Raw genomic sequence first — 144,179 nt, forward strand, 5'->3', positions numbered from 1 at the left:
AATGGTACATTGCTGTCATATTGTCCGTGCAGACTAAGAAAGCTTTGCCTACTATGTGTTTCTGAAATGATTTTAGTGCTAGGAAAATTGCTAGCAACTAAGTGGTTGATGTGGAGCAGCTTTTGCTGAGGTGTCCATGTGCCCTTTATGGTGTGATGAAGTAGACGATCTCCCCAGCCGGTGAGTGATGTGTCTGCTGTCAGACCAATCTGTGGAACTGGCTCTATGAACGGTCACCCTTTGGAAAGGTTTTGGGTGTTCCACCACTGCAGAGAGCGATGTGTGCGGCCGTCCACCAACACCAGATCGGTCAGCTGACCTTGAGCTTGTTCCACTGACGTGCTAAGCATTCTTGTAAAGGGCGCATCTGGAGTCTTGCATGAGGTACTATGAATATGCAAGAGGCCATCATCCCTATTAGCTGCATGAACACTCGAGCTGGAAGTGAGTGTTGCGGTTGGAATCTTGCTATAAGAGCTTGCATGCTTGCTATCCTGGCTGGAGTGGGATATGCAAGGCTTTTTGAGGTGTCTATTGTGGCACCCAGATATTGTTGGGTGTGGGATGGTTGGAGGTGAGACTTTGCGAGGTTGATGGTAAACCCCAAGTCGTGAAGTAGTTGTACTGTGGCGTGTGTGTGATTTACACACTGGATATGTGACTTGGCTTTTGATCCAGTCGTCCAAATATGGGAAGACGTGAATATGTTGTCATTTTAAGTGGGCTGCCACCACTGCCAGACATTTTGTGACGACCCTGGGTGCTGTGGTGACTCCGAACGAGACGACCTTGAACTGGCAATAGTGGCCGTCTACCACAAACCAAAGGTATTTCCTGTGAGCAGGGTGAATGGGAATGTGGAAGTAGGCGTCCTTGAGATCTAATGTGGCAAGGAATTCGCCCTGTTTGAGTAGTGGGAGGACCTGCTGAAGAGTGACCATATGGAAATGGTCTGATTGTATGTAGAGGTTTAATGGTCTGAGGTCCAAGATGGGTCTCAGGGTTCCTTCCTTCTTTGGAGTGAGGAAATACAGGGAGTAAACCCCTGTGTTTTGGTGATAAAGGGGAACTGGTTCTATGGCATGTTTTTGTAGGAGGGAAAGTACCTCCTATTTTAGAAGCTAGGCAATAACCGGATTGGATGATTTGTCTCGCCCACATGTCTGTGGTAGGGAAATGCTACTTACCAGTATGCATCTGTTCTTGGCATGTAGAGCTGCAGATCTACACACTATGCATAGATCGCCATCTGGTGTTGGGCCCGGATGTTTGCACTCGTTTTTGTCCTGGAAAGTCTTTGGAAGTCACGAGATAGGTGACTCCTCCTTAGGATCATAGTGCGCATGGGCATTGGCTCCATCCTCAGATTGTTTTTCACCAGCAGGGAAATGATGGAGCTTTCTAAGAAACAGAAAGATGCCCATGTATGCTGTATCTAAATAAGATAATACTGGAACAGATAAAGGAAGCCGGGGAGGCGGGTGTAGATCTGCAGCTCTACATGCCAAGAACAGATGCATACTGGTAAGTAGCATTTGCCGTTCGAGGCATATGAGCTGCAGATTACACACTATGCATAGATTGTATAGCAGTCCCCCTCCTTAGCGGCAGCCACCAGTATCTGTTGCAGTAGTCTGAAATAGTGTTTTGAGTACAGCTTGGCCCACACTAGCTTGTTGTTTTGATTGCACATCTACACAATAGTGTTTTGTGAACGTGTGCGGTGTAGACCATGTAGCTGCTCTGCAATTTTCATCTAAGGGAATGTTCCCTAAAAATGCCATAGAAGCCCCTATTTTTCTTGTAGAGTGGGCTCTAGGAGGAACAGTTAAAGAACGTTTTGCTTTGTGGTAGCAAATTTGTATGCATTTAACAGTCCATCTGGCTATCCCAGACTTTGATATGGGATTGCCTTTGTGTGGTGGTGAGAAAGAAACAAAAAGTTGTTTAGTCTTTCGAAAAGGTTGTGTTCTCTCAATGTAATAAAGCAATGCTCTTTTAACATCTAAAGTATGTAGAACTCTTTCTGCGACTGTGTGTGGTTGCGAGAAGAATACGGCCAACTCCACAGATTGATTGAGGTGGAAGGGAGAAATGACTTTAGGGAGGAATTTAGGATTAGTTCGGAGAACAACCTTATTGTGATGGATTTGTAAGAAGGGTTCCTGAATAGTTAGTGCCTGTAGCTCACTAACTCTTCTTAGCGAAGCAATGGCCACTAGGAAAGCAACCTTCCATGTTAAGAATTATAGCTCACATTTATGTAGAGGTTCAAAGGGAGGCCCCATTAGTCTTGAGAGAATGATGTTTAAGTTCCACACAGGTGAGGGTGGAACTCTGGGAGGAATTATCCTTTTGAGTCCTTCCATAAAGGCTATGATGGCAGATACCCTGAATAGTGATAAATGTTGTCTATTTTGTATATATGCTGCTATGGCAGCAAGGTGTAGCCTAATAGACGTATAGGCTAAGTTGCACCTTTGTAGGTGTAGTAGGTAGCCTATGATGTGTTGGATAAACACATCTAGGGGATTGATGTTATTGTTATGACAATATATCACAAATCGTTTCTACTTGGCTGCGTAGCAGGCTCTAGTGGTAGGGCGTCTAGCTTCCTTAATGACGTTTATACATTCAGGAGGAAGGTTAAGGTAACCGAATTCTAAGATTTCAGGAGCCAGATCGCAAGGTTGAGCTGAGCTGGGTCCGGGTGTCTGATCTCTCCACGGTTCTGGATTAAGAGGCGTGATGAGAGGCGTAATCTTTGGTGCAGAACTACGGACAGTTCCAGTAATGTGGTGTACCACGGTTGTCTGAACCAAGTTGGATCAACTAGAATGAGTCAGTGAGTGTTGCCGTAGTTTGCGCACCACCAGTGGTATGAGTGGGAGAGGCGGAAAGGCGTACGCAAATCTGCCTGACCAGTTCATCCATATTGCATTGCCTTTGGCCAATGGGTGTGGGTATCTGGTGGCGAAGCTCGGGCATTTGGCGTTTTCGTGGGTGGCAAAGAGGTCTATGTGGGGTTGCCCCCACATTTGAAAGAATCGTTGAAGAACTTGTGGATGAAGTTCCCACTTGTGGATCTGTATTGTTTGACGACTTCTGAGATCGGCTAATGTTGTTTTGGACCCCTGGGACTTGTTGGGCTAGGAGAAAAATATTCTGATGCATAGCCCATCTCCATATGTTCTGTGCTAGCTGAGACAGCTGCAGAGAGTGTGTCCCGCCTTGTTTCTGTATGTAGTACATGGCTGTCATGTCGTCCTTGCGGACTAGGACAGTCTTGCCTGATATTCGTTTTTGGAATGCTTTTAAGGCTAGGAATATGGCCAGTAATTCCAGGTGATTGACGTGGAATAACTTTTGTTGAGGTGTCCACCTGCCCTGCATGGTGTGATGTAATAGGTGAGCTCCCCAGCCGGAGAGCGATGCGTCCGCTGTCATGACAATTTGAGGAACTGGCTCTAGGAACGGTCGCCCTTTGGAAAGGTTTTTGGCATTTCACCACTGCAGAGAGCGATGAGTGCGACCGTCTACCAACACCAGATCTGTTAGCTGTCCTTGAGCCTGGTTCCATTGGCGTGCTAAGCACTCTTGTATGGGACGCATCTGGAGTCTTGCGTGAGTCACTATGAATATGCAAAAGGCCATCATCCCTATGAGCTGCATGAACACTCGAGCTGGAAGAGAGTGATGCGGCTGAAATTTGGTGAGGTGAGCGAGAACGCTTGCTATCCTGACTGGAGTGGGATAGGCTAGCGCTTTTGAGGCGTTAATTGTGGTGCCGAAGTACTGTTGCGTGTGAGAGGGTTGCAGATGAGACTTGGTGTGGTTTATTGTGAACCCCATGTCGTGGAGTAATTTGATAGTCGCGTGAGTGTGATGAACACACTGGTTGTACGAGCTGGCTTTTATGAGCCAGTCGTCGAGGTATGGGAAGACGTGAATGTGTGGTCTTAGATGAGCTGCTACTACCGCTAGGCACTTTGTGAATACCTGTGGTGCGGTTGTGACTCCGAAAGGGAGTACTTTGAATTGATAGTGCTGCCCGTCCACTACAAACCTGAGATATTTTCTGTGAGCTGCGTGAATGGGAATATGGAAATAGGCGTCCTTGAGATCTAAGGTAGCCAGGAAGTCGCCCTGTGAAAGCAGAGGGAGGATTTGCTGGAGTGTGATTATGTGAAAATGATCTGATTGTATGTATAGGTTTAGTGGCCTGAGGTCTAGAATAGGTCTCAGAGAGCCGTCTTTCTTTGGTATGAGCAAATACAGGGAGTAAACTCCTGTGTTTTGCTGATGCAGGGGAACCAGTTCTATTGCACTTTTTTGTAGTAAGGAAATTACCTCTTGTTTCAGGAGTGTCAAATGTTCGGTTGACAATTGACGCTGTTTGGGTGGAATGTTGGGGGGTAGAGGTAAGTTCGAGACAGTAACCTGATTGCACTATTTGTCTCACCCACCTGTCTGTGGTGATGTTGGTCCAGACAGGAAGGAACTGTTGTAGTCTTCCCCCGACCAGAGTGGAATAGTCCAGGGGAAGCAGAGGGAAGTCATTGGGCAGGGGTGGAGGCAGAGCGGGTGTTGTTAGTCTTGCCTCTGCCCTTGTTATTGTTGCCTCTGTATCCTCCTCTCGGATAACCTCTGGTGAAGGTGGATTGGGTGGGAGCCGTGTAAGAGGTGGATTGGTTATCAGACGAGTAGCCCCTGGAGTTGCCCTTGTAGGATGAGCAACGAAAAGAACGTCTGGGAGCTTGCAATTGCAAGGCTCCCATTGATTTGGCTGTGTTTGTGTCCTTTTTCATCTTTTCAAGAGATGTGTCAACATTAGGGCCAAAAAGGTGTTGTTGGTCGAATGGTTGGTTGAGGATAGAGCTTTGCACCTCAGATTTAAAACCGGAAATGCGTAGTCACGCGTGCCTGCGGAGAAGGACACTTGTGTTTACTGCTCTGGATGCTGTATCTGCCACATCGAGAGCGCACCGGATGGAGGTGCTGGTGATAATTTTACCCTCCTGTATGAGGTCGTTGGCCTTATTTTTGTATTTGTCCGGGAGGTGTTGTAGTAGGGACTCCAACTCATCATAGTGAGCCCTATTGTATCTGGTTAACAGGGCCTTAGTTTTGCGATGCGCCAAATGTTAGCTGCCTGTGATGCTGTTCTTTTGCCAGAGGTGTCCAGGAGTTCAGACTCCTTGTTAGGCGGATCTGCATCACCTGATGTTTGCGAGTTAGCCATCTTTCTAGCATTTGAGACCACCATGGAGTCTAATGGAACAGGGCCCTTAATGTAAGCTGGGTCTGTAGGGGCAGCTTTGTATTTTTTCTCAATTCTAGGATTGATGACTCTAGCCCTAACAGGGTCCTTAAATACCTCTGTAGTGTGTTGAATAACCCCTATGAGCATGGGTAAAACTGATGTGGACCTTTGGGTGGTGTCAAAAGTGTCCATTAAAATATCCTCTTCAACCGGTTCTGTATGTAGGTCGACCCCGTGGTACTGGGCAGCTCGGTGTACCAGCTGATTAAAACCAAAGGTGTTTTCTGGTGGGGAAGGCCTAGAGGGGTAGATACCATCTTGCGGGACATTAGGGACATCAGGCGTATTATAGTCAACCCAGGGGTCAGGGGAAGTTGGTGGACTGGGGTCCCCTAGTGGCAGGTCGTCCGCACCTTCCCCTGTGTCATCATATGTGTCGTCATCATCTACTGGTGTAGGGGATGGCGTAGGAGAACAAGGTGGTGGGGGAGATGGAGGAGGAGGTGGAGAAGGGACTCCAAGAGGTGATGTGGCTATGTCCCTCTTTTTAGGTAGTGGAGCTGGTGCAGCCATGTCCAGTGGTCTTTTCCTGGAACTCAGAGTCAATTGACCAGTTTTAGGGTCTTTAGTTAGAGTTTTTTTGTTGAGGGTCTGATCGAAAAAGCTCTTCTGAAGAAGGTTGGGTGTTCGGTGTCAACTGTGTCGATATCGAGAGCTTTTTCGGCGCCGGCTCCGGAGTGGCTTTGGGCTTGGAGCCGTGTGGTTTACCAGTCTCTGTGTGCTTCTTCGGTGACACTGGTTTTTTCAGCTCCGAAGAGTGTGAGTCCGAACTTTTGGGGAGTGGCTTCTTTGTCGGCTCCAAGTGTTTTTTCGGTGCCGGGGAGTCACTGCTTGGTGTCTTCGGTGCCGAGGGCTTCAGGGTGGAAGTAGCGGTCAGCCCAGAGGATGGGTGCAGCTTCTTTTTCAGTGCAGATGATTGGGCTTCGGCACCGGTGGCAGGCAGACTCGAGCCCGAGTCGCCGGAAGGCTTGGTAGGCTTCTTTGACGGGTCCGAGGGCGGGACTTGGGAAGCAGTGTGTCGGTGTGCACCTGAGCCTGAAGGTGAAGGTGTGACCGAAGCCTTTTTTGCTGTAGGGAGTGGGTCGGGGTCGACGTCTCTACTTACGACCCGTTGAGCCGGAGTCACTTCTTCGACGTCATCAGCGTCGGAGGCGCTGATGAGGCCTTCTTTGACCCGCTCCTCTGGCACAGCGACGCCCTCTTGGAAGATGTCGTCGAGCGAGCCATGGTCCTTCGAGCTCATCGATACCGGATGGTCTTCTTTGAGCGGAAAGAGGCACAAGCTGGACAGTCTCTGGCCTCGTGCTCCGGAGAGAGGCAGAGGTTACTCACCTCATGCAGATCGGTGTGGGGAAACTTCGACCCACATCGAGGTCACTTTTTGAAAGGCGTTTTTTCCATGAGCCAGATGCCAAGGCTCAGGTCGGCCCGAAGGCCTTCTTCGACGACCGGAATTGAAGACTTGGCGAGATGCGCGCCGATTAGGGATCGCGATCAAGACAATACCGTCGAAAGGGTGAAGGATTGCGTGTCGAAACAGGAATCGGTAATGGTTCCAAACTGGAGCGCGAGAAACACATCCGAGCCCGATAGCGGAAAAAAACAATCTGAGGATGGAGCCGATGCCCATGCGCACTATGATCCGAAGGAGGAGTCACCTATCTCATGACTTCCAAAGACTTTCCAGGACAAAAACAAGTGCAAACATCTGGGCCCAACACCAGATGGCGATCTATGCATAGTGTGTAATCTGCAGCTCATATGCCTCGAACATGTTGTTCCAGACAGGTAGGAACTGTAGCAATCTTCCCCCGACCGGAGTAGAGTGGTCCGGGGGGAGAGGAGGGAAGTCATTGTGTAGGGGTGGAGGCAGTACGAGTGGTGGTCGTTTTGCCTCTACCGTGATTGTTATTGCCCCTGTAGCCTCCTCTGTAATAGCCTCTGTTAGACGAGGTCTGTGTTGGACTCTAGTACGAAGTGGAGGGGTTTTCGGTGGAAAAATCTCTAGAGGCGCCTCTGCAAGAGGAGCGACTAAATTAACTTCTGGGAGCTTGCGACTGAAAGGCTCCCATTGATTTGGCAGTGTCGGTGTCCTTTTTCATCTTTTCTAAAGATGAATCGACATTGGGTCCAAACAGGTGTTCTTGATCAAATGGTTGGTTTAATATAGTGGTTTGGACCTCCGGCTTGAAGCCAGAAATGCGTAGCCATGCATGTCTGCGTAAAAGGACGCTGGTGTTAATAGCCCGGAATGCTGTGTCTGCATCATCCAGAGCACAATGAATGGAGGTATTTGTTATGATCTTGCCTTCCTGTATGAGAACTTTAGCTCGTGTCTTGTATTGATCTGGAGGGTGTTGTAATAGGGTCTCTAGCTCGTCGTAGTGTGCCCTATCATATCTTGCAAGCAAAACCTGTGTATTGGCAATTCTCCACATGTTAGCTGCTTGGGACGCCGTTCTCTTACCAGACGCGTCCAGCAGTTTTGATTCTTTATCAGGAGGTGGGGCATCTCCTGTGGTTTGCGAGTTGGCCCTTTTCCTGGCGGAGACCACTAAGGAATCTAAGGGTATTTGCCCTTCAATATAAACAGGGTCAGCTGAGGCGGCTTTTTACTTTTTTTCAACCCTGGGGTTAAGGACTCTGGCCCTTGCAGGATCCTTATATACTTCAGGAGCGTGTTTGATTACCCCTTTTAACATGGGGAGAATAGCGCTGGACCTTTGGGATGGTTCGAAAGTGTCCATGAGGAAATCTTCCTCTATAGGGTCTGTATGTAGGTTTACCCGGTGTTATTCTGTTGCCCTGTGTATAAGCTGAGTGAACCCTATAGTGTCCTCAGGAGGGGATGGCCTAGATGGGTAGATGTCATCCCGAGGTGTGTCTGGGATATCTGGTGTCTCATAATCCTCCCATGGATCTTTTGGGGCACCAGGAGGACTGGGTTCCCCTAAACGGTGATCATCCCCTAAGTCGTCAGAAGTGTCATCATCATCTGGAGGTGTAGGATACGGTGAGGGAGGTGAGTATGGGATAGGGGAGTGGTGTGGAGGGGGAGGGGGAGAAGGGATTCTTAAAGGAGAAGTTGCAATGTCTCTTTTTTAAGGGAAGTGGAGCTGGTACAGGTTTGTCCATTTTCCGTTTCTTTGAAGGGCTGAGTAGGAGTTGACCGGTTTTAGGATCTCTTTGAAGTGTTTTTTGGGTCGGATCCGGTCAAAAAAGCTCCTCCTCTGACGTGTGTTCCTTCGGTGCTGATTTTTTCGGGTCCGTTTGTTTGCGTGTCAGGGTTTTTGGTGCAATTTTGTGCTCTTTGGCCTGGAATCTGGAAGGTTCTTCGATTCCGGTAGTGTTTTCGGTACAGATTGTTTTTTCAGTTCCGGTGGTTTGGTCATTTCCGAGGATTTTCTGGGCTCCGAAGGCTGAGCGCCCGAGGTTTTTGGAGCCGTGTGTTTGCTCGGTTCCGATGATTTTTTTGGAGCAGGGCCGTTGGTACCAGTGGATTTTGGCACCGATGAAGAGGTTGGTGCGGAGGAAGGCTTTGGTTTCTTTTTCGGTGCCGGGGATGGAGTTTCGGCACCGACGGCAGGCTGACTCGATCCAGAGTGGCCTGAAGGCTTTTGTATCAACTTCTTTGCCGTACCCGAAGGCGGGGCATGAGAAGTTTTGTCCCGGTGTACACCAAGGCCCGAAGGTGGTGTGACCAAAGCCTTTTTGGGAAGGGGGTGGGGAGGGGTCGACGTCAGTGCTTATGACCCGCTGCCCCGGAGTGATGTCTTTGACATCAGAGTTGTCGGCTTCGGAGCTGACAGTGCTGTGTTGGATCTGCTCCTGCTCCGTTACATTGATGCCTTCCTGGAAGATGTCGTCGGGAATGGATGTCGATGATCGAGCCATTGTTTTTCGAGCGCGCCGGTCCCGGATCGTCTTCTTGGAGCGGAAAGAGGCACAAGCTGGACAGTCTTTGGCCTCGTGCTCGGGTGAAAGGCATAGGTTACACACCTCATGAAGATCGGCGTGTGGAAACCTGGATCCACATTTAGGACACTTTTTAAAAGGAGTTATTTCCATGAGCCGAAGGCCTAATGGCGCAGGTAGGCCCGAAGGCTTTCGTCGACGACCGGAATCGAAGATTTGGAGAGATGCGTGTCGAATGGGAACGCGATCAAAACAATACCGAAGTATGGGTGAAGGATGTTGTGTCGAAAAGATGATCGGTAACGACACCGAACTGGAGCGCAATTAACACATCCGAGCCCGATGGCGGAAAAAACGATCTAACGATGGAGTCGATGCCCATGCGCACTATTGTCCAAAGGAGGAGCCACCTATCTTGTGACTTCCAAAGACTTTCCAGGACAAAAACAAAGTGCAAACATCTGGGCCCAACACCAGATGGTGATCTATGCAGTGTGTGATCTACTGCTCATATGCCTCGAAAGGAATATGCTACTTACCAGTATGCATCTGTTCTTGGCATGTAGAGCTGCAGATCTACACACTTTTGCATAGATCGCCATCTGGTGTTGGGCCCGGATGTTTGCAGTTTATTTTTCCTCTTGGAAAGTCTTTGGAAGTCACGAGGTCGGTGACTCCTCCCTTGGTTCGTATTGCGCATGGGCTTCGGCTCCATCTTCAAATTGTTTTTCGCCAACAGGGAAAGATGGAGCATAGTGATAACAGTGAAGAAACCCATGTGTGTTGTATCTAAATAAGATAGACTGGAACAAATACAGGTAGGCGGGTGGGCGTGTGTAGATCTGCAGCTCTACATGCCAAGAACAGATGCATACTGGTAAGTAGCATATTCCATTCGAGGCATATGAGCTGCAGATACACACTTTTGCATAGACTATATAACAGTTCCCAACCTTAGCGGCGACCACCGGTATCTGTTGCAGTGGTTTGAAATAGTGTTTTTAGTACAGCCTGGCCCACACTAGCTTGTTGCTTGGTTTGCACATCTACACAGTAATGTTTAGTGAAAGTGTGCGGTGTTGACCATGTAGCTGCCTTGCAGATATCATCTAATGGGATGTTCCCTAGAAAAGCCATAGAAGCCCCTATCTTTCTTGTAGAGTAGGCTTTAGGGGGAACAGATAGCGTGCGTTTTGCTTTGTGGTAGCAAATCTGTATGCATTTTACAATCCACCTAGCTATCCCTGATTTAGAGATGGGGTTGCCTTTATGAGGTGGAGAGAAAGAGACAAACAGTTGCTTTGTCTTTCTGAAAAGTTGTGTTCTCTGGATATAGTAAAGCAAGGCCCTTTTAACATCCAGTTTGTGTAGAGCCCTTTCTGCAACAGTTTGAGGTTGCGAGAAGAAAACCGGTAATTCTACCGATTGGTTTAGATGAAAGGGTGAGATAACTTTGGGTAGGAATTTTGGGTTGGTATGGAGGACAACCTTGTTCGGGTGCATTTGGAGAAAAGGTTCTTGTATAGTAAGTGCTTGTATCTCACTGACCCTTCTAAGGGAGGTGATGGCTACAAGGAAAGCGGTTTTCCATGTGAGGAATTGCAGTTCGCATTTATGCAAAGGTTCGAAAGGCGGTCCCATTAGCCTTGTGAGAACTATATTTAAGTTCCACACAGGTGAGGGTGGCACTCTGGGGGGAATTATTCGTTTTAGGCCTTCCATGAAGGCTTTAATGGCAGGCACTCTGAAAAGTGATAGGTGCTGTCCGTTTTGTAGGTAAGCGGCAATTGCTGCGAGGTGTAGCCGAATGGATGTATATGCTAGGTTACATCTTTGTAGATGGAGTAAGTAGCATATGATGTGCTGTATGGATGCGTCTAGAGGGTTGATTGTGTTGTTATGGCAAACCTTTTCCACTTGGCAGCGTAGCAGGCTCTAGTGGTAGGGCGTCTAGCTTCTCTGATAACGTTCATACAGTCGGGGGGAAGGTTAAGGTATCCGAATTCTAGGATCTCAGGAGCCAGATCGCAAGGTTGAGCTGAGCTGGGTCCGGGTGTCTGATCTCTCCATGGTTCTGGGTTAGGAGGCATGGTGAGAGGTGCTACTTTTGGTGTGGCACTTCCGAAAGTTCCAGCAGCGTGGTGTACCACGGTTGTCTGGCCCATGTTGGAGCTACTAGAATCAGTGTGAGGGAGTGCTGTTGTAGCTTTCGCACCACTAATGTGATTAGTGAGAGAGGTGGAAAGGTGTACGCAAATTTGCCTGACCAGTTCATCCATATCGCATTGCCTTTGGACAATGGGTGTGGGTATCTGGCGGCGAAGCTTGGGCATTTTTTGTTTTCGTGGGTGGCGAATAGGTCTATCTGTGGATGCCCCCACATCTGAAAGAACGGGTGAAGAACCTGCGGGTGAAGTTCCCACTCGTGGATCTGCTGCGTCTGTCTGCTGAGCAGATCTGCCATGGTGTTTTGGACTCCTGGGACATGCTGGAATAGGAGAAAGATTTTGAGTGGAATTGCCCATCTCGATATGCTCTGTGCTAGTTGAGAGAGCTGTGGAGAGTATGTGCCGCCTTGTTTTTGAATGTAGTACATGGCGGTCATGTTGTCTGTGCGAATAAGGACTGCCTTGCCTAAAATGTGTGTGTGAAAGGATTTTAGGGCTAGAAAGATTGCCAGTAACTCCAGATGATTGATGTGGAGTAACTTTTGTTGCGGCGTCCATGTGCCCTGCACTGTGAGGTGTAGTAGATGAGCTCCCCAGCCGGAGAGCGATGCGTCTGTTGTCAGGATTATTTGTGGAACCGGGTCCAGGAACGGTCGACCTCTTGAAAGATTTGTGGTGTTCCACCACTGCAGAGAGCGATGGGTGCGACCGTCTACCAACACCAGATCTGTCAGTTGCCCCTGGTTCCATTGGCGCGCTAAGCACTCTTGGAGTGGACGCATCTGGAGTCTTGCATGGGGCACTATGAAAATGCAAGAGGTCATCATCCCTATCAGTTGCATAAACACTCTTGCTGGGAGGGAGTGTTGAAGTATGAATTTTTGACGCAAAGCCTGAATGCTTGCAATCCTGGCCGGATTGAGGTAGGCTATGGCTTTTGAGGTGTCTATGGTGGCACCGAGGTATTGCTTTATGTGAGATGGTGTTAGCTGGGACTTTTGGTGGTTCACCGTGAAGCCTAGTTTGTGAAGTAGTTGGATTGTAGTGGCGGTGTGGTGTACACATTGGTTGTAGGACGCGGCTTTTATCATCCAGTCGTCCAAATATGGGAAGAAGTGAATGTGCTGTCTTCTGAGATGTGCCGCCACTACCGCTAGGCACTTGGTGAATACCCTTGGTGCTGTTGTGACCCCGAATGGGAGCACCTTGAACTGGTAGTGTTGCCCGTCCACTACATATCTGAGGTACTTTCTGTGGGCATGGTGTACCGGAATGTGAAAGTATGCGTCTTTTAAGTCCAGTGTGGTGAGAAAGTCGTTCTGGGAGAGGAGCGGAAGTACCTGCTGAAATGTTACCATGTGAAAATGGTCCGAATGTATGTATGTGCTTAGAGCCCGGAGATCTAAGATAGGTCGTAGAGTCTCGTCTCTTTTTGGTATCAGAAAATATAGGGAGTAGACCCCTACATTTTGCTGATCGGCGGGAACCTGTTCTATTGCCTCTTTTTGTAGGAGGGAGATTACCTCCTGTTTTAGTAACGTGGAATGTTCTTGTGACATTGGGCGTTGCCTGGGTGGAATGTTGGGGGGGGGGTAGATGTGAGTTCTAGGCAGTACCCTGAACGAATAATTTGGGTCACCCAATGGTCTGATGTGATGGACTCCCAGACGTGAAGGAAATTTTGTAGTCTGCCCCGACCGGAGTGGGATGGTCTGGAGGGAGCAGGGGAAAGTAATTGGGTAGGCGGTGTGGCAGAGCGGGCGGTATTTGTTTTGACTCTGCCTTTATTGTTATTGCCTCTATAGCCGCCTCTTTGATAACCCCTTGTGAAGGTGGATTGAGCAGGGGATTTGTAGGACGTGGACGCGCTATCTGAGGAGTAGCCTCTGCCCGTGCCCCGAAAGGAAGAGCGGCGAAAGGAGCACCTAGGAGGGTGTGACTGTAGGGCTCCCATAGATTTCGCCGTATCTGTGTCTTTCTTCATCTTCTCGAGGGCCTCATCTACCTTTGGACCGAATAAATGTTCTTGATCAAATGGATGGTGTAGGAAGGTGGATATCTGACTATGGTTACCCCCAACTTTTTGCCTAGTGTCTAGCTGGTTTTTCGACTTAGTTGGCCTGAGATCCTGCCATTCAGTGTCTCAGGCTGTCTGCTCTCTCTTTAAAATGGACTCCATGTACCCTAGGTACATACCCAATTGGTAAGGGTCACCTTATTGGACCCTGTACAGTGTACCCTAGGTACCCAGGGCATAGGTGTACCCTAAGCCTCCCAGGGGCTGCAGCATGTATTATGCCACCCCTGACCTGGCCTTCCAATCAGACACAACTGGCTGATCACTCAGCTGGGGCAAGGTCGTGTAATCACCCCTTGCTTAGATATAGTATACCTATATCGACCCTCATAAAGAGTGCGGAGGGTTTGACTAGAATAAATACATTCTATTTTTATATATATCTGTTGTGGTGTCCTTTCATTTGGTATTCAAGGGATTACATATGGTATAACAGCTGGCTTCACATGCCATACAGAGTTTAGCCTAAGACTGCTCTTGTCCATGCTACCACTAGGATAGCTGGTCTATAAGGTTGACTTTACAACCAATCGCCATAAGGGTTGTTTGGACTGATACAAGGTGTACACTAGAACTAGTGACATCATATATCAGGCCAACTTCTCACAGATGGTTTAATATGGAGGCTTTTACCTCAGGTTTAAAGCCTGAAACTCTCAGCCAAGCGTGGCGACGGAGGAGGACACTAGTGTTAATGGCCCTGGAGGCTGTGTCTGCTGCGTCTAAGGCACAGCGTATAGAGGTGTTAGTTATGGTCTTACCCTCTTGAATTAATTCATTGGCCCTATTTTTGTATTTTTCTGGGAGATGGTGCATGATGGTTTCTAGTTCATCATAATGCGCTCTATCGTATCTGGCCAATAGCGCTTGAGTGTTGGCGATACGCCATATATTGGCTGCCTGTGACGCAGTGCGTTTTCCTGACGCGTCCAGGAGCTTTGACTCTTTGTCAGGCGGTGGTGCTTCGCCTGACGCCTGGGAATTTGATCTCTTCCTTGCAGTGGATACCACTAGGGAATCCAGTGGCGCTGGCCCCTTGATGTAGGCAGGATCTGTGGGGGCAGCTTTATACTTCTTCTCTATGCGTGGGTTGAGGACCCTAGCCCTGACTGGGTCTTTAAAAACCTCTGGCGCATGTTTTATTACCCCTTTGAGCATAGATAGTATAGCAGTAGACCTATGTGCAGTATCAAAGGTGTCTAGGAGGAAATCTTCCTCTACTGGGTCAGTGTGTAGCTCTACCCTGTGATAATGTGCCGCCCTCTGAAGTAGGTGATGAAAACCTAATGAGTCTTCTGGTGGAGATGGCCTGGATGGATAAAGGTCATCTTGTGGGACATCTGGAATGTCTGGATTATTATAATCATCCCATGGGTCTGGGGATCCTGTAGGGGTAGGGTCTTGCGGCACATCTGCTGGGTCGTAGTATGGGTCCCCCTGATCATCATGGTCTGGAGACGGGGTCGGAGAGCGATGAGGCAGGGGTGGAGAAGGCGGAGGGGGCGGAGGAGGTGGGGAAGGCACTCTGAAAGGGGAGGTAGCACAGTCCTTCCTCTTTGGAGGTGGAGCGGATTTGTCCAAATGTCTCTTTTTAGAAGACAGTGCCAAATGTCCAGTTTTTGGATCCTTGGTAAGTGTCTTTTGCAAAGGATCCGGTGTAAATATTTCTTGCGACACTGGTTGTTCGGTCGGCGCCAAAGTTTTCGGGGCCGATGGCTTTTTAGGCTTGTCTGTGCCGTGCTTTTTTGGAACCTCCGATTTTTTGGTCGGTGCAGAGACAGGCTTCGGCGCGTGAGTGTCGGTGCCGAGGGCCTTATGATGTTTGGTCGACACCGAGGGCTTTGGTGCGGAGCTCGGTGTCGGGGTAGAGGCCGATCTCTTCTTTGGTGCCGAAGGGTGTTTATCGGCACCGCTGGCAGGCTGGCTTGAGCCCGAGCCGCCGGAAGGCTTATTTGGCTTCTTCACCGGGCCCTAAGGTGGGGTGTTTGAAGCAGTGTCTTTGGTCTTGCCTAGGCCCGGAGGCGAAGACGTGACCGAAGCCTTTTTGGGTGTCGGCGCGGGTGTGGGTATTTTACTCACGACCCTCTGCGCCGGGGTGATGTCCTCCACATCCGAGTCGTCGGCTTCGGAAGCACTGACTAGGTCCTCTTCGGTGTGCTGCTGTCCCGGAGCTTCGTCATCGTCCCCGAAGATGTGGACTGGAACGGAAGTCGAGGAGTGCGCCATTTTTCGTCAGGCCCTTCGATCTTGAATAGTCTTTTTGGATCTAAAAGACTTGCAGGCGGGACAGTCTCGAGCCTCGTGTTCAGGGAAGAGGCAGAGGTTGCACACCTCATGAAGATCGGTGTGGGGGAATTTGGACCCACATCGAGGGCACTTCTTGAATGGAGTTCTTTCCATCAGCCGGGACCGGAGCCTGGATAGGCCCGAAGGCGGCAGTCGATGACTGGAATCGAAGGTGTGTCGAAGACGAAGGTGATTGAGGAGATTAGGATCTGAACAATACCGCGGAGAGCGAGGATTCCGCTTCGATCGTCGAACTGGAATGTTCGGAACCGGAGCGCGAAGTATTACATCCGAGCCCGATGGCGGGAAAAAACAATCTGAGGATGGAGCCGAAGCCCATGCGCAATACGAACCAAGGGAGGAGTCACCGACCTCGTGACTTCCAAAGATTTTCAAGAGGAAAAACAAACTGCAAACATCCGGTCCCAACACCAGATGGCGATTTATGCAAAAGTGTGTAATCTGCAGCTCATATGCCTCGAACATATATTTCCAACAACAACGCTCTAATAGGAACATTCAGGAGCACACAGCAGATTCCACAGCCCTTTTATTGCGCCAAGCAGACGCGTTTCGGCAAGAATTAGCCTTTCTAAATGCTTGTCTCCACCGGGGGTCTGATGTTATCAGTTCTTTCCTTTATTTAACAAAACACACTCCCATTGGTTGCCAGATCTTTTAATCCTTCCAATTACAGTGCCTGTGGATTAAAAAAAAAATCACCTTCAGTAGATAATGTCTCTCACAATGATGGCAAGGTCCACAATGCATCTAAAGTTCTTACTATTATTTCATGAGCGGTTTTGCTTACATTAATATGATACTCTCTGACCCCCACAGTATGTATAAAAAGGAGCCCCTCTGACCACAAGCCTGCTGGCACGCATCATCCGTAGCTCTGCCAATTCTAATGTGGTTAGGCCTGAGTGCCCGTTTTTCCAGTCTTTGTATGGAAAATGCTACTTACCAGTGTGCATCTGTTCTTGGCATGTAGAGCTGCAGATCTACACACTGGGCATAGATCGCCTTCTGGTTTTGGGCCCGGATGTTTGGTCTTGGAAAGTCTTTGGAAGTCACGAGGTATGTGACTTCTCCTTTGGATCATAGTGCGCATGGGCATCGGCTCCATCCTCAGATTGTTTTTCGCCAGCAGGGAAATGATGGAGCTTAGTAAGAAACAGGAAAGATGCCCATGTATGCTGTTTTCAAGTAAGATAATACTGGAACAGATAAAGGTAGCCAGGGAGGCTAGTGGGCGTGTGTAGATCTGCAGCTCTACATGCCAAGAACAGACGCACAATGGTAAGTAGCATATTCCGTTCGAGGCATATGAGCTGCAGATTACACACTGTGCATAGATTCTATAGCAGTATCCCCTCGTAGCGGCGACCACCATTATCTGTTGCAGTAGTTTGAAATAGTGTTTTGAGTACAGCTTGGCCCACACTAGCTTGTTGTTTAGTTTGCACAGACACAATAGTGTTTTGTGAATGTGTGCGGTGTAGACCATGTAGCTGCTCTGCAGATATCATCTAAGGCACGGTTACACATAGTACGGCCCGCGGGCCGCCAGCGGCCTGGCAAGCCTTCCTTGGCGGCCCGCGGACCTTGCAGACATCCTACCTGTGTTTTTTTTTTTAAATTAAATAGTGTGAGCAAACACTGCCGGGTGCAGCAGCCCGGACTCTGAGACTCTGCTCTGTGGGGGCCGGGGGATTCCAGTGATTGTCAAAGTGGAGATGCAGGGGCCTAAGAGGTGAAATACAACAAAGCTTCATTAACATGTAAATGGTCTTTTAAAGACCTGTGAAGTACTCGGGTGCGGCTGCGTGTGCGCGCTGGGAAGCTGTCTCAGTGCGGCTGTGTGTGCACGCTGGGAAGCTGTCTCAGCCCGGGCTGAGGGCTGACACACACACGGGGTGAGATGACAGAGGGTGACGGAGGGAGGGAGACAGAGGGAGGGAGACAGAGGGAGGGAGACAGAGGGAGGGCGACAGAGGGAGGGCGACAGAGGGAGGGCGACAGAGGGAGGGGGAGAAAGAGAGGGAGGGGGAGAAAGAGAGGGAGGGGGAGAAAGAGAGGGAGGGGGTGAAAGAGAGGGAGGGGGTGAAAGAGAGGGAGGGGGTGAAAGAGAGGGAGGGGGTGAAAGAGAGGGAGGGGGTGAAAGAGAGGGAGGGGGTGAAAGAGAGGGAGGGGGTGAAAGAGAGGGAGGGGGAGAAAGAGAGGGAGGGGGAGAAAGAGAGGGAGGGGGTGAAAGAGAGGGAGGGGGTGAAAGAGAGGGAGGGAGAGGGGGGTAGGGAGGGTGAGAGAGGGAGGGGGAGGGAGAGGGGAAGGGAGAGATGTGTGTATGCCAGGTCTGGTAGCTCAGTGGACGAAGGAGTCTGCTGCAGGGACCTGTGTTCAACCTCATGGTCACAATTTTGTTTTTGCTTTAGCCCCCAAGGCTCCCATAGATTTGGCGGTGCCTGTATCCTTTTTAGGTCTCACTGAGTCAACGTGCATGCGCTGCTCGAGACTTTAGTAGGCGAGTTTTCAAAATACTATCCACATGGCTTTGCTGGCTACAAGCTTGAGTGCACGATGGCGTGCACGTGCACAGCTGCTCCCCTCATTCCCCCCACCCTTCTCGCCCAGCCCTTTGATGCTTTGCTCGCTTTTCGTCACTTTTATTCTGGTTCCTTTTCGTCAGTTTCATTCTGGCTCCTCGCATTCCCCCCCTCCCTTCTCTGCCAGCCCTTTGATGCTTATAACATTGTGTTTCATTTAGGGCATTAAACATAAAGGAGCACTGGAAACGCTGATAAAATGGATTTTATTTTGAGTAGTGACTAAAACTTTAAACCACACACACACAACCATACACATCTCCACAACCACACACACCACACACAAACACAACCACACAATAACACACACACAACCCACAAACGCAACCACTCAGAACCACACACACAAGCACAACCACACGCAACCACAACCACACACACACACACACCACAAACAAACCACACATAAACAACCACACACACAACTACAATCACACACAACCACGATAACACACAACCACACAAACACAACAGTTGCATAACTAAATACTTATACGGTCCCAAAAGAGAGACCTATTGGCTATGCCAATGCTTGTTCATTTTTTCAAGGGATACGTCTACATTGAGGCCAAATAGGTGTTGCTCATCAAAAGGCTGATTGAGTATAGAACTATGGACTTCGGGTATAAAACCTGATATGCGTAACCAGGCATGCCTGCGCAAAAGGACACTGGTGTTGATTGCCCTTGAGGCAGTATCTGCTGCATCTAGAGCACACCTGATGGAGGTATTAGTGATTTTTTTCCCCTCCTGAATGAGTTCACTGGCCCTGTTTTTATAGTGATCCGGGAGGTGCTGCATTATGGACTCAAGCTCATCATAATGTGCCCTGTCATACCTGGCTAGCAGCGCTTGTGTATTAGCAACGCGCCAAATGTTTGCTGCCTGTGACGCTGTGTGTTTTCCAGATGCGTCTAGGAGTTTTGATTCCTTATCTGGTGGTGGTGCGTCCCCTGATGTTTGGGAATTTGCCCTTTTCCTTGCATTAGATACTACTAAGGAGTCTAGTGGTGCGGGGCCTTTTATGTATACTGGGTCAGTAGGAGCAGCTTTATATTTCTTTTCTATTCTCGGGTTAATGACTCGAGCTCTAACTGGGTCTTTAAAGATCTCTGGTGCGTGCTTAATGACCCCTTTAAGCATGGGCAGAGTTTAGGTGGACCTTTGTGTGGTATCGAAGGTGTGTCCATAAGAAAATCCTTCTCTACTGGGTCTGTATGCATGGTAACCCCGTGGTATTGGGCAGCTCTGTGAAGGAGCTGGTTGAATCCGATATTGTCCTCTGGAGGGTAAGGCCTCAAGGGATAAATATCATCCTGTGGGGTGTAAGGGACTCTGGGACACTGTAATCATCCCATGGGTCAAGGGAGCCAGCAGGTGTAGGGTCCCCAAGGGGTTTATTGTCAGCACCTCCCCCCTGCATCATCTGAGGTGTTATCATCATCTATTGGGGTAGGCGATGGTGTGGGAGAGTGCTGTGATGGGGGGGGAGGAGGAAGAGAAGGGACCCTTAATGGAGAGGTAGCAAAGTCTCTTTGGTGGCGGTGCGGGCGCAGGCTTTTCCAGGGGTCTTTTCTTGATGCTAAGCATTAAATGACCAGTTTTAGGATCCTTCATTAGAGTCTTTTAGGTAGGATCTGGACGAAACAGTTAATCTGTGGGAGACAGATCCTTCGGAGCCGAGGGTTTTGGTGCCATAACTTTTTTCGGCGTCGACTCAGTAGCGGTTCTACGCTTGGAACCGTGTAGTTTTGAAGTGTCTTTATCAGTTGGAACCGGTTGCTGTTTTTTCGGTTCCGAGGTCTTTGGCTTGGAAGAATCGGGGCCTTTTGGTGGGCGTTGTTTAGTCGGCTCCAAGGGTGTTGTTGGTGCCGAGGAACTCTTGCTAGCCTTCGACGCCAAGTGCTTTGACGTTGAAGTAGCGGTCGGCGTGGAGGAGGACGAGGACGCCTTTTTTTTCGGTGCCGAAGTTTGCTTGTCGGTACTGAGGGTAGGAAGACTCGAGCCCGAGTCGCCTAAAGGCTTAATCAGCTTCTTTACCGCGCCCGAAGGCGGGGCATGGGAAGCAGTGTCTCGGTGTGCACCTGGGCCCGAAAGTGGAGGGGGAGGTGGTACCGAAGCCTTTTTCGACAGTGTCGAGGGGGGGTGTGGATCGGGGTCGACGTCTGTACTCACGGCCCTTTGAGCTGGAGTGATGTCTTCGATGTCGGAATCATCTGCTTCGGAGGCACTGATGATGGTTTCTTCGACTCGACCCTGCTCCGGAACGTCGATGCCCTCTTGAAAGATGTCGTCGGGGATCGAAGATGACGAGCGTGCTGTGGTTCTTCGAGCTTGTCGGTCCCGGATCGTTTTCTAGGAGCGGAAGGAGGCGCAAGCTAGACAGTCTCCGGCCTCGTGCTCCGGTGAGAGGCAAAGGTTGCACACCTCATACAGGTTGGTGTAGGGAAACTTCGACCCACATCGAGGACACTTTTTAAATGGCGTCCTTTCCATGAGCTGGAGATGAGGCCCAGGTAGGCCCGAAGGCCTTCGTCGACGACCGGAATCGAACACTTCGAAGCTGAAGGGTCGCGTGATTGGAAACGCGATCGAAACAATACCGTAGAGAAGGGAAGGATTGCGCGTCGAAAGAGAAAACCGTTAACGGTTCGGAACTGGAACGCGAGAACACATCTGAGCCCGATGGCGCAAAAAAACAATCTGAGGATGGAGCCGATGCCCATGCGCACTATGATCCAAAGGAGGAGTCACATACCTCGTGACTTCCAAAGACTTTCCAAGACAAAAACAAGTGCAAACATCCGGGCCCAACACCAGATGGCAATCTATGCACAGTGTGTAATCTGCAGCTCATATGCCTCGAACAATGACTTTTCCCTTTGAATTCTATGGAATTGCAACAATGCTAACTGTTGCTGATTTTATGCATTTTGCAGCTGGCATACAACTCAATACGTGTCCATTTAACCGCGATAGCAGCCTATCTCCAAAACAGGCAGCACCTCTCTTTATTCAGGGTGCCTGCCATCAAAGCCTTCTTGGAGGGACTCAAACGAGTAATTCCCCCAAGACACCCACCGGCACCGGTGTGGAACCTCAATCTGGTCCTCACCAGATTAATGGGACCACCCTTTGAACCTCTCCATTCATGTGAGATTCAATTCCTCACCTGGAAAGTATCTTTCTTAGTGGCAATCACTTCCTTAAGAAGAGTTAGTGAACTCCAGGCACTAACCATTCAAGAGCCATTCATACAGATTCACGCAAACAGGGTGGTACTACGTACCAACCCCAAATTCATGCCCAAAGTCATATCGCAGTTCCACATGAATCAAACTATTGAACTGCCTGTTTTCTTTCAAAATCCACAAAATGAAATGAAAAAATGAAAATACATTTGTACAGCGCGATTGCTGCCCTGTTTTGGAGATAGGCTGCTATCGCGGTTAAATGGACACGTATTGAGTTGTATGCCAGATTGCATCGGTATAGGTGTAGGAGGTAACAGACGATGTTCTGAATGGATGCGTCCAGCGGGTCAATGTCATTGTTGTTGCAGTAAATGACAAACCTTTTCTATTTAGCCGCATAGCAAGCTCTGGTAGTGGGTCTCCTGGCCTCCCTGATGATATCCATACAGTCAGGTGGCAGGTTTAGATAGCCAAACTCTAAGACCTCAGGAGCCAGATTGCCAGGTTCAGCTGTTGCGGATCTGGGTGCTGAATCTCGCCATGGTTCTGCGTTAAGAGTGCGGGTTTGATCCGCAGCCGTTGATGCGGCACCACGGAAAGTTCTAGAAAGGTGGTGTACCATGGTTGGCGCGCCCATGTGGGAGCAACTAGGATGAGTGTCAGTGAGTGTTGTCGCAGTTTGCGTGCCACTAGAGGTATTAGTGACGCTGGGGGAAAAGCGTACGCAAATCTGCCGGACCAGTTCATCCATATCGCATTGCCCTGTGACTGTGGATGTGGGAACCTGGCGGCAAAGCTTTGGCATTTTGCGTTTTCGTTTGTGGCGAATAGGTCTATCTCTGGATGACCCCACTTTTGGAAGTACGGTTGGAGAACTGACGGATGTAGCTCCCACTTGTGCATCTGGTGGCTGTGTCTGCTGAGCAGATCCGCCATCTGGTTGTCCTTGCCGGGGAGGTGTTCCGCCATGAGGAAGATGTTCCTCCGAATGGCCCACTTCCACATGCTCTGAGCCAGATGAGACAACTGTGGAGAGTGTGTTCCTCCCTACTTTTGTATGTAGTACATGGCAGTCATGTTGTCCGTCCGGATCAACACGACTTTGTTGCACAAGTGTACTTTGAATGCCTTCATGGCTAGGAAGATTGCCATCAGTTCCAGAACGTTGATGTGCATCTTCTTTTGTTGTGTTGTCCATAGTCCCTGCACTGTGTAAGTGAGTACATGAGCTCCCCAACCCTGGAGAGAGGCGTCCGCTGTCAGTATTATTTGTGGAACAGGCTCTTGGAACGGTCGGCCCTTGCAAAGGTTTTGTGGATTCCACCAATGCAGAGTTGTATGCCCGACCGCTCACCAACACTAGGTCTTTTAATTGGCCGTGAGCCTGATTCCATTGACGTGCCAAGCACTCCTGAAGTGGGCGCATATGTAGTCTCGCGTGCGGGACTATGAAAATGCAGGAGGCCATCATGCCTATCAACTGCATGAACACTCGCGCAGGAAGGGAGTGTTGAGGTTTGAACTTCGAGATCAGCAGTTGTATGCTGTTGATCCTCACCAAATTTGGCTGAGCTGTGGCTGCCAGAGTGTCTATGGTCACGCCCAGGTACTGTCGTACGTGTGCGGGTTGGAGAAGTGACTTTGGGTAATTTAGTGAGAATCCCAGACTGTGAAGGAGGTGAATGGTGAGGGACATGTGGCTGGCACATTGCTGGGCTGACTTTGCCTGAACAAGCCAGTCGTCCAGGTAAGGGTAGACGTGAATGTGTTGTCTCCGTAGATGTGCAGCCACTGTAGCTAGGCACTTGGTGAAAACCCTGGATGCTGTTGTCACTCCGAAGGGGAGAACTTTGAATTGATAGTGATGTTCCTGAATAGTGAACCTGAGATATTTCCTGTGTGATGGGTGTATGGGTATGTGGAAATACGCATCTTTGAGGTCTAGTGTGGCTAGGAAGTCTCCCTGGCTGAGCAGTGGGAGAACCTGCTGTAGGGTGAGCATATGGAAATGCTCTGAGAGAATGTAGTGAGGGGTCTCAGGTCTAGTATAGGTCTGAGTGACCCGTCCTTTTTTGGGATTTAGAAGTACAGAGAGTACACCCCTGTCCCCTGCTGGTTGACAGGCACAACCTCTATTGCACCTTTTTGCAGCATACTTAGCACTTCCTGCTGCAATAATGCTAAGTGCTCTACGGACATAGGACGGTGCCTTGGCGGTATGTTGGGTGGAGTGGAGGTTAATTCGAGACAGTAACCGTGCTGGATAATGTCCCTGACCCACCTGTCTGTGGTGATGGTTTTCCACGTGGACAGGAACCGCTGGAGTCTCCCCCCGACAGGTGTTATGTGGTCGGGGGGAAGGGAGAGGGCGTCACTGTTTGTTTTTGGGGGAGGATCTGGTGTTGCCGTAACCACGTCCCCTGCCCTTGGTGCTGGGGCCACGATATCCACCTCTGTTGGTTATCGTAGGTACTCTGTGTGCCCCCTTTAGTGTATTGCTGCTGTGACCCCTAGCCTCTAGCTGCTCCTCTATTCCCGGGGCGACGAAAGGAGCCACTACGAAATTGCTGCGTCTGCAGAGCCCCCATTGATTTCGCAGTGTCAGTGTCTTTTTTAATTTTTTCTAGGGTAGTGTCAACTTCTGGGCCGAATAAGTAGTCGGGATTGACTGGCTGATTTAGGATGTTGTTTTGAATCTCTGGCTTGAATCCTGAGATTCTCAACCATGCGTGTCGTCTTAACATGACACTGGTGTTGATTGCCCTTGCCGCTGTGTCGGCAGCATCCAGGGCGCACTTGATGGATGCATTGGTAAGGAGTTGTCCCTCTCTGATGAGGAGCTCCGCTGCTTCTTTGTATTCATCAGGCAAATGCTGGAGTAGTGATTCTAGCGTGTCGTAATGTGAACGATCATTACGGGCCAGGAGTGCCTTTGTGTTGGCAATGCGCCAGATATTTGCTGCTTGCGCTGCAATTCTTTTGCCCGATGTCTCCAGCACTTTGGACTCCTTGTCTGGGGGAGGAGCATCACCTGTGGTCTGTGAATGGGCTCGTTTGCGATCGTTAGCAACCACCATGGAGTCCAGAGGTAACTGACCTCTAATGTACATAGGGTCTCCGGGCGCAGGCTTGTATTTTTTTTTCAATCCTGGGGTTTAGCACCCGTGCCTTGGTTGTTTCTTTGAAAATGTCCTTTGCAGGTTTGAGAACTCCTTTTAACATGGGCAGAGTTTTGACAGTTCTTTCGGAGGAGGCGAAAGTGTCCACTAAGAAGTCTTCTTCAACAGTGTCTGAATGGAGTTCTACTCCATGATTGGCAGCAGCACGTTCTATGAGGGCATTGAAGGCAGCAGTGTCCTCTGTGGGAGATGTCTTGGCACTGTAAAGCTGCGTGTCCTGGGTATCTGGCACGGCACCTGGTCTGTAGGGCCATCCCATGCCTGATCTGGGTCCTGTAGATGCTCATCAGGATCGACATCCCCAGGGTAGGTGGTATCATCTCCCATGTAGTCCTCTACTGCGTCCGTCTCTGAAGGCGTAGGAGAAAAGGACTGGGGATCCTGATAGGAGGTCTGTAATCGTTCATACAGAACTGGTTCCGACCCTGCTGGTAATTTGTGTTTGAGAGGTATTCTGTAGGAGTCTAATCCCCTCTCTGGTGTGATTTTCCGCTTGCGGAGCATCAGTTTACCAGTGTCGGCGTCGATGAATTGTGGCTGTGAAGGCTCAGAATCCGTGTGTCCAGTAGACGGGGACTGTGTCTGGCGGACACGTGTTCGGATCTCGAACATCTTCGGCGCCGTGGACGGCGGCAAGCCAAAAGTGATGTGGGTTGGCGCGGAGGGTGCTTTCAGAGCCCTGTGCGTGTCAGGGCCCGACGTGGATCGGAGGGCCGCCCGTTCCCTGATGCGTTGCAACGACGCAGCGACTTGTTGCACTGAAAACGCAGAAGGCTCTTTGGAGCCGGTCGGCACCGTGGAGGTAGGCGTCGACTGCTTTGGAGCCATGGGGTCATCGATCCGAGGACAGGTATCGACGGTCGTTGGAGTCGACGACTTGGCGTGTGTCGCTGTCTTCGACGTGGACGCAGATGGAGCGGCCATTTTGACTTTGGTGGTCGGGGCCGATGGCTTTGGTGCCAGAGGCCGAGGTGCTTTGGGGTGACCGATGGCCTTTTGCTTCGGGTCGGTACCGATATCGGCTGCAGTGAGTTCGGCGCCGAAATCCCTTTTACTGCGTTCGGGGCCAACGACCTTTGCTGGCGTCGAAGGAGTGGAGGGCTTCGAGCCGATTATAGCCAGTTTCACTTTTGGTTTCGGTGGAACTGGTGCGACGATTGGTTTCGGTTTCGTGGAAGGGAATCCAGTCATCTTCGTTAATAATGGCTCGTGCGGTATGTTCGAGGCCGGGCCCGAAGGCGGGGCCGAAGAACTTTGAGATTGATCTCGGGTAAGGCCCGGAGGCGATCCCTCGACCTGAGCCTTAGAATGACGCACTTTGACGGCCTCCATATCGACGGGCAGGCCTGTCTCCTCGCTAGAGCTATCTTCTTCGGCCCCAAAGGCCTCATCGTAGTCTCCTACCTCGTCGATGACTTCTTGCCTTTGAAAAAGCACTTTGTCGTCGTCTTCCGATCGGGAATCGTGTTTGGAAGCGGGGCTGGAGATTACTTCTTCCACGCTCTCAGCGTCCTCGGTGCTGAAGATGTTGGCTGGGGCAGGCGCCGATTGCTACGCTTCTAATTTCGCCGCCCGTCGATTCTGGAGTCTTATTTGATCGGAATCGGACACAGGCCATACATTTCGACTCATCGTGATCCGGTGAGACATTTGTTGCATACCGGGTGGACGTTGATGTGTGGGTATTTGGCGTGGCATAGAGTACACCGTTTGAATGGAGTCTTCGATTCTATCTTCGATGTAAGTTCGATGTTCGGCCCAAACAGATCCGAAAGGCTGGAAGAAGGGTCTAAATTAGTAAAGAAAGTAGTCGATACCGAGCGGGAACAGTACCGACGAAAACTAAAGGCCTTTTGGCCTTAAACTGAATTTTCCTAACTTGAGCTAAGATAAGCACATCCGAACCCAATGGCGGAAAAAAACAATCTAAGGATGGAGAGGATGCCCATGCGCACTGTGGTCCAGGGGAGGAGTCACCTATCTCGTGATACTTCGAAGACTCTTCCAGGACAACAACGTGCAAACATCCGGACCCAACACTAGGCGGCGATCTATGCACAGATATGAATTCAGCAGCCCACATGCCTCGAACACTAAGGCCGTTTCCTGCGCATAGTTCTGTGTATGTGCAGAATCCCTGCAACAAAACATGCAAGGGGGCATCATATACATGCCAGGGTAATCACAGCCTGGAGTGGAGTCTAGAAGCACTAACTGGCAGCACTGGAGAGCTGTTGCTTGCAGAGAAAGTATTTCAGATCCACTTGGCACAGACGGATATTCACAAGGTGAGGCATCTGCAGAAAGATGTATCCGTTATAAAAACCCATGTCCCTTTCTGCTTAAGGTGCACAAGTTCCTGTAGTGTTCTATGTAGGAATACGAGTTTCCTGTGTGCATATAGTGCACCCATCAGTTGACTTCTAGGATGGTCTTTGTCTTGTGGCATACATAAGTCGCCTGATCATTCATGCATGAACTATGATAAAGAAAAATATACTGGTTTGTTAGTGCTTGCTTCCTCACCTTAAATGTTGCAGGTCATTTATCAGGATGCAGACGTTCACCACCATACCAAAAAAACACAAGCAAATGCTTAAATTGCTTTCAATTTTTAATTTGATTTTCACAAGCATGTTTTTAACAGTAAGTGACCTGTAAGGTTGTGGTGAAAACAGGTGCCTGCTCACTTAACTCTCCTAACCCTGAATAGGTGTGGCTTTGTTTTCAACCCTACATCATTACAACCAAAAGCCTGCTAGCAGATAGTTATTGGGCAGACACCACACCGTCTCCACAACTACAAATAAGTGCCCATTGCCTACAGTTCGCTTTACTGATCTACCCTATCCCGTCCTCCCTACACCCAAATGTCCATTTACAACTCCTTATTGAGCAGTAATGGAAGACTGATAAACTCCCCAAACACCATACTTATTGATGGGATGCTACAAGATTTTCAGAAAACATCAAGGAACGGATTAAAGTGACCACAGGAAACAAGTCATACATAAAAATGGAGAAATATTCTCAGGCTAGAACATGCAACTGAATTGTGAAATAAGCTTGGTGAAAGCCCAATATGTAACTGACTGATCTAATCCTTTGAAGGATTAAATACAGTATTGCAAGCACTCCTAAACTCTTCAAGTCTACTTAGAACAAAGTAATGCTTATAACTAATTACATGTTTTTTACTCGTACAACCCATTATCAAACAGTAAGCAACATTTAAGAGACTGCCCCGTCTTGTGAGACCCTCAACACATAAAATGCAGTCGTAGCTCTAGCTCCTAAGTTTGATCAATTACCTTTCAAATTGCACCACAATATAAGATGCACCATGGCAACCCCAGCCAATGTAAAACACTTGCCAAGTAAGGTGTTTATCAGACTAGGAAAGGTCACTGACCATACTCAAGAGCAGATAACTGAAGGTACATTTTATAAACTGTGATTTTAAGGATTGTATTATGGTTTCTAAGGTGCACTGTTGACAGGCTCTCAGAAAAGGCTATGCGCAGTAGAAGCAGAACAGGGAAAGGGCACTGCTGCAATGCTTTTCTGTGACTTAATTTGCATCACAACAGATCAAGCTGGCTCTAGTCAGATCAAACAGCCATTTTGCTGCACATATAGTTGGCACCCAGATTAAACCTGAGCAGACAAAAGGTGCTTGACGAGCCATGACTTTGAAGTCAAGTACTTTTGACAATGCTCACAACTGAGGTTTAAACAGAAAAACATTCTCACCGTGTAAAAGAAACAAAATCACTGTCAAGACTAAAAAAAGACTTCTGGTCTGTCGCCCACCCTACTGAGAGTCCACAGCAGCACTGTCATAGCCCATAGGCCTCAGAGAGAAACCTGTCTCCGTGATGCAAAAGACAAAAAATGCCTTTTAGACCTGCATGTGAGTAGCCCTATCTGATAACTGTAGATGCCTATGGTCACAAAGTTCTTTCCAGGTGTTGAAAAACAAGCACAAATGGTACCCTCTGCACATACGAATGACTTGCCATAATCTGTTTGCTTTAGAAAGAATATGCAGAGCTGATACATTATTTTAACACATTTACTTGACAAATAGGATGCTGTCCAGAGACCAAAACGAAATTTCATAAGGAGTTCTTCCCAAGGCCCTCAGCAGTGTAGTATTCAAGCTTCGCGGGACCTCACAGGTATCCTGTCACACAAACCTTCTACCACGAGTTACAAGGCAGCACTGAATACAGGAGGTTTCAGCTGGTATCAGACCACAGACTGACAAACTGGCAGAAGGTTGATGGCAGGTGGATGTGATTGGTAAAGACATCAACAGGATGAATCAGTTATGGAAAGGCCCCATCTTCAGGTAAGGTGCAAGAAAAGAATCACAACGCAAGCTATCTGTGAGCCCAGGGAGGATGGTAGAGGATTTGGCTAGTAGGTTGTTAGTCAACCTCTTCAATGGTGGGTCCAGAGGAACCACCACCTGTGCCTGCGCCAGCTCCTGGGAAACCACCAGGCATCCCTCCTGGCATCCCTCCGGGCATCCCACCAGCACCCTGGTATAACTTGGTGACAATAGGATTACAGACGTTTTGCAGCTCTTTTTGCTGGTGTTCGTACTCCTCCTTCTCAGCCATCTGGGGAAAAGAGAAGACATTATTAGGAACAGATTTGAAGCCTGCAAGTTTCTCTGTTTCAGGTTCTCTAATTCTAGCCATCTCTATTTAATCCACACGCACAGAATATGCGTACAATGATACAGCAACTCAGAGGAATTAAACTCCTTTCAAATGCATCCCTAACTAGTGTGGGGGAAAAGGATAATGTTACTTACCCAGTAAGCATCTGTTCTCGGCATGTAGTGCTGTAGATTCAGCTGCTTTGCAGGTTGTTTTCCTTCGAAAAAGTCTTTCCTAGTTATGAGGTAACTCCTCCTTTTGGTCCAGTGCGCCTACTCATTGACTCCATTGTTAGATTGCTTTCCCACAAGAGGGTGAGAATGGAGCAAGTAAGAGTAGTAGAGAGGCCCATGCGTATAAATGTATAATGAAGAACTGCAACAACTACAGGTAACCGGGAAGTCGGGTGGGCGCATGTGAATCTACAGCTCTACATGCAAAGAACAGATGATTACTGGGCAAGTAAGATTATCAGTTTGTGGCATGTGAGCTGTGGATACACATGCTTACTCTTCAAGAAATAAAGGGGGGAGTAAAGAGGGATAATGGTAGAATCGTCCTCCTCTAGATACTATTTCTCAACAAAGAGATTCTACCGTTATATTGCATTATGCCCTTCAAACCTTGACACACATGCTTTGCATAGACTACAAAGCAGTTAACTCCCAAAGCGGTGGCCAACCTGTAGATGTTGCAGTTGTCTGAAATAGTGTTTAAAGTACTGCTTGGCCTGAATTAAATTGTTGTCGTGCTAACGTATGAGTTACTTACCTTCGGTAACGATGTATCTGGTAGAGACATTGTCTAGCCGCAGATTCCTTAACTTCGAATATCCCCAGGCGCCAGACTGCATCCGGAAATTTTTTTGCAGCAGCACCTCTGCGCGCAGGGGGACGGCGCCACACGACCCCGCCCTGATGTCGTCCACGTACGTGACGTCAGCAAGGTCATATAAGACCCTCCCGGCGCACCGACATCAGTTTTTTTCGGAGAAACTATTCCACAATACAACGCCGAGCCACTAACAACAAATTGTGAAAGTATGGGAACAGTGTGCGAGGGATGAAAAATCCATGACTAAAGGAGGATGGTGCAAGACACCATCGTAAAAGACAGAATGAATTAGCCACTGCCTACATAGAAGTGAAAAAGCTGTGAGAAAGCACCCCGTAAGCTAAGCGAAGACCCTTCCCAAGTGCAACAAGGGAAGAATATCTCAACAGACTGAAATAGACTGCCATTACAATGTAGAACAGACAGAAATAGACTGTCATTACCATGTAGAACTGTGTCGCCTAGCAAGAACGTAGCACAGAGAGAACAGTCAACCGCAGGAAGGTATGAAAAGACTGGCACTGCCCCTATAGTAATGGAGGTCTGAAACAGAGGTCAACAGATCCCCAAAGAAGACGACTGTAGAGGCGACTAGAACCCTGAGCCAATAGAGAAGGCGGGAAGGAGGGAAGGCAGCAGGAGAAGAGAAGAAAATAAAGATGAATCTCCTGGTGAAGGTTAAACCAAAGGCATCATTTTAGAGGTAAGAAACACCTGAGAGGGAGTCAGCTGTATTATGGTAACATAAAACCCCTGAGAGGGAGTCATCTGTATTATGGCAATTCTTAAAGGGACGCAACAATGTGAGCATCCGTGAGAGAAAAACTAATGGCAACTGAAAGAGGCCAGCGGAGAACCCCACTTGGCAAGGTCCTCGCAGAACGAGGAGGCTGGGTAGGCGTTAAGGAATCTGCGGCTAGACAACGTCTCTACCAGAGACATCGTTACCGAAGGTAAGTAACTCGTACATCTGATAAGAGACATCTAGCCGCAGATTCCTTAACTTAGAATAGATACCACAGCCATACCCCAAAGTGGCCGACTGCACTAGGAGCACCCCCTACACCCACCGACCACGCACGCAACCTAGGGGTCATACTCGACTCTACCCTTTCCATGACGAAGCAGGTCAACGCCATCTCATCCTCCTGCTTTAACACCCTCCGCATGCTTTGCAGGATCTTCAAGTGGATCCCCACCGAAACGAGAAGGACTGTCACCCAGGCCCTCGTCAGCAGTAGACTGGACTACGGAAACACACTCTACGCAGGAGCCCCGGCCAAACTCCTGAAACGGCTCCAACGCATCCAGAACGCCTTCGCACGCCTGATCCTCGACATCCCTCGCCGCAGCCACATCACATCCCACCCGAGAGACCTGCACTGGCACCCTGTCAACAAGAGGATAACCTTCAAAATCCTCACCCACGCACACAAGGCACTCCACAACACCGGACCAGCGTACCTTAACAGCCGACTCAGCCTCTACACCCCCACCCGCAAGCTCCGCAGACCGCGCCCTCGCCACCATCCCCCGCATCCGAAGGGAGACCACCGGCGGCAGATCATTCTCCCACCTCGCCGCCAAGACATGGAACACCCTCTCCATCCGCCTGCGGCACTCCGAAGACCTTCTAACCTTCAGGAGACTTCTCAAGACCCGGCTCTTCTAACAGTAGCAGTGCACCCCCCCCCACTCCCTCACGGGTGTGTAGTGAGCTTTACAAATGTTATGATTGATTGATTGAAAGGGGAGGTGGGTCTGCGACAGAACAACCGAAAGCGCCAAGCATCCGATCCGGCAACAGAGTGACGGATAAAGGGGGGAGGCTGTGGCGGAACAGCCAAACAGCAACTGATATCCTAAAAATCCTAGAATGGCGCTACACCATACCGGTATTAAAAAATGACAGGTAGAACGGCATACGCCCCATACCAGAGCAAAGAGAGAGAGGAAGCAGGACCACTTTCCACGTAATGGCGCACGATGAGGACACCGACCCAAGCTCTAAAAGAACCTGAAGAGATGCAACCAGAGCCTAACAGACTAGCCTATAAAAGGAAGGCTGAAGGAGGTAGAAACACGCAGCAGGCAAAACTGCCACAGAGACCTTAACGTGGCCTAGAGAAGAAGCATAAAAGTGCCTGACCGGGCAGTATGAAGCCAAGGTGAGAAACAACCCACAATATGGACTTGCAGGCAGTAGCATATCCGAAGGATGTGGGCAATAACACCAAGGTAACTAATCGTGGAAAGAGCCTCAGAATCCGCGACCAAAAACTCCAGAAAAGACACGTACAGTGTTGAACACCAAAAAGGGAGCATTTGTCAAACTGGGAAATCACCCCAGGAAGCGGAAGCAAGGAAGAACCTATGGGCAGCTTGCAACAACTCCGAAAAGCTCCCTCACACATGGAAATATTGGTGGCGACGCAGGAAAGGGAATACCAAGGCAACCGGCACGCATACATAAGGAATATGCTACTTACCAGTATGCATCTGTTCTTGGCATGTAGAGCTGCAGAGTTGTACACTTAGCATAGGTCGCCATCTGGTGTTGGGCCCGGATGTTTGCAGTTTGTTTTTCTTCTTGGACCGTCTTTGGAAGTCACGAGTTTGGTGACTCCTCCTTCGGTCCGTACTGCGCATGGGCTTCGGCTCCATCCTCAGATTGTTTTTCGCCAACAGGGAAATGATGGAGCGTAGTAATAACAGTGAGAAACCCATGTGTGTTGTATCTAAATAAGATGGACTGGAACGGATACAGGTAGCCGGGGAGGCGGGTGGGCGTGTACAACTCTGCAGCTCTACATGCCAAGAACAGATGCATACTGGTAAGTAGCATATTCCGTTCGAGGCATATGAGCTGCAGATTGTACACTTAGCATAGATTATATAGCAGTACCCAACCTTAGCGGCGACCACCGGTATCCGTTGCAGCTGTTTGAAAGAGTGTTTTTAGTACAGCCTGGCCCACCCTAGCTTGCTGCTGGGAGTGCACATCTACACAGTAGTGTTTTGTGAATGTGTGCGGTGTAGACCATGTGGCTGCCTTGCATATGTCATCTAAGGGTATATTCCCTAGAAAAGCCATAGAAGCCCCTAACTTTCTTGTAGAGTGGGCTCTAGGGGGAACAGATAATGTTCTCTTTGCCTTCTGATAGCAAATTTGTATGCATTTTACAATCCACCTAGCTATCCCTGATTTTGAGATGGGGTTGCCTTTATGTGGTGGAGAAAAGGAAACGAACAACTGTTTGGTCTTCCTGAAGGGTTGCGTTCTTTGTATGTAATATAGCAACGCTCTTTTCACATCTAGTGTGTGTAAGGCCCTTTCCGCAACAGATTGGGGTTGCGAAAAGAAGACAGGTAATTCCACTGATTGATTGAGGTGGAAGGGGGTAATGACTTTGGGCAGGAACTTCGGATTAGTTCGAAGTATGACCTTGCTGTGATGCATTTGTATGTAAGGTTCCTGTATGGTGAACGCTTGTATTTCACCAACCCTTGTAAGGGAAGTGATAGCTACAAGGAAAGCTGTTTTCCAGGTGAGAAATTGTAGCTCACATTTGTGCATTGGTTCGAAGGGCGGACCCATTAGTCGTGTAAGGACCAAATTTAGATTCCATACAGGGGAGGGTGGTGCCCTGGGAGGAATTACTCGTTTAAGGCCTTCCATGAAGGCTTTAATAGCGGGCACTCTGAAGAGTGACAAATGCTGTCTGTTTTGTAGATAGGCAGCGATCGCTGCTAGGTGTAGGCGTATGGATGAATACGCCAGGTTACACCTGTGAAGATGGAGCAGATAGCATATGATGTGTTGTATGGATGCATCTAGAGGGTTGATTGTATTGTTACGGCAGTACATTACAAATCTTTTCCACTTTGCGGCATAGCATGCTCTAGTGGTAGGACGTCTGGCTTCCATGATGATGTTCATGCAATCAGGGGGAAGGTTAAGGTACCCGAATTCTAAGATTTCAGGAGCCAGATCGCCAGGTTGAGCTGAGCTGGGTCCGGGTGCCTGATTTCTCCATGGTTCTGGGTTAGGAGGCATGGGGAAAGGTGCAGTTTTTGATGTGGTACCACTGATAGTTGTAGTAGCGTGGTGTACCACGGCTGTCTGGCCCACGTCGGAGCTACCAGAATGAGTGTGAGGGAGTGCTGTTGTAGTTTCCTGACCACTAATGGAATTAGTGGGAGAGGTGGAAAGGCGTATGCAAATCTGCCTGACCAGTTCATCCATATCGCATTGCCCTTGGACAATGGGTGTGGGTATCTGGCGGCGAAGCTTGGGCATTTTTTGTTTTCGTGGGTGGCGAAGAGGTCTATTTGAGGATGCCCCCACTGTTGGAAGAATGGGTGAAGAACTTGTGGATGCAGTTCCCATTCGTGTAGTTGTTGAGTCTGTCTGCTGAGCAGATCTGCTATGGTGTTTTGTACGCCTGGAACATGTTGTGCCAGGAGAAAAATGTTTTGGGGAATTGCCCATCTCCATATGCTCTGGGCTAAGCGGGAGAGCTGGGGAGAGTGTGTCCCCCCCTGTTTCTGTATATAATACATCGCAGTCATGTTGTCTGTGCGAATGAGGACTGCTTTGCCTGAAATCTGCTTTTGGAAAGATTTTAGGGCTAGAAAGATCGCCAAAAGCTCCAGATGGTTGATGTGGAGCGTTTTTTGCTGTGGCGTCCATAGACCTTGCATTGTGAGGTGTAAGAGGTGCGCTCCCCAGCCGGAGAGCGATGCGTCCGCTGTTAGAGTTACTTGGGGAACCGGGTCCAGGAACGGCCGTCCCTTGGAAAGGTTTGTGGTGTTCCACCACTGCAGAGAGTGATGTGTGCGGCCGTCCACCAACACCAGATCCGTCAGCTGACCCTGGGCCTGGTTCCACTGTTGTGCTAGGCACTCCTGAAGTGGACGCATGTGGAGTCTTGCATGGGGCACTATGAAGATGCAAGACGCCATCATTCCTATGAGCTTCATAAACACTCTTGCTGGTAGAGAGTGTTGAGGAAGGAATATTTTGCGTAAGGCTAGAATGCTTGTGATTCTGGCTGAGTTTGGATAGGCAATACCTTTTGAGGTGTCTATGGTGGCCCCGAGATATTGCTTTGTGTGAGATGGTATGAGGTGGGACTTTTGGTAGTTCACCGTGAAGCCTAGCTGATGAAGCAGTTGGATGGTGCTGTTTGTATGTTGCACGCATTGGTGGTAGGACGCGGCTTTTATGAGCCAGTCGTCTAAGTAAGGGAAGACGTGAACATGTTGACGTCTGAGGTGTGCTGCTACTACTGCTAGGCATTTGGTAAACACCCGTGGTGCAGTGGTGACCCCGAAGGGGAGAACCTTGAATTGGTAGTGTTGCCCGTCCACCACGAACCTGAGGTATTTTCTGTGAGAGGGGTGTATTGGAATGTGAAAGTACGCGTCTTTCAGATCCAGTGTTGTGAGAAAGTCTCCCTGGCAGAGGAGTGGGAGGACTTGTTGTAAGGTGACCATGTGAAAGTGGTCTGAATGTATGTAGGCATTTAGAGGCCGGAGATCCAGAATGGGTCTGAGGGTCTCGTCTTTCTTTGGGATTAAGAAATATAGGGAGTAGACCCCTAGATTTCGTTGATTGTCGGGTACCTGCTCTATAGCGTGTTTCTGGAGGAGCGAGAGTACCTCTTGTTTGAGCAGTGTGGAATGCTCTTGGGACATTGGACGGTGCCTTGGTGGGATATTGGGTGGGGTAGATGTTAGCTCGAGGCAGTACCCTGACCGAATGATTTGGGTCACCCATTTGTCCGATGTTATGGACTCCCATACGTGGATAAAATCTTGTAGTCTGCCCCCGACCGGAGTGGAATGGTCTGGGGGGAGCGAAGGGGAGTCATTGTGCGGGTGGGGTGGCAGAACGGGTATTGTTGGTTTTGCCCCTGCCCTTATTGTTGTTGCCTCTGTAACCACCTCTTTGGTTGCCCTTTGAAAAGGTATTTTGAGGAGGGGATTTGTAGGAGGTAGAGGCATTATCGGTGGAGGAGCCTCTACCTGTGCCACGAAAGGACGAGCGTCGAAAGGAACGCTTAGAGGCTTGGGTCTGGAGCGCTCCCATAGACTTTGCTGTGTCTGTATCTTTCTTCATTTTTTCGAGCGCTTCGTCTACCTTTGGGCCAAAGAGTGTTTGCTGGTCAAAGGTGTGATTAAGTATTGATGTCTGGACCTCAGGCTTGAACCCTGATATCCTGAGCCAGGCATGGCGGCGAAGCAGGACACTGGTGTTTATGGCTCTAGAAGCAGTGTCTGCTGCATCGAGGGCACACTTAATGGAGGTATTTGTGATTAGTTTGCCCTCCTGTATCAGGTCATGAGCTTGGCGTTTGTATTTCTCTGGAAGGTGCTGCATAAGAGCCTCTAATTCATCATAGTGTGCTCTATCATATCGCGCAAGCAGTGCTTGTGTATTTGCAATGCGCCACATGTTTGCAGCCTGGTAGGCGGTGCGTTTACCAGACGCGTCCAGAAGTTTAGATTCCTTGTCTGGTGGTGGGGCATCTCCTGAGGATTGGGAGTTAGCCCGCTTTCTAGCTGTGGAGACAACTAGGGAATCTAGAGGAGCAGGGCCCTTGATGTATGCAGGGTCTGTGGGTGCCGCCTTGTACTTCTTCTCTATTCTAGGGTTTAGTACTCTGGCTCTGACAGGGTCTTTGAATACCTCTGTAGCGTGCTTGGTGACACCCTTAAGCATGGGTAAAATAGCAGTGGAACGATCTTGTAGATCAAATGTATCCAGTAGGAAGTCTTCTTCCACTGGTTCAGTGTGCATGTCCACCCCATGGTAGTGTGCTGCTCTCTGCACTAAATGGTGAAACCCTAAAGAGTCCTCTGGAGGAGACGGCCTTGATGGGTATAGGTCGTCTTGAGGTACATTGGGTACATCAGGGTTATTATAATCCTCCCATGGATCTGGGGTCCCTGGTGGAGTGGGATCCATTGGGGCGTCCCCTGGGTCATTGTCCGGGTCCCCGTCATCCGGATCTGGGGATGGGGCCGGATCGTAGTGAGGTAAAGGTGGCGGAGACCTGTGAGGTGGAGGGGGTGGTGGTGGGAGGGGGGGTGGCAGTGGGGAGGGTACTCTAAGGGGAGAAGTAGCTGAGTCCCTCTTTTTGGGTGGAGGAGGAGGAGCCGGAGCCTCAAGGCGACGCTTCTTAGTAATCACAGTCAAAAGGCCAGTCTTTGGATCTCTGGACAAAGTCTTTTGTAAAGGGTCTGGTGTAAACCGAGCCAATGGCGCCGAGTCGTCTGTCGGCACCGGCGATTTCGGAACCGGAGGTTTCGATGTTCTGTGTACGCCTTGCTTTTTGGAGGTCTCCGTGTGTTTCGGCGTCGAATGCTGTTTCGGCGCCGGAGCGTCGGTGCCGACCGATTTCTGTTTGTGTTTGGTCGGCGCCGAGTGTCCAGGCTTCGGCACCGGTGGTTTCGGAGTCGAGCTGGATTTTGCAGGCTTCGGTGCCGAGTGGTGTTTATCGGCACCGGGCGTCGGCTGGCTCGATCCCGAGCTGCCGTGAGACTTTGAGTGCTTCGACACCGGGCCCGAAGGTGGGGTGATCGAGGCTTTGGTTTTGGTTTTGCCCAGGCCGGCAGGCGAGGGAGTAACCGGAGTCTCTTTGGTTTTTGGTGCGGGGCTGGGAGGGGGCATTGTACTCACGGCCCGCTGTCCTGGTGTTACGTCCTCCAGGTCGGAGTCGTCGGCCTCGGAAGCGCTGACGATGTCTTCTCCCAGTTCGGTGTGTGTCTGCCCCGAAGCTTCGGCGTCGTCTCCGAAGATGTCCGGTGGAACTGTCGAGGATGAGTGCGCCATGGTGCGTCGAGCCCTTCGATCTCGGATCGTTTTCTTCGATCGAAAAGACTTGCAGGCGGGGCAGTCTCGAGCCTCGTGTTCCGGAGAGAGGCAAAGGTTACACACCTGATGGAGGTCGGTGTGGGGAAATTTAGACCCACATTCTGGGCACTTTTTAAACGGAGTCCTTTCCATCGGCCGGGACCGGAGTCGCGGAGGGCCCGAAGGCCGGTGTCGATGTACGGGATGGAAAAAGTGCCGCTTCGAGAGATGAAGATGATGAAGGAACTCGAAGAATCGAGGATTTTCCGTCGAGGCTGGAACCGTAGAAGTTCGAAGCCGGAGCACGAAGTATCACATCCGAGCCCGATGGCGGAAAAAAACAATCTGAGGATGGAGCCGAAGCCCATGCGCAGTACGGACCGAAGGAGGAGTCACCAAACTCGTGACTTCCAAAGACGGTCCAAGAAGAAAAACAAACTGCAAACATCCGGGCCCAACACCAGATGGCGACCTATGCTAAGTGTACAATCTGCAGCTCATATGCCTCGAACATGTATTAACATATAATTATATAGAGACAGGACAAGCCAGGAGCATGAACAGGTCCCTACCGGAGCACACCTAGTATAGTAAGGGTGCACACCTAGTACAGTAAGAGGAGATCAAGCAGCCTCCCAAGGAGGTGGAACAGGCAAAAGGCAGGATGACCATGACATAAGAAGATGGCACCAGGGAAACACAGAGCCCGTACAACGGACCACCAAGCGACGCATGGAGCCAATAGGATTTCCAGGCCCAGGTGAGATAAGCAAAGCTATATAATAGCATACAAGTACCCCACATGGAGTATGCATACCCCAGACAACGGGGAACACCTCTTAGGGCAATAAGCCAGGCTAAAAGAGCGCAGTAACAAACTGAACCCTTGAACGTGAGTTCCGAGCCGTATGACATTACCGGGCTGAGCCACCGGCTCAATACCACAATCAGAGGACCAGACACAGCAATCTGCGGAACACGGCCACAGCAGGCCAACAGGCCTCAAAGCAAAACGCATCCAAGAGATGCTAATAAAAGGGTAATCACCCTGGACCACAGAAAAAGACGTAAGGCTCACCGCCCATGTGAAACACAGAGCGCATCTAAATGATGGGAAATTAAAAAGTACCACCACGGAAGAGAGGCCTAGGAAGACCTAAGTGGGAGGACGAAAGCCCGCAAGGAGCTGGTGAACCGCCGACTCGGCAAGAGCATCAAACAGCAAAACCCCATCAAAGGGTAAGTCAACCTGTCGCTCCCGGATATTTTCAGGAAAGACACTATCACGCAACCAAGCTTGACGCCTTAAGGCAACAGAGCCCGCCATAGCATGGCCCAAAGAATCCGCAGTATCTCAGGCTGAGCGGATTGTGTATTTGGCCATCCCGGAGGAGGCGGAGATCAACCCGAGCACCTTCAGAGGTGGCTGAAAGCAAAGACTCTGCAGAATCCCACAGGGCAGGGGTAGCCCGCACCAAAACACACATTCTATTTAAGGACCGTAGGGCCGCACTAGTGGAAGCAAGGAAGCAAAGACGTTCCTGTCCCATGACTCTAGCCATCTGGACTCCCGAGAGGGAGGAAGCGTTAAGAGGGGGCAGGGAGGAAAAAGCAGTCTACAACACAAACCCTTGCACATCAGGGTGCACAAAAAGACAAACAGGATCATGCAGAGCTGGATGGTGGTGGTGCAGAACTGAAAGAACCACCCGGTCACCTGAAGCAGGCCGGACCCAGGTACCTAAAAGGGTATCATAAAGGGAAGCCTCAAAGGGCAGACGCGGCTCCACATTCCCGGACCCCCGATGAAGGACCTCAAGCAAGGGGTCCACAGACAAGGGGGCAGAAGGGGATTGCAGGTTTAAAATGTGGGTGGCCAATGAGACCACCCTCAAAAAAGCCGCACCGGCCTCGGTAGTCCTCCGCAGAGGGGACAACTCGTCAGTGGGAGAGGGTTGTAAGCTGACCCTCCCCAAGACAATATGTGCGACCAATGTTCCACGAAAGGGAGTCCCATTGAAGAATGAGGATCCTGAAATGGCTCCTGGGGAGGCGAAGAGCCTGCCGGATCTGGGAGCTCCTGAGGAAGCTCTACAAATTGCAAGGGGGGCACTGGCAACAGTACGTCTGGTGACACTGCGAGAGAGGACGGTGCCGAACTCTCTCCAGAGGCCTCTGGAGAAAAGTCCATAATTCTGCGCCGACACGGCGCCGAAGCAACGCGCATCGGCGCCAACCCTGCGTCTTCAGTCGCCGACTCTGCTGCATCTAGCGTCGACTTGGTGCCGTCCAGCACCGAGACTATGACAAGCTCCCCTTCCAAGGAAAGAGCAGGCACAGGAGCCGGCGAGGCAAGCTTTCGGCGCCGCCTCCACCTTATCCATGACAGGCTCCGACTCCGGAGAAGGAGCGGAGGCGGAGCCGAGGAGGCAAGCCTCCGGTGCCAGTACGGCGGGACCCCGGCTCCGGGCAGGCGACTGCCTGCCCAGGAGCCCAGGGTATGCTCAAAGCAGAGCTATGAGCACCAGCAACCACCTGTGGCGCCACAGGGAGCCCAGTGGGGCTATGCGACGCGGAGGAGGCTCCGTGGGCCATAGAGGGGGACGCAGGTGGGCCGCGCCCTAACGACTCCACGTGGACCATAGAGGGGGACCCAACCGGGACGCGCCCTAACAGCACCACGTCTCCGACGTCCCTGTGGGGCAGAGGCTCAATTGGCGCCGGGGACAAACCTGCCGGCGAGTCCGGAGATCCCACAAAAACTGGAGACCCAGAGGAAACCCCAGGAATGGGAGAGGGCCCAAGAGAGGACTGCAGAGCTACGGCATATGCCTCCATTTGTGCACGAGTCGCCCCCACACGCGGAAAGGGCAGATAGGGCGACTGTCGGGAGCGCACGTCCAAAATGTTCCGGGAACCAGTGCCCCTGACAACAGAAGGGGAGGTCGAAAACCTCAGCGACAAGCAGCTCAACTTACCAAGTGGCGAACGGCAGCCCAACAACGGCGGGACCAGACAGTAGAGAGACCTGCCGTTGAAGAAGAAGCCGGGGGCGAGACGACTCCGACCTGGACAGCTGCCCTGAGAGAAGCTTCATACGGCACTCGCGCCGAGACTTCAGCTTCAGGTTTTGGCACGCTTCGCAGTCCGTGGAGTCATGGTGCTCGCCAAGACACCACATACAAATAAGATGTGGGTCCATCACGGACATCTGTTGCGAACAGGTATTTTAAGTTTTAAAGCCCGAAGGCATCGCACCTGTTCCAGACGCGAAGCGTCGACGAGGCCTGAAAACAGGCCAGAGGAACTACTCACTCCGGATCCGCATTGCATGCAGAAAAGAAGGAAACTGATGTTCGCGCCCCGGGAGGGACTTATATGATCTCGCTGATGTCACGTACGTGGACAACGTCAGGGCGGGGTCGTGTGGCGCCGTCCTTCAGCGCGCAGAGGTGCTGCTGCAAAACAAATTCCGGATCCAGTCTGACGCCTGGGGATATTCCAAGTTAAGGAATCTGCGGCTAGATGTCTATCAGATACATCTACACAATAGTGTTTGGTAAATGTGTGGACCATGTAGCTGCCCAACATACGTCAGCTAGAGGAATGTTACCTAAAAAGGCCACGGAAGCCCCCATTTGCGAGTAGAATGTGCTCTAGGAGGTATGGATGAAGTTCTTTTAGCTTTAGCGTAGTAGCATGTTTAAATACATTTATTAATCCATCTTGCAATGACAGATTTGGAGATGGGATTGCCTTTGAGAGGCGGAACCAATGCAACAAACTGTTTTGTGAAAATCTTTTGTTCCATCTATGTAGTACCATAAAGCGCTTTCAAGAAATCACTTTGGAAAGGAATTTAGGGGTACTGCGAAGAACTACCCTGTCTTTGTGTAGCTGAAAGAAGGGTTCTATGGTTAATGCCTGTAGCTCACTTATGCAATGGTTCAAAAGGAGTTCCATGAGCCTTGTGAGAACAATGTTGAGATTCCAAACTGGGTCAGGAGAAATCCTTAGTGGTATTACTCTCTTCAACCCCTCCATGAAAGCTTTGATTACTGGAACTCTGAATAGTGACAGATGTTGCCTGTTCTGCAAATACGCAGCTACTGCTGCAAGGTGCAAACAGATACATGTATAAGCTAGTGCAGATTGCTGTAAGTGTAACAGGTGGTATCAGATTTTTTGTATTGAAGCATCTAAAAGATTGATTTTGTTGTTATTGCAGTACACAACAAATCTTTTCCTCTTTGCTGCATAGCAAGCTCTGGTGGTAGGTCTTCTTGGTTCTTTTAGAATACTCAGAGTCTGGTGGTAAATTTAAATAATCGAACTGATTTTAGGAGCCAGATTGCTAAGTTCAGTTCTTTGGGATTTGAATGTCTGGTTTTTCCATGGTTCTGTGTGAGGAGACTGGAGGTGAGGTGTAGCTTTTGATGTGAAACTAGTAGCAGATCCAACAGGGTGATGCACCATGGCTGACGGGCCCATGTGAGAGCTACTAGAATTAGTGTGAAGGATGTTTGCCTGAGCTTCCGAACCAGACACGGAATGAGCGGGAGAGACGGAAAAGCATAGGCAAATATCCCTGACCAGTTCATCCATAGGGCATTGCCCTTCGAGAGTGGAGTCAAAGCTTGAGCATTTAGCGTTTTCTGCTGTGGCGAACAAGTCTATTTGTGGGAATCCCCATTGTTGAAAGTAGGGAAGGATAACTTGGGGATGAAGTACCCACTCGTGAATTTGCGGTCTCCTTCTGCTGAGAAGGTCGGCAAATTGACTGTTAAACTCCAGAGAGGTGTTCTGCCAGAAGATAAATCCTGTGATGGATTCTTTAATTCCAAAAGGCTTGAGCGGGTTTTGACAACTGGAGAGTGCGCACCCCCCCCCCCCAGGCTTGAGCGGGTTTTGACAACTGGAGAGTGCGCACCCCCCCGCTTTTGCACAGAATACCTTACTGTCATGTCTGTTCAGACAAGAACAGTTTTGCTTATGAGGTGAGTTGGAAAGGCTTTGAGCGCTAGAATAAACTGCTAGAAGCTCTAGATAGTTGATGTGGAACATCTGGTGTTGGGCCCAGATGTTTGCACTTTGTTATCGTCTTGGACTGAGAGGCCAGAGGAACAGATAAAGTATGTTTTGCTTTGTGGTAGCTAATTTGTAAGCATTTAACGATCCATCTAGCTATCCCAGACTTTGATATGGGGTTGCCTTTGTGTGGTGGTGAGAAAGACACAAAAAGTTGTTTGGTTTTACGAAAGGGTTGTGTTCTCTCGATGTAATAAAGCAATGCTCTTAACATCTAAAGTGTGAAGAGCTCTTTCTGCTACTGTCTGTGGTTGCGAGACAAATACAGGCAACTCCACAGACTGAGGTGGAAGGGAGAAATGACTTTTGGAAGGAATTTAGGATTAGTCTGTAGAACAACCTTATGATGGATTTGCAAGAAAGGTTCCTGGATAGTTAGTGCTTGTAGTTCACTAACTCTCCTAAGAGAAGTAATGGCCACTATTTAGAATTGTAGCGCACATTTATTTAGAGGTTCAAAAGGAGGTCTTGTGAGAACGATTTTTAAATTCTATACAGGTGAGGGTGGAACTCTGGGAGGAATTATCCTTTTAAGGCCTTACATAAAGGCTTTGATGGCAGGTACCCTGAAAAGTGATGTGTTGTCTATTTTGTAGGTATGCTGCTATGGCAGCAAGGTGCAGTCTAATAGACGAATAGGCTAAATTGCACCTTTGGAGGTGTAGTAGGTACCCTATGATGTGTTGGATAGACACGTCTAGGGGATTGATGGTGTTATGACAATATATCACAAATTGCTTCCACTTGGCTGCATAGCAGGCTCTAGTGGTGGGACGTCTAGCTTCTCTAATGACGTTCATACAGTCAGGGGAAAGATTAAGGTAACCAAACTAAGACTTCAGGAGCCATATCGCAAGTTTGAGCTGAGCTGGGTCCGGGTGTCTGATCTCTCCACGGTTCTGGGTTAAGAGGGGTGGTGAGAGGTGTAATTTTTGGTGCGGAGCTATGGACAGTTCCAGTAATGTGGTGTACCATGGTTGTCTGGCCCAAGTTGGAGCAACTAGAATGAGAGTCAGCGAGTGTTGCTGTAGTTTGCGCAGCACCAGTGGAATGAGTGGGAGAGGCGGAAAAGCGTATGCAAATCTGCCTGACCAATTCATCCATATCGCATTGCCTTTGGACAATGGGTGTGGATATCTGGCGGCGAAGCTTGGGCATTTGGCATTTTCGTGAGTGGTGAAGAGGTCTATCTGTGGTTGCCACCATATTTGAAAGAATGGCTGAAGAACTTGCGGATGAAGTTCCCACTCGTGGATCTGTTGTGTGACGACTTAACAGATCGGCTATGGTGTTTTGGACTCCGGGACAAGCTAGGCTAGGAGAAAAATATTCTGAGGTATAGCCCATCTCCATATGCTCTGTGCTAGCTGAGAGAGCTGCAGAGAGTGTGTCCCGCCTCGTTTCTTTATGTAGTACATGGCTGTCATGTTATCTGTGCGGACTAAGACAGCTTTGCCTGATATTTGCTTTTGGAATGCTTTTAAGGCTAGGAATATGGCTAGTAACTCCAGGTGGTTGATGTGGAGTAACTTTTGTTGAGGTGTCCACCTGCCCTGCATGGTGTGATGTAATAGGTGCGCTCCCCAGCCGGAAAGCGATGCGTCCGCTGTCATGACAATTTGAGGAACTGGCTCTAGGAACGGTCACCCTTTGGAAAGGTTCTTGGTGTTCCGCCATTGCAGAGCGATGAGTGCGACCGTCTACCAACACCAGATCTGTTAGCTGACCATGAGCCTGGTTCCATTGGCGTGCTAAGCACTCCTGTAGCGGACGCATCGGGAGTCTTGCGTGCGGCACTATAAATATGCAAGAGGCAATCATCCCTACGAGTTGCATGAACACTCGAGCTGGAAGGGAATGTTGAGGTTGAAATTTGGGGAGGAGAGCCTGCATGCTTGCTATCCTGGCTGGGATGGGATAGGCTAGCGCTCTTTAGGTGTCTGTTGTGGCACAGAGGTATTGTTGTTTGTGGGACGGTGTCAGATGAGACATGGCGTGGTTTACTATGAACCCCAGGCCGTGGAGTAATTGGATAGTCGCGTGAGTGTGATGTGCACACTGGTTGTATGAGCTGGCTTTTAAGAGCCAGTCGTCGAGATATGGGAAGGAGTGAATGGGTTGTCTTCTTAAGTGGGCTGCTACTACCGCTAGGCACTTGGTGAATACCCTTGGTGCTGTTGTGACTCCGAACGAGAGTACTTTGAATTGATAGTGCTGCCCGTTCACTACAAACCTGAGATACTTCCTGTGAGCTGCGTGAATGGGAATGTGGAAGTAGACATCCTTGAGATCTAGGGTAGCAAGAAAGTCGCCTTGTGAAAGAAGGGGAAGGACCTGATGAAGTGTGACCATGTGGAAATGGTCTGAGTGTATGTATAGGCTTAGGGGTCTGAGGTCTAAAATAGGTCTCAGAGAGCCGTCCTTCTTTGGTATGAGAAAATACAGAGAGTAAACTCCTGTGTTTTGTTGGTGCAGGGGAACCAGTTCTATTGCATTGTTTTGTAGGAGGGAGATTACCTTCTGCTTTAGCAGTGATAGATGTTCTTGTGACATTGGATGCTGTTTGGGTGGTATGTTTGGGGGAGTAGAGGTAAGTTCGAGACAGTAACCCGATTGAACTATTTGTCCCACCCACCGGTCTGTGGTGATGTTGGTCCAGACAGGAAGGAACTGTTGTAGTCTTCCCCCGACAAGAGTGGAATGGTCCGGGGGAAGCGGAAGGAAGTCATTGGGTAGGGGTGGAGGCAGAGCGGCTGTTGTTAGTCTTGCCTCTGCCCTTGTTATTGTTGCTTCTGTAACCTACTCTCTGGTAACCTCTGGTGAAGGTGGACTGGGTGGGAGCCTTGTAAGAGGTGGAGGGGTTGTCTGATGAGTAGCCTCTGGAGTTGCCTTTGTAGGAGGAGCGGCGAAAAGAACGTCTGGGAGCTTGCGATTGCAAGGCTCCCATTGACTTTGCTGTGTCCTTTTTCATTTTCTCCAGTGATGAGTCTACATTAGGGCCAAAGAGGTGATCTTGGTCGAATGGTTGTTTCAGGATCGAACTTTGTACCTCAGGCTTAAAGCCTGAAATGCATAGCCAAGTGTGCCTATGCAAAAGGACACTTGTATTTTCAGCTCTGGAGGCGGTATCTGCCACATCTAGAGTGCAACGGATGGAGGTATTGGTGATTAGTTTACCCTCCTGTATGAGGTCGTTGCCTTTGTTTCTTTATTTGTCCAGGAGGTGTTGCAATAGGGACTCTAAACCGTCATAATCTGCCCTATCGTATCTGGCTAGCAGGGCCTGAGTGTTGGTGATGCGCCATATGTTAGCCGCTTGTGAAGCAGTTCTCTTGCCGGAGGCGTAACAAGAGTTTGGACTCTTTGTCGGGTGGGGCTGAGTCACCTGATGTCTGAGAGTTAGCCCTCTTCCTGGCATTGGATACCACCATGGAGTCTAATGGAACAGGGCCCTTAATGTAAGTAGGGTCTGTAGGGCAGCTTTGTATTTTTTTTCTATGCGAGGGTTGTATGCATATCTGTTCTTGGCATGTAGGGCTGCTGACATTCAGATCTGTGCATAGATCGCCGCCTAGTGTTGGGTCCGGATGTTTGCACGTTGTTGTCCTGGAAGAGTCTTCGAAGTATCCTGAGATAGGTGACTCCTCCCCTGGACCACAGTGCGCATGGGCATCCTCTCCATCCTCAGATTGTTTTTCGCCATTGTGGCAGTGATGGAGTAGATACAGAAAGTGATGACCATGCTATACAGGAATTCTGAGAGCTGCAGCTGCTACAGGCGCCGGGGAGGAGGGTGGGCGATATGAATGTCAGCAGCCCTACATGCCAAGAACAGATGCATACTGGTAAGTAGCATATTCAGTTCGAGGCATGTGGGCTGCTGAATTCATATCTGTGCATAGAATATATAGCAGTACCTCCCATTAGCGGCGGCTACCAGTGCCAGCTGCAGCGGTCTGAAAAAGAGTTTTGAGAACAGCCTGTCCTACAGCTGCCTGCTGTTTTGATTGCACATCTACACAATAGTGTTTTGTAAATGTATGTGTAGTGGACCAGGTGGCTGCTCTTACATATATCATGCAAAGGAATGTTTCCCAGGAAAGCCATGGAGGCCCCTAACTTACGTGTTGAGTGGGCTCGTGGGGGAATCGTTAATGTGCGTTTAGCTTTTTGATAGCAAATTTGAATACACTTAACGATCCATCTGGCTATACCTGCTTTGGAGATGGTGTTACCTTTGTGGTGTGGGGCAAAGGCAACGAAAAGTTGTTTTGTTTTCCTAAAGACTTTAGTCCTGTCTATATAGTACATGAGGGCTCTCTTTACATCCAGTGTATGGAGTGCTCTTTCTGCGACAGTTTGTGGGTTTTGAAAGAAAACAGGCAGTTCAATGGTTTGATTCATGTGGAACTGCGATATCACCTTGGGCATGAATTTGGGGTTGGTACGTAGTACGACCCTGTTGGCGTGAACCTGTATGAATGGCTCTTGAACGGTTAGTGCCTGGAGTTCACTAACTCTCCTCAAAGAAGTGATTGCTACTAGGAAAGCTACTTTCCAGGTGAGGAATTGAATCTCGCATGAGTGTAGAGGTTCAAAGGGTGGACCCATCAGGCGTGTGAGGACCAAGTTGAGGTTCCACATTGGAGCTGGTGGGTGGCTTGGAGGAATTACTCGTTTGAGTCCTTCCAAGAATGCTTTGATGGCAGGCACTCTGAATAAAGAGAGGTGCTGCCTGTTCTGGAGATAGGCTGATATTGCGGTCAAATGGACACGTATTGAGGTGTACGCCAGATTGCATCGGTATAGGTGTAAGAGGTAACAAATTATGTTTTGGATGGATGCGTCTAGCGGGTTAATGTCATTATTATTGCAATAAATGACGAACCTTTTCCATTTGGCTGCATAGCAAGCTCTGGTAGTGGGCCTTCTAGCTTCCTTAATGATGTCCATACAGTCAGGTGGCAGGTTTAGGTAGCCAAACTCTAGGACTTCAGGAGCCAGGTTGCCAGGTTCAGCTGTTGCGGATCTGGGTGCTGAATCTCTCCATGGTTCTGCGTCAAATGCGCGGGTTTGATGCGCAGCCTTTGATGCGGCACCACGGAAAGTTCGAGAAAGGTGGTGTACCATGGTTGGCGTGCCCATGTTGGAGCAACTAGGACGAGTGTCAGTGAGTGTTGTCTGAGTTTGCGTGCCACCAGCGGTATCAATGGTGCTGGGGGGAAAAGCGTACGCAAATCTGCCGGACCAGTTCATCCATATCGCATTGTCCTGCGACTGCGGATGAGGGAACCTGGCGGCAAAGCTTTGGCATTTTGCGTTTTCGCATGTGGCGAATAGGTCTATCTCTGGATGACCCCACTGTTGGAAGTACGGTTGGAGTACTGACGGATGTAGCTCCCACTCGTGCATCTGGTGGCTGTGTCTGCTGAGCAGATCCGCCATCTGGTTGTCCTTGCCGGGGAGGTGTTCCGCCATGAGAAATATGTTCCTCTGAATGGCCCACTTCCACATGCTCTGAGCCAGATGAGACAACTGTGGAGAGTGTGTTCCTCCCTGCTTCTGTATATAGTACATGGCAGTCATGTTGTCCGTCCGGATCAACACGACTTTGTTGCACAAGTGTACTTTGAATGCTTTCATTGCCAGGAAGATTGCCATCAGTTCTAGAAGGTTGATGTGCATCTTCTTTTGCTGTCTTGTCCATAGTCCCTGCACTGTGTAATTGAGTACATGAGCTCCCCATCCCTGGAGAGACGCGTCCGCTGTCAGTATTATTTGTGGAACAGGCTCTTGGAACGGTCGGCCCTTGCAAAGGTTTTGTGGATTCCACCAATGCAGAGAGTTGTATGCCCGACCGCTCACCAACACTAGGTCTTTTAGTTGCCCTTGAGCCTGATTCCATTGACGTGCTAAGCACTCCTGAAGCGGGCGCATATGTAGTCTTGCGTGTGTGACTATGAAAATCAGGAGGCCATCATGCCTATCAGCTGCATGAACACTCGCGCGGGAAGGGAGTGTTGGGGTTTGAACTTGAAAATCAGCATTTGCATGATGTTGATCCTCACTAAATTTGGCGGAGCTGTGGCTGCCAGAGTGTCTATGGTCGCACCTAGGTACTGTTGTACGTGGGCGGGTTGGAGATGTGATTTCGGGTAATTTAGTGAGAACCCCAGACTGTGAAGAAGGTGAATGGTGTGGGACATGTGGCTGGCACATTGCTGGGCTGACTTTGCCTGAACAAGCCAGTAGTCCAGGTAAGGGTAGACGTGAATTTGTTGCCTCCGTAGATGTGCAGCCACAGTAGCTAGGCACTTTGTGAAATCTCTGGGTGCTGTTGTCACGCCGAAGGGAAGAACCTTGAATTGGTAGTGCTGCCCTTGAATAGTGAACCTGAGATATTTTCTGTGTGAGGGGTGAATGGGTATGTGGAAATACGCATCTTTGAGGTCCAGCGTGGCTAGGAAGTCTCCCTGTTTGAGCAGCGGGAGGACTTGTTGTAGGGTGAGCATGTGGAAATGCTCTGAGAGAATGTAGCGGTTGAGGGGTCTCAGGTCTAGTATAGGTCTGAGTGACCCGTCCTTTTTTGGTATTAAGAAGTACAGGGAGTACACCCCCGTACCTTGCTCGTGGACGGGCACGACCTCTATTGCGCCTTTTTCCAGCATACTTAGCACTTCCTGCTGTAATAGCGCTAAGTGCTCTGAGGACATAGGACGGTGTTTTGGTGGTATGGTGGGTGGAGTGGAGGTTAATTCTAGGCAGTAACCGTGTTTGATAATATCTTTGACCCACCTGTCCGTGGTGATGGAGTTCCACGTGGACAGGAACCTTTGTAGCCTTCCCCCGACAGGTGTTATGTGGTCGGGAGGAAGGGAGAGGGCGTCACTGTTTGTTCTTGGGGGAGGACCTGGTATTGCCGTATCCGCGTCCTCTACCCTTTGTGCTGGAGCCACGATATCCACCCCGGGTGTTTTTATCGTAAGTACTTTGTGTGTTGCCCTTGTTGAAGGTTTGCTGTGACCCCTGTCCTCTACCTGCTCCTCTATTTCCGGGGCGACGAAAAGCCACTCCGAAAGGACTGTGTTTGGAGAGCCCCCATGGACTTTGCAGTGTCTGTGTCCTTTTTTATTTTTTCTAGGGTGGTGTCAACCTCTGGTCCGAACAAGTAGTCGGGGTTGACCTGCTGATTGAGGATGTTATTTTGAACCTCAGGCTTGAATCCGGAGATTCGTAGCCAGGCGTGTCGTTGTAACATGACGCTGGTATTTATTGCTCTGGCAGCTGTATCTGCGGCATCCAGTGCACACTTAATAGATGCGTTCGTGAGGAGTTGTCCCTCCCTGATGAGGATCTCTGCTCCCTCCTTGTATTGGTCAGGGAGATGTTGGAGTAGGGTTTCCAATGTGTCATAGTGGGCGCGATCGTAGCGAGCTAGGAGCGCCTGGGTATTGGCAATACGCCATATATTAGCTGCCTGGGCTGCAACCCATTTGCCGGAGGTCTCTAGCACCTTGGACTCCTTGTCCGGGGGAGGAGCTTCGCCAGTAGTCTGTGAGTGCGCCCTTTTGCAAGCATTAGCGACTACAATGGAATCTAGAGGCAACTGGCCTCTAATGTACGTAGGGTCCACAGGCGCCGACCTATATTTTTTGTCGATCCTGGGGTTTATTACTCTTGCCCTAGTGGGTTCTTTGAAAATGTCCTTTGCTGGTTTAAGGACACCTTTCAGCATGGGTAGAGTTTTGATATTCCTCTGAGGATGCAAAAGTATCCATTAGAAAATCGTCCTCGATTGTGTCAGAGTTGAGTTGCACACCATGATTGGCCGCAGCACGTTCAATGAGGGCGTTGAATGCGGCAGTGTCCTCTGTGGGAGACGTTTTCGCGCCATATAGCTGCGTGTCCTGTGTATCCATAGGCGCACCCGGGTCTACAGGGTCATCCCAAGCCTAGGCGCACCCGGGTCTACAGGGTCATCCCAAGCCTGGTCATGGTCCTGTTGGTCTTCAGGGTCCATCTCTCTGGGGTAGGGGACATCGTCACCCATGTAGTCCTCCAAAGCATCGGTTTCGGAGGGTGTCGGAGAGAAGGGTTGTGGATCTAGGTAAGAGGTATGGAGACGTTCGTAAAGAACTGGTTCCGAATCCGCTGGCAGCTTTTTCTTTAGCGGGATCCGGTAGGAGTCCAAAGGCTGCTCGGAAGATATTCTCCGCTTGTGGAGCATAAGTCTGCCGGTGTCGGCATCGATGATGTGGGACGGCGACGTCTCCGTAGGAGAACATTCGGCAGGTGTGATCCTAGTTTGGGTGACACGTGTCCTGATTTTAAACAGTTTGGGTGCCGTGGATGGTGGCAGTCCAAAAGTGATGTTGGGTATTGCTGGAGGAGCTTTTAGAGCCTTTTTCGGCTCGGAGCCCGACGTGTCCTGGAGGGTTGCCTTTTCTTTGATGCGTTGCAAGGACGCTGCAACTTGTCGAACCTGTAACGCCGACGGTTCTTTGGCGCCGAGCGGTTCTGCAGAGGCAGGCGTGGACTTCTTCGGGGCCACGGGGTCATCGAGTCGAGGAGAGGTAGTAGCTGTCGACGACGTCGATGATTGGGCCTTCGGTGCCGCAGCGGCCATTTTGACCTTCGTGGCCGGAGCCGATTGTTTTGGTGCCGGGGGCTGAGGCGGCTTAGCGGTACCGATGGCCTTTTTCCGTGTGTCGGTGCCGACGTCGGCTGCTGCGAGTTCGGCACCGAAGTCCCGTTTGGTGCGGTCGGTGCCGACGGGTTTGGCTGGCGTCGAAGGTGTAGAGGGCTTCGATCCGACCAGTGGTAGTTTCACTTTCGGTTTCTGTTGAACCGACACGACTTTTGGTTTCGGTTTCGAGGAAGGGAAACCAGTCATTTTGGGCACTAATGGCTGTCGCTGAATGTCCGAGGCCGGGCCAGATGGCGGGGCCGAAGAACTGCGGGATAGGTCTTGGGTAAGGCCCGAAGGCGATCCCTCGACCGGAGCCATTGACTGACGCACTGGGATATCCTCCGTCTGTACGGGTAGGCCTTGCTCGTCACCGGAGCTACTTTCTTCGGCCCCCAAGGCCTCATCGTAGTCTCCTACCTCGGTGTCGGCTTCTTCCCTGTGAAAGAGTTGTTCTTCGATGTCTTCCGATCCGGAATCGTGTTCGGAAGCGGGGCTGGAGGGTAGGTTCTCCACGCCTTCCACATCTTCGTCCTCGGCGCTGAAGATGTTGGTCGGGGCCGGTGCCGGTTGCTGCGCTTCAAGTCTCGCCGCTCGTCGATTCCGGAGAGTCTTCTTGGATCGGAATCGGGCACAGGCCATACATGTGGATTTGTCGTGATCCGGTGAAAGGCATTTGTTGCACACCGGGTGGACGTCGACATGGGGATATTTCGCATTGCAAACAGGACACCGCTTGAATGGTGCCCTCGATTCCATCGTCGATGTAGGGTCGATGGTCGGATACGATGCGAAAAAGTTGTTGTTGAAGTCAGTAAACTAACAAGTAACTGTCGATACCGATCGGGAACAGTACCGACGCGAACTAAAGGCCTTTTGGCCTGAAAAAAGTTTTTCCTAACTTGAGTCAAGATAAGCACATCCGAACCCAATGGCGGAAAAAAACAATCTGAGGATGGAGAGGATGCCCATGCGCACTGTGGTCCAGGGGAGGAGTCACCTATCTCAGGATACTTCGAAGACTCTTCCAGGACAACAACGTGCAAACATCCGGACCCAACACTAGGCGGCGATCTATGCACAGATATGAATTCAGCAGCCCACATGCCTCGAACCTTTAAATACATCAGGAGCATTAACTCCTCTGAGCATGGGTAAAGTAGATGTGGAACTTTGGGTGGTGTCGAAAGTGTCCAACAAGAAATCCTCCTCCACGGGGCCTGTGTGTAGGTCGACCCCGTGGTACTGGGCACCTCGGTGTACGAGCTGATTAAAGCCCATGGTGTCCTCTGGTGGGGAAGGCCTAGAGGGGTAGATGTCTAGGGACCTCAGGTGTGTTATAGTCATCCCAGGGGTCAGGGGAACCAGGTCTTCTTAGGTGGTGGAGCAGGTGTAGGCTTGTCCAGTGGTCTTTTCCTGGAACTTAAGTGTTAATTGACCAGTTTTAGGGTCTTTAACAAGAGTTTTTTGTGCAGGGTCTGGTCGAAAAAGCTCTTCTGAAGTTTTGTTTTTCGGTGCCGACTGTTTCGGTTCCAGGGGCTTTTTCGGCACCGGCGTATCTTTGGGTTTGGACCCGTGTTGTTTTGCAGTCCCTGTATGCTTTTTCGGGTTCCGATGCTTTTTTCGGCTCCGAAGAGTGTGAGTCCGAACTCTTGAGGAGTGGCTTCTTGGGCGGATCCGAGTGTTTTTTCGGTGCCGGCGAGTCGGTGCTCGTTGTTTTCGGTGTCGAGAGCTTTGAGGTGGAAGCAGCGGTTGACACAGAGGAAGAGGGCGGTTTCTTTTTCGGTGCCGATGATTGAGTTCCGGCACTGGTAGCAGGCTGACTCTAGCCCGAGTCGCTGAAGACTTGGTAGAGGCTTCTTTGCCGGGCCCGAGGGCGAGGCGTGGGAAGCAGTGTGTCGGTGTGCACCTGGGTCCGAAGGTGAAGGTACTTACGACCCTCTGCGCCGGAGGGATTTCTTAGACGTTGGAGTCATCGGCTTCTGAGGCACTGACGAGGCCTTCTTCAACCCGCTCTGGTACATCGACGCCCTCTTGGAAAATGTCATCGGGGATGGATGTCGAGGAGCGAGTCATGGTCCTCCGAGCTCTCCGATCCCGAATGATCTTCCTGGAGCGGAAAGAGGAACAAGCTGGACAGCCTCTGGCCTCGTGCTCCGGTGACAAGCAGAGGTTACACACCTCAAGCAGATCGGTGTGGGGAAACTTCGACCCACATTGAGGACACTTCCCCGAAGGCCTTCGGCGACGACCGGAATCCAAGACTTCGACTTGGGGAGATGCGCGCCGATTACTGTTCGCGATCGAGACAATACCGTAGAAAGGGTGAAGGATTGCGTGTCGAAAATGGAATTGGTAAAGGGTTCGAACTGGAGCGCGAGAAATACATCCGAGCCCGATGGCGGAAAAAAACAATCTGAGGATGATGCCCATGCCCACTATGATCCAAAGGAGGAGTTGCCTATCTCGTGACTTTTAAAGACTTTCCAGGACAAAACAAGTGCAAACATCCGGGCCCAACACCAGATGGCGATCTATGCTTAGTGTGTAATCTGCAGCTCATATGCCTCGAACATGATCATTTGTTTATGCCACATTGTGAGTAACTGACTAAGTGCATTGTTAGAATGTTTAGCATCTACTAAGGACTCACAGAATTGTTAAGCTCGTACTGGAGAGGAGGGGGTGGAGAGGAGAAAAACAAAAAACATCACACAAGCCTAAAAATTGAACATAGCATAGTCTTTGAAGACCATGCAAACAAACTCTTTTGTGACAGTCTGCAAATGCAGTGAGTTCATGCATCAGAGCAGTTACAACGTGGGTGGTCCACCCAAATTCTATGGGTGTAGTGACGCATCTAGGCAGAGGAGAATATCTCTATGTTATGCCTGGGAAGCGTCTTAACTTCAGAGGTGGCAGTTTCTTCTAGAGCACCACATTTGGTTTTGAGAGGAGTGAGGTTTAGGTCAGGAAAATTCAGACCGTTTTTATCTTTACACAGATAGAACACATTGAGGGTGGTGGAGCGTTAGAAGTTTCTGAAACAGGTTCTCGTTTTAGGACAGCATCTGATTAAGGATTAGACCTTCAAAGATCTAGTCAGCGCTTATAAGCTTCATTTTTTGTTTGGAGGAAGCGTGGAGGGACTTCTATTACTAAACATCTGGTGTACTGGGACAAGAGCTTTTGTCCGCACGACCAACACTACTAGGCACCTGTTTTAAGAAAAAAGTGACGGCCTTAACAGTAAGCTCAAAATATTTGAGAAATATCTCAAACTCAACTGTTTAGATGTTTAATGTCGAGAGAGTGGCATTGCTTCTTTATAGGCTTCTTGCAACAAAAGATGCTACAGGGTCCCAACAGCGAGCATATTTGAATGGTCCAGAGGTTGAACGTAGATATGTAGGACGTCAAGCGGGAGTCACAGTAATGGTGCTTCCTTTTCTCCTCCATAGAACACCCTCTGTCGGAGTTGTTGGGTGGAGAAAGAGAGAGAGAGAGAAAGAGGGAAGGAAAAGAGGGAGGGAAGGAAGGAATAGAGGGAGGGAGGGAAAAAAAGATAGGGAGGGAGGGAGGGAAGGAAGGAAAAAAGTTAGGAAAAGAGGGAGGGAGGGAAGGAAAAGAGGGAGGGAGGGAAGGAAGGAAAAAAGGAAAGAAAAGAGAGGGAGGGAAGGAAGGAAGGAAAAAAGGAAGGAAAAGAGAGAGGGAGGGAAGGAAGGAAAAAAGGAGGGAAGGAAGGCATTTAATGTTCTATATGTATTTACTTCCTTGGTGTTAAAATCTCCCACCTTGCCTCGAGGGAGATTCCTTCCCAGTCCTTGTATGGTTAGACATTTTCCAGCCAAAGTTAACATTTTGTTCATGTGACAGCAGATCACACAAATCACGTGCTTTGGAGGCAGCCTTCTTCCTCAGCCACTGAAGACACTTAAAAAATGTTGACCTCATATCAGGAAAATTCCCCTTCAAATGTTGCAAAAAGGTGTGCAAGCTTTATGCAAGTTAAGAAGTCGAAGACAAGAAAAAAGAATCCAAGCATGGAGAAAAGGAAGGTGACACATCCCTAAAAGTGTTCGGACATCTTCAGCTTGGAAAAATAACCAAACCTGTGAAGAAACTGACAATAGAAGTCATTCTGGGAGGGTGACATTGCTGGCTCCTCACAGCTAGTGCAGGCCGCTTCCTTTTATGACCGTCTCACATATGTTAAGGTTTTCTTTTGGGCACAGTTCATTCATGTTGCAAAGCTCCTTTAAATGTTTGCGTTTAAACAGTGATGAAGGTGACAGAAACAGGTAGTCTGCTAGGGTCGTGCATGCTTGTGCCAGCGTTTGTATAACAGGACTTGTCACTTCATTTAGAATACTTTGTCTGCGTTGTAGTAAACGTTACAAGGTCCCTTCCCCATGCAAGTGACAGTCTTCAACATTTACGACCATCAGTAGGAGGCAAAAACTAAGCAAAAAGAAAAAATGCATGTTGCCCTGAAAAAGGGTGGGGATAATGAACTGCTATCAATCAAGAAAATGCGGAGTGAATGAAATCAATCAAGAAAAAGCTGAGTGAATGCAATCTAGAGTTATAAGACCACGATCGACTTGGCTGTTAAAGATGGCGCCTTGATGCTGACCTTTGAAAGTAGGTGAAACTTGCATTAATAAACTGGCAGTCACTCTACTTTTGTTCAATATACCTGCTCTTTTTTGGGGTTTTTTTTTTTAAATGCAAAGAAAAAAAGTTTAAAAAAAATTATAACAAATAATAAATCTGTAGTTATGATTCTGAAGGCTCTCATACTAGGCACCCAAACTTGCCAAATATCAAAACACCATCAGACGCCACCAGAGAGTCCCATCCCTACCTGGTTCCTGTCCAGCCAGGAGATGACCTCGTTGCACTTCTCCATGATCTTCTGCTTGTCCTCGGCGCTGATCTTGTCCTTCAGCTTCTCGTCCTCCACCGTGGACTTCATGTTGAAGGCCAGCGACTCCAGGGAGTTCTTGGCAGCGATCTTCTCGCGCTGTACCTCGTCCTCCGCCTTGTACTGGTCAGCCTCCTGCACCATGCGCTCGATCTCCTCCTTGCTGAGGCGTCCTGGGGGCAAAAGAGCAAGCAAGGGAGTCAGACTGATGGAAGAGCCAGGGTAGGGAGCAAGACAGCAAATAAGGAAGTCAGACTGATGGAAAGAACTAGAGTAGGATTGGGGCGAGACAGCAAACAAGGAAGTCAGACTAAGGGAAAGAACTAGAGCCAGGGTAGGGGCGAGACAGCAAGCAAGGAAGTCAGACTGATGGGAAGAACTAGAGTAGGATAGGGGAGAGAAAGCAAATAAGGAAGTCAGACTGATGGAAGAACTAGAGCCAGGGTAGGGGCGAGTCAGCAAACAAGGAAGTCAGAAGGGAAAGAACTAGAGCCAGGGTAGGGGGCGGGACAGCAACAAGGAAGTCAGAAGGGAAAGAACTAGAGCCAGGGTAGGGGGCGAGACAGCAAACAAGTCAGACTTATGTAGGGCCAGGGTAGGGGCGAGACAGCAAACAAGGAAGTCAGACTGATGGGAAGAACTAGACCCAGAGTAGGGGCGAGACAGCAAACAAGTCAGACTTATGTAGGGCCAGGGTAGGGGGCGAGACAGCAAACAAGGAAGTCAGACTGATGGAAAAACTAGAGCCAGGGTAGGGGCGAGACAGCAAACAAGGAAGTCAGACTTATGGAAAGAACTAGAGTAGGGTAGGGGAGAGACAGCAAACAAGGAAGTCAGACTTATGGGAAGAACTAGAGCCAGGGTAGGGGCGAGACAGCAAACAAGGAAGTCAGACTGATGGAAAGAACTAGAGCCAGAGTAGGGGCGAGACAGCAAACAAGTCAGACTTATGTAGGGCCAGGGTAGGGGCGAGACAGCAAACAAGGAAGTCAGAATGGGAAGAACTAGAGCCAGGGTAGGGGCGAGACAGCAAACAAGGAAGTCAGACTGATGGAAATAACTAGAGTAGGGTAGTCTTTACAAAGCTCCTCGCCAGGCTTCTGAAAATGCTCTCAAATGTTATCCCCAACCAACTACTGCTGCTCGGCGTTGAGACCTCCACCTGGGCACATATTTCTTCCCAATGAGGAACCAGGTTCGAGTCTCAGCAGGGACATTCAACTTTCTGTGATTTTGGGCAAATCACTATCTCCTCGTGCCTAACAAAAATGAATGTGTCTGTCTGTAACGTAACTGGTGCTCATGTAAAGCGCTCCGATACCTTCAGGTCTAGTTCGCGCCATATAAAACTCCATGGAAAAAAATACAGTGAGGAATATGCGGTTAGAAGTATCAGGAAAAGAAATTAAGAGCGGATAAGCCTAGTTTAGCTCGACACAAAGAAGTCACATGTGGGTAAACTTATGTTTACTGGAGCTAACTGAGGTCAAACAAGACTTAGTTTGGGTCAGCTAAGAGTTTTTTTAATTAAGTGATCTTAGCTCTTTCTGGGGCCAACGGTAGCAAGAGCAGAGAAGTTTGAGGAAGCCATGGCAACCTAGTGCATATTCTATGCAAGTATTCTGTAGACCAAAAACTCCAGTGGCGGAAACTAGTGGAACTGAACCAAGATTGTGTGCTGGTGATAAGCAATGGCAGGTGTGCCCCCTGCCCCCCCCATACAGCTTCAAGCCCACCACCCTTACCCTTGTCATTGGTGATCGTGATCTTGTTCTCCTTTCCAGTGCTCTTGTCCACAGCAGACACGTTCAGGATGCCATTGGCATCGATGTCAAAGGTCACCTCTATCTGGGGGACACCTCGTGGAGCGGGCGGGATTCCGGTCAGCTCAAACTTTCCAAGGAGGTTGTTGTCTTTGGTCATTGCACGCTCTCCTTCATAGACCTCGGGGGAATTGGCAGAAGGAAATAGAGGTTAGCTTGGTATGATCAGTAAAATAATTCCTTTTTTTCCATATTTTCTCATTTCAAAGAAAGCTTACTGAAGAAAATGTATAAAATATAATATATAAAAAAATGAAAAGACATATCGCATGGGATGGGGTGCCTTATTTGTGGACTTTTTGAATGTCAGAATCCAAAAGGGTTTTTATGTGCACCCATTCCTTTCTGGGATAATGCGGCCAAAAACTCCCAGTCTCAAAGCAGATTCAGAAATTTAGAGAAAACTCCGAATTGTACTTTTAAAAAAAAGAAAATCCTACAGGGGTGTTGGAAACCCTCTCCCCAGATCTCTTAGAATCTCTTTAAAATTAGACTTTCTCCCTCTAAGCTTTAATCCAGTTTCCTTTTTAGGTTGAACATAAGCATACAACCCCCCGCTTTTGATTTGTTTGTTTCAATGTCCTTTAAAAATCCTTGCTTACTAGTGGTCAGCCCTGCCTCTTTGTCCCTCCTTTTCTCTTCTGTTCCTCCCACAGAGCAGGGACTAAGTGCTGTCTCATTGTGCTCTGGTTCTTTATCCTTTCTTTTGTGTGGCTATTTGTTCTTGGTTTCCTGCTCTGTAACGGTTTGCCTGTGTTCAGCTTTTGCGCCATAGCTGCCTACATTGTAATATAGTATTCCTCCCTCCCACCTCCTCTTAATGCCACAGTTGAGTTAGTGCTGCCTCCTGTTCTGTGACTCCCGCTCCGTTGCTTGTATTTTATTCATTTTTTTTTTAGCCTTTTTTGCTCTTTGATGTCCGTCACTTGTGCTTTTTTTGGCAGGATAAACATTTGGTTTTGAGCTTCCTTTTAAGGGGGATAGGGTTTGTTGAAGTCTTGTTTATAGAAAGGCATCACGCATTGCAACCCTTCCCACTCCACGTGCTCCCGTCCTGTCCCATCCCATCCATCATCTCTCCCGCCATATTACAAGAGCTGCAGCCTCGGAGGAGCCACCTCCTCCACAAATTTTGCTCAGAAAGGGTTCATCGCTGTGTAGACGTTTTAGTTCTATCGTACTTCGATGTAACTTTGAAGTTAAAGCACTTTTAATTACTTGGAACATAGTTTAACTCTCAGCACAGCACCCATTTCACAAGCGCTGTGCTTTACCTTGTGCTTTCCTGCTCTTTTTGTGTTACTGCCTATTCTACATGCCTTCTGGGCCCCGCTGCTTGTTTTCGGTTTTAGTGCAATTAGTTTACATAACACAAGTGTTAGAAATGGGGGTCTCTAGTTGGCCATGACTGGCACCAATGTCCAAATAGGGGCCCTTCTTCCTAAGTCAGGGCAAGTGGGCTACCCCCTTTGATAACCCCTGCTCAACCCTGTGGTAACGTAGCACGAGCAGTTAGAGCGTTTATGGCCACGTACAATAAGGCAGTAACGACACCACAAAAGGACACAACTCAGATAGATATAGAAAAATAGCATCTTTATCCAACAGTTTAACTCAAAGACTCTCAAAGCGTTTCAACAACTACAATTCACGTCAACCCGTAGGGACTAAAAGAGACCAAAGCGGGACACGTGCGGAGTTCAGGGACGGGGGCCTACGTGACCCGTTGCGCACCAGGTACCTGTCATTGAAAGGGACTACAGCACTCAGCTTCTGGAAGAAGCGGAGACGGTGACAGGCGGACTCCCAGCGACCACAGTTCTTGGAGGCTGAGGTCCGCAGAGTGCACTCACAGTAGTTTGGGCACTCAGGGGCAGGCGGGCGCTCAGTGGCAGCAGCGCGCCGCTGAGTCTGCCCGGGCTGGTGGTGGCGATGACTCTCGTCGTGCAGGTCCATGGTGGGCTCACAGTGGCAGCAGCTCTTACCAGCGGCAGCCAAGACCAAATCTCAAGGATGCAAATTGGTCAATGGTGCGGGCGCTCAGCGGCCACAGCTCTTGGCTGCGGCGGCCTGTGGAACAAATCCCAAGGATGCAAAGTTGTCAATGGTGCGGGCGCTCAGCGGCCACAGCTCTTAGCTGCGGTGGCCCACAGAATAAATCCCAAGGATGCTAAGTTGTCAATGGTGCGGGCGCTCTGCGGCCACAGCTCTCTTAGCTTCGGCGGCCCGCGGGGCAAATTAGGAGGATGAAAAATAGCACCAGGGATGGGCACTCAGCGGCTACAGCTCTCTTGGCTGCGGCGGCCCACTGGACAAGTCACGATGATGCACAGTAGCAAAAGGGTGCGGGCACTCAGCGGCAGCAGCTCTCTTGGCTGCAGCAGCCCACGGGACGAATCACAATGGTGCACAGTAGCAACGGGTGTGGGCACTCAGCAACAGCAGCTCTCTTAGCTGCGGCGACACACGGGACAATTTAGGGTTTCGACCATGCGGGCACCACGGTGGACGCTCAGGGGCCACAGGGCTCTCTCGACTGCAGCGGTCCATGCAGATTCAGCGGAAGGTCCGAAGGTGTCGATTCAGGCCGGCTCTCAGCGGCAGCAGCTCTCTTAGCTGCAGCGGCCCACACAGGTTCAGCGAAAGTTTAGAAAGTCTCAATTCCAATTCAGGCGGGCTCTCAGTGGCGGCAGCTCTCTTAGCTGCAGCGGCCCGCACAGGTTTAGCAAAAGTCCAGAAGTGCCCAGTCCGTGGTCCTCACAGTAGAACTAGAAGCTCCGGATTACTCTACGGAGGCCTCACCTGCAAGCAGAACTCCTCGCACAGGAATTCCGACGGCGGACGGGGTGAAGTCTTATGTCCCTGAGATTTCTGCAGGAGGCGCTCTCGATTTAGGCCCTCGGGTAGTTTCTTCGGCAAGCTTGATGAAAGTTGCAAAGTCCTTTTCTCTGTTCACTCCGACAAAGTTTCATCTTGACACCCAGAAGGAACACACTTGGCCAAAGTTCCAGCGCAGCACTTTATACCTAAAAGGTCTTTGTTCTCTAAGGTCACAAATCCCTCACTCCAGTCAGAACCAGTTCGGTGGGGTCGGGGAGCACTTGGTTTACGAGGTGACATCCTGCCCTTTCAGAATGAGGGGGTCTGCTATCAGACACCCAGTGGGAGGTGGAGCCATCATTCACCTTGCCAGGCACAGCCCTGCTCGGATCAAAGAGTCACCCCTACCCAGCCTCTGACTACCGATCTCTCTCTCCAGCCAGGTCTGACCCGGCTGGCCCTGCTGCTCCAAAATCAGACGGCCAATACACATACGTGCAACAGTCTACAGTAAAGTTTAAGCAAGAAACTACCACGTTTTCAGAAAAGGTATTTCAACACATGCAATATATAAATGGTCCTTACTAAAAGGTGCCCCTCAATGTCCTGAGCATATACGTATCAAACTTGAGGATCCTATCAGGTTCCTAGGGCCCGATAGGATGATAGATATCAATCTTTAACCGGCCCATCCTGGCCTATGAGAATGGATCGTTTCGCAGTAGCGACAGTGAAATGGAAGGTAATTCACTATTGAAACAGGCTACAGCGATGTAGGTATTATAGTTATCCTTATTCATACAGTCATTTATATACAGGGAGCATTTACGCTGTGGCACTGAATAGCAGTGGCACGGCGCCCAGAACATCTAAATCCAGCCAATATGAAAGCTAGGGAGAGTAGAGAGGAAGGGAGCATTATTAAGACTTCCATCCAGTTTAAGAGTTTGATTGGAGTTAGAGAACGGCCTCAAGAATTAACACATTGCGCAGAGCAACACCCCCCCTGCCCACATCCACTCAGAGGCAAACACTTTGCACGAACCATGTCTGACCACTTCTGCTCTCATGGCTTCAAACAGCAAGAGGCGTTTCGACAAATGACTTTGCTAATCTGCGAGTACAGCTGTCAACTGGCTCCATGACGTCTTGGCCAGCATCACTTTGTGTTCTGGGACTTAAGAGTCGTGTATTGACTATGGAACTTTGTAAACCTACTGATTGTCATGTACCAACCTCATCACATTATTTGTTTCCTGCTGCTGGTGTAGCTCTTGCTTGTCCTTCATCACAAGGTTTGTATGATAGAAATACTACCCATAAAATAAAGAAATGCAAAGCCCAGCATGCAAGTGTTACCTGCCATGTTAGTGCATGATCGTGTTATGAACAATTCTGTTGCACCTGAACAGAATTCCCCTTAAGTGGAGCAGCTGCTTGCACCCCAGATCAAAAACCAAGGCTAGCCGGTGTTAAAGACCACTTTGCACAAAGCACCAGGGAAGCTGGTGCGACTGGGCGAGTCTGTTCCGGCCTGTGCATGAAGGCGCTGGGATGCTCCGTCCTTCCGCTACTGTAGGCCTTGCGCGTTGCTCAAGGCAAGATGGAGGGCCAAAGGACAATTACCAAGCCAACCTGGCGTCACAGGAGTGCCAGCCCGAGTATAGGGATCGGGCTGAGGAGGACTGCAAATAAGCCTCGGACCCCAGAAATTAGTGTTGCTGCCCACCACCTGCTCTCTGGAAACATACAACAGCATGGGCATCAACACTTTTGTTGAAATGCCTTTAGTTGCACTCACTTTGTTTCAATTTATATTACTTTAATTTTTTAGTTCAGTGTCTGTCCTAGGCATTTAAAAAAAAAAAAGCTATGCATGGCAACACGTACTAATAAGACCTACGGTACAAGTGTCAACAGCGGTTGGCTGTTCTAAGAACAGTGCTCCTACAACATCACAAAAAATAAATAAATAAATGCTTCTAGTTTTTAAGAAAGGTTTTATTTACCAATCCAACTCTGATCCGTAAATAAAGAGAAAAAAAACACTAATTTCGTAGAAGCTTACTTTTTTAGGCACAGGCCTCAATCCCCTCCACCTCTTTCTTTCACATGCTCTCGAAGACTTTCCATCCCTTTGTTTTTGCCTTTCCTCTCCTTTCTCTCTACTCTGTCTTAAATTTGGCTCCACATTACATCTCTCTCATTACCCTCCACCCAGCCCCTTCTTTTGAACGCTGCCTTGTCACTTACCTTGCTCTCTATTCTGTCCGCACACTTCTTCTCTACCGTGACTTTCCCCTTCTACCTACTGGGCCTTCCCTTGGTCTCCACCTCCGCCCTCCTACTTGTCTACAAGCGATCCTGACATGCACATGCTCCTCTTCACCCTTCCAGTAGTCTGCCCCCCTTTCAGCTGGCCAGTGATGCCATGTGGCTCCCATCAGGAGAGGGTGCACTTGACATTAGAAGGCTCCTGCCCTTCCACCTTCGGTGCCTTGCCTAGGGAAGGAATGCGTTACTTCCCTGTAACTGTGGTTATCCAGTATTGGTATCTTTCATAGATTCACATGCCTGAATCATTCCCCGTCGTCTGGATGGGAGTCCCCAGTACATAAATAAAGTAATGTCTCACTAGACATATAGAGTAATAGGCCAAGGGCCTCACCTTAGTAACATGTCCACGTCCTTTTGTAAAAAAGGACCAAACTTGGAGAGGAGCCAATCAGCTATCACCACCCTCTAGAACCTTCCTGGAAGGAGCTCTAGTCCCTCAGATTTTCGAAAAGCACAGTGGTAAGTAGTTGCAGCACTGAGAGACCCAAGAGAGTCCTTCCAGGGGAGGTGGGCGGGTTGCATGTGAATCTATGAAAGATACCAATACTGGATAACCACAGTTACAGGTAACGCATTCCTTATCCAGTATTAGGGTATCTTTCATAGATTCACATGCCTGAATCAGTAGTAAGCAATGATAAGCACATTTCGAAAGGTACAGTATATATGAATACACCAGATAACAACATATCAACGTGAAAATAGAAAGTACCAAAAGCAATGAAATAGCATAGGAATAAAACACAATAGAGAAATGTGCGTATAGAAGAAAGGATGGTGGGATGAAAGGAAGGGCTCACCTCTAATGAAATAGATGACGGAGCACCGCTTGACCCACTGCAGCATCTTTCATGAGGCAGTAATGCTTGGTAAATGTATGCGGCGTCTTCCACATTGCCGCTCTGCAAATCTCCGCAATGGGCACACCTGCAAAAAGTGCCATTGAAGTAGAGATTTCCCTTGTGGAATAGGCTCGAACTGTGGAGAACAGGGGCTGCCCCGCTTGCTGGTGACAAAAAGTAATAGCTGCGGAGATCCAGCTAGAGATACTTTGTTTAGTGAGTGGGAGACCTTTCCTAGGTCGACTGTAAGCCACAAAGAGTTGGTTGGATTTGCGGAATGTCTTTGTCTTGGCAATGTAGAATTTCAGGCAGCGTTTAAGATCCAAAGAATGTAGTCTTTGGAAAGAAGGATCGCAACACTATAGGCTCATTGAGATGGAAGTTTGACAGAACCTTCGGGATAAACTTCGGATTCGTGCGTAGTATAACCCTGTCGTGTTTGAATTGAAGGAAAGGGTGTTGATTTGAAAAAGCATGAAGTTCACTCACTCGCCTCGCCGAGGTAAGGGCTAGAAGGAGCGCTGTTTTCCAGGAGATACACTTAAGATCAGCTTTGTGTATTGGCTCAAAAGGGTGTTTCATAAGCTGAGCCAGTACCGTGTTGAGTTGCCATGAAGGAGGTAAAGTCATTACCGGAGGGAATGTTCTAAACAGGCCTTTAAGGAATTGTTTGATTAACCGATGAGACCACAGAGAGGGGCCTGCAGAGGATCTCCTGAAACGGGATATTGCTGCCAGATGGACTTTAATGGAGGCATGAGCGAGACCAGATTTCGCCAGATGAAGTAGGTAAGGCAGTATTTGCTCTGGAGAGGATGAAAGAGGGTGTATTTTGTTTGACTTGCACCAGATACAGAACCTCTTCCATTTTAAGGAATATGTTTTGTTAGTATTATCTGCTCGAGCCAGAACTGCTCTACAGTGCGGAGGTATGTCTAGACCCTGGAACTCTCTGAACTCAGGAGCCAAGCTGACAATCTGAGAGATGCTGGATCCGGATGCTGGACTTGTTGGTTGTTCATAGTGAGAAGAGAGGGAAACGGTTTCAACCGGATCTGTGGTTCCGGGAAGAGAAGGTGAAGCTCCGTGAACCAGTGTTGGCGTGACCAAGCTGGAGCTATCAGGATGAGCGTGCAAGGTTCCGCTTTCAATTTCCTGAGAACCCTGGGAATCAGGGGAATTGGTGGAAAAGCGTATGCAAAGACGTTGCACCATGCGATCGAAAACGCATTCCCTAGAGATCCCTTCTGGGGATGCCAGCTTGCGAAGTGTTGGCATTTGGCGTTCTGCTTGGTAGCGAAGAGGTCCAGAAGAGGGGTGCCCCATTGAGCAAATATGCGGTTGAGAGTCTGCTGATTCAACTCCCATTCGTGACATACTGTCTGTTGTCTGCTCAAAGAGTCGGCCAGAACGTTGTGTGTTCCTGGAATATACTCTGCTCGAAGAGAAATGTTGTGAAGTAGCAACCAGTTCCAGATTTTTTGCGACTCGTGAGAGAGCGTTAGAGAACGAGTCCCTCCCTGCTTGTTAAAATAGTGCATTGTCGTGGTATTGTCGGTCCGTACAAACACTAGAGAATTCCTGATTCGTGGTAGGAATGCCAGAATAGCGAGATAAACCGCTTGTAGCTTCAGGAGATTTATGTGGAGTTTCCTTTCGGAAAGGGACCATTTCCCCCTGATGTGGAGAAGCAGGAAGCAAGAAAGGCAAGACATGAGAAAGGTTCTAAGGGCAAATCCACCACCATAGAGCATTTATCATCTGAGGGGTCACCTGGATGACATAGTCGAATGACCCCGTACATTGGACCCATTGAGCTGAAAGCGCTTCCTGAAGAGGGCGCATGTGAAGGCGACAGTGTGGAACTAGTAGAATGCAGGAAGACATCATCCCGAGCAGGGATTTGAAGAGGCGCACAGTAAGAGACTTTTTGGATCGTATGCGAAGCGCCAAGGAAAGAAGCTTGTCTTTTCGCTCTTGTGAGGGAAACACTTTCTTCTGGAGCGTGTCGTGTCGAGAGTAGCACCCAGGAAAGTTATACGCTGGGAAGGCTTAAGGACGGACTAGTCCTGATTGAGAGTAAGCCCCAAACAATCGAAAAGCCTTAGACAGGCGTCGGAAGACCTGGACGCACCTTCTAGAGAGGGTGCTTTGACGAGCCAGTCGTCCAGATATGGACAGACTTGATGGTGTTGCTGTCGGAGATATGCGGCCACCGGAGAAAGGCATTTTGTAAAAATGTGTGGCGCAGATTTGAGTCCGAACGGCAGGACACGGAATTGGTAATGCCTGCCCGCTACTGCGAATCTCAGAATTTTTTTGTGGTTGCGGTGGATCGGAATGTGAAAGCAGGCATCCTGAGGGTCTAAAGACACCATGTAGTCGTCCTCATTGAGTAGCTGTAGTACTTCCTGGATGGTAACCATACGAAACGACTGCTTTAAGAATTTGTTGAGATCTCTTAAGTCTAATATCGGTCTCCATTTCTTCTCCTTTTTGCGTATTAGAAAAAACAGGCGTAAAATCCCTTCCCCAGTTGACGTAGAGGAACTCTTTCTATAGCTCCCTTCTGGAGCATAAGTGAAAGTTCCTGGAGCAGAACACGTAAATTTTTGTGAAGCATAGGTCAGCGAGGGGTTTGGGGAGGAATTTGAATGAATTCTAGTGAATGTCCGAATTGAACTAGTTGCAGGACCCAACGGTCCGTTGTTATTTGCTTCCAGTTTGAGAAAGTGGGAAATTTTTCCTCCAACCTTGGAGGGCAGAGGAGTTGGTGACCGGCGGTAGTGGGAAGTCATTGTCGCCGAGCAGCGTCTTTCTGTCGGCCTCCTTTGTCACGAAAGGTAGACTTAGTGTAGGTGGATTGCTGTTGACGTTGTTGGTATTGTGGCTGATATTGCTGAGTGGAAGAAAAGGAAGATCGGTGCTGGTAATCACCTCTTGCAGATGTTTGCCCTCTTCCCCTTGAGCCACGAAAAGATGGGTTCTTGAATTGGAGGGTACCCAAAGCCCTAGCCGTGTCGGTATCCTTTTTTATATTCTGCAGAGCCTCATCGATGTGTGTTCCAAAGAGAAGCTGACCATCATAGGGCATGTCTAAAACTATTGTTTGTACCTCCGGTCGGAACGAAGTCACCTTTAACCAACCCTGGCGCCGTAGTACAGCTGCGCCAGCCAGTTGCCGAAATCCAGTAGAGGAGATATCCATCGCACAGTCTAGGATCTCGGATGCAGATCGTTCGCCCTCCAGCAAGAAATGTTTTGCTTCTTCCTGTGAATCGTCTGGCAAGGCCGCAAGATATGGAGCGATATCTGCCCACATCTGCCGGTTATAACGTCCTAACAGTGCCAAAGAATTGGATGCACGTACTGTTAATGCGGACATGGACGAGAAATGCTTGCCGATATTATCAAGCCGTCTACCCTCTTTGTCCGGAGGAGCGGTCAGCAGAGCGGAAGGATTTTTTGATTTCCGCTGAGCAGCTTGTGTGATTACTGAGTCTGGTTTAGGATGTCCGGTTAGTCAAGCTGGAGCAGTATCTGGAGCCCTGTATTTTTTATCCAGCCGAGGTAACACTGGAGGTACCGAGGAAGGGTTCTGCATTATCTTAACACCCTGATCCCATATGTAATCTATAATAGGGATAGATCTGACGGATTTCTTAAAAGGCTCCTTAAAATCATAGAGGAAGCAACCCTGCTGGTGGGAAGGCATAGGTATTTGAAAACGCGGTGCCGCTCTTTCCACTATGTTGTGAAATCCACTAATGTACTCAGGAGGCGAGTCAGCTGGAGCAGACACTGGGGAAGCTGGACAGGGGAGTACATAATCGTCCCACTCATCACGAGTAGATTGGGAATCTTGAAGTTCCCCTTCATATCGATCCTCCTCCTCATCGTCTAAAGAAAGCGGAGGTGGAGATGTGACAGGCTCAGACTGCAAACTCAATGGTGGAGGCTGCGGTCTTGGCGGTGGAGACACAACTGGAGGCGGAGACGTGGCAGAAGTGGGAAACCTCTGCTTATAGTCCGAAATGAGGAATTGCAGGTCAGAAACTAGAGATGCCGGTAAACAAACCATGGGAGGTGGAGGCGGATGGTATTCTTCAGGAGAAACTGCCTGATCCTCCTGTCCTTGATCCTCATAGTCCGAACTGTCCTGGGACTTAACGTGAAGTTGAGATGGGCTTGTCGCTGTTCGAAACATACTGCCATCATCAGAATCTTCTTCTTTCTCCAAAAGATGTGCTGGAGGCAAGAGCTGGACCCTACTAGGTGAAGTCAGGGCCGGCGTCAGCGTAAGTTTTGTGATTTTCAGATGTACGTACGTACTTTTTAGGTTGGAATCCGTCGGACGGTATAGTCGTCAATGGTGAAGCGTCGACGGGCACCATGGTAGATTGAGGTCCCGCCATCAGAGCAGTCGTCGACGGTATCGTCGTCGATGGAGGTTTCGTCGACGTAGCCGTCGTCGACGGGGTCCTCGTCGACAATGAAGTGGATGTCGTCGTTGAGCGCAGCGTCAACGGCAATTTGGACGTCAACGATGTCTTCTGTATCTTCAGCGTCGACGAGACAGACCTACTGGCCGTCGACAATGGAGTCGTCGACGTGGATAATGACAGACGCGACAGAAGTTGAAACTGTTGTCGACGACGAGGTCACACTCAATGCCGTAGATGGAGATTTCCTCGTCGTCTAAGCCACCGTCGACGAGGTCGTTGTCGACGGGGTGGAAGAAGGCTTTTTGAAGGTGTGAAGAACTTCCTGAGGAGAAACCTTTGCTGAAAGAGCCTTAGGAGGGTCCTCTGAAGACTTTTTATGCGCCTTCTTTTAGGTGGCTGTGACGAAGGGCCTGGAGAAGCCACCCTTGGTCTTTTCTGAGAGGACTGCGAAGATATTGACAGTACTGGATCTTTGTCTTTAAGCCTCTGCTGCCAAATTAAGAGGCGCCCCTAACGATCTTTGAGGGTCTTGGAGGAAAAGGTACGAGGAGTGATTGGGATAAAGGCAGTAGAGACAGTCCTTGTGTTGATCGTCCACATGAAGTCTCTTTTTTCCACAGGAAGCACAAGACCTAAAAAGGCCTTTCTTAGGAGTATCTGTCATGAAGAACTGGAGAACTTCACCCCGAAGTTGAAATTTTGAAGTAAGAAGCACTGGAAAGCCAAAAACAAGGAATTCTGAGCAGAGCTCAGAGGAGACTCCCTTAGCACGACGTGTGGTAGGAAATCTGAGGGATTAGAGCTCCTTCCAGGAAGGTTCTAGAGGGTGGTGATAGCTGATTGGCTCCTCTCCAAGTTTGGTCTTTTTTTACAAAAGGACATGGATATGTTACGAGGCCCTTGGCCTATTACTCTATATGTCTAGTGAGACATTACTTTATTTATGTACCGGGGACTCCCATCCCGACGACGGGGAATGATTCAGGCATGTGAATCTATGAAAGATACCCCAATACTGGATAACGCTTCCTGCCAGCAGGTCCCTGCCAAGCACCGTGTACACAAGAACTCCAGGTTCTGGACCTCCTGCAGCATGTACACATGCACGCTCCATGATTGAGGGAGGGCGCGAGCTGTCCACCCTTTAATGTTTCACCAAACTGTGTGATTATGAGCAAATCGCTTATCCAAATGGTGTCACCAGTGTCTGTAGACAAAGTATTTGCTAAGCCATGAGAGATAAAGCCCCTTACTCCACTCCGTACAACGGATAGGGTATTACAAAAACAAAACATAACTAGGGTAGATAGTGTTCATTTATTCATCTAAAAAATTTGAAAAGTAGCACGTTCTTTTCAAGAACTGCTGATTTCGTATCATTGATTTTGCAACTGGTTTTGGTTGAAGTAAAAGTTTATATGCAAAAAAAAAACCACGCCACACAATTAACAATTCCACTCAAACCATAAATATCCACTCCATTACACAAGTGTAAAAGACATTGCCATTTACAACGCCAGTAGCTGCAACTCAAAAAAATGGGAGACCTTTTGCATTTCTAATGCTTGTTTGTTTTGGTATGAGAGCCCTTAACTAAGGGCCAGTTGTATCAGTAGGCTTTACTCATTCTGACTTTACAGGTTAAAGCCTTTATAAACAAGGATCTCAATCCCTTTTTGAATGAAAACGCTTTAATTGCTAACGTCACAGTAACGTTAATAGTTTGGCTCATTAAAAAATGTGGGGTGAAAAGAATGGATAGGGAATGGGAAAACCTATCAAAAAGTGTAGGGCGAAAGGGATGAGGGGGTCGGAGTTACTCGGACCCGAAAGTACTCAACCCAACAAAATCGATGTCTGACTAACAAGTCAGGGTGGGCAAATGTGCCCAATGCAGCTGGTATCACAGAAGGTTCAGATGCCACTGTGCGGCGGTTCAAAGAGGGCAGGCAGGGTGGAGAGAAAGATACAAACGCAGACAGAGCAGCAGGTATTTCACTGTAGCCACCGCCAGACCTTACTGGGCAAAGAATAACGCAGACCAGGGCAAGTCCGGCACGAGATGTACAAGGATGAAGGACTTCCGGCTCACAGCGGAAGCTCGTTCCATCCCCTGCATTAAGGGATTCGGTGCAGGATTCCTGGCCAGAGAGGTTACTGCGACGTCAAGGAGGGACAGGATTCTAGGGCTGGGCATGACCACTCTCCGCTCGAGCAGCGGGGGAGGGCACGACCGTTCTGGTGCAAAGTCAGGCCCTCTGTGTGCAAGAGGAGGAGGTGAACGTACACAGAGAGCTCAGCAGATCAGTGCAGCTGCGTCGGATCCTTGCACACTCTCTGCGGTACTTTCGAGAGAAGCAAATCTGCGGCCGTGCACACAGCGGACCCCGAGATCAGCTCAACCTGAAGGCGCTCACCGTGAACCATCTGGAAGAACGTGTAGGGCGAACTCAGGCCGTGGCGATGAGACCCACAAAAGGAAAACTCAATATGAAGACGAATAACTTGGGAACCTCCCGCTCAGGGTCTTCTAACAAGAGACGCTTGAGAGCATTCGCTTTCACGCAGAGCCTGCGGGATGGGCAGCTACCGGGACGACACCCACTGATGTCACCCCCACACCATGGACACAGCAGGCTCTCCTCCCAATATGGGCTCTAAGACCCGACATCGCCCCGTTTTTTGACATAAGACTCTGGAGGCGTTCACCCCTTGAGATGGACGGATGAGGCCTTCAGGGCACACACAGCTCAATAAATGTATATGCAGGCACTGCTCCGACATGGATGAAAGGCCCCGAGTCGCCCAGATGATCGCCTCACCTCAGAGAGGCCTCCAGAACCCCGCAGACCTCTTAGAAGGTTCCATGGACCACTGCAGATATCGAGGCGTCAGTCCTCATCTGCACCAGTCTTGACTGGAGTACCAGACGCTGCCGCCTCAAACACAACGAAAGCGCTCTCACCCACCCCCCACCTGTCGTGGTTTATGCTATGAAGGGCATGCCCAGAGCGGATCAGCTGGCCCAGTCAGCGGTCAATCGTGACTGCCTGCTTCCCATCACTAAGGGGCATCATGGGGAGGGGCCTCGGGTGTGGAGGCCGCAGAGCACGCAGAAGACATGGAAGATGATGCGCGGCTGGGATGCCTTCTGGATTCACCGACGGGCGGAGGCCGTTACCATGATCAGGACTGCACAGCCCTTTATCATCCACAGACATCGATGCAGGGGGGCCGGTGCGCCCACAGACCACTGTCCGGAGTCAATGCCACACTTTGCCATCAGCTTTGAGGCCTGTAGACAATTACTCACCAGGTCACGCTGCTTCCTCTCATGGACTGCCGCCAGTCGTCGAGTTTTGCCAGCCCACTTAATGCATTTCCTTAAGATATGTGGCATTAGATGGCGGAGAGCCAAGATGCCAGTCCAGTTTCTAGGATAGCTTGCCCGAGGAAGCCTAGGAAGGTAGCCATGTTTGCACAAAAGCCTCGACTCATCCGCTGCTTCTTCACTGAACTTGTCTTTTGCTGGATGTTGAACAACCATTTTCGGTAACTTCTTGAATCTGTCACAGACTCGCTTGTAAAGAAAGCCTAGTCTTCCAGCATCAAGTTTCCGATGACTGAATAGAAACAATTCGGAGATTGCCGTAGTGTGTGGGGGCCTGTGGGGTTCAGTAACTCACGCAAGATACACCTACGCTTCATGTATACCTTCTTGACTATTAAACCATTAAGAAAACAGACTTGAAGCTCAAATTATTAACAGCAAGCAAATGCATCAGACTACAAAACTACCTACCCTTTCCCTTGCCCCCAACCCCCCTCTACAAGCCCTCCCCTTCCCTCTACGCCACCGCAGCTCACCTGGATGAGCACACCTGGCTGGTTGTCGGAGTAGGTGGTGAAGGTCTGCGTCTGCTTGGTGGGGATGGTGGTGTTGCGCTTGATGAGGGCTGTCATGACCCCTCCTGCAGTCTCGATGCCCAGCGACAGAGGGGTCACATCGAGCAGCAGCAGGTCCTGCACGTTCTCAGATTTGTCCCCGGACAGGATGGCCGCCTGGACAGCTGCAAAGAGAAGAGGCCACAAACACTTCACAGGGTGCCATTCAGAGGACATGTGCATACTGCCCCACCCAGGCTCCCTTCCCTTGGTCTTGTACCACAGTTGCAGCCTGTATACAAACTGGGGTGCATGCCCTTTGTAGTGTACCCGCAAACTTTTTAGCGCACCAGCAGTTAAGCTGCGCCAAGTACCTCCAGGGCTGCATCCGCTGCAGGTGCAGCCCACATTCCATGCCACACTTCCCAGATGATGAAAGCCCGGCCTGCTGCACCCGCAGTGCGGGCAGCCAGCCTGCGCCGCCGCGCCAGATACACGCGAGCATGGCGCAATGCCGCGGCTACGTCATCGAGCACCTGCTCAACTGCACCCTAGCGGCTTAATCAAATATACCAGGCCTACTGGAGATTTAAAAATTACCAACATAGGTGTTTAACAAGAAGGAATCACTTGTGTGAAGGGGGCAAAGGTGATATCTAAGCAGAGTAAAAGACCACCAATGTATCATTCACTGAAGTCTTTTCCCACCAGGAATACATCTATAGAAAGTCTAAGCGCTCTTTGAAATTAACTCCAATTCCATGTTTATGGAATAGAAACACTTCCATTCTGCACTAGGTTCAGAAGATTGTTGGAAAAAACACGCATCCACCCGGCCACCGGATCCGCACAGCAGGGCTCCTTCGACTCTCAGGACAGGCTTCAACCTCGGCATTCATGCGATCTCAACTCGCTCATCCACGCCCTAATGTGCCCCTCCAAGCACCTGACACCCCCATTCCCACACGTGCACTCCGGCGGTGTGGACTCGTCTGCTCAACACGCTGCTCCCGGACACGCTGGCCACTCACCGGCCCCGTAGGCCACGGCCTCGTCGGGGTTGATGCTCTTGTTGAGTTCCCGCCCGTTGAAGAAGTCCTGCAGCAGCTTCTGGATCTTCGGGATGCGGGTGGAGCCGCCCACCAGGACGATGTCGTTGATCTGCGCCTTGTCGAGCTTGGCGTCGCGCAGGGACTTCTCCACGGGCTCCAGGGTCCCGCGGAAGAGGTCGGCGTTGAGCTCCTCGAAGCGGGCGCGGGTGATGGACGTGTAGAAGTCCACCCCCTCGTAGAGCGAGTCGATCTCGATGCTGGCCTGCGTGCTGGAGGAGAGGGTGCGCTTGGCGCGCTCGCAGGCCGTGCGCAGGCGGCGCACGGCTCGCTTGTTGTCCGTGATGTCCTTCTTGTGCTTGCGCTTGAACTCTCCCACGAAGTGGTTGACCATGCGGTTGTCGAAATCTTCGCCCCCCAAGTGGGTGTCGCCCGCCGTGGACTTCACCTCGAAGATGCCGTCCTCGATGGTCAGGATGGAGACGTCGAAGGTGCCGCCGCCCAGGTCAAAGATCAGCACGTTCCGCTCGCCGCCCACCTGAGGAGAGGCAAAGAGCGAGAGGTGAGCGCGCGCTTCCTGACAAGTGGAGAGCCACCAGGCAGCTTAGATCGCGCAATAAAATACACTCCGCTAACTGCGCTGCACTCTTCTGGCAACTATCAACTTTGTTTTAAGTAATTATGATAAAAAAAACTACCAACCTGTAACACCGGTTCTCTACCCTGGAAGATGTCGAGGGATAGTTACTGTGTGCAATATAATAAAGAAGCTGCAAACACCGATTAAGTCTCAACTTTTACAGGTTTTTTTATTTCATAAACAAAAAGGTTTTTTATTTCTTGGGTCCACGTTACATCAAGAGGCTTCAGTTTCTCACCTTGACGGAGTTCATGAATTAGGCAACAGCAGGGCCGGGGAGGGGGTTTACAGGTGGCGGTAATGCAGTACATGCCCCAGCACAGGACCCCTCGCTAATGTTCTTGGAAAACTTTTTTTTTTCTTCATTTGTAAAGCACAACAACGTTCACCTGCAGGTATCTTGGCGCTATCAGAGTTCCTCTGAAAGATCAGAAAGACTGGAAACATCAGTTCTTGGTTTATTTGGGATAGAGCCCGGTTTTTAGGTTCTTCCTAAACCTAAGACGGCCTCTGTTTGATCGGAGGGAGCTGGGCATCTTATTCCAGGCTAGTGCTGCCTCAACTTGAAACGCTCCCCCCTCCTACCCTGGTTTTCCTAAACCTGGGCGCATGCACCAGGTTAGCTGAAGATGACCTCAGCCTCCTCGCTGGTTTAAAATAGGTGAATTGATCCTCTAGGAGTCTGGGTCTCGATCCATCGAGGGCCTTATAGACTGTACACAATACTTTGAAAATGCCTCTATTTCACTGGCAGCCAGCGGGGTTATTTCAGTTGCATTTGCTGAACCGGCCCATGATTGATGGAGGGCTATTCAGCCACCACTACCTGCGTTCTACGTAGCCTTTTAAGCAGAGTCTGGAATTCCCAGTGGAAGGCATCGCAGCAGTCAATCCTGCTCGGAATTGTGCACCGCGCCGCCAGCTTCCTTGCCGGCTGCGGGAGCCAGGGAACGCTGAGACCAGGGCAGGTGGCCGCTGTCTTATTAACCTGAGTTAGCATGGAGACTTTCGCATCTATCTGCACCCCTCCAATGTTCACACTCCTTTAGCCATATTCAGATCCACAGCTTTTGTCCATGGCCAGAAGTTATCTGGGAGTCGGCTGGGAACTTTGTTGTTAGAGCAGAACAGGAACTCTGTCTTGCCCAAGTTAAATTTCAGTGTGTTGTTACTGAGCCAGTTTGCCATTTCTGTGAGGCAGAATCAACAGTACAGGGAACGGGTGCTTTAATTCAGAACATTTATAACATGTCTTTCATTAGAAGGACAACCGGTTTTGGTTATATACATATATACATTTCACAATACTGAAGACAAACAAAAAATGTTTAACATTCAAATACAAACTACAATTGTGAAAGGGACCACTCCATCACTCTCCAATCGGCACACAGGGCGGAATTGTCTTTTGTGCATCAATCAAAATATACGTCCTGCCTGTGAACGCTTTTGCTTTTGTCTGGTTTGACAAAGCTGGTTGCAAAAGATTTTATTGTGAACAGACTGTTAGTAGTTAGCGAACACGGAAACTGGCCGGTTTTACCACACAATCCCAACCAGCGTTCACTGGCAGGATGTACATTTTGAAGCACAAAAGACAATTCCGCCATGTATTCTAATTAGAGTGTGAAGGACTGGCCCGTTTCACAATTGTTGTGTTTTTGTATTTGAATGTTAAACATTTTTGTTCGTCTAAACAGTATATATGTAAATACCCAAAAAAGGTTGTCCTTCTAATGAAAGACATGTTAGAAATGTTCATAATTACTTCTAAAAAAGAAAATAAGTGTGAAATAAATCACTTAAGACCACTATATTAGAAAATGTGGCTTTTTTGTTAAATGGAATAATCCAATTAAAGCACCCATACATTGTACTGTTGATTCTACTTTATAAGAGGCCTAGTCTGCTATCTACAGGCCCAACCCCACCTTTTTCTAAAAAAAATTATGTAAGGCAGACATTGAGGTTGTTTAACTGGCTCGGGACATCACCATACAAGAGTCGGGACTCCCATCTCGACGACGGGGAAGGATTCAAGCATGAGAATCTTTTGAAGTTCCAATAATGGAGTAAGAAAATAAGTTACTTACCCATAACTGTAGTTGTCCGGTATTGGAAACTTTCATAGCTTCACATGCTCGAATCATTCCCCGTCGCCGAGATGGGAGTCCCGACTCCCATCTCAACGACGGGGAAGGATTCAAGCACGTGAAGCTATGAAAGTTCCAATACTGGAGTGACCACTGCTTCTAAACTCCATATCTTGTTCCAAATTTAGAAATATACAGGTTTACTTGATGCCGCTTTTTCACTCTGTATTTTAGCAAATGAATTGCTGTGTACCCGGTACACAACGAAAAAACATGGCAGGGTGCAACTCAGTTATTGACTATAGGTACTTCGGGTTCTAGGTGAACCTACAGGCCTCATATAACCCAGCAACCAGAAGGGTCTTGCTGACATAAAGGTATAAGGCTTTCAAAAATCTACCATAGTTAGAAGAAGTTACAGGTGAAAATGTAGGAACAAATGGCTGTTTTTTTTCAACTAAATTTCAATATTTATTTATTTCAACGGTTACTTTCCATTGGAAAACCTTAAAGCTACACAAATGACCCCTTGCTGAATTCAGAATTTGGTCTACTTTTCAGAAATGTAAAGCTTTCCAGCATCCATTATTGGTTTCACAACCATTTCTACCACTAACTGGAAGGAGTTTAAAAGCACAAAAAAATAGGAAAAATAGGCTATGTCCCAGTAAAATGCCAAAACTGTGTGGAAAAGTTTGGTTTTCTAACAAACGTCTGCCTGTTCCTGAAAGCTGGGAAGATGGTGATTTTAGCACCGCAAACCCTCCGTTTATATTATTTGAAATAAAGAAACCATACACTTTCTTCTGCAGCACTTTTATCCCATTTCCCCCCCAAAAAAACCCTACATTTAGCTTTATTATGCCAAATTTCTCAGTCCCCTTGAAGAAAATCCACAAAGATTCCCCAGAATGTAGGAAGAAAAGACGCCAATTTGGCATGGATACCTTATGTGGACAAAGTAATGGGGGCCTAAGCGCAAGCTACCCCAAGTAGTCAAAAAGGGCATGGCACGGGGTAGGGGCGGCCTGGCGGCGAAGGGTTTAAGATTTATCAGGTTGGCCATCGTCAGTGGGATGAGGCAGGTCCAGTGCCTCTGCCCTAGGACCACAACTTCAAAGAGGCTCCATTTCACGCTGATGACCCCATTGGGGAATCAAGGGCCAATTCGGGAGAAAATTCGATCAGTGGCATTATGCAAGCCCACAACCAAGCAAGTACCAGTGTAATGATGTAACAATTTGTCTGCCACCTCATTATTTTCATGTTAAGCAGATTAAAGACACTGTGAGACATCAGAGTCGTACTCAAAAGTAGCAAAAGAGACTCAACCCTACTGAAGTGTTGCTCAGGAGGCAAGGGGACCGGAGAGGAGTTCTGTCAAAAATGGGTTACGCCTTAGTAATTGCACAGTATGGCATGGGAGGGACAGTGACCAAAGTTCTGTAGCTAGAGCAGAAACCGGTCAGAGAACCAGTGCCAATAGAGGAGCCTCTCAAGAGCCAATCGGCAGGAGAGCAGACGCAAAGGCGGGCGCCAGGGGCGAGCAGGGTAACTTGTGCCAGGCCCAAGCGGTCCAGGGCTACGGAGGCTGGGGGCTCTGCTAGGTCAATGTGCAAGAAGATGCACCAGCGGGCACCAGGATGAACTTAGCAGCATCAACTCTTTGAAGGCCTCGACCGGTTGTGAAGTTGAATATGGCCCTGGACCTCGGTGCGCATCGGCTCCAGATTTGACACCAGCGACAGCAGCATCTGATTTCTGAACACTTATTGCAGTTCTCTAAAGAGGGGCTGGAGCCTCTGTATGTTCAAGAGCCGGTTTACTCATGCTAGGCCGCTGTTTAGACTTGTTCCTTGACTTATCTAAGAGGGCACCCTGGACAAGGGCTGGCATCTCGATCTGGGTTGAGAACGGGCTTATTTCCTGTGTTGAGAGCCTGCTCCCTCCCCCCGCCCCTTCACATGGCTTTGAGATGTATTTGTCAGAGGACTAGAAGTCCAAGGGCAGGCGCTGTGCAGCTCCAGAACGACATCTACTTCCAGCGCGCTCTTCAGCCATGCTGCATTCAAGGGCATGTCCACTACGTTACGCAGACAGGAACTCCTTTCCTATGAAAGCACCAGCGCTAGGTAGACCGTGACAATCCAGGAGATACCCAAGTCAGTAGGGTTGGGTCCAAGTCCCAGGCCCGGCATACTTAACATCTGACAAACCCCGACCAGCCTGTTTTCCTCTAGGACAGTCCTCTCTGACCACAGAAACCCAGCATGGTTCATTCAAAGCAAGTGTTTCGACCACTGTTGGACGTGAGCTTCGGCCAGCACACTGGGCATGTGTAAAACGCGCTTTACAACGCGTTCATTACCTTCTTATCGAGCCCGTAGGCGATGGCAGCAGCTGTGGGCTCGTTGATGATCCGCAGCACATTCAGGCCGGAGATGGTGCCCGCGTCCTTGGTGGCTTGGCGCTGGGAGTCGTTGAAGTAGGCTGGCACCGTGATGACCGCATTGTTGATGGGCTGTGGAAAGGGAAAGGGGAGAAGATGGAGTTAGAGGAGCCACTGAGGAGGGCAGCACCCGTGACATGCAGTGTTTGACAAGCAAGTGGGCATTCATTGCTACTCTTGCCTGTAAATGTAAAAATAGACTGCGCCAGAGCATCACACACGGATTCCGGTACTTCACTCTTTACAGCAGCCATTCACTCTTTACAGCAGTCATTCACTCTTTACACAGCAGTCATTCACTCTTTACACAGCAGTCATTCACTCTTTACACAGCAGTCATTCACTCTTTACACAGCAGTCATTCACTCTTTACACAGCAGTCATTCACTCTTTACACAGCAGTCATTCACTCCAGCCGAGTTCAGAACCTTTGCTGGGGTGCAGAACTATGCATCCCAGACACTCGCAGGTACCCCACATTTCACTGCCCTGGCGCCCAAGGACTGGTATTTTGCAGTTTCGGAGTCTGCCCGTTCGGTCTCTGCCTGCATGGGGCACGACGGACACAACAGGGCGGCTGCATGCCGCTGTGTGAGCCCCTGTGAAGACGGGCACCGGCGGGTGCAGGCACGGCTGTGACAAAGCGTCTCATGCCAACGTTGCAGAAATCGCCATCCTGTGTTGGGTACGGGGCTCTGCAACAACCCTCCCCATTGAACCACGCCCAAAGCCTAGCCTGGTCAGAATAAACCTGTTTAACTACACACTTGTTTTAAGAGTAGAACTAGTTCCAACCATCCTCGCTAGGTTACCCCAGGGTTTTATTGCTATGCAAGTATTTCCCAATTCCAAAATAAGATCGAAGCAAGGAGTGGCGATAAAGATGGCACAGAGATGAACAGGTGTGCCAGCCTCAAGAGCAACGAAAGACAACGAGAGACATAGATAAAGAAAAGTGGAGAATATGAAAAGAAAAATAGGAAACAAAAATAAAAAAAATGAAAAACGTGGAGACCAAGCCATGGATAGGAAACACAAATAAAGGAGAAACACAGACTAGGCATAAATTGCACACCATCTCAGCATTAAGCCTGTTACCGACGCTTGCGCAGGAAAACGAATGAGAACACAGCACTGGGCAAATCCTGTAACACTAGGGGCCTAGTAACAGAATGTTAACCCTATACCAGGGCCTATCGGGAGTTGGATAAAAGTAACATTATATAAATGAACATCATGGGCGATACTCCAAGACCTAGAATAAATATATTTAAAAATAAAAATATGAAACATACAACCATTTATGCAAAACAGAATATAGCCATGAGCTGTACGTCATACTCAACTGTACATGGAATGCATTCCCCAAAAATGCTACAAGTGCAAAACGTGGCGTGACGCTGCGGTGCGCGGGGATCACGTGTTCAAGTGACTTGAAAATGGCAGGTTGTGTACACAAAAGCCTAGGACTTCACCAATGCTGCACAATACCATTGTACTCGTGGTGAACATACATTTTCACATGACATTGCGAGTTCACACTATTGCCTCGCGTGTAAACACGGGCCTGCACCTCTCAACAAAGCACTCCTGCAGCAGTCACCGTTGCCCCCCTTTATGAGAACGCTGCACCCCTCAGATGCCACCCCATCATCTCGTATACAGAACGGAAACCATCTACACAAAACTCTCCAACCAGTTACCTGCTGCATAATATCCACTCACATTTGGTGACATTTTATTATGTGACATACATTGTGTGTCCCATCCACCCAAAGTTTCTCATCTCACCTTCACAGAAATATGCTATTCATTTTCACCAGAATAGGACTTTATCAGTTTCTTCTGCTATTCTAGTTCGTCTGCTTATCAGTTTATTCGTATCATTTTTAGGTCGCGATTTCCGAGCGCGCATGCGCTGTCTGTGAGACCTGCTGTAATCAAAACTACAACACTATTCCCGCCTGCTACTTACCATTGGTTCAACTCCTGCGTCCCTCTTCTTTGCTGCCTTCCAAGTCGTTCAAGCAGCCGATATCTCACTTCCATTAAAGGCTGCGGAACACCGGTAAAGTACAGCTTCCTTACACGTGCATTCCTTATCTGTGGCTTGGAGAATTCTTTTTTTAAATATTATTTCCAAAAGACAGCCTGCAGTGGTGTTTCTGGACAGCACCGGTCAAATATCCCAACCTTATAGTTCTGCGTATCGTGCGGTAGCCTGTGTGGTATCAAATTGCCGACCCCCATATGGGGCGCCATAAAGATTGCTAACATATATGGAATTGGATGTATTTTTTGATAAAATCTTATCCGTTTTTATAGAATTTCCCGTTATGATCTCTATATCAGCCACAGCTTGCAAATATGTAGTCAAGCAGGTGGGAGTGTGCGTAGCTGGCAGGCTAACTCTCAGGCAGTAAACTCGATCAATCCCACAGATGGGCACAGTGACATTTCAAGGGTCGCAGGAGACTGCCCCAATACAGCGCACATGATTGGACGGGTACGTCTGCTCCTAAAATCACCATAAAGTCAGATGCCATAAAAGTTAGGCAAACATAGCCAATCAGGGCCTACCACACATAGTGATCACGTCCTCCTCATGCTGGACACCTACACATGTATCCACTGGCCAACGCTGTGCCCACGCGAGGGAGACGGCCCATCTGTGGTAACCAGTAGACAATTGATTTATGACTCCAAAGGGAGCAACTAACATTCCTCAACCAATCGGGTAGTGTACCAGAAACTTTTACAACTTGTCAGATTTTGTATGCAAGAATATTGTTTACAGATTGTAAATTGAGACAGTCCTCAGACCCTGTGGCTGTAACTGTTCTCCCGGCCGTAATGTTTAATTAAACAAACTGTTCCTATTTTGCCACATGTGCCTGTACCTGTTCTCCCGGCCGTAATGTTTAAACAAACTGTTCCTGTTTTGCCAAACACCTCGTTTTCTGTTTAAGGGATTTGTAACACTGCTGTGGTAATCAGACCGTTGCCTGTGCGCAGGTGGAGGAACCGTGACCCCGTATGCCGGAGGGGGCGGCCCCCGGGGCAAAGCAAGAACAGTGGTCTGGTCAAGATAGACAATGGCAGAGGGCAGAAGGAGGCCCCCCGTGGTGCCTTGAACTATGACGGAGGACCAGCGTCAGAATCGTCGCATAATTTTCTAAGCGTCAGAGAAGCATCGAGAACCCCCTCTTGGCCGTAGCACTAGAGGACACCCCGCCGCAGCCCTCCCGAGCCAGTCAAGTGAAAGACTTCCCTGAGGCAGCTCCTGCAGCCTCAGTGCCCACTAGGCAGGTGAGCACAGAGACTGGCGGGTAAGACTGATTACGGGCAGAAGGCCCTGGGGGAAACTTGCTTACCAGAGAGCATTTCAGTGCCGAACACTAGACTTCAAAACACAAGTCGGAGGGAGACTCCTGAGACGGACCATTAGTGGGATAGAACCCGATTGTTGCCTATAGTAAAAGGGAAATCACCGCGAGCTAGAGGGGAGCGGGAGTCAGGGACCCACCTATTCAACACTTGCGCTCGGACCTCAGGAATCTGCATTGTTTATGAACCATCGTATTTTACTTTTTGGTCTTACTTTCATAAAAGCAAGTATTTCACCGGACAATCATTTATTGCTGCCGCTACGTGTGTTTTGAGTTGTGAGCCTGTGTTCACACCCCTGTGTCTACCTCCTGTCACCCCTGGGAAGACATGGACTGCTCGGACCACGATATTACTGAGGATCAAGCGCCGAAGGCGTACCTGGCCCAGACGCTCGGGAAGCACAGCAGGATGGGCCCAGAGACAGCAGCAGTAAAATGCCTGAACCCCACAGCTAGGCCCGGAAACGCCTGCTTGTCCCGTGCCCCTCTGGAGAGGGTTCTGTCAGGTGGTAATGCAACAAGAGGGCAGTGTGGCGTCCTGTGCCAAGAGGATCTGTGTCTCTGGAGTATCGGGGCGTACCCCAATCGAGAGCCACCAGATGGGACCCTTGAACACTAGGGTGAAAAAGCACAGCCAGCAGTGCCAGCTAGACATAGAGTATAGCAGATGCATCCCGAAGTGGAACACAGCAACTTGCATCAGTGGGGGGGGGAGCCCACTTACAACTTTTAGCCACTGCCGCGAACGTGCAGTATGAAAACTTTAACATGCTGGAGTTCCTGCAAAAACTCTTGCTGGAGTAGAGCGCAGACTCCCGTGCACCTTACTGCCCTGAGTTTGGAAGCTCAGGACGGACCGGCCCAATCCATCCTAGTGGTTCAGGATTGCGCCAGCAACGTGTGCGTGGCATTGGAAAGTTCTGGTCGTAAGAGTGTCCCCTGCTCAGTGCTCAGGTTACCCCCCCCCCCCCCCCCCCCCAGGAGGATCTTCCAATGCAGCAGAATGGCAGGGTTCTGCACCCACACCTGCTCAAACGACACCTCCATGCGCGCAGAATGGACGGCGGCGATGGACTGCTTTCGATCTCCCACCCCGAGGTTGTGGACGTCATCCTTCCTGTCAGGCCTTTCAGTACAGTCCATTTATGCCAGACAAATGGACACATTTGTGGCCTGGTTGGAGTCCATCAGGCCCTTTACGAGGCAAGCTGGAGTTCAGTTCTTGCAGCGAGTACCATCAAGGCCAGTCAGCACTTCCTGCATTTGCCAGAACAACAATCCTTGATTAAATCACCTGTTGTGATGTGGATTATTGAAGGTGTATTGCACGTGCCCCCAACCTCATCAAACCTTATGCGAGGCCACAGTTGGACCCACGTTTAGGCTTGACATCTTTTATGCTTCAAGGTGGCCCCACTTCTTGCAATCACTTCAGCGAGTCTTCGTATTTTAGTCAACATCACGTTGCTTTTTGGACATTCAGCTTCACATTCAACGGTGCACGGAATGGGACAAAAAGGTCAGCATTATAAGTGAATTTGGACAAATGTGTTAACATTTCTTTGAAGTTCTCTGAAGTCGTTTGCAAATTTTTTTACCCTGTGCTCACATTATTGTTTCATTTCACTTTTGGAATTCCAAGAAAAAATTAAGATGCGCGGTGCTGTCAATTATTTTTTAATAAGATGCCCTTACCCGGCAAAAACACGGCTGCGCATCGATTGTGATGGCATTTAATAGGGTTGCCCTCAAGCCCCAGTAAAGTTCTTTCGCTTGCGCAATTTACCATTTTAAAGAACTGCGATAAAATGTTTGCATTTTTGGGGGATCTCCCAATTAGATTATTGTACTTAAAGCGGCATGGCGTTGAGGTTTGAAAATCACGGCTCTAGCTTGTAATGCAGTAACCACGTGTGCTAGTTTTTCCCTCATTAAAGGTACCAAAAACATTAGTCGTGTCTGCCCTGGCGGCAATTGATTTATGACTCCAAAGGGAGCAACTAACATTCCTCAACCAATAGGGTAGTATACCAGAAACTTTTACAACTTGTCAGATTTTGTATGCAAGAATATCGTTTACAGATTGTAAATTGAGACAGTCCTCAGACCCTGTGCCTGTACCTGTTCTCCCGGCCGTAATGTTTAAACAAACTGTTCCTGTTTTGCCAAACACCTCGTTTTCTGTTTAAGGGATTCGCAACACTGCTGCGCCGATCAGACCGTTGCCTGTGCGCAGGTGGAGGAACCGTGACCCCGTATGCCGGAGGGGGCGGCCCCCGGGGCAAAGCAAGAACAGTGGTCTGGTCAAGATAGACAATGGCAGAGGGCAGAAGGAGGCCCCCCGTGGTGCCTTGAACTATGACGGAGGACCAGCGTCAGAATCGTCGCATAATTTTCTAAGCGTCAGAGAAGCATCGAGAACCCCCTCTTGGCCGTAGCACTAGAGGACACCCCGCCGCAGCCCTCCCGAGCCAGTCAAGTGAAAGACTTCCCTGAGGCAGCTCCTGCAGCCTCAGTGCCCACTAGGCAGGTGAGCACAGAGACTGGCGGGTAAGACTGATTACGGGCAGAAGGCCCTGGGGGAAACTTGCTTACCAGAGAGCATTTCAGTGCCGAACACTAGACTTTAAAACACAAGTCGGAGGGGGACTCCTGAGACGGACCATTAGTGGGATATAACCCGATTGTTGCCTATAGTAAAAGGGAAATCACCGCGAGCTAGAGGGGAGCGAGAGTCAGGGACCCACCTATTCAACACTAGCGCTCGGACCTCAGGAATCTGCATTGTTTATGAACCATCGTATTTTACTTTTTGCTCTTACTTTCATAAAAGTAAGTATTTCACCAGACAATCATTTATTGCTGCCGCTACGTGTGTTTTGAGTTGTGAGCCTGTGTTCACACCCCTGTGTCTACCTCCTGTCACCCCTGGGAAGACATGGACTGCTCGGACCACGATATTACTGAGGATCAAGCGCCGAAGGCGTACCTGGCCCAGACGCTCGGGAAGCACAGCAGGATGGGCCCAGAGACAGCAGCAGTAAAATGCCTGAACCCCACAGCTAGGCCCGGAAACGCCCGCTTGTCCCGTGTCCCTCTGAAGAGGGTTCAGTCAGGTGGTAATGCAACAAGAGGGCAGTGTGGCGTCCTGTGCCAAGAGGATCTGTGTCTCTGGAGTATCGGGGCGTACCCCAATCGTGAGCCACCAGATGGGATCCTTGAACACTAGGGTGAAGAAGCACAGTTAGACATAGAGTATAGCAGATGCATCCCGAAGTGGAACACAGCAACTTGCATCAGTGGGGGGGGAGCCCACTTACAACTTTTAGCCACTGCCGCGAACGTGCAGTATGAAAACTTTAACATGCTGGAGTTCCTGCAAAAACTCTTGCTGGAGTAGAGCGCAGACTCCCGTGCACCTTACTGCCCCGAGTTTGGAAGCTCAGGACGGACCGGCCCAATCCATCCTAGTGGTTCAGGATGGCGCCAGCAACGTGTGCGTGGCATTGGAAAGTTCTGGTCGTAAGAGTGTCCCCTGCTCAGTGCTCAGGTTACCCCCCCCCCCCCCCCCCCCCCAGGAGGATCTTCCAATGCAGCAGAATGGCAGGGTTCTGCACCCAAACCTGCTCAAACGACACCTCCATGCGCGCAGAATGGACGGCGGCGATGGACTGCTTTCGATCTCCCACCCGAGGTTGTGTACGTCATCCTTCCGGTTAGGGCTTTCAGTGCACGGTCCATTTATGCCAGACACATGGACACATTTGTGGCCTGGTTGGAGTCCATCAGGCCCTTTACGAGGCAAGCTGGAGTTCAGTTCTTGCAGCGAGTACCATCAAGGCCAGTCAGCACTTTCTGCATTTGCCAGAACAAGCATCCTTGTTTAAATCACCTGTTGTGATGTGGATTATTGAAGGTGTATTGCACGTGTCCCCAACCTCATCAAACCTTATGCGAGGCCACAGTTGGACCCAAGCTTAGGCCTGACATCTTTTATGCTTCAAGGTAGCCCCACTTCTTGAGTCTTCGTATTTTAGTCAACATCACGTTGCTTTTTGGACATTCAGCTTCACATTCAACGGTGCACGGAATGGGACAAAAAGGTCCGCATTACAAGTGAATTTGGCCAAATGTGTTAACATTTCTTTGAAGTTCTCTGAAGTCGCTTGCACATTTTTTTACCCTGTGCTCACATTGTTTCATTTCACTTTTGGAATTCCAAGAAAAAATTAAGATGCGCGGTGCTGTCAATTTTTTTAATAAGATGCCCTTACCCGGCAAAAGCACGACTGCGCATCGATCGTGATGGCATTTAATAGGGTTGCCCTCAAGCCCCAGTAAAGTTCTTTCGCTTGCGCAATTTACCATTTTAAAGAACTGCGATAAAATGTTTGCATTTTGGGAGGGGGGGTCTCCCAATTAGATTATTGTACTTAAAGCGGCATGGCGTTGAGGTTTGAAAATCACGGCTCTAGCTTGTAATGCAGTAACCACGTGTGCTAGTTTTTCCCTCATTAAAGGTACCAAAAACGTGAGTCGTGTCTGCCCTGGCGGCAGGCACCCTTCATTCCAGCACAGGCAGCCCAATCACAGCCGCACTTCACCCTCACTCCAGCGATGCCTTCAGCCCGGAGGCTGCCTCGCACTCACCTTGCCCAGGTAGGCCTCCGCAATCTCCTTCATCTTGACGAGGACCATCGAGGAGATCTCCTCCGCATAGAAACTCTTGGGCTCACCTTTGTACTCCACCTGAACCTTTGGGCGCCCGCTGTCGTTGATCACCTGGAAGGGCCAGTGTTTCATGTCGGAGTGCACGATTGGGTCGTCGTAGCGCCTGCCGATCAGCCGCTTGGCATCTGGAAAAAAGGGTACATGGCACTGCTTGAAATGGAAACATAGACGTGCACATACTATGCACAAGAGTACCTGCTTGTGTCTGAGAAGTGCCGGGACTCTCCAATAAAAAGTATTATGTCACTCTTGAGAAGTGCCGGTACTCTCCCTCTCAAAATAATTAAGTGCTGGTACTCCGTACAGGACAGAACCGGCCCATTCAAAGCACTTATACAAGGTACCAACTGTGGAAATTCCTCCTTAGGTCCAAGCATGAACTTATAATTAAATAAATAGGAAATAGGGAAAATTGAAAGGACTACGAAAAAATAAAATAAACTGGTTTAACGTTACCGGACATTCGTTTAATAACAACGGGAATTAATAAAATCCTTAGGAGGAGGAGCCCTCACTCATGCGGATCTTTACCCAATACTGGAAACTATCAACCGGAAATGCAAGTGTGGACTGAACCTTGAGCAAAAAATTAAGTATATAAAATGAAAAAAATAAATATCTAACTGCACTGGGAAGGCAACTCCGTGGTATTATTATAAGCACTATAATACCAATGAATTGTATTGTATTAAAATTGCATTTACATAGCGCTTACTACCCCTAACGAGGCGCCAAAGCGCTTTTACAGCGAGTAGCACGCTACTCCGGAACCCATAAAGGATTAGTGGTGAATTAGTATAGTGAAATATGAAAGTAATGAGTGGTGGATATTAGTCAGTTATTTGGATTTTGAAGGATAGCAGAGGGGTGTAAGAAGGAAAGGTTTGCATTTATACAGCGCTTGCTACCCCTATGAGGTCTTGAAGTACTTTTTTCGGCGAATAGCACGCTACTCTAGAACCCATAAAGGATTAGTGGTGAATTAGTACAGTGAAATATGACATTTGAGAAGTGGACGTTAGTCTGTTATTTCGATTGAAAAGGATAGAGGGGGGATAGAAGAGTGAAGGATTTAGACTTTATTTTTTATGGATCGGGGTGAAAAAGTTGCAATGCTAAAGTGAGAAAATAAAATTCTAAAATGCATACTTAGAATGAGAAAGCGAAAAGTGATAATAAAGAAGTTTGGGAAAAACACAACAAGCCTGACTTTTTAAGCATATGGTTGTTGGTCTGCAGTTTAGTCTAATTACTATTACTTACGTTACTTGACACGTTTTAACACTGAAAACTCATTATCGCTAATGTTTTTTCATGAATGTATGTAATTTACATTTCTCACTTTGTTTTGCTTTTGTCATACTCATCATTTCAAACTTTTCACTTAATGTTAAAATGATCATACACAACAAATTAAATGCCTAACAGATTTCCACCCGGGGGTAACAAGGGAAGTTCTCAAATTATCAAGAGTCCACCTGTACTGACAGTGTCCTTCAGGGCAGTTTCTAGGTGTTTTGCCGCCCTAGGCGAGAATTGAAAAATGCGGCCCCCTCCCTTTTACTACCATCACTCTCTCACCCGGTCATCCAGGGTAGAAGAATTAATGCATTAGATATACAAAAACTCATGTTTTTTTCCGCCCTCCCCCTTTTGCCGCCCTAGGCGGTAGCCTAGTCTTGCCTAATGGTAGCAATGGCCCTGGTGTCCTTGGAACTGCTACGGACCACCATCTACAAATCACGCAGAGACCAACAGGCACCGAGACTGCCATTTTAATTCAACACCTGCAGGTACCTTCAAGCAATCAAAAAGTCATAACTGAATTACCACCTTGTCACAAGAGCTTCAACGTGCCCCTTGCATAAACTCGCAGCACCCGTGAGGCATGCCGCTGGGTAAATCCCCAATTACCCAATGTATGAAAACTACCTGGAACTATCTTGGTTAATAAGAAACTATAACAATAAAGAGCGGAAGGACCTTATCACATTTTCTCACTGGTCCAGATGAAGCCACCTACCAGCAAGAAAGCGGGTTTCTGCCCGAAAGAGCAGTGGCCTGGTGCATTTATTCTACTGCTATTTCCTCTCGGGGGCCCCAGCTGACCATTTAATGTTTTGTTTCCCTAAAGACTGGTCTTCGTGTTCAAAAGCCTTCCCACAAGGGTAGGTACACAGTGATGGTCACGGCTCCTCGTGTAGCACTTACCACGGCTCCTCGTGTAGTACTTACCGAAGACCGTGTTGGTAGGGTTCATCGCCACCTGGTTCTTGGCCGCGTCTCCGATGAGCCGCTCTGTGTCGGTGAAGGCCACATAGCTGGGGGTGGTCCGGTTGCCCTGGTCGTTGGCGATGATCTCCACTTTGCCATGCTGGAAGACTCCTACGCAGGAGTAGGTGGTGCCAAGGTCAATGCCCACTGCTGGACCCTTCGACATGTTGCCTAAAAGACATCGACCAGATACAAGTAAGAAAGCGCCGCATCCGGCTCACTAACCGCAGAAAGTAAGACAACTTGCGCTTTTTTCATGGGTCACATGGCCCTTGGGATTTTTATAGCCCAAACTCTCCCCCGGGTGTGAGTATTGTACACAAGACCGGTATTGGGCAACATTAAACAGGGATAGGTGTCCGGGTTACAGAGGACGTGCAGGTTGATAATGTGTCTCTAGGCAAGGGGCTGGTTGTCAATAGAGATGCATGCTGCAGAATGTGATCAAACAGCGAACTCTGAGGGCTGGTTACAAGAGGCACTCGAGTAAGAATACAAGTCTGGTTTAGTGTTGCCTTGTTCAGGGATTTGCCTATCCTGCAAGTCAGGAACGGGCTGTGTAACTAGGCCCTGGAGTTATTGCTAAGCTTTGGAGTCTCACTTTTTACACTAAATTCCTGAAAGAAGGCAACGGCGAGTATAACACTGCAGCCTGACGTCAGCTTTTAGCGCTAGAGAACGGAAGAATGCGGACAACCAGAAAGTGAGGGGGATTCTTTAGCGCGCAAATGGGTGAAAGGACGCACTGAGCTCTGAAGTGCGAAAGCGCAGAATTAACCCGGATTTCGCCGAACCCCGCAAAAACGAATTCCACTAATTTTCACAGCCCTGATTAGTGTAACACCAGCATCAAGATAAAGGGTACGTTGGTCGATATGGGGCTTAGCCATCTGTGGGAGGACCCAGTAAGTAGCTTGTTCCCATCAAAAAAAGATTACAAGGAAGCATGCTGGAATATGGTTAACATCAAGTCGGTGTCACACATACAAAACACCTTTCTTACTGGTATCTTTCTGGAGCACAAGTTTGAAACAAGGTTTGAAGTATATTGGAACTTTATTACTAGACCATGTGACAGGAAATTGTACCATCAATTTAGAGTAGGCTCACTCCCCATAAAAACCTTTACGTTAAAATGGCAAAATGCAAAGGATAACAAATGTCCCTCATGTTAAACGATGGATGAGTCTATAATGCATATATTTACAAGAAAAAGATCCCACAGCCGACTAATGTTGAGCAGATCAATACTTTAGTCCCATAAATCAAAAAAGCCCTGTGCCAAACGTCTCCAAGACCTGCTGCGGAAAGGTCTTACTGGAAAATCCAGGGATAAACTCTTGAAGAAAAGTGGAGGCGGCACCAGGAATGAAGTTACATATCCAAAAAGGCCATCTTATTTCAAGAAAATCCTTTATTCCTTATTCATCTTCATATAACAGTAGATATACACAGGACAACAGCCAACACGTTTCGTTCCAGTGGATGGAACTTCATCAGGGCATGCCTGTAGACGGCGGGTATGGTATATTGGAATAGAAGTGTCAATCGTAACGCTACACCGAGTAATCATTGCTGAATTTATATTCACACGTTTTGTGTTTTACATCTCTACAATTTTATGCCCTGAGTTGGCTGTTGTCCTGTGTATATCTACTGTTATATGAAGATGAATAAGGAATAAAGGATTTCCTTGAAATAAGATGGCCTTTTTGGATATGTAACTTCATTCCTGGTGCCGCCTCCACTTCTATAATGCATATATTGTTGGTACGGCCAGCACACAAATGCCCCTGAGACAAATGGTTAAAGCCAATTTGCTCCAATCTTGGCAAAAGATAAAGCATAATTGTACTCCGCATTTTGAAAACAAATTTGCAGGAAGATATAGTAATAGCAATGGCTATGTTTCTGAGCTGGATGTGGGACATTCGAAGGAACAACATGAAGAAACTAGGTGTCACGAAAGTAAACCCGGTTTGTGATCATTTTAATTGATTATATTTACTGTTAATTGGGGAGGTTTGGAGCTGTATTAAACTCGAGTATTATTGGCACTCTAGGTCGGTTCTTACTAGCTGTCGAGATTATGAAAAACTGTATATCCAAGGCTGCATAATTTATATTAGGGGTTACAAGTACAATATCATGAAATGTCAATCGCTTTTTAAATATTTTTAACATTTTAAGATCTTTTAACCTAATCCTTTTACCATTTGTAATATTACAGCATGTATTAGTGGAAATTAATGTTTTGTATTGTATTGTTTTAATGTGTCTTTAGTGATTGAAATATCGAAATAAAGACTACTTTGACTAACACCAGCATCAAGTGCGCACCGAGGATTTAGCGAGCCATTGGACAATGACTGCATCTGTGACCATCTCAGCTACGTAGCCAAGAAACAACGCTGTCAGTAAACCTTTTCCAAGAATGTATTGCCCCCAATTCCCCCTCCAACAGCTCTATATATAAGCTTGACAAGGAAACAGGTCTGGTGGTTACAGTATCTGCAACATATCATAAACAATGAGGTAGGACTAGAGACAGTCTAACCTTAATCAGGAGTCTAGGACTGGCAGAAAGAACTTGTGCCAGGACAGTCTCTACAATGATCTGGATTCTCCTCCAAAGCACTGCCTTCAGAGTGGTCTGGAGCCAAACCCCATAGCCTCATCTAGAGAACAATGCTGCACGTGGCCCTTTATTTTTACCTGCCTCATCTGTGCATCCCTGTAGTATGCGCTTAAACTTCCTTTATTAACATTTCCACAACCCCGACCCTCACCCCTCCCAGATCCCCACTACTAAACAACAATGTCCACCAAACGGGTAACTGGTGCACCTTGGAAGACTGACAGCCAGCTTGCCACATTTCTCTCTGGAAATGATCTTTCACAACTCTAAACCAACACACTCCAGAGGCTTCACGCTTGACCCATCTCCAACTATGACCTGCTCACAGTAGATGACCCTATAACCACAGACTGGCCAAACCCATTCCCTTATCCCAATCCCACTTCACCCCTCTCAAGTTGCAATCCTGGACCAACCAAAAAGGGCAACTACCTGGTTTCGCAATATAAAGAACAAAGACCTCAATACTCTCAGCAACACCGCTAGGAATCAGCCCCAACTCCGACATCAACAACCTGACCCCTCACAGTCTCACCCATGTATCTGTCTTGATAGACAATGCAGCTTCACTACAAGGCAAGAAAAGCCCCACACCCTCTGCCCACTGGCGCAACAAGTCCCTCTGATGATGAAAGGAAAGAGCTAAGAACCCTGGAAAAGAAATGGAAACAGTCACCCTCCGTCATTAATCTTTCACACCACAGATACTCAAGATAACATTACCAAAGCCCATCTCCAGAGAAAAATAAACTCACTTTAAAACCCCAGTCGACTCTGCCAAGAAAGAACCCAAGAAACTCTTTGACCTAATCAAAACCAACCAGCAATGCCCCTCGCCATTCTCAAGCATCAAATCCGACATCCCACCCAAGAAAGCACAAAAATATGTACAAATCTTCAACGCAAAATTCAAATAGCTCCTTGATCATGATACACATTGAACCCCACAAGAGATGTGCAAATTCAAAGGCGCTTGGTACGTTTTGAAATCATCACTGAAGATGCCCTCCTCAAGAACATTTTGATAGCGGAACATTTGAACCACCCTAGCCCTATCCCAAGCAACATTGCAACAGACCTATCTACCCACACGCTCCCCCCTAATGGACAAAGCTTTTTAACTTCTTTCTTAGCCAAGGATCCTTTCCTGATGCCCTCATACCCTAGCCCTATCCTCTGCTGATCGAACCTTAACTTTCCGACCAAAATCACTGAAAGGTGTGTAGCTGAGCAACTCACACACCACATCAAGGACAACAATCTTCTTGACGAATTCCAATCCTGCTTCAGTCAAGACTGCAGCACCGAAACAGCACTGCTACAGGTTATCTACGATGCCCTTTAGTCCTGTTCTCAGGCAGCTCCTGCCTCCTGATCCTCCTGGGCCTTTCTGCAGCCTTTGATACTGTAAACCACCACACACTTAACACACTAAAACAAAAGAGTGGGAACTGAAGACGCAGGATTTAAATGGTTTGAATCTTACCTTGCAGGGAGATCTCAGATGTTACATTGAAAACTGTCCCACCAAGTGCCGTAGTTCAAAGTATCCGTCCAGCCTCTATCCTTACTCCAATCCCCATTTAATCTTTACATTGAACCGCTAAGTGCCCTACTAAAAAAAAAACCTGGCTCCTTTTTCACCTCTATGCTGACAACACCCTACTTTACCTCAAGGTATCGCACGCACACATCTCACTTCTCTCCACCACCCTTAACTACATCCAAGAATGGACGGTCTCATCACCTAAAATTGAATCCCTCTAAAACTGAATTCCTTCTTACCTCTACATTAAACTCTCCACCTCCTATTTAATCTTGGATGGATAATCTGAGCATTCTTAACAGTAAACCTACCATCCTTGACAGTGCCAAATCCCTAGGGATCATCCTGGGCAAAAGACAAACTCTAATCACAAAGCAACACCATGGTCAAGAATGCGCCCTTCAACCGAGACCTCACTGGGGGATCTGACGTACATTCCCGATCAAGACCTGAGAAGTCTTGTCCAAACTTTGGTACTCTCAGTTCTCTACTTGCAAGCCACCTAAAGTCCCACACCTATCTCCTTTAAAATCCATCCTCTAATTGGCTACGCAGTTAATCCCCGGACCAAAAGAACTCCCTTTTGTTCACAACTCTCCGCTGGCTTCCTACTGAAACTAGGACCATACATAAGACTGCTTGCATCACCCATAAAGCCATTCACACCTCCCCCCCTCACTTCTAACAAGCTCAAGTTATCAGGTGGCTGGGCACTCTTGAAATGCTGGGGATCTGCTGCTCGATCCCCCAACTTTCAAAAGGGAGAGGCGTATGGCAGGAGTGCGATGCAACTAGAATCTAGAACTCGCTACCTCCAAGCCCTCGCACCCGCACCTCTTTCTCAGCTTCAAAACAGACCTCAAAACTCTTCTCTGCCGAAGACATTTTCCCCAATCACACTCCTCGCCAAGCTCCCCGCCAGGTATATGCCCTCGGATTTAATGGCAGGACGCTCATACAGAACACTCCTGAGAGTCATGATTTGGTAACTTAACTTGTAAGTAACTCCTGTAATACGTATGTGTGTAACTTGAGTCGCTTTACCAAATATGTAACCTGTAATGAATATGTAACTTGTAAATATGTATCTCTTACCCCGAGTACCCGTAGGAGCCTTACGCATTGCCGTTACTCTTAATCTCTTATGTTACGTTCTTCTCTCTATTGTAAAGCGCTCTGGGTAATGTCCGAGCTTTTTAAAATCGCATAAATAACCATTACTTCCAATCCTACCAAGCAAGGGCTGTCTGCATCTGCACTGATCCTTGCTGTGTTTTCCTACGGCGGAGACACTATAGCGGCTAGAGTCGGTGTGCAGCGCAGTGGCCCCAGCCGCGTGCACGCGGGGTGGGGGTTCTGCTCGGATTGAAAGCGCCTCGCATGGCCCGGGGCCACTTGGCAGCCGTGACTCCTTCGGGAAGCTTCTGCGGTGGGAGGAGCGCCCGTCCCGTGGCAGGGTCGCTTTGGTTGACTCCCCCAGCCGGGGAAGTATTAATAAACTAATGCAGAAGTGGGTGGGACGTGCGAAATAGAAAGAAGTCTGGTGTTTTTCCTTCATGGACCCCTCTCTACCCGCCACAGGGTACCCGAGGCTTGTGTGACAGCTTCAGCTTGCACCTCCGCGTCCTGCACACCTTCACCGTCGGTACTGGCTGCACATTTCACCAGAGGGTGGGCTGGGCGCCTCAGTCTGCAAGGGAGGGCTCGGGGGCCCCGCCCCTAAAAAAGGGAATATTTACTTACTCTGGTGCTGCCATAGCGCTTCATCAATCAGGCGCGTACTAAGGCGTCTTCGGGGAGGATCCGGGGTGATGCAGGCTGCAGACAGCCCTCCCAGGGCGGACTTCGAGCCGTCAGTCGCGTCTCCTGGTATAGACTTTCTTTACCCTTCGGGTCCATACTCCAGCGCCTTCTGGAAGGATCCACCGGGGATGCAGGTTGCAGACGCCACTCTGGGGAGACTTTAATCAGAGCCGTCACCTGCCTGGCCAGCCCCTAATGGTGTTAATTAACTCCGATACTGGCTGGTATAGTGCCTTATCACACGGGTACATAATCGAGCGCTTTCTAGAAAGATCCACCGGGGATGCAGGCTGAAGACGCCGCCCCGGGAGACCTCCACGGACCGCAGTTACGAGGGTACTCTCCTGCGGTACTCACTTCACCCGGTATTTGTCTAGCGCTTCGGGTGCACAACCAAGCGCCTTCTGGAAAGATCCGAGGCGCGCGGGGGCAGCGTGCACCAGCCTCTCCAACTTCTGGAAGTGTACGCCGCTGGGACCCCCGAAGAATCCGCGGCCAGATGGGGGCGAGGGGGCATCGAGCAGCATCAACTGCCCGACACACCAGCAACCCGAGGGGCACGCCCACCCTTTCATAGTGCTTGATGCCAGTATCGCCCCTACGCAGCGCCCTCTCTCACATGCAAGCCTTGCTCTTTTTTCTGAGCCAAGAAGTTGTCCCTCCGCCCCCTCTTGAAATACTTCAGCCTGCATGCTCTGCCTCCCCCGAGGGGGCCGAAATCCTATGTCGTCCAAGTGTGCCGGCCCGTTACGACACATCTCGGTTCTGGAAGGTTCCAGAGAGCAGACAGCGCTCGGTGCACGCGCCCTGGTGCAAGCTGTGCACCCCAAACTGCAGCCTCCTGTGCACCCCCGCAGCCATGACCGTGACAGCACCCCCGCGAAGCAACACCAGAGGATGAGAGAAATGAACTGAGGGGAGCATCCTTCACACGCCGGGTGACAGCTCTTCGGGCAGGGGCTGCCGCCATGATCCCGACACGGGTGCCATCCATATTATAGCTCAGAGGGCCGGGCGCCTGCTGCAGAGGTGCGCACCCGATGACAACCCCATCCCAGCTGTTTCACGCCCGTTACACCGGAGATCAGTGCCTAACCGCCGGTCCCACGGGCAATGAAGGTAGCTCAGCTGTTTAAGCGCCTGCTGCATGGATCCCTACACTGCAAACCCTGTGCACCAGTCACGTGTGTAACTTGTTTCAAGAAGGTTCTGTGACCCCCCCCCCGTCACAATAGACTCCAGTCCCAATGAGACAGTAGTGTAATCGGTTATACCACGTGATTGTGAATAATTTCCAGACAATATTTCCAGCTGAAAAGCAACCTGCGAGCTCTCTGCACAACATACACGTCACATGCTGCAATCCCACAGGTTGTGGGTTTCTGTACCAGAGGAACGACATTCCAATGCAAGCGACAGTTCAGTTGGTTAAAACACATGCTGCAGAAGATGTCACTCAACCCCCGTTAAAATCTCACAAGTTAGCGAGCGTACTCCTGGGACTCGTGCAGTCTGCAGCTAACATAAGGCCTGCAGCACTGCGGGTCATCGCACCTGCTGCAGGCAAGAGTGATCGCCTGTTTAAAAGCACTGATTGGCTAAATGTTGCACTTTATGTGAAGACGGTGACGGGTCCTACACCCATATGGCCAACAGTCCTGCTGCATATGCAGGTGAATAACCTACGGGTGCAGGCTGCAAAGCCAGTGCAAGTGCTCAGCGGGTGAATGCACCTGCTGAACTAACTTGGTCTGCAGGGCAGCATGCTCTAAATACAGAAAAAGGCTCCAATTTATTAAATTTATCTGTATTCGTCAAGCTACAACAAGGCAGGTTAGTGGATTAATGTTCCAGTTGTAGTGGTCTATTAAACAGCAGTTTATAAATCACACAATCCCCCACATTCAACGCCCCAATGCAGGTGTTTACAGCCCATTAAGCAAGAAACTCATATATACTTTTCTATACACAAAACAACTTCTATTCTCTTTTCTTTTCTGTATTATTAGCATTTTTTTCTAAAGGCAACGACAATATGATTAGGACCGGACTATGTTTAAAACTTAAGAGTGAGCCCAAAAGCTCCCAGAAAGGATTTGAACGCAGAAGAGGAGCTAAGAGCATCCCACCAGCTATGGGAGCATAGCACACACCCTTCCCCTACATACGCTACCTGTCTGATGGCTCTGTGTTCGGAGCACACTCGGGAGATTGGTCCGGGCTCTAGCACCGCTGCAGCTGATGTGGGGAGCAACTAGCAAGCACCGGGCGGGCAGAGCCTAAAGAAGCTTCTAGATTCAGTACTGAGCCTCGTGCACCCGCCCACCGTCCAATCACACACGGCTGCCGTCAACTAGGGCGCGTCCTCCTCTATAACGACCCAATCAAAAAACACCCTGCACACCGGTTGACCAACGAGGCGGTCCCCAGGACTGCCAGTCACTGTAAGCCCCGCCCACCGGGAGCCGTGCCAGGGCTGCCTGCCGCTGACAGGGAGTGTGCAGGCGGGTGAGGGGAGAGGCGGGAGCTGCTACATTTTTTCCACCCGCCCTTTCTGGATCTTTCTGTCCGTGACGCAACCGCTAATTTTACTCAATGAGGGGGACCTAATTTAGATTCAAATGTCAGGAGCCGGGGTGAGCTGGGGTGCACGTTCGGCTCAATAGAAAGTTTAAACTGGGATCCTTCTGTACAATGCTATTTTTTTCCTATTTACCACTGTTTACTTTTCATACACTTTTCGTGCATGCCAACATTTTAGAAGAGGAAAGTGAGAGATTTGAAACAAGCATTGGTAAAGCATTTGGTTTTGCCTATGTGAATAATAAGCTGGTTGTTGTTGTAAGCTGAAGCATGGTGAATAGTTCTGCAATATAAATTACTGAAAGTCTGAGAAGTGTTATGATTTTTTTATTTTTTGGGGGGAAAGGCAATATATTGTGCTGTTACTTTAAAGTGGAAAGATTAGTAAAATGGGTTTGTACTGTGATAAAAACGTATTTGATAAAATATATTTAAAAAAAGCGAGATTTACACATGGAAGAGAAGTGAGGCGAAGTGCGCTGCATGGACTCACAGCACTATAATGACTAATGCTACAGGTCCCCATGGGGTAGGGTGACCAGACGTCCCCGTTTTCCCAGGACGGTCCCCGTTTTTGGAGAAGTGTCCCGACACTTTTCTCCAAGAGACTCAAATGTCCCTGTTTTCAAACAGTGTCCAGGTTAAACACAGAAATGTCCCTGTTTTTCATTGTACCGGCTGAGCATGCACGCGCATGCTCTCTTTGGACTGTTTACAGCATGTGTTGTCACTGTAGCAAGAAGGGAAATCCTTTGAAGAGAGACATTTTACACGCAGCGCCACCTACGTCATCGTACCAGCCAAAGTTTCTACTTTGGATAAAACAATATTTCTTCGCCCTGTAGTTTGTATTCATAGCCATACAACCTTTTCATTAGCCCTTATGCATACCGGGCAAGGATTAATGCATTGCTCATTGCATGTTTTATTCCTAACCAATTGATGCATGCTCTGTGTTCTCCATATCAAAGCTATGACTTGACCTTTTGACTGACCTTTCAGATCACGGCATTGTAGTCATTTTTCTATGTCTATGACAGCTGTCAAATAGTCCTACTTTTATGTCGATGATTACTGCAAACCACAGTCCTACTTCTATGTCTATGACCTGTCCCCGTTTTTTGTTTTGAAAATCTGGTCACCCTACCATGAGGGGCGGGGCCCCCTCCCCCCTCCCCACAAAAGGACAGCTACCCTCCTCTTATGGGAAGAAAACACGGCAATTTCAGCTTCCCATCTATCTAAAGCAGAAAGAATGAAAAAGTGAAGACCATTATGTAGTGCCCCCATGTGAACTGAATCACATCCAGTCACTTTCTACTACTTTGAAAGAAACTGGACTGCACACTGCTTCCCTATAAAAAGAGCCAAGTCTGCAGGCGGATGAACAGACAGCATCTGTATCATAGTGCTTTGAAGTGAATCACCTTTAAGTGCTTCATGCCTAACAGAAGTAAACAAGCATTGGCATAGCCAATAGGTCTCGCTTTTGGGACCTTATAAGTGTTTAGTTTGCAACTGTTGCATGGCTAAACACTTATAAGGTCCCAAAGGCGAGACCTATTGGCTATGCCAATGCTTGTTTTTAAGCTAGGGAACATCTAGGGGAGAGGAGTTGGCGTAACGGCTAGGGCGCTCGACCTCGGAACTGGGTTCGAGTCTCGGTAATGACGCTGAACATCCTGTGATTCTGGGCAAATCATTTAAATGTGTGTCCTCATGTAACATAACTGGTGCTATGTAAAGCGCTCTGATACCTGATTGGATTCGGGTCAAGTGCGTTATATAAAACTCTGCAAAAATCTAAAATATATCACAACTATACGGGAAAGATATTTCCACTGTAACGCCCCATAGGGAATTATTTTTGGACGGAATTGATACTTGGTTGAGTTCCAACGCCTTATCATGATGGGCTGGACTGGCTCCGCACAGAGGTGAGCGCATGTTCCCATGTGCATGTGTAAAGTGAATTAATTAAACCTCACATCTCTTTGTTTAGTTTAGTGCATTGTTGTAGGGCTCTCAGAGAGAGGCAAGCCCTGCTCACTGTTTCTGAGCTGAAATGTCTGAAAATCAGTGCCTAATTCAGAAATATCGTCTTAAATGAATCCTCTGCAGGCACAGAAAACAGGCGCTGGGTTCTACCAAATACAGCCCCTGATTTATGTCATTGTGAAAGTTGTTTTCGTTTCCCCCGTCTCTGCCTCCTTTGTATTCTAACCAGGAATGGAATAACTTTTCATCTGCAGTGTTTGGTTGTTATGAAACCTCTTGGTGTTTTTGGTTTGCTTTTGTGAATGTAAATGGGAATTGCAGCCTGTGAGAAACATGTCGCTCAAATTTAGTTTCCTAAAGTTGTCAAATATTTATAAACAGATGCGCGGCCTAGTAAATATCAGCAAATAAATCATTTTAGAGTGAGCAAGAGTTATAAATAGGTAGGAGGAAAGACTTAAGTTTTCTAATTTCATTTACTCATTTTCTGAAGGCAAGTTTGTCATGGGTGTGTGAGGTTGTCAGTTTTTGCCCATAACGTTTTATTCCATGTTTTATATCTCTGATTTATCTTTATTTACCAGCTGTCTGGAAAAAAAAGCACCCTTTAGAGAGAGCAAGTGCTAAGTAAACAAAGGCACAGATAGGGAGAGTCCTACAAGCCCTGTTTCCAAATTCAGCAGTAATGCGCCGAACTACATGCTTCAGTGAGCTCTTATCGGAGATGCTGTGTTTAGGTAGAATTTGAAGTCAGCACTTTAAACATAGGCGTGCATCAGTGGTCTTTGCTGCCTTGATCTCAGCAGTAGCATCCGAACTGTTATTATAGTGAAGTATTCGGCTTCTAAAGGATGCAGTGATTGTGTGATTCAGTGAATGTGGTGCAGCCTGGCGGATTAGGGCCACATGTATCTAACAAGCAGGAAGTGGGATAAGGGAGGGGGTGGCAAATGGTGATCATTTCGCGGCCGCTTTGATGTTCTCAGTGGCCGCGCGGCTCACTGAGAACATCAAAGCGGCTGCGAAATGATCACGCAGGCTGCCAAATGGTGCGCGCACCCGGCGCACATGCACTGTAGTTGGCGGCCTGGAAGCACTGGTTTGCACTTCCAAATCCCCCTTTTACAAAAGCTCTTGCGAGAGCAGCGCTAAAGCGCTGGCTCAGGCGAGACCTAAAAACGGGCTGCACCAGGATGAACAGATGAATGAACAGCACACTGCCACAAAGTAAATCATTTTGCACTTACAATCCCAAATACGGAAAGATGGTGGAGGTGGGTGGAAATCAAACAGCAGACATTGGGAGGAAGGCGAGGATGGGGGGGGAACAAACAGTGGACGGGGGAGAGCAGGAGTTGGAGGGGTGCAACACAAGTGTGAAGTGGGGAGGGCAAAGAAACCACTGACAGAGTATGAGACAGAGCTACAGGAGAGAAAGCACGGGGGCATGGTCAAAGTGAGAAAGAGACAGAGCGAAAAAGAGGAAGATCGAGGAAAGAGTCGCAGAGAGAGAGAGAGAGAGAGAGAGAGAGAAAGATGGACAGCTAGAGGGGGGCAGGGAAAGAAAACAGAAGGCAAATAAGAGAGCAGAAGAGACTAAGAGGGAGCAAATGAGAGAAAACAAACAGCAAAATCTAGTTTCCTTTAAAATCTTAAAAGATTGCAAACATAAAACGAATCGCTCATCTATATGAGGGGAGGGGGTACAATTGTGCTTTCTTTCCCTTTCCTAGTTGCTACACACAGATCTAACCATTCAAGAGAAACAGGAATGTACTCAAACGAACCATGAACAAGAGCCCCCAATCACAATACATTGTGTAAGTTTTGCATTTGGATGCAAGCAATTTCTTATCACAGTATCTGTAACACGACACAGCAGAGAATTCTATGCAACTATGAAAGTAGGTAAGCGTAAATAATACTAAAGAAATGCAGACAACTGAGGCAAAGCAACACCAGTCTAACACCACCCGCACAGTGCTCCATGCTACAAGTCCATAGTTTAAAAGTATGATCCATGGTAAAGATGCAGCGCCGTTCAACATCCACCTCATACCGTGGCAATGCGACTGGTTGCTGCAAGTGCCAGTAAGTAGTCATGTGAGACAGAACTGGCATTTATTTGCTGTGACTACCTACCTCCATCACACAATAAATTATAGGTCAGTTTTAGCAGAAGTGTAAACTTTTACTACATATGAATGACATTGTCCCCAATTATACATTTTCAACTACAAGACATGAAGAGGGCAACCAATCTCGTACAATATAAATAAAGTATATGACAGGTAAACTTGTAAATTCCTCTAATGTCCTCTCAATGTTCTAGTGGTATTTACACAGAAATACATTTCATCGCATAGGGTTATGGTATTATGGGATACATATGACATAGGTACCTATTCAGTCAGTAGCCCTCCCCGCAGCAGGGAAGCGTCCCCTGAAAGCAACACTTTAATCCCTAACAAGGGATGTATTCTGCATTTCAACAAAGAATTCCCGATAATAAACCATGCAAGTTCATATATAAAGTGAATTCATTTTATTCCATCAAAATTACAGTGTGCAATATCATATTCAACGTCTGATATTGCACTCCAAATAATCAAAGGTCAGTCGTCCATTATTGCAAAGCGTCCCTATGCATTTTGGGCAGTGCCCTTCACCCGGGGACAAGTAACCTGTCAAGTAATACAAATGGCAAAGTGAAAACCCAAGCTTCAACCCTGAAAAAAACTCAAGAGTTGAATACGATTGTTCCTGTAAAAGTTAACACGTGTGTTAGCAGTGGAATCACTGAGAAATTGGTGCAGTTGATCTGAATGAAACTACATATGGAGAGCACGAATCATTGCATGCATAGGTTAACACGAAGGGGTGACAGAAAGATTACAACTGTTGTTCTTAATAACAGTTGCATTGCAAAAAACACAGGATAAGCCGTATCTTACATAAACATCCACTGGGTCCAAGACTTCACCCGCGTAGGGGCGGTACCCTAGCGACCCATATACGCCCACACCCTGATCCAATAGGCCCTCCTGCCTGGATGGCCCCACAGATAAGCTAGGCCCTCACTGCCACTCCACCTTGGGAGCGTAGCCCCTCGCACGAGCCCCTGATCCCTCCGCACAGATGTACCCACTATTATGCATAGGGGTCAGAGACACAAGATACTGTACCCCACTAGAACCTTGCCGAAATACTGAAGAAAGACACACTACTGTAACTCGGGGAGGATCGCTTTAGTGGAAGAGGCATTCTTGTGGTTTAGTACCCTATGATGACCTTTGACTACCATCATTTTAATTGACTTTAGTGTGTTATTTTACCCTAGCCTGGATATATGAGACGGTCCTGCATATGCCTGCTTCTCTTCTCTCTTGTAATCTTGTTGTCTTTCGGTGGGAGCTGTCACAGAGTAGAACAGTCTTGCCAAGAACAGAAGGTGTGGGATGTGCATTTGAAGGCGTGAGAGGGAGAGAGAGGTGTGGAATGTCGAAGTGCAGTGTTGAGAGTGGTAGTGCACACATGTGCTCGGTGTTGTACATTGAGAGATAAAGGACGTGATGCTATAGGACATTGAGAGATAAAGTATGTGATGCTATAAGCTGTTGTGCAGAAATGTGCATTGTGTTGTACATTGGTGAGAATTATGAAGGTTTTACTACTGGCTTTGACATGGCCTCATGTCATCTTGTTTTCTGGCTTTGCCTTCCTGCAGTTTCTCTGCGTGCACAACAGTGCTTGCAAGTTGTTTGGGTTATGAGAATTATGTAGTGCTTACTATTGGCTTTGACATGGCCTCATTCTTGACTCTGACTCCATTTTCTGAACTGACACCATTTTCTGTGCTTGCACGTAGCTGCAAAGTGGGGAGGGCATGTTTCTGCTCCTCACTTGTTTTTCGCTCTTCACTGACCAGAGTGAACAGGATATTATCTGTGGAATGTACAACTCTGCCTCGAAGTCAAAATACGGGAGCTTGGCCAGCGTCTGTCTTGGCCTTGACGCAGACTGGTACAGCCAGCTCGGTCTTTTCTAATGAAAAGGGGGCAAGGTTTTCTAGAAGCTTCGCCTCACGTTTAGTAATGATATTTAAGCTGGGAACCTTCAAGGGCCAGGTGGAAGCTCGCCACAGAATAGACGTATTGCTGTGAAGGTGACGGAATTTGAGTCCTGACCTTCCGGGGCTGGTGAAGGGCTCCCCCAGCTTGAGTTGGCAAGGATGTTGCTTAATCGATCGGTGAGGTGTTCCTAACCATTTTGTATATATTTTCTACTCTTTACTACTTGTATATACTGAATTTTATTCTAATTGTTTATTTTAGTCACTTGATACTTGGGAATCTGCATTTACTGATATATTTGGCCTACCGTTCTAAAATGTTGCATTAATAAACTGGTGTGTGTTATTTTAAATGCACCTGGATTTGTTTGCTGCGTCTTTAGGGAGCGCTGCTCAAAGTGTAATATTTAAAGGTGCAGTGGTATTTTAAATGCACCTGGATTTGTTTTCTTGCCTTGCCTAAAGGGAGTGCTGCGTCTTTTCCTCGTCTTTACAGAGTGCTGCTCAAAGTGTATTATTTAAAGGTGCAATGGTATATTTGCCTCCAAAGTGGGAGTGCAGGGTTTGGGTGCAGCTTATTGGTGAGAAGGCACATTCATTACAGTCGCCCATTCCGCCAGAGGCTGTCATATAGCAATAGAAGTTTGTTGATTTTTGTTTATTTCCGTTACAAAAAATATAAGTCAAAAAAGTAGTAATGAGATCACAGGGCACAATTGCAAATAGACTATTATGATGGTGGGATATTAGAAAATTGTACCAGCAATATGGCCTAGGTTACATTGTAACTTCAATTCCTTTGTGGCACCTCCTAAGGCTAGCGTTTTATGAGCTGGGAACGGCGCCAAGCTACTGTTTACAGATGGGTAATGATATACCGTATTGATGCTTGTAATGTGATGTTTGTACATTGATCCTCACATGCACACTACCAATAAAAAAACTAAAAAAAACTAAAAATAAAAAAATCCAGTGGGTGCCCTTGTGGTGAGGAAACCAGTGAATTCTCGTAGAACGAAGTCATGAATAGTGAATGGATAATATACGGGGACATGATGTGTACAAAAAAAAAATATAGCCAATAATACTGCTATTCAACCAATTGGCCCTGAATCAAGCGTGTCATATAAATGTAAACAAATGAATAAATGAAAGGAAAGTCTGACATCATTGGAGAATCAAGCGCTTAAACAAATTAACATGCCGGACCAAAATATAGTGCTGTAAATGTTGTGCAAAAGATCAAACATTCCTTTACCAAAGTGAGTCCATGGGTATGAAGAAACCTTATATCCCTGTGTTTCACTCACGCCACAGCTAAAGAACGGAGCTCTTCCCTATGTGTTGGCGTCTACGATAGTCACCATGTTTTACTCTCATTAAATCGAGTACTTTCACAGATAGAGAAGCAGGACTTCTGATGTCCCGCAATATAGGGTGCCACGCTTACTCGTGAAACGAATGAACAAGTTTAATCACGTAACCATGATCAAAGCATCAGGGTAGGAAAAATAATGTTAATGTTAACAAAAAACTCCAAGATGTCACACCATTGAACACCATGTTTGACAGAAATCATGCCATAAACACAACTGCTACCACCAAGTATAACGTTCTTAAGTGTGTTTAACATTACTTCTGTAATGAAAACCATCTAGCAAAAATATCCATTTGTAGTAGAATGACATACTGATGCCTGTTTCCACAGCCTTTGCTTGAGAATGCAAGTAGTGTTTATATGCAGAGAGTAATTCCAGCCATCAAAGCCGATGACAGGCGGATGAGAATGAGTAATCAGTCCTAGGAAATTGATAAGCGAAGCACACCAAAAAAAAGCATTAGTAAAGGAAATACAACCCTGAACCAATAGAAACAAAGGAAAACTAAAGTGACAAGCCCATGGACAAATAAGAAATAAATGCGGGATATAAGCCTCTTTAAAGATTTATATTAAATACAATAGATTTCACAAGCACAACGCAAAAGCTGTGCAGGCGAAACCTACAAAATAATTGGGAGAATCTGTTTTCCTCATTGAGGTCTATTGAAGGAGAGGCGATTTCAGGCAGAGCCAAAATAAAACTGATATCACAACCAAAACAAAGCCATTTTATCTTAAAATAATCGTCATTCAGGTCTGTCGGCATGTATGCTTGTTTGCCGTATTAGGCTCTCTTTTTTCTTGCCCATTTATTCTTTCTCTTAGTTTTGTGTACCTGTTGCTTTGAAATGATGTGTTAGCAAACAGCAAGTTTACAATATACCATTGGGAATTTTTTTTTGGGTTAAAACCAGCTTTACAATTTTTTTTAGGCTGATAGTTTGGAATACTAACAAGCATTTGCAATGCAATAGGTCTGGCAATGGCAAGAGTAGGAGCTATTGGCATTGTAAATGTTTTTTACGTATGCGTTTCATTGTGGAGTGGATGTAGGTGGTTTGTAGTGGGATTATGTGGTATGTTGTGCATAGGAATTGCATGGAAAGAAATTATGTTTTGTATGGTATTTAGTATATAGGAATTATGAGGAGTGGGGTTGCGTCCAATATAACGATAAATAGCTGGATTAGTTCTCATATTATTATTGCTTATACTTCAACAGTAATCCTGATTTCAGATGGGACAGGGCAGGTTCACTAGAAGAGTTGCAGCATCCTAGATAGAAGTTCGAGGGCTTCTATTGACAAAGGTCTGTTGCACTGATATTTTACGTTTTGTTGATATCTTTGTAAAGCACTAGAGATTTGAGAATTTTGGGGCTGAAAATCTTTCAGTTGGTTAGAAGTTCTTGAAAGTGGTGGTTTCAAGTTAAAATTAACAGATTTAATCACTAATTAAAAGTGTTCCCTTTGGATAATATACATGTCTAATGTTTTACTCCATCTATATGGTCAGGTTGGCCTTCGTATATCTTTTAGTAATGACTGGGATTATGTCAAGGGACGTAGGGATAATGACCAGTTACTTACAGGTAACCTTTATTTCCGACCAACTTCACTCATGCTCCAAATATCGCCTCTTCGGCTCCCACTTTGTTGTGAAAACAAGCATCACTAATTCTGCTCTGCTCCAAGTACAAATCAATCTGGAGCCAGTCACAACTGTTTGTAGCAGTTTCAACACCTGCTCTGCCTGAATCACAGCAGCTAAAACCCTCTTTCCCCCCCCAAGTTTGAACTCCCATCTGGTTGCAATTACAAATCCCTGCAGCCGCCAGCCTAGTCCAGCACCAACAATTTATCATATTTATGATATTTTGTGCAGGCAAGGATTAGACTGTAGCTATTGCAAAACACCTAGAAAGAGGGTTGCAAAACTAAATTCAGTTTTAGCAACCTATGGTCACGTTCCAGGTACATTTCTGCCCTGGCTTCCAGGCGCGGTGCGTCCATTGGGGCGTTGCCCCCCCGCCCGCAGCTGCTCCCTCGGCGTCTCTGAACTTAAGTAAACTCTCAGTTTACTTAAGTTCAGAGATGCGAGGGAGAACTGACAATCATGTCAGTCAGCATGACGTCGGACCGCCCACCCCCTTCAGAGTCTGAAGGGGGTGGGCGGTCCGGCGTCATGTTGACTGACATGCATTGTCAGTCAGAAGTCACCAGAGGCATGCAGCAGTAGTGCACAATGCACAAGTGCGCATGAGTGGGGACGGTTGGAGAAATTTTCTCCGCGCCCAGTCATGCGCACTAGTGGCTGCACAGGCTGGCGCATGCCCATTAGGAGAGCAAGGGTTGAGCAAAGGCTCAAACCTCGGTCTCCTAATGGGCAGGCGGGTGGAGAGTAACCGGGCCCTCATCCAATCCTGGCGCGGCTTGCAGTGCCAGGATTGGCTGAGAGGGGTTGCCACCTACTTGCCAGCAGTGATCCTGAGAGTAGGTAGGCGCCAACGGATCCGGCGAGGCGGCGCGGACCTGCCTGTTCAGGTAGGAATGGATTTTTATTTTATTTTAAAACTCTCCCGCACCCACGCACGACACCACCCCACCCGACACCCCCCCGCGAATGTCTCCAGCCGCCACTGACCGTTTATGCAATTTACATTACGAACCTTCGTATTGTGTGATGATTTGGGAGAAATGTCACCGAGAACAGAGTAATTTCTCAGCTAATTGCATCTTGTCTCCTCTTAATACCGCGCATGTAACGGTTTCAATTTCATTACCTTCACCTGACAATCACAGGGTGCCCAGCCGGCACCTCTCTGGCACACCTTCTGCCCCTCCCTTGCTTGGCCTCTCAAGCGCCATGAGGCAAGCGTCATCTTTTATTCTTACAGCAGACAGAACGCTGGCCATTCATTGCCAATCTTTGTATTGTTAGTTTTATCTGTTGTTTATAACATTAAATCACGGCACTCTGGTCTCTTTGACGTAGTCCTTACAGCAGCTATACCTGGGACACTTTGTATTCCCCTCAACCGAGTTTCACTTTCCCTGAAGTCCATAAAATTATTATTGGTTCTTCGTGGACTAGAACTACTGATAGAGAGTCTTAGAAACTATGGTTTTCAAAAGTGAATTTGCAATACAGGTCTTTCCAATCAGCGCTGCTGTGTCCAGAGCTTTTATTATTGCTTTATTAATTTGTCTCTTAATACATCGTGTAAAGAGTAAGTGTGGACATGCGAGAATTAGTGTGAATCAAACAAGTGCACACGAAATTGAAATGTGAATATCGACAAGTGTGAATGAAGCACGAGTCTGTCACCGCCGTGTGAAAATGAGGGCAGGAGCGTTGCACCAATAAATAAAAATGGGGGCATGAGTGTGGCAGCAACAAGTGCTAATGAGAGCATGTGTGTGACATGACATGCTCAAGAGGAGCATGCGTGTGCCTCAAAAAAAGTGCAAAGGAGAGTATAGGTGTTGCACCAACACCTGCAAACAAGAGTCTTAGTTTTGCACCAGTATTGTATGCCTGCAAAGAGCATAGGTGTCAGTAAAAACAAAAATAGTACTAATTACGCTCAGTAATCCCTAGTTGTTTGTTTACATGATTCCCTACACCTTGTGTGCTATAGGTATTTATAGTGCTTACTACCACAGACGAAGCGCTTAATCAGTTTGAGAAGGTTAACATTCTACTCCTTGGCAGGCCAGTGTTGGTGATTTAGCCATGCTTGATGGTTATGATTTGCGATGGTATGTTATGGTATTTTAAACAATTTCATGCATTATTTACTGATGGAAGTTTACTGGGAAGTTTTACAGAGAGGTTATTTGGGCAATAAGATGTTTAGTTGCATGGATAATTTTACACTTAGTTGTAGTTTTTGCACGAGGATATTACCGCGCTGTTGATTAAAGTTTGTTTCTCATGCTCTTAACTAGAAATTTTGAAACAGTCATTTTTAGGTTGTGATTCAGGGTTAGGTAAAAGTGAGACCTCAGACATTGGGGAAGACGTGTAGGTTGTTCCGGCTCGCTCGCTACGCTTGCTCGCCACAGTGCAGTAGTTACGCCCTACCACTTTCAAATGTTACCAGCCGTCACTGCTGGCTTCCCCTCAAGTGCATCACCCTCTAAAGCCTTAGAGGTGAAGTGGGGGGTGTTTCAGTGTAATTCCACAAAAGTCAACGGAAGTGCACATTTTGAGGATGTTGATAGTTGCAGGGAGGTCAAACTGAACTACACGAGAAACCTGCTGAATCTACGAAGATGGTGACATTGAGTTGTTTGAGGTATTATGCCGTTGATCTCACTAGAGAATAAGCATGTTACAAGGAGATGCTCCTGTGTAGGTGTGAGGGGTCATTTTGAGTATTTGAGGTGTGCAACCGAGTTCAATGAGTAGGTGACACCCTCCAAATGGGGATGAATTGACTGAGAGATGCCAACTCTACCTCGAAAGCCACTCAGTTTCAGGAGATAAGAGACTGCGTTCCAGCTTCAACTCAGATTTGACATGGCTCGGGTTTTATCCAAGCCTCTTTTTACCGCTCCATAAACATCTTTAACCCCAGCAACCAACAACCTCCATCCACACGCACTTCTCCTCAGGCACTCTTCCAGGCGACTAAAAGGAATCCTTTTAGCTCTGCCCCTTCCAGACTACCTGCCTTTCACTTTCAATGGTGGTGCGTTCCTAGCCTCGCTCTGAGGTCTCTTAGTTGCACTAACGAACCTGGAGCGGGACTGGGCCTTGTAACCTGAGAGGTTAGGTCCTCATTTACCGGGTGCTGGACCTCGTAAAATAGGGAAACCTGTGGGAGTTCTAGTTACTTTGTCGGCAACAATTATCTAGTAAACACGGAAATAGGACTTCTGAACTACTCATTGTATCAGACTCTAGGCGAATTGTCCATCTTGGATTGGGACACAGTGCTCGATGACGAGCGATAGAAACCCACCGTCTTGTAGAATTGCCTTTGTATATCCTGCATTTGAGTCTGTCGCTTCTGTTCGTGAGCGTGATACCCCATTGCAGTTTTGCCATTTATTTCTGAATACGAACGTTCGTATTATCCATCATCTACCGCTACCCCGTTTAAAGATGTTCACCGATGAGTTGTATATACTTTGGTTTTTACAAGTGCACGTGACAAGGGTTGTTGCAACGTCACACCGCAAAGGAGGTGACTAGCGAGGTCAAGCTTTTCTCCAGGGTAATGCAAAAATAATAATGAAAACGGCCGTGCATATTAAACGTATGCGCATGGTGTCCCGTGAACCAGGCACCATGGCAAAAAACAACGAAGTAGTCCCTAAATGAAAAGATACCGCCCTGCAGCTTAACTTAACTGTAGTTGGTCGGTGCTGCCTGCTATTAAAGGGAAGTGTCGTCTGGAGACCTCCAGCCAATAAGGATACAGGAAACAAGAGCAACGCCAAAAAGACCCAATGGCAAGCGGCAGGTGGGATTACCCGCAGTATAGGATTACACCAGGTCTCCCATACAGCGCATGCGCGCTGCCTAGGCTCGACCTAAAAGGGAGACTTTTAGCAAAAGAAATTGGGCAAATATAATTTTTCTTTATGGAGTGCTTGATCTTTTAAGAGGGCGAAGGTATTGTACTGTAACATTTGTATAGTGCTTTCTACCTCTATGTGTGACACCAAATTGCCTCCCTACATGGCTATTGTGCAATTTCATGTAACATGTTCGGTTGGAAGGTTTTTGTCTTTTTCATTCCATGTGGGAAACTTTCCTATTTCATGTGTGATGGCCAGCAAGGTTATTATTGTGCTATGGGAACAGCCAGGTATGCACTTTATGGTTTTTAAGTAAACTGGTAGTTCTAATCTGTTCTGCAGGTTCCTTTATTGGTGTTATGGTCGCACTTCACTAAGATGGCTACAGCACATAGTTGCTTGTTCTCATGTTTTTTGCTATGTTTATGTTGCTAAGTATACATAGGTTGGAGAAAGATATAGCTAGGGATGGGCTTCTTTAAGATAATCTTTTAACTGATTATCATAATAAGATGTCAAGAAGCGGTCATACCGTATTGTTAGTTGCGACCTGTAGTGGTGAGCTAACTTATAGAGCTACTGCAGTATGTAGTAGATCTCTTCAGTTCTTCATGCCTGGTCAGTTAGTGATGGGTGACTTGTTACTGAAGACTGTCACAGTACCAGGAGATCAACATGACCTCTAGTGTTTCTGCCTTGTGTGAGGATAAGAGTGCTAAGCTAGTTTGAACTAGAATTGGCTGCATGACAACTGTGTGTTATAGTATTAGAAAGGGCAAGGTAGGGTATGCATTACATTATTACGTAATACCCAGGCTAGACAAAGGTTATCCCTTTGTACCTTAAACTGTGCATAAAAAGTTGTTAGAAAACTGAACCTGTGCATAAAAAGTCGTTAGAGTGTTTGCCGACATGAGTAGTGTGTGCTAGTCGGGCTGTTCCTGTTCAGTGATTTTTGATCCAGGTTCTGCCTGAGGGTTATGGGCTGGTGTAGTTATCTTTGAAACAGACATGTTTTTTTGCCTCTCTTCTGAAGTGATAATTGCTCCTCGATGCTTTGATTGTTGGTTGACTGATTGGCAGCTTGTACTGGGAAAGCAGTGCTGTACATGGATTTGTTATAATAAGGTGGTGTGATGATCTGTGGTGCAAGCGTGGAGCACAGTGTCCTATTTTGTACAGTTTGAATTCAATCTGAACACATGGTGGTCCCTTTCCACAGAGGCTCTCTAGACAGAGAAAAATGCATCTCACCCACAATCGAAGTCCAATACCGAGTATTCAATAAGTGAAGCATTTAAGGAGATTTAATAGGCAGAAGCAATTTGCTACAGCAGAGAAGAACCTTGCTCCAGTGACTCGGTGAGTAAGATTCTATCTACCTCCCATGCCCAGGTTGTACCACAGAAATTATTGAAGATTTTTGGAGATGCTGGGTCTAAAGGTGTCACTGATGGTATGCTTGAAATGATAATGTTGTGAATTTCTTTTTCTGAGAGTTTATTTGAAATTATTAAGAGGCTGAAGATGGGTGTTGCCCCTATTTGTGGGGGTTGAGTCATGTGTAGGGGGGTGGGGGGGGAGTATTAGCAGTGTTTGTTTCAATTCTTGAGATCAGTTTCATGGAGATTTTGTCATAGAGGGCTTGTGATCGTAATCATCCAATTTATTGTAGGAATAGGAACATATCCAGCTATTAGCAACACAAAAGGATGATGAACGAAATGCTGAGCATTGTAAAACATTCACACCCAGTCACAGATCTTGGTCAAATCCATCATTATTTGCTCACCATGCCACCAAAGTTCAGACCCAGTCATATGCAAATCAGTCTGGACCCTGCTCTCAATGGGACCAGTCCAGCCCAGCCCAAACTGCCAGGTCAGGTCCTTCATGGACTCGAAAACAAGCATCCTAGGACCAATTTCAGGCTATCACCCCTCATCAGCCAGGCAAGCTTGAATTCAGTGGCATGGTGAGCACGGGACCCACGTCTGTGCATTCCCTTCCCACTATGGGTGACTATAGCAGCACAAAAAGATGATGGACGGAATGCTGAGCATTGTCAAACATTCCCTCCGATCACAGATTAGGGGTGAGCATTTGAAAAGTTTCAGCACTCCATCATCTTGTTATATTTGCTAAGTTCGCCCTAAGTGGGCAAGGGTATGCCTAGATGTGGGTCCGTTGCTCGCTGTACCACTGGATTCAAAGTAGCCTGGCTGATGAGGGGTGATACCCTGAAACCAGTCCCAGGGTTATTTCTTTCTGTCCAGGGACCAGAGCGGGACAAAATCACAAGTTCGGGCCGACCATGATGGAGCAAAGGTCGACTACAGGGGCCCAGTTAGGCCCCCTGAACAGAGTACCCTAAATCCTAGTTTGCGGAGCGTTCTGAGCATTCACGCCAAAGATGCATTACGCAGCCGAAGTGACGCGTTGAGGCTGCGGCGCGAGGTCCCGATGTGTTGTCATTGATGATCCTGTCGACGAGGGCTTGTGTTGCGAAGCCCAGAGTCAAGGATTTGTCGCACAGTCAGCGTGATGCATCGGTTCTTATGAGCCGGAAGGCCAAAAGTCCGGCATCGTCGTCAAGGCTGCCGTCGATGAGAGATGGGCTGGGGATGTGTCGTGCAGCGGTGGGTCCGATGCTGGGACGGTCTGCTATGCGATGTAGGTCTCTGCAGCAGTTCCGATCCACACAGCAGCAGCAATGCGTCGGTTCTGCTCGGGTTTGTGCCGCGCAGTAGAGGGAAAGTGTAAGTTCCACTGGATCCACAGAGGCTGGGAAGGAACCACCAGCCAGGGCGGGCTCCAGGTTCAGGATCAAGGTCATTGGAGCCTTCTGTTCCTGAGGCTCAAGTCAGGAGGCCAGCCAACTAGCCCTTGGAGTCACTCTGGGGTTCTGGTTTCAAGAAATGCAGGTCAAGTCTTTCTCACCCAGGTAAAAAGACAGGAGGTCAGCACAGCAAGGCAGCGACACAGCAAGGCAGTAGTACAGCGGGGCAGCAGTCCAGCAGAGAGGCAGTCCTTTAGCAGTACAACAGTTCTTCTTCCTGCAGAGTAGCCACAGGTCGAGAAGTGTACTGAAGAGTTGGTATCTGAGGTCCAGTATTTATATTCCATTGTGCCTTTGAAGTGAGAGAGAAGCTTCTAGAGTTTTACCTTTGAAGTCCCCAGGCATCCTGCCTTCCCTGTCCTGGTTCCTTACTAACCATAGGGGTTATGCAGCCCTTTTGTATGGAGGCAGGATACAGCCTATTCATATGTAAGTAGGGCTGGGTCCAGCTGCGCCCTCCCATTCTGCCAGCGATGGCACATCCAGCTACATCTAAGCCCTATATTGTGTGTGGGTGTTTAGGAGAAAAACACAAAGCCGAACTGTCAGCTACACCCAGTCATGTGATCAGAGACAGGCTACGGGCACTAAATTGCTAAGGAAGGCACTTGCCAACTTCCTAAAAGTGGAATTTTCAAAATTGTAATTTAAAATCCGACTTCACCATAAGTTACAAGTTTTCATTACAATTCCAAAGACACCAAACATGAACTGATCACCTGCTCCCAGTGGGAAATTACAGCTTATTAAATGTAATAAGGTAACTCCAGTGTTAGTCAATAGAGAGGTAGGGCTTGCAGTAGTGAAAGCACCATCGGGACATATAAAAATTAAAAGTACATTTCCTACGTTTTAAATACATTGCACCCTGTCCTGTGGATTGTTTAAGGTCTACCCTAGGGGCGACATATCTTTTAAAAAGGAAGATTTGAGGCTGGAAAATGAAATTGCAGTTTAAAAATTGCACACAAAGGCTGCAATGGCGGGCCTGAGACATGTTTAAAAAGGCTACTTAAGTGGGTGGCACAATCAGTGCTGTATGCCCACTGATAGCATTTCATTTACAGGCCCTGGACACATATAGTGCCACCATACGAGCGACTTACAAGCAAATTAAATATGCCAATTGTGGATAGGCCAATATTACTCTGTTTCAAGGAGTGAGGACATGCCCTTTGGCACTTGTTAGCAGTGGCAAAGTGCACAGAGACCTAAGGTCAGCAAAAGCAAAATCGCAAAAAAAAGAGGAAGAATGTAAAAGGTCTGGTGGAAGACCACCATGAGGCTGACAGGTCTAACACATGCTTATGCACAATTTCAGGCCAACCTTGATGGTGCAGAGGTAGGATATACCCAGCAGGTGGGCCAATCAGAATTTTTGCCGTATGACTTTGTTTTTATAACAAATTAAAATCTTTCAGCTGGGCAAGGTTGAAAGCTGTAAAAGGGAAAGCTCTCTACATATATGTAGGTAAGTGCCCCTTTTGTATGATTAACCCCCACTTTTGTCTGACACATGATGCACTTTTGACTTCAGGATCCCGGGGCCTGTGTTCTTTCCCAAAGCTGCACTGCTGTACCCCCAATTGGCACATCTCTGGCCACAGGTAAGCTCCTTGTAAAAGGTACCATGGGTACCAAGGGCACTGTGACCAGGGAAGGCCTCTAAGGGTTGCAGCACCTACTGTGCCACCCTTAGAAGCCCTGTACCTTAACACCAACACACTGCCATTGCAGTCTGTGTGTTGTGGTGCACAGAAAAGTGAAGAGTCGACATGGCACACATTCTTGTGTGCCATGCCTACAACCCACTGCCTGAGGCCTAGGTAAGCCACCCATCTAGCAGGGTGCACGAGCCCTTAGGTGAGGGAACAGTGGCATGAGCCCTGTACCCCTTCAGTGTCTATGTCCATTCTTAGACTCTGTAAGTATAGCAAAGCCATAGAGAGTATATGGTCTGGGAGTATATGGTCTGGGAGTTGGTCAAAATGGATTCCACAGCTCCATTATGGCTTTACTAAAACCTGGAAAGTTTGTTACCAAACATCTCAGCACATTAAACCCACACTGATGCCTGTGTGGGATTTAATGTATAATGCACTCAGAGGGCATCTTAGAGATGCCCCCCTGAAAAACGACCAGCCATGGTGTGGTTTCTGAATGACGGCCCGCCATTTGCCACCACCAGACAGGTTTCTAGAACCCTGGGTAGAGATCCTCCGCTCTCTGGGTCCAGAAACAAACCCCATCCTATGCAGAGGTGTCATACCTCCTCCCCCAGGTGGGCTGGGTCCACGAAGGGGAAGCTTCAAAGGCCTGCCACCTTTGTGAGCTGTCCCTGCCTTTTGCTGCCCCCAGCAACTGGCTCCCACCGGTTCTGCCCCCCACTTTGGGCAGGAGAATCTGGGGGAATCCCAAGCTAGTAGAAGAGGTGTGCACTCCTTTTCCAACCCCACCCCTCAGATGCGGAGGCGAGGTGAAGCCCACATCTCAGTCCCCTCCATCTTTAAGATGGGGGGACCCAACCAATCATGAAGAGGCTCATGCCTCCCTCCAACAGGAGGGTGGCATTATAGGGGATACACACATCCCAAGGAAGGGGCCCATTGGTCCTGCACACCCCTTTCAACACCCCTAAATCTAGTATTTAGGGACCACACTGAACCTTGCCTCCTTAGATTCAAGGAAGAAAGAAGACGGACCGATGAGCCGTGCAGACCCAAGAAGAAGAGGACACCTACTGCTTTGGCCCCATCCCTACCAGCCTTTCCTGTCTCTGACCTGCCTGCAGCGAAGTACCTGCTGTGTCCACCAACCAGCAGTCCGCCAGAGCCCAGAGAACATGCCCTACAACCATCTAACAGACTCTGTCTCCCGTGAGCACCGGATGTGCTAAAAACCAAGGGTCACTCACAGAATCCGGATTCCAGCGAGTTCGACATTCTGCACGACTCTGCACCCGACTCCCACGGCCCGACTTCAAGTGGCCCAACACCACTAGGAGGTCTTTCCAGCAATCCTAACTTGAGATCTGGTGATCTCTGAACTCCTTCAAGCCTCAAGACGACGCCTGCAGCCTCAAACTTAAGGATCCCCCCGACGGGAGATGGAAAGAAGACTGGCTGCAAAAGACACCCCTGCACACGATGCCCCACGGCCTCGGGAGGCCCAACCTATGGTGTCCAGGCATCCCCCAAGAACCCAACTTACCTGTCCAGCTGGTGGTCCCCTTCAGAAAGCCTCCATGCCCAAGCCTGCAGCAACTTTGCCGAGCCAAAGGTCCCCATTGGAAACTACAGGATCACGGACGTCTCCTTGGCACACTGCACCCGGCTGCCCTTGTGCCGCTGGTGGTACGGCTCCTGTGCAGATTGTTGACTCCTGCAGTGCTGACCTTAACCCCAGGAGCTTTGCTCGCACACCTGAATGGCCTACTTGTAAGCAGTCCCTAACCGAAGGCCGCCTTAGCCCCATTGGTTAACATTGGGTCCCTGCACTCTACACCCGGCTCCCCAGTACCGCTGGTGGTGCAACTTGAGTGTCTACCTAGACCTTGGGGAACCTTGGTCCTAACCCCCAAAACTCCAACTCATGAGACGATTACTTACCTGTGAAACCGATAACCCTTTTTCTCCCATCGGAACCCATGTTATGAGATTTTGGGCCTAAAATGTTCGAAGTGTTGAACTGTTTCTATGGGGAAAAGATAACTAAACTGCAAAATCTAAAAAAGTCTTACTACCCTTGTATTGTGAGATCCCTTGGTGTGGTATCTAGGCATACCACTCCAAGTAGTCAATGTAATCTGAAAGTAATGAAAAAGTATTCTAAAAAGTAATTACTGTGTAATTTAAGCTGCCTTTTGAAGTCATATCAAACTGTAACAATTGCAAATCCATTCCCAATTGCATTTCTGTGTAAAGGTTTACAATTGAAAGTACATTTTACCTACCTGTACCAAGTCCTGCTTGGTTCTAGAAATAAACTAAAACTATACCTTTTTTTTATACTTACCCAGTTGGTCTGGATTCTGTCTCTGAGTGTGTGTTATCAGTCCTTGAGTGAGTGAATGCAATAAATGTTTAACACACCCCCTGGATAAGTCTAACTGCTTGCCAACACTACCACAAAGATAAGTGTTAGTACTTAATTTAGCCTCTGTTATACCTCTGGGGACTCCCTGGACTCTGCACATGATACCTTACTTTGGTATAGTATATACAGAGCCAGCGTCCTACAATATGTCCAGGGGAGCAGTCATTGTCAGATACCGCTTCTCACCTGAAGTGATCCTTGACATGGGCGCAGAGTGAAAGCAGGAACTTGATTCATCTACAGCCCTCAGCGCTGACAACATAGGAGGCTTAAGGGCAAGCAGTCTTAATGTCATAAGTGCTGGAACATTAGATATAAATACTTGAAAGGAATCAAACTCAAAAACACTCAACATTTTGTAAATAAATATACAAATAACATGCAGAAAATGCACTGAAAGGATTAATGATAAGATATACAAGTATAGGTCAAATATTCCCAGTCTTACCTGACTGACGGATGGTAGAAGGCCTAACTGCTGCCGCCAGATATCATTGGTATTGTTGTTTGCAAGGTGGACCAAGGGCTGTTAGGAGAGAGAGAGAGACTATAGGAAATCTGCATTTTTTGCATGGTCATCCTCACATTTTCACCTTTTGCTAGACCATATATTTTTACTAGCTTTAGAACTCTTTGCACTTTACCCCTGCTAATCAGTTGTAAAGTCCCTTAGCTCCCCTTTTAGACATGGTCGAATTGCCATATTCCTAATTGGTCTATTTAAATTACATATGCGTCCCTAGTATATGGTGAAAGGTGTACCCAGGGCCTGGAAGTAACATTCCACCAGTGGGCTGCAGCACCTATTGTGTGAGCCACTACAGTGGCAGTACAAACATGGCTCCAGGTCTACCAGTGTAGCCTGACTGTAGCAGTGTAAAAACTGAAATTTGATCTGTCAATCTAAACCCTTTTGACAGGTCAAAACTGTCCTTTTAAATATTACTAAGTCACCTCTAAGTAGGCTTTGCCACCCTATTACACGGTGTAGGAAGCTGGCTCAAAGTAAGGTATAGTGTGCACAGAGTCCAGTGGATCTCCGGGGGCCATATTACGTATTGGCATTGTTTGCGCCCAGCGCATCTTTGAAAAGGTGCGCCGGATGCAAACATTGCCAATGTGCCCCATTATGGTGAATACGCTGCCCGGGGACAGCCGCGGACTTGCGCTGCCCTTGGGGCAGCACATTCATGTGAAAACACGGAGCAGCTGCTCCGTGTTTTCACAGTGCAGGCGGCAGCTGCCTGCACTTTCAAAGGGGTTAAGAGATCCCCTTGCAGGCGGGTGCAGTCAGTGACTGCCCCCGCCTGCAAGGGGATGTCTTGGGAGTCCATGGGACCCCCCTTCTATCCCCTTCAGAGGGTTGCTGACAGTGCGCCACCTTTTAAATGGCGCACTGTCAGTGCGCCTTCTGAGGGCTTCTTTGACTCTTCGCCCACGTCTGTAATAAGGTGAGGGCGTAGAGTCAAAGGAATTCCCTTATTTGCATAGGGCACGCTGCTATGCAAATGAGGGAACGCCCTCTGTTGCTAGTGCTGGCACTTTAAGTGCGCCAGCACTATCGGTATTATAGAAAGGGGACACACAAGCGTCTGCTCCCCCTTCTATAATACTGAAGTGCCCCGGGGGCACGCAACGCGGACGCAAACGCCCGTTGCGCCCCTGGAGCACCTTATGTAATATGGCCCCAGGTGCTTTATAGAGGCTAAAGTAGATAATTCTAATGCTCTTTTGTGTGGTAGTGTGGGCGAGCAGTTAGGCTTCCCAGCGGGCTGTGTTAAGCATTTGTTGTACACACTCAGGAGAGAAATGGTTACATTTGTCCAATGGATGGTTGCAGTTCCTATAGTGTGAGAGAAAAAATGACTAGCTGCAGGTAAGCTGTCAATAAGGGGGAAAGTCTCCGAAGGTAGGGTGAGTGTGCAGAGTGAGGAGAGGGTACTCCTAGTGATGTTCCTGTGTGCCCTCACACACCCTCGCGGATGTATAGCATCATCATTGGGCACGGTTGCTCCTCGTGGGGGTGGCGCTGCAGTCCCTCACGGGCCCTTGGTTAGGGGCTCTCTGATGGAGTTCTTTTAAGGAGTTGCCGCATTTGTGAGTGAGGGTATGTGGGTCGAAATGTGCTAGTGAGTGCGAATTTTAAAAATGAAACAGGGAACTAAAACCTTTTAATCATAAGTTCCCTGGTCCAACCTAAAAATACTCGGGGATGGAGATGCACTGTAGTGCTGTTCAGAGAGGGGACAAGACAAAATAAAAGTCCCACTTCTCTCGACCCGATTAGTGTGTTAACAAAAGTGATTTAATGACAAGGTCAACATGTTTCGCGCTATAAAACGGTCCCTAGTGGATCCTAAAGCGCTTCGTCAGGACCGGGAAGGTGTGTTAGAGAATGGGATTCGGGTAAAGACTGCCCATAACCCCACTTACTACCTAGGTCTGGTATGCTTGACAGTTAGTGTCCAGGATCCGTCGTTATATGTCAATCCCGTTCACAGCCTACAAAGGGAGACAAAATCAGGGAGGGAGAGAGACAAAAAGAAAAAGGGGGGGGGGGAAGAAACAAGGATAATGCCTTAAATAAGATATATGTTCTATATATCTTGTGTGATCAGAGACACTGCTGCACAGTCGATGCTGTGATATCTCATGCAAGACGAGGACGTCGACTGATGAGTGTGTCTATGTGGATCAATTAAAATCAACCGGGGAGATGGGATCGTGCCCCCCAATGTTGAGACAACATAGTGATGATCATGGGCTAGCTGGGCTCCAAGCTCATGTGGGTGACATACAACGAGTGGGACTAAACGTCATAACTTCTATGGTGACTACTTATGGCGGTGGTAGGAAAGAGCATCCCGGTACGGTGTGGAAGTGGGGATGTAGTGCTCATCATGCCCAGTGTCCGGACGATATTAAAGGAGTAGAAGCTTAATATTGACAAGGTGACACGGAGAGCAGGTGATCACAACCGCGGGAAAGCCTGGGTGGTGCGGTGACTCGAGGGTCACCCCGTGCACATATCCCGAAAAGAACAGTCTTCCAACAAAACACATATTACATGAGTGCATGGCCAGCCTACCCTCTCCTCCTTGATGATGGGCTCCGTCAGCAATGCCGCGGAGTAAGGCTGGAAAAACATATGTGAAAAAGCTCTGTGATGGAAGACAGGGAACCTATGAGAGCCGCTGAGGGTCCCGCAATAAAAGAGCAGTGAAGAAGAAGTACTTACAATTCTGTACGCCTTACGTCTCGGGGAACCTACCCGTGCGGTTGCACTGCCGGTTACACGGTTAGTGCGGCTGCAGGGTCGTTAAATAATGGAAACAGTGATGCCACGGGCCCGGTGTGATGACGTAACGTAGATGCGCCCGGAGGGCTCGGGCGAACGTGGCCGGGGCGGTGCGCGGCTGACGCGGCCATCTTGGAGTGGAGTCAGGATAGAGGGCACGGGATTGTCAAGGCAGGATGCCTTTGGCCCCATAGGTAGGGGGCTGAAATAGGAGTGAAGCAAGGTGTTGCTTCAAACAATAAAGACATGATCCATAATGCTGCACAGATGAAAAAGGTCAAAGATCTGCGGTGTCATGGGCATGTTCGTGCTGGTAACATACCGAACCGAGGGTCTATGGAAGTCACAGGGGTGGGGTGCCTGCGCCCACAGTCAAAGGGGGAGAGATGTCAACTGGAGGGAGATCGTATTACTAGTTTGGAAAAATGCTACGGGAATATATTATAACTTATTCGGTAATTAGATGGTCATAAGAATACTCATATACACAGGACAGCTAGGTACCAGCAGGTCCAAGGTGGAGAGACGGGTACTGTAACAATGTCAAAAAAGATATTTATAAAAACAGTTTTTTAAAAATAAACTGTCCACTGGGACGTGAGGTGTGCATCGCATGACACTTGATGTCTCTGTGTCAGTGAGGTTGATGCTGTCCCTCTATATCTTGCCGTCTATGCGGAGCTCATATCGCTGTATATTAAAGAAAGCAAGAAAAACTGAAAAACGGTAACAAGGTTACCCACCCCGGTGTTGGAACGGAGGTTGTTGGTACACACGATGAGCATGACATTAGCAAGACTTAGGGTGAGGTGGTCCATCTGGGAGGTGGTTTTGGCTGTAAGTGATTCCTAGTGAGTCTCCCTGAGGATACTTAACAGCCATGATCTCATTTTAATAGATTGTGAAAAGTTGGTAAGGGGTTGGACATATAGTTGTTGACAGACGTTTTGTAGGTATTCTACATGTAGACCTATGTTCTGAATACCAGGATCATTGTCCATATTAGGGAAGATACTTAACAGGCTCCCTCATGGTATGTATTATCTGGAGAGTTCAATCCAGGGAATATCCTCATTGAGTCCCCTTTTATTGCTTTGTAGTTTGAACACCCATCGTTGCTCCTGTCTGAACAGTGTGGATGGTGACCAATGTGGGTTGGATTCAATTATGGTCCATCGTAAGCTATCGGGAGGGTGATTCTTTTCCAGAAAATGGCTTTGTAGTCTTGTCGCTGTGCGCTTGCATCGAATTGTACTTTTGTGTTCCCCAATTCGTGTTTTGATTGTCCTTGTGGTCATTCCAATGTATCGAGAGCCGCAGGGACAGGTGATCATGTATACACAGTTTCTTGTGTTGCAGTTGGTATGTCGTAACTGTTTCCATGGGCTTGATAAACCTAAGTCGATTTCCTTAGTACTGCTTGTCAGTGGACATGCTGTGCAGGACCCGCATGGGTAATGTCCCGTAACCGGAGGAAGATTCCATAATGTCGGTTGTGTTTTTGTGATGTTCTTGGGTCGTGTGTGCACTAAAATATCCCTCAGGTTTTGTGTTCTCTTAAAGGCAAAAAGGGGTTTTGGTCCTGGTTGGAAATCACCCATCTCTAGGATCTTCCAATGCTTCTTTATTATCCTTTGGACTTTGTTCGAGTTAGGGGTGAAGGATGTAACACATGTTAATATGTCTGTGGTGCTCTTCTCTTTGATTTCTAGTAGAGCCCCTCTGTGATTGTTCCTTGCCCTTTTGCGTGCCTGTTTTACAATTTTCTTCGGATATTCTCTCCTTATCAAATTGTCTGTTAGAATGTCTGCCTCCTTCTCAAATTCTCTGATGGTATTGCAATTGCGGCGTAAGCGGAGGAATTGTCCCACCGGTAAATTGTTTTTTAGAGATTTTGGATGGTGACTTTGGAATAGGAGGAGGCTGTTCCTATCCGTGGGTTTCTTATAGTTGGTGGTCATCAGGCATCCTTCTTTTAAGGATATCAGCAGGTCAAGGAATGGGATGGATTCAGATGACAATGTGCCCACAAATTGTAAATATGGATTGAGAGTATTAATCCAACTGAAGAATGTGCGGCACGTATCTTCATCCCCTTGCCAGAAAATGATGATGTCATCTATGTACCTACGCCATAGTAAGATGTTGTTAGTATATGGGTTGGTCTCTGCTAGGATGTGTTCCTCTTCAAAGTTGGCCATGTATAGGCATGCCAGGCTCGGCGCAAAGGTGCTCCCCATGCTCGTACCCTGTATTTGATGATACAAATTATTCTCAAAGGCAAAGTAATTCTCTTTCAATGCTATCGTGGCACAGTCACAAATGAAAGTGATGGGGGTAGTGGATGGCCATGGATTGATGTTACGCAGGGCCTTGTCAAGGACCGTCAGAGTGGCATCTTGGGGAATGTTGGTGTACAATGATTCCACGTCTAGCGTGACTAGGAGGGTGATAGATTCTGGTGTCTCAAATCGTTCAATCAAGTTCAATACCTCTGTAGTGTCTCTCAGATATGTTGGAGTTTTCATCACAAGGGGGCGTAGAAACACATCACAAAATTTGCTCAGAGGTTCTAGAAGGGAATCGATCCCGGACACAATCGGTCTGCCTGGTGGGGGGGTGATTCCCTTGTGGATTTTCGGGAGGCAATAGAAGTATGGTGTGCGTGGACTCTTGTTCATAAGGAACTGGGCCTCCTCCTTCGAGATCCATTCCTCTGTCTCCGCTTCCGTGATGAGATGTTGTATCACGGTGGAGAGGCGCGCAGTGGGGTCCTCCTCAATGGGTTCGTAGTACCTGGTGTTGGTTAATTGTCGTATACATTCCCCCTCATAGATGTTCTTATCTTGGATGACAATGGCTCCTCCCTTGTCCGCGGGTTTCAGGATGATGGTTTCGTCCTCTGTCAGAGTTTTGAGGAGTATCCTTTCTTTTTTGGAAAGATTGTCGAACGGGCGGTCGGTAGTGATGTTGTTCACTTCCTTCAAGACTGCTTGTTCAAATGTTAATACCTCATTAGAGGTCATGGCTGCGGTTGGGGTAAATTTTGATTTAATCTTAAGGCCTGTTCCTTTGGGTGGGATTTGCGGTTTGTCTTGGAAGAAGGCTTTGAGGCGGACCTTTCGAAAAAATTGGTGCAGTTCTTGGTTCAGGATAAAGTCATCTTCCTTCGGTGTAGGTACAAATCCTAGTCCTTTTTCCAAAAGGTTGTTTTCACCTTCAGTTAGAGGTCTGGAGGATAGATTCACCACTAGGGTCTTGTTGATTTGCTGCGTAGAGTCATTGGTTCTGGATCCTGCCAGTGTACGCTCTTGGTTGTTCCTCTTCTTTTGCCTCTTCCTCTGCCCCTCCCTCTGTTGAGAAAAGGTGGGGTCTGATACTGGTGATAATAAGGCATAGGATTTTGTCCCATAGGGCCATTCCATGTAGGTTGGGGACCCATCCATGGTCCTTGATACATGGGTGTTTGAAAGGGGTGGGAAGGAAACCCGTGGAACAGAGGAGGTGGAGGAAGTTGGTGTCTGTATCCTCCTCTGGGTCTTGATTGTCTGGTGTCGTAGTTGGATTCACTCCCAGTCGAGTCTGACCTTCCTGAGCTGCGACTGCTTGCATCATCAGAGGCGGTGTCTGTGTTGGAGAACACATATTCGTCTTTGGTATAAGGATAGATCTTTTCCTTGTCAAACCGTTTGACGTCTTTTTGTAACTGGTTAATCTTCTGTTTTGTTAAATATTCTTTATGTTCATTCATTTCAAGATTGATTTCTGAGAGCTTGGATTTGAATGCTGTAATAGAAATCCCCGTCTTCAGTCTATTCTCAGACAGATTGATTTGTACTAGTAATTCATCTGATAATCGTTTGGCTGTATTTATTATTAATATCAACCAATCACGGGTACATTTCCAGGATATTCTCGACCATTCGCGACGGAATGTCAGATCTTCCAAAAATATCCTTGGGGCCAGTGTAATTAGTAGACCATTAGGGGCGATGTTTGCTCTCAGATATTCAGTCATTATGGTCCCGTGTAAGGCGGTCTTAATCTGTAATTTCCGTAGGGTTTGGAGTGATCTCCAGTCATCATTACCACTCCCTGATGGTGCACTGCCATCTTCTGCTAATAACGATGGTGCTCTCAAGATCTCTGCTACCATATCGTCATCAAAACTAAGGCCTGGGTTATCCATTGTGTCTATAGTATGTCTAAATCAACTTCAGACAATCCAGAGAGATCCTGTAGTCCCAGGTCATGTATGTTGGAAAAGGTGGGGGGAAAAATTAGAAGAAGAAAAGAGGATACAAATGTCCCACGGCCATTGGCCGTACTAAATATACAATATCAACAAGGAGGAGGGACTTGGAGCTATAGAAAAAGGTCCTGAACCAAAGCTCCTAAAAAGTTATACATTTGTCCAATGGATGGTTGCAGTTCCTATAGTGTGAGAGAAAAAATGACTAGCTGCAGGTAAGCTGTCAATAAGGGGGAAAGTCTCCGAAGGTAGGGTGAGTGTGCAGAGTGAGGAGAGGGTACTCCTAGTGATGTTCCTGTGTGCCCTCACACACCCTCGCGGATGTATAGCATCATCATTGGGCACGGTTGCTCCTCGTGGGGGTGGCGCTGCAGTCCCTCACGGGCCCTTGGTTAGGGGCTCTCTGATGGAGTTCTTTTAAGGAGTTGCCGCATTTGTGAGTGAGGGTATGTGGGTCGAAATGTGCTAGTGAGTGCGAATTTTAAAAATGAAACAGGGAACTAAAACCTTTTAATCATAAGTTCCCTGGTCCAACCTAAAAATACTCGGGGATGGAGATGCACTGTAGTGCTGTTCAGAGAGGGGACAAGACAAAATAAAAGTCCCACTTCTCTCGACCCGATTAGTGTGTTAACAAAAGTGATTTAATGACAAGGTCAACATGTTTCGCGCTATAAAACGGTCCCTAGTGGATCCTAAAGCGCTTCGTCAGGACCGGGAAGGTGTGTTAGAGAATGGGATTCGGGTAAAGACTGCCCATAACCCCACTTACTACCTAGGTCTGGTATGCTTGACAGTTAGTGTCCAGGATCCGTCGTTATACGTCAATCCCGTTCACAGCCTACAAAGGGAGACAAAATCAGGGAGGGAGAGAGACAAAAAGAAAAAGGGGGGGGGGGAAGAAACAAGGATAATGCCTTAAATAAGATATATGTTCTATATATCTTGTGTGATCAGAGACACTGCTGCACAGTCGATGCTGTGATATCTCATGCAAGACGAGGACGTCGACTGATGAGTGTGTCTATGTGGATCAATTAAAATCAACCGGGGAGATGGGATCGTGCCCCCCAATGTTGAGACAACATAGTGATGATCATGGGCTAGCTGGGCTCCAAGCTCATGTGGGTGACATACAACGAGTGGGACTAAACGTCATAACTTCTATGGTGACTACTTATGGCGGTGGTAGGAAAGAGCATCCCGGTACGGTGTGGAAGTGGGGATGTAGTGCTCATCATGCCCAGTGTCCGGACGATATTAAAGGAGTAGAAGCTTAATATTGACAAGGTGACACGGAGAGCAGGTGATCACAACCGCGGGAAAGCCTGGGTGGTGCGGTGACTCGAGGGTCACCCCGTGCACATATCCCGAAAAGAACAGTCTTCCAACAAAACACATATTACATGAGTGCATGGCCAGCCTACCCTCTCCTCCTTGATGATGGGCTCCGTCAGCAATGCCGCGGAGTAAGGCTGGAAAAACATATGTGAAAAAGCTCTGTGATGGAAGACAGGGAACCTATGAGAGCCGCTGAGGGTCCCGCAATAAAAGAGCAGTGAAGAAGAAGTACTTACAATTCTGTACGCCTTACGTCTCGGGGAACCTACCCGTGCGGTTGCACTGCCGGTTACACGGTTAGTGCGGCTGCAGGGTCGTTAAATAATGGAAACAGTGATGCCACGGGCCCGGTGTGATGACGTAACGTAGATGCGCCCGGAGGGCTCGGGCGAACGTGGCCGGGGCGGTGCGCGGCTGACGCGGCCATCTTGGAGTGGAGTCAGGATAGAGGGCACGGGATTGTCAAGGCAGGATGCCTTTGGCCCCATAGGTAGGGGGCTGAAATAGGAGTGAAGCAAGGTGTTGCTTCAAACAATAAAGACATGATCCATAATGCTGCACAGATGAAAAAGGTCAAAGATCTGCGGTGTCATGGGCATGTTCGTGCTGGTAACATACCGAACCGAGGGTCTATGGAAGTCACAGGGGTGGGGTGCCTGCGCCCACAGTCAAAGGGGGAGAGATGTCAACTGGAGGGAGATCGTATTACTAGTTTGGAAAAATGCTACGGGAATATATTATAACTTATTCGGTAATTAGATGGTCATAAGAATACTCATATACACAGGACAGCTAGGTACCAGCAGGTCCAAGGTGGAGAGACGGGTACTGTAACAATGTCAAAAAAGATATTTATAAAAACAGTTTTTTAAAAATAAACTGTCCACTGGGACGTGAGGTGTGCATCGCATGACACTTGATGTCTCTGTGTCAGTGAGGTTGATGCTGTCCCTCTATATCTTGCCGTCTATGCGGAGCTCATATCGCTGTATATTAAAGAAAGCAAGAAAAACTGAAAAACGGTAACAAGGTTACCCACCCCGGTGTTGGAACGGAGGTTGTTGGTACACACGATGAGCATGACATTAGCAAGACTTAGGGTGAGGTGGTCCATCTGGGAGGTGGTTTTGGCTGTAAGTGATTCCTAGTGAGTCTCCCTGAGGATACTTAACAGCCATGATCTCATTTTAATAGATTGTGAAAAGTTGGTAAGGGGTTGGACATATAGTTGTTGACAGACGTTTTGTAGGTATTCTACATGTAGACCTATGTTCTGAATACCAGGATCATTGTCCATATTAGGGAAGATACTTAACAGGCTCCCTCATGGTATGTATTATCTGGAGAGTTCAATCCAGGGAATATCCTCATTGAGTCCCCTTTTATTGCTTTGTAGTTTGAACACCCATCGTTGCTCCTGTCTGAACAGTGTGGATGGTGACCAATGTGGGTTGGATTCAATTATGGTCCATCGTAAGCTATCGGGAGGGTGATTCTTTTCCAGAAAATGGCTTTGTAGTCTTGTCGCTGTGCGCTTGCATCGAATTGTACTTTTGTGTTCCCCAATTCGTGTTTTGATTGTCCTTGTGGTCATTCCAATGTATCGAGAGCCGCAGGGACAGGTGATCATGTATACACAGTTTCTTGTGTTGCAGTTGGTATGTCGTAACTGTTTCCATGGGCTTGATAAACCTAAGTCGATTTCCTTAGTACTGCTTGTCAGTGGACATGCTGTGCAGGACCCGCATGGGTAATGTCCCGTAACCGGAGGAAGATTCCATAATGTCGGTTGTGTTTTTGTGATGTTCTTGGGTCGTGTGTGCACTAAAATATCCCTCAGGTTTTGTGTTCTCTTAAAGGCAAAAAGGGGTTTTGGTCCTGGTTGGAAATCACCCATCTCTAGGATCTTCCAATGCTTCTTTATTATCCTTTGGACTTTGTTCGAGTTAGGGGTGAATTACCGAATAAGTTATAATATATTCCCGTAGCATTTTTCCAAACTAGTAATACGATCTCCCTCCAGTTGACATCTCTCCCCCTTTGACTGTGGGCGCAGGCACCCCACCCCTGTGACTTCCATAGACCCTCGGTTCGGTATGTTACCAGCACGAACATGCCCATGCCCATGACACCGCAGATCTTTGACCTTTTTCATCTGTGCAGCATTATGGATCATGTCTTTATTGTTTGAAGCAACACCTTGCTTCACTCCTATTTCAGCCCCCTACCTATGGGGCCAAAGGCATCCTGCCTTGACAATCCCGTGCCCTCTATCCTGACTCCACTCCAAGATGGCCGCGTCAGCCGCGCACCGCCCCGGCCACGTTCGCCCGAGCCCTCCGGGCGCATCTACGTTACGTCATCACACCGGGCCCGTGGCATCACTGTTTCCATTATTTAACGACCCTGCAGCCGCACTAACCGTGTAACCGGCAGTGCAACCGCACGGGTAGGTTCCCCGAGACGTAAGGCGTACAGAATTGTAAGTACTTCTTCTTCACTGCTCTTTTATTGCGGGACCCTCAGCGGCTCTCATAGGTTCCCTGTCTTCCATCACAGAGCTTTTTCACATATGTTTTTCCAGCCTTACTCCGCGGCATTGCTGACGGAGCCCATCATCAAGGAGGAGAGGGTAGGCTGGCCATGCACTCATGTAATATGTGTTTTGTTGGAAGACTGTTCTTTTCGGGATATGTGCACGGGGTGACCCTCGAGTCACCGCACCACCCAGGCTTTCCCGCGGTTGTGATCACCTGCTCTCCGTGTCACCTTGTCAATATTAAGCTTCTACTCCTTTAATATCGTCCGGACACTGGGCATGATGAGCACTACATCCCCACTTCCACACCGTACCGGGATGCTCTTTCCTACCACCGCCATAAGTAGTCACCATAGAAGTTATGACGTTTAGTCCCACTCGTTGTATGTCACCCACATGAGCTTGGAGCCCAGCTAGCCCATGATCATCACTATGTTGTCTCAACATTGGGGGGCACGATCCCATCTCCCCGGTTGATTTTAATTGATCCACATAGACACACTCATCAGTCGACGTCCTCGTCTTGCATGAGATATCACAGCATCGACTGTGCAGCAGTGTCTCTGATCACACAAGATATATAGAACATATATCTTATTTAAGGCATTATCCTTGTTTCTTCCCCCCCCCCCTTTTTCTTTTTGTCTCTCTCCCTCCCTGATTTTGTCTCCCTTTGTAGGCTGTGAACGGGATTGACGTATAACGACGGATCCTGGACACTAACTGTCAAGCATACCAGACCTAGGTAGTAAGTGGGGTTATGGGCAGTCTTTACCCGAATCCCATTCTCTAACACACCTTCCCGGTCCTGACGAAGCGCTTTAGGATCCACTAGGGACCGTTTTATAGCGCGAAACATGTTGACCTTGTCATTAAATCACTTTTGTTAACACACTAATCGGGTCGAGAGAAGTGGGACTTTTATTTTGTCTTGTCCCCTCTCTGAACAGCACTACAGTGCATCTCCATCCCCGAGTATTTTTAGGTTGGACCAGGGAACTTATGATTAAAAGGTTTTAGTTCCCTGTTTCATTTTTAAAATTCGCACTCACTAGCACATTTCGACCCACATACCCTCACTCACAAATGCGGCAACTCCTTAAAAGAACTCCATCAGAGAGCCCCTAACCAAGGGCCCGTGAGGGACTGCAGCGCCACCCCCACGAGGAGCAACCGTGCCCAATGATGATGCTATACATCCGCGAGGGTGTGTGAGGGCACACAGGAACATCACTAGGAGTACCCTCTCCTCACTCTGCACACTCACCCTACCTTCGGAGACTTTCCCCCTTATTGACAGCTTACCTGCAGCTAGTCATTTTTTCTCTCACACTATAGGAACTGCAACCATCCATTGGACAAATGTATAACTTTTTAGGAGCTTTGGTTCAGGACCTTTTTCTATAGCTCCAAGTCCCTCCTCCTTGTTGATATTGTATATTGAGAAATGGTTACACACACTCAATGACTAAATCCAGGACCAATTGTTTTGTAAACAAAAGAGAATATTACTTTGTTATTTTATTGCTAGAACCAAAGAAACTTAGTTGCAGGTAAGTACAGTGCAATATTGGCAATACGTTTGAGATGAAGTACTGCTCATATGCAATACTTTTCAATGTAAGCAGTGATTACTTGCAAGCAATAATTCACTTCAATAAGGTAAGTCCATTTCTTTAGAAATAGCTGACTTTTAGATACAGGAAAACACACACAGTGCAATATTCATGTTTACCGATGTTATTCTGTGGAAGGAAAACAGATATGCAATTTACCAGGTTAGTAACACACTTGCAGTTCTAGTCTTCTGGACTTAGGATCAACGCTGGGAAAGGTTTCATTGGGCACAAAGACTGCACCACCAGCGGCACTAGGGTGGCCGGGTGCAGAGGTCAATTTCGGTGTCAGGTGCCCGATGTTAGTCAATGAGGACTGGGGGCACTCGAAGAGGTGCTGATAACCAGTATGTAAAACAGTGTTGGAGAACAATCTCTGGGGGCTAGGACAAAACCCAACATACACCCTCAGCAGCACGTGGTGGCAGTGTGCAGAGGTCAGTTTGGGTGTCGGGTGCCCAATGCAAGTGAATGGAGATTGTCGGTTTCACAAAGAGGCTGCAGACTTGCACCAGGGAGCTGGACGAAGGTTACCAGTGGCTGGGCAGGTAAGTTGAGATCATGTTGGATGCCGGGCATCATCGGTTGGTCTCCCAAAGGCCAGGGCACTGCATATGCAGGGGTGCCTTTAGATGTCGGACAATCTTCACCAGAGCCGGTCACGGTCAGGGGGTCCTTCGTTTTGAGGCTTCATATGCCATTGTGCAGTCCAGGGGGATCAGCCCATGGTGAACTAGGGCTCTGGATCCCTGGGGGACCTGGCTGGGACCGGTGAGACCACCTGGGCTCGGGCTGAGGCATCAGGTGCTTGGTGGATGAATGAAAGGAGGGTTTCATGATTCCTCAGGTCACAGAGGCCTTGCTTGGAGTTTCTTCTTGAATAGGGCAACTGTTCTTGGGAGTTCTGGTCTTTGTTGAAGGCAGCAGTCCTTCCAGAGGCTTTTGCAGGCTGCCGGGCTGTAGGAAGAGTTGTAGAGTTTTGCAGGATTTCTGCAGGATCTCAAGGGCTGCAGACAGGCCAGTAGGGCTGGGACCAAGTCAGTGGGTATCTTCAGTCTTCTTCGGCTGCATTGCTCTTCTTTGTCCTTTCCTTCATAGTTCATTAGGAACTGAGAATTAAGGTTCAGGGTTGCCCCTAAATAATTCATTTAGGGGCATTACAGGTGCTGGCAGGCAGTAGCCAATGGGCTACTTACCTTTAGAGTGACTACACCCCTTTGTATGTTCACTCCCTTTAGGGAGGGGGCATACCCCTAATCTTATTTGCTGAAATCCTCACAACCAATATGGAGGATTTTCAATGGAGGGGGTCACTTCAGCCCTGGACACATTACAGGTGGTCCTTGCTGAGAGGGGGCACACCTCCCTGTTTACTGAATTTCCAGCTAACCTTGCAGTCAAAAGTGAGGCTTGGTCAGAGGTGCGGGCATTTCCACTGCTTAAGATGCCCTGGCTAGAATAACAAAGGAAAAGAAACCTTTGAGGCTCACCGCCCTGGAATGCTGTTCCTGTATGGGGTGGGTGTGAAGCACTTCTACTCAGAGGAGGATTTGTTGCTGACCAACGAGAGCACACGCCTACTACCTCAGGGGTCAGAAGCATGTCTGGAAATGGCAGGCCGGTGCAGACTAGTCAGCTGCATACTAGTGGTTAAGTACATTTTTAGGGGGCACCTCTGAGGTGCCCTTTGAGTGCATTTATTAATAAATCTAACACTGACATCAGTGTGAGCTCACTAATCTGAGATGTTTGATACCAAAGATCTTAGAATTCAGTGAAGCCATCATGGAGCTGTGGAACTCCCAGCCAAAGTACTCAGTATGGATTCACTGTACACTTATAATGTCTAAGAATGGACTTAGACACTATGTTAATAATAATTTATAGAGCGCACATACACCGGGTGGCTTCATGGCGCAAAAAGGCTCAATATGCTGTCAATGAATTAATTAATTGAAGGCTTGAGAAAATAACCATGTTTTAAGTGATTTCCTGAATTGTAGAAGGTCAGTATAGGACCGTATTTCCAATGGGAAGGAGTTCCAAAGTTTAGGGGCGAGAGTAGCAAATCTGCAACCTCCTAGACGTGTTCGCTTGAAAACCGGGGTAGTGAGGAGAGCGGGGTGGGCAGATCTTAGATTGCGTGATGGAGTGTGCCTGAGTAGCAAGCTGTTGATGAATACGGGACTGTTGCCATGCAGAGCTTTAAAGATGAGACAGCCCGTTTTGAAGGCGCAGCGCTGGGAAATGGGGAGCCAATGCAGTTTCCTCAGTAGGGGAGTTGCTGATTGCCATCTCGGTTGTCGGAAGACCAGTCTGGCTGCATGATTTTGAACCATCTGTAGCCGTTTAAACAGGTAGAGTGGCATGCCCAAGTACACAGAGTTGGCATAGTCCAAGTGCGACAGGACGGTGGCTAATATGACCCGGATCAGGGCTTCCTGAGTAAGAAGATGATGTATCTTCCTAATCTTGCGCAGTTGAAAAAAACACTTGGAGATGACCGTACCAACCTGAGTTTTCAGTGAAAGGTCATTGTTGAGGGAGACTCCTAGTGTTTTGGCCGAGGGGAAAGGGGAAGGGGAGGGCCCTAGCTCTGGAGGCCAGTAGTGTGGACCCCAGAACTTATGGCTATCTCCAGTGAGAACAAGCTCTGTCTTGCCATGGTTCAATTTGAGGTGGTTATGGTCCATCCATTGTTGGATGTGCAGCATGGTGGACTGAAAATCGGTGACAGAGCTATGCGAGCTGTCAATCTTTTAGGCTAGTTGTAAGTCACCTGCATAGTTGAAGACCGTCACCTTTCTGTCTTTCAGGGACTGAATCAAGGGAGCAATATAAAGATTAAACACATGGGGAGAGAGGGCCTAACCCTGTGGAACACCACAGGTAGTTTTACGCGGGAGAGCCAAGAAGTGCCCTTGGCGGACGGCCTGGGAGCGATCATCCAGAAATGAAGTGAGCCAGCAGGCTGCCGCACCTTGAATACCAGCAGATTTGACACGGTCAGCCAAAATAGTATGGTCGACTGTGCCAAAAGCGGCGGATAGATCCAATAGTACCAGTGCCAGAGGGGAGTTTCTATCAGCGTTGTCCCGGAGAGTATCCAGGACAGCGAGAATGACAGTTTCGGTGAAATGAGCCGGCCGAAATCCTGCCTGATGGGGATCAAGGTATTTAGACTCTTCCAGAAATTTAGATAAGCATTTAGCCTCATGGGTCTCTAATACCTTTGCTAAAAACGGGAGCAGGGAGATCGGGTGGTAGTTCAGGTAGGAGCGTGGGGTCAGCTTCTGTTTTTTTTAAAAGGGGTACCACTATGGCTTTCTTGAAAGCCATAGGGACTTGGCCGGATGAGAGTGACTCGTTCAGGAGGGCAAGTGCCGGACCTGCATAAGCTGCCGGGCAGTCTTTGAGTATGTGAGGTGGGCAGCAATCAGAGGGAGAACCAGATTTAACTTTCGCTAGGAGATCATGGAAGGCCTCAATGCTAATACTGGGGAAATAGTTTAAAGTACAATTGTTTTGGTGCAAGGCAGAGGGATTCGAAGTGAGTGAGTATTTGGGAATGCTGGCCTTGATAGCAATGATTTTTTCGATAAAAAAATCATTGAGTGAATTACAAAGTGTTTGTGAGGGCATAGCCTTCAGTAGGATTCTCTCTGGATTGGATAGTTCATTAATTATGGTGAATATTTCTTTGGAGTTATTATTGGAGTTGAGGATGCGTGTGGAAAAGTGGGCGGCTTTGGCAGTCAGGATGCTTTTCTTGTATTCTTTCCTGGCTGCGATATAGAGGAGTTTTTTGTCAGGGTAGTATTTCTGTCGCCACTGCCTCTCTAGTTGGCGCAAGGCCAGTTTCTGGGTTTTAAGTTCGTTAGAAAACCATCTCTGTGCATCGGCGCGGCAGGCTAATTTGAGTCTTTTGAGGGGTGCATGCTTGTTACTGGCATTAAGTAGCCATTCGGATACGTTCATTTCTGTGGCGTTGATATCAGTGCCAAAGGACGGGGCTGTTTTGGTTAACATATCAAGGAAATCTTTTTTATTAACAGTGTTCCACTTCCTAGCAAGGCCGCCTTCGGCCATGCTGATTTTCTCGATTGACAGGAATCCAAGTGTACATTTTAACAAGTGGTGGTCTGACCAGATACAAGGAACAACAGTAGGGATGTAAGTGGTCAGACCGTTAGTCCAGACTTGATCAAGGATATGACCTTTTAGATGGGTGGGGGATGAGACCTGTTGGGTGAAATTTAGGTTGGTGAGAAGGTCAGACATCTCAGCCGATTGTGGGACTTCATGAGGGTCTTTGTACCAGTAATTGAAGTCACCCACGAAGAGGACCTTAGTATGCTCAATCACAAGTTTAGCCATTAATTCACTGAGTGAGAGGGGGAAAAGAGACATCTGATAGGGTGGCCTATAGAGTAGGACACAGACAAACGAGTCGTTAATGGAATCAAGTTTTATTACTATGTTCTCAGTCTCCTTAAGAGGGAGACATGTTAGGGAGCAGAACCTGTGACTGGTGTGAATGATGGCAGCAAACTCCACCCCTGATTTACCAGGTGGGCGGTTGGCATGTATGATATAGTAGTCGGGGGGTGGAGCCGCCAGCATATCAGTCAGCGATAAGCCATGTTTCAGTCAGCAGTAGGATACTAGGTTTGTCTGTGAGCAAGAGAAGAAAAATGTCTAGCTGGTGTTTGATAAGGGAACGAGTATTATGATAGTAAATAGAAAGTGGGGTAGCCCCGGGTTTAGCCTGGCTCTGTGAGATGTGCTTGGGGATGGTTGGACTCTGAATTTCTGGAAAAGTGCACCGTTTGGTGTAAATTTCATGTTCATATATGCGAACCAGGGTTTCATGGGCGAGATGTAGGTGGGTAGAATGCATTGTTTTCAGAGTTTCCCCGGGGTAGGTAGTGCGACGGGCATAATGACTGGCCTCTGGGCCCAGCTGGGCGCGGACGGGCGCAGACGGGCTTGCCTTTGGCGTGCCGCTGGCGCGTCTGCTGCGCTCCCGCGCTGCGTGTTGCATTTACCTCCGTTCCCCGCCCTCTGCTCCGCCCTCTCGCAGCGTGATTGGCTGCTACCGGGGGGAGTCTCTAGAAGCAATCAAGGGAGCCGGAAACAGTCGTCTTATAGGGGCATACCTGCTCATTCAGTTATGTCCTCGCAAGAGGTATAGTACACCATGCCTCAGGAATGTCAGGCCTGCTGTAGGGGTGACTTATCATTGCCTCTTGCATTTCTGGTACGCCTGGCACACAGGGATGTGTGCCAGGTTGACTCTTCACTCTTAGCCGCACCAAAACATGGAGGCTGCAGTGGCAGTATGCATGTGTTTGGTGAGGGGTTTCTTAGGGTGGCATAATACATGCTTCAGCCCTTAGAGAGCCTCTCTGGTCACAATGCCCTTGGCACCACTGGTATCTCTTACAAGGGCTTATATGGGGGCAAGAGGTGTGTCAATTGGGGACACAAAAGTACAGTTTTGGGAAGGAACACAGGAACTGGGAACCTGGTCAGCAGGAACCCAGTGCACATTCAGTCAAAGATGCATCAGAGACAGGCAAAAAGTATAGGGGTGGGGGTACTGCAATAGAAACCCATTTTCCTACTTCGAATTTAGTAGGACTGGTCATTAGATCAACAAAACATCATAATATGGGGACTGAGTATTCTTAAACTATCAGTAAATGTTGGTTCAGCTAGCTCACAGTACCACATATAAACTCCTGAACTTCTAGATTTACAAATACTGTTGGTAACCTTGAATATGACCACTCCTATTCGCAAGGAATTCATTGAAACTGATCTAACCCTTTCCTTTGCCCATTTTGCATGGCAAAAGTTTCACAAAAGAAATAGAAAAATAATACATTTTCAAATGTTTATTGAAAAAATCTAATCCTTGTAATGAAAACATGAACTGCGATTATTAGACAGATGAGACACATCACTGTTATAAGCGTTATTAGAATGACAAAAACCACAAACAATTCAACCATGTTAATTGGTCCTAATGTTACTCCTATCTATCACTAATGCCCCTACTCTAGTGATAGCAGTGTGGGGGTACCCTTCTGCCAGACTCTGTTGGAATGATCTGACCCCATAACTTGGTGCTGTCTCAGGAAGTCGGCATCCATGCATTAACAAATGCACTCTGTCAGAGTGTGCGAGCTAGCACACATCTGCTTGTCGTTATCGTCTTTTTAATGATAATTCCAGTGTGGAGTGCCTCTCACCAACTTCAAATCAGACGCTGTTTAAATAATAAAAAAACAGCCTTATCTCATTCTGCTAGAGATGCAGAACATCTTTTTACTTTGTCTGGGGAAAAAAGTTGTCTCCTGCAAGCACAAAATAAAGCAAGTACATTGCTTTCTAGTATTTATTTCTCCAGAACTAACTAACAGTGCAGACTATAGAACGTCTACCAAAAATAAATGCATGCATGACATTTTCTCATGTTAGTGAAAACCAAGTTCAAACCACCATCTTAAAAAAATGCTAAATTAGAAGGAAGAACTAAAATAAAGACTAAATATAATTGCTTTAACAACCCAGAAGGCAGGGAGCATGGTATTTAAAAGTAGGACATGTATAAACCTAACGTCAACATGTACGTACAGTGACTAGCATTCAAAAGATATTTTTACTGTGGCAGGCCTAGTCCTATGTAGAAAACCAGAGTGCAGAATAAAATTCCAAATACTATATCTCGGGAATGAGACTAGCTCGAAAAGTAATTAAGTAACTATTTGTAATAGTTATTAAAAATAAAATTCAATGGTGACATCAGATTTTTAATGAATATTAAGGAAAAGTAACGTTTAGAAAGTTACATTATCTCTGCCTGAAGTTCCTGGGGGCAAATTTGCATTTGCTCTCAAATTTCTCCCCGCCACTAATTAGCATTTGAATAGGTAAGAAAAAGGTGTGAAATGCCTTCCAGGAACTAACAATAGGCTCACCTTAGTGGACAGAAATTACTCCTCTGTACCTCTCAGAATTTGCGGGGGTCAGTTAGCATCCTTTTTGACATTACAGTGTCAAATCCTTTTTGATTTTCAAACCCTGTTTGACAGGTCTGCTGGGTTTACATATAACACTTTCAGGCACACTTTAAAGGAAGTGGAACAGGATGCCAAAACAATTCTTGTGTATCCACTGCCCGTTTGCTGGAAAACCTTACATTTGTTCTACCACGCTTCTGTCTCTGGGCTTATTGTGGGTACAGTGGCTGCCTCAAACTGGATTTTATTGTTAGATACAAGTAGAACCTAAGATTACCACAGTACACTTCCCAAACACACACCCAGCCCTCAGAGCCTAAGATGAGTGTGATTGAAAACCTTTGCCATCTTGAAAATGACCAAAGTGGTTAGGGTTAGCCCTAGGAACTCTTACCCCATGGGTTAGAGCATGCCCAGGAGTCCATCCCACTCACTAGCTCGAGCCAAGCAGAAATATGGCATGTCCAGGCACCAACTGTAGAAATGGACTGAACCTGCTGTCTGTGACCTGAAAAGAGCCCGGAAGGACTAGACCTTCTCTCTCTTGTACCTAGGACAAAGAAGTGGACTCCATGTGTCATAAGGCTGACCTGTTCTAGCTACAGAGATACAACAAGCTACAAGAGGCATTCCTGCAACTGACCAATGGAAACGGGACGTCGACTGAACCCTGCAGTTGGACTCTGTCTGATTCCCTGTGAGTCTCTAAGTGCCTTCCCTAAAGTCCAAGGGGTTTTTAGAAGTATACTCCAATAATGGATTGGGACTTAAAGGACTGAAGTCAGAAAGTAAAATCTTTGACCAGGACAAACCCACAATCAATTGCGGTAAGAGTCAAATTGCATCCAGGTCCCAGTCTTCCTTGGCCACTGTTATGTTATGCAGATCTGTAGAGCACATTATCACCCGGAAGGGTATCCTAACGCTGATCAGGTGTGAGTCTAACCACAACAAGTCCCTCAAAAAGTAAGGTCTTCAACTTGTTGCGGAATTCAAGAAGTGAGGAAGAGGCTCTTTTGTGTAGCGGAGGTTGTTCCACGCTTTAGGCGTCATATAGGAGAACACTCGAATTCCGGATCTGGTTTTCAGTATGTGTGGAATTAAGAGTCCGGATGAGTGGAGGTGTCTGGAAAGTTTTTGAAAGCAGGTGCGATTGTTGAGGTATGCTGGGGTAGTGTTGTGTAGTACCTTGAAAGTGTGGGTGTGGTGTTTGTGTTATGCTCGATTGTGAATGGAGAGGCGGTTGAACTCCTTCAGGTGTGGTGTAATGTGAGTATGGCATAGATTAAGAGTGATTCTGGCAGGTGAGTTCTGAATGGTCTGCAGCCTCCTGGTGAGTTTTTTGTTGATCCCGGCATAGAGGTTTGTTTCCGTAGTCCAGCTTGCTTGTGCATGATAGTTTTCTGGGTACTGCTTGGGAGCCATTTGGAAATCTTCCTTAATATCTTCAGGGTCTGAAAGCCTGAGGCGGTAACAACATTGACTTTGGCGGTCATGTTGAGTTTGCTGTTGATGATGAACCTGTGGTTCTTGGTGTGGTTGATAGGGGTATGTGTTGGTCCTAGCTCTGTGGGCCACCAGGTAGAGTCCCATGGTGATGTGCTCTTTCCGAACATCTCAATTTCGTTCTTCCCAGTATTCAGCTTAAGTCAGTTGATCCTCATCCCTTAGCCAATTTCAGTCATGCAGGCATCAAACTTGATCATTCAACATTTACTGTCATTGGCACTTTATGCTTCCTTGTGCTATTCCTATTTAAAACATACACATTTCATATTTCCAGTTTCTCTTATTGGATTTTTGTCATTTCCTTAACATTTTGTTTATTAATGTTTACTCTATTATTCTAATTCACTTTGGGATTTTCATTGTTTTGCATTTTGACGTTATTACTGTTTTGGTACTGCATTAATACTTTACACGTTGCCTCTAAATTAAGCTTGTCTACCCTGCGCCATTGCTATCAGGGTGTTGAGCTCATTTTATTTAGCAACTTTAGTGATTCGCCCTGATTATTGATTGAGGGGGTTGTCACTCACCTCAATTAATAATCCAGTTTTGTATATACACATATATAGAGGAGTAGGCCATCCAAAGTCATACATGGTGGTGATGATATTGTATGAGACCCTCACAGATTCCTCTCCTGCAAGTTATCACAAGACATAAAATATGTATGAAAGTGCTTCCCTTATATAGTGCTATGGTTAATGATAAATTAAAATGACTAAGTAAACCCTAATTAGCAAATTTACTAAATATTGACCAGTGGGGATATAGGGTTCATGTATCAGGTCTAGCAACGTAGGCTCTTACCTGGTAAGGCCTACAATGTGGTGTCCCAGAGGTGATATCGACCAACATCCTTTGCTCCAACATCCCTACCCTAGATGTTCAATGGTTCACAAGCACAGAGCTAAGAAGGTGGGAAGGAGCCTGGCTTGGCAATGGTTGATGTATGACAGCCATCGACCTTAAAGAAAAAGCAATATATTGTGTCTATGACCTTGGCCCACAACCTCTCTAACCCAGCAATCCATTTCTCAGAGTAATTGTTATGTATTCTACCTACAAAGCAGTTGGAGGAAGGAGCAAGGGGATGTTTTTATGTGTTCTTCAGCCAAGTTCCCTGGGGTTTTGGATGTGGTTACAGACACTGGCCAGTAGTTAGATCCATAAAGCATACAGAATCGAGATTTAATCATCAAAATCAACAATACAAGAGCAATGAGAACAATAACGCATTAATCATGCACATATAAACCTTTTAATAAATCCAAATGGTTGTGATGCTTCACACAACAGGCGTTGAACAATTCAGCGTTTTCAATAATACACAGCCTCTCTTATTTAATCTTTAGCTTGCGCATGCAAAGGAATTCATTGTCACAAATGTTTGCGTGTTAACACTCTTCGCCCTTGCAAGTTTGCACTGCAAATCTTTGTTAACATCCGATAGCTTTTTGCAAGTCTGTAATTTGCGTTAATAACAAAGTCTCTTTCAAACTTTCACATGTTATGCTATTTGGCACCTTATTATGAAAGAAGCATGCTCTTCTTTGCGGCTTTTCTTCTCTTTCTTGGCAGGTACTCGATGGGCGTGATGTTCCTATGTGGCTGAGATCTTCATGTAAGTGGGTAATGCGGGCGTCGATCTAATCTTTGTGGGAACCACAAGGCAAAGCATGCAGTCAGCATAGGGAACGGTTTAAACAGAACCGAGCCCAAGATGGCCGTCATAGTGGATATATTCTCGCGAGAAGCAGGACCGAGCATCAAATGTAGCACCCTGTGCTGAAAGAGTCACAAGTGCTCAATAGTGTGCATCAAATGATATGGCTTATCACTGCAGCACAAACAATGGCAATTATAGCATAACAATGACTATCACTTTGGGATTCATTCATGTCACTATGAATACATGTGTGCTTGGGGGGGCTGAGCTCCTTCTTTTATATTAAGTAAGCACTTCAGGGACTGTGTAATGGGAGGGCATAAATGCGGGAATGGAAATAGAACATGGTCACTGTAAAGGTCCGAGTTGGTTACGTGGTAGACGGAATGTCCATGAATGTTGGACGGTTGACCATGACTGTACCCCCCCTCAAATCAGCCCCTAACACTGGCCAGACTGGTTTTACCTTCGTGGGGTTACATGCATCAAAAGACCGCCGTAACCAAGGAGCATGACGGACATGGGATAGAGCTTCCTAGGACTGGTCTTCCGTACTGTCCCCTTTCCAGTCCACTAGGTAAAAAAACTTCCCTTGTGTGGAGCCGGAGTCTAGAATTGCCTTAACTTCAAATTCCTTAGGACCATCAATAATGACTGGTAAAAGGGATGAGGTTAGTCAAGTGCCTGAGCAACAGGGTTGCAGGAGAGAGGTGTGAAATACTGGGGGTATTTTCAGGTTAGGACGTAATGTCAGCTGCATCGCGACCAGATTGATGATTTCTGCTACTGGATACGAGCCTTTATATGTGGGAAGGATTGTTTTCTGTCCTCGCAAGGCTAGATCCATGTAGAAAGTCATGTATTGTCTCCTATCTTATACATGAGTGTTGGAGTGCGGGACTGGTCTGCAAAGTGTTTGAACAATTCTTTAGCTTGGGCCCAGGGAGAATCGAGCAGGGTCCCAAATTGTTTTGAGGGTTTTGTGAAACTCATGTGTTTCGGGAACTGTGCTAACATTATGGCATTGTTCCCAAGGTATGGGTTTGTGAAGCCCTTGTACACAATAAAAAGGTGACATTCCAAGGGGTGCATGTTCAGCTTCGTTATGGGAGAATTCTACAGCCCATAACCATTTAGACCAATCAGAATCAGCATCCATGGTTATAAATACACAATGCAAATATTTTGTTTGTCTTTTCAGCTTGTCTCTCTGTTTGTGGGTGGTAGCTACTAGACGGACACACATCCATGTCTAAAGATTGGCACAGGGTTCTCCAAAACTGGGAACGAATTGCATTCCTCTGTCCATATTTTAATAATGAGGGCAAACCATGTAACCAAACTGTGTTGCATAAACACAATGGCCAATTTGGAACCTGTGGGAACATGGGTTAAGGGTATAAAATGCGCCAGTTTAGAAAAATGGTCCACGACAGTAAAGTTAGTAGTGTAACCAGTTGAAGGTTTGGGTAATTCAACAACCAGGTCCATGGGCACAGTATGCCATGGTTGGGGCGATACTGGGATTGGTCGTAGAGGACCACTGGGAGCTGCATGCTTTGACTTGCTTTGGATGCAAGTTGCACATGTGTTAACGTACTCTTGTGCATTTGTAGTAATGGATGGCCACCAAAATTCACGTTGTAACAATTGCAAGGTTTTATGTATTCCTGGATGGTTAGATAATAAGTTATCTGACACAGTCTTAAACCTTTCAGGTGGAAGTCTTGGTTTGATAAATACAGTTTGTCATGTAATTTTAGGAGACTGCCTTGTCCGATTAGATCCTTGTGTACTGCTTGCCAGCAGGTAATTGACTTTGTACTTACTTCTTTTTGTAAGTCTTCTACAAATGACGAGGTTATGATAGAACCTTGAAAAGAGTGTGGTGCAATGATGGGCACATGATTATTTGAAGATTCTGATGAGTAAGACTCCCAGAAACAGGATATGGCGTCGGCTTTAACATTCTCTTTTCCTGGGAAGTATTTGTAATCGTAAGATTATAGTCATTAAAAAACTGTCCACCTCAATTGCCTTGCTGGGAGAGCTCAAGTGGAGCCTACATTTTTTTAACTTCTATAATCCTTATAGATGGTTACAAGGTTTTTAGCTCCAAGCAGGTAGGGGCCGCAATCTTCAAAAACTGTCTTTATAGCTAAGAGTTCTCAATCTACTATTGTGTAGTTAGTTTCTGCAGCCTGAAGCCTGAAGCCTGTGGTAATAATATGCTTCTACTATGGCAGTCTATGAGACGTCAGCCTCTACGATTTAAGGACTATTTGGGTTAGGATGGGCCAGAATTGAGGCTGACATGAACATCTCTTTGAGTGTTTGAAAGGCATGTTGGGCCTGTGTATCCCATGTAAATTGTACTCGTTTTTGTAGCAATTGTATGATAACAAAATACTAGAAAAGGGTATTGGAATATAGGAAGAATTGGCGCTCAGCAAATTTGCGTGTAGGGTATATGAATGTACAAATAAATATGGTGCTAAACAGGAAGGGGAAACCCTTAAAATCCCTTAATGTGTGTAGGGGAAACCCTACGACAAAACAAATTTCAAGTAATCCTGTGCACACATATAAGTAAAAGTCAGTGAAGACAACAGTAAGAACAATGAAATATACACAATTATTAGGATAAAACAGATTTTCTTTAATCCTTAAAGAAGCGTAACCAGCCGACACGTGTTTCGTCGGGGAAAGATGAACCCACGACTCTTCAGGGCTGGGAATGATACAAATGTAAGGTATCAACACGAAAAGTGGAGTAACAATATCCAGAGGGAACACCCCTCTATACTATCAACTTGCAATTAAAGACACACCAACGTGGAACTCCAACACCAG

The 144,179-nt window shown here is 47.9% G+C and overlaps 1 protein-coding gene across 1 annotated transcript; it reads right to left on the bottom strand.

Annotated features, from left to right (window-relative positions):
- Positions 1 to 27,349: 27,349 nt before the first annotated feature.
- Positions 27,350 to 97,903, bottom strand: LOC146808925 (heat shock cognate 71 kDa protein-like). Its single transcript, XM_085615727.1, has 9 exons — positions 97,752 to 97,903; positions 89,553 to 89,762; positions 87,237 to 87,442; positions 79,117 to 79,269; positions 73,998 to 74,553; positions 72,949 to 73,151; positions 58,560 to 58,758; positions 56,755 to 56,987; positions 27,350 to 29,376 (listed from the first exon to the last, which is right to left on the bottom strand). The coding sequence occupies exons 2-9, from the start codon at positions 89,755 to 89,757 to the stop codon at positions 29,182 to 29,184; spliced, it is 1,950 nt and encodes a 649-aa protein (XP_085471853.1). The 5' UTR covers positions 89,758 to 89,762; positions 97,752 to 97,903; the 3' UTR covers positions 27,350 to 29,181.
- Between the last annotated feature and the right edge of the window lie 46,276 nt (positions 97,904 to 144,179).

Source organism: Triturus cristatus, chromosome 7, assembly GCF_964204655.1.
Source record: "Triturus cristatus chromosome 7, aTriCri1.1, whole genome shotgun sequence".
In the NCBI taxonomy this organism is placed as follows: domain Eukaryota; kingdom Metazoa; phylum Chordata; class Amphibia; order Caudata; family Salamandridae; genus Triturus; species Triturus cristatus.

What these genes read in the sequence shown, in the direction of transcription:
- LOC146808925 (XM_085615727.1), bottom strand. Translation starts at nt 89,757, where the DNA reads ATGTCGAAGGGTCCAGCAGTGGGCATTGACCTTGGCACCACCTACTCC. An exon ending in GGCCGTGGCCTACGGGGCCG is followed by an intron (nt 73,152 to 73,997) that starts GTGAGTGGCCAG and finishes TTCTCTTTGCAG; the next exon opens with CTGTCCAGGCGGCCATCCTG. An exon ending in CACGATCACCAATGACAAGG is followed by an intron (nt 56,988 to 58,559) that starts GTAAGGGTGGTG and finishes TTTTGCCCCCAG; the next exon opens with GACGCCTCAGCAAGGAGGAG.